Source organism: Canis aureus, chromosome 24 (assembly GCF_053574225.1).
Source record: "Canis aureus isolate CA01 chromosome 24, VMU_Caureus_v.1.0, whole genome shotgun sequence".
Taxonomy (NCBI): domain Eukaryota; kingdom Metazoa; phylum Chordata; class Mammalia; order Carnivora; family Canidae; genus Canis; species Canis aureus.
Window position 1 is genome coordinate 46,367,830 of NC_135634.1, and position 110,480 is coordinate 46,478,309.

Consider the following 110,480-nt stretch of genomic DNA (forward strand, 5'->3'; position numbering starts at 1 on the left):
AGAGAAAGCTACCAGAATCTGAAGAAAAAAAAATTTATTAAATGTCCTCTGTTTATGATTTTTTCCTAATCAATTAAAAGCTTTTAATCTATTAATTAATCTTGTCATTACCTTCCATAGTGCGCATTTCCTATTTCACTTGTGGTTTTTAAGATGTGCCGCAAATTGTAGAAATTAAATTTTAGTATGACTTAATACTAGAGGATTGGCCGGGCAAGAGGAGGAAGTTTGTGTTTACCTTATCAGCGTTTAAAATACCACGTTCCATAGTTAGGCATTGGTGGCTCAGCTTAGATGCCTAAGTTGCTACCATAAGCCCGGGCTGTAAGAGTCTTCGGCCTACATTTTTTTGTTCCTCCTCGGGGAGGAGGGCGGGGCTGAGGCAGCTCCCGGTATAAAAGCCTTCTTCCCTGGCAAGAAGGGAAGGCCGGCAGGATCTTTCCAGGGAAAGCAAATCCTGCCTCACAAACCTCAACCGGTATGTTATCGACTTTTGCTTTTCGCGTCTCTATAAACGTTGCCGTTGTTGTAACTTGTAGAATAGAGGGTGAATAGAGTGTGGTTGGCAAGGACATCATTTAGCTTTTCTAGGAAGATTTGAAACCGAGACAAAAGGTGAAATTTCTCAAGGAGCCGTGGGGTTAAGCAAAATACTAGTTCACAGATCTTTAGGGTACTGTTTCGGATTTATTTAGAAGTGGAGCCTGTGCTAGGTTTTTGAATGATTTTAAAATACGATTACAGCTTTTATTTTCTGATTGACGGAGTCAGAAATGTCCTCAAATGAGCCTTATTAAAAGATTCACTGGCATCTTAACTCTGCAACTATCTAAAAGCGATCCTATGTTCTCAGACCTATCGAGGACATCACAAAACAGGTTTTTGTTTTTTGTTTTTTTAAATCAAGACTACAATGGAACCTAAATTAGCATCAAGAAAGATGTATTCAGACAGTCAAAAGTCTTTGATAAAGAAGAAAAGCATATTTGACTTACTTTTACATTTAGCTTCTGACACACGCTCACTGCTTGTATTCTTTAGAAGCAAAAGGGAACTACTGGGGGTTGGATAATTAGAGGTTTTATTTCTATTTAATTTTGAGGCCGCGATAGCCAATGCTGACTTCTTCAGAGTTAAGATTCTTAAGCAGAATACAAATACACTTACGGTTGGGGTTTCAGCTCCTCGGCTGTTTCGAGAGTGTGAGGAGCTTTCTTTCAAGGTTGTGACTTTTGATTTGTAATTATTTAAAATTTGGAACAAAGTTGGTGTCGCCCATTATTCATCTTGTCTTGCCTAAGAATTGATGTTATTGGTACCTGTGAAGACAACAGGATCCAGGCACTTAGGGACTCCCTGCCTTTCCTCTTATCCTGGGGGGGTGGGGGTGGGGAGGGCTCACAGCAAACAGCACCTTCCAGCTCATTTGCTGCAGGGACTCACTTCCTGTCTCTCACCTGTCCTCTTGGGGCGAGAGACACTGGGATCAAATGACTTTGGGGGCTCCCCTGGGGCTTTCACCATTGGGGTTTTACCTATCAATGCAAACTTCAAAAATGTGGCTGACAAAAATATGGCAATTAGAAAAGCAGGATAATTCCTGTAATGAAACAAATTCTCCAGGGTGAATGAGGCAGGGGAGGCTAGGAGTACATGGACCCTCGAGGGTCCATTGTCGCTCCTGTGTGCACCCCGGCAGGCTCAGGCCAGAATGGGAATTGAGAAGATTTCTCTGGATGGTGTCATTTCTATTTGGAGCTTCTGCAAGTGTCATACTCACCATTATAATGAATAATTGATGGGAGCAAAGAGTGGAGATGGCCGTGGTTTGGTAGGGCCCCTTGGAACGTTCTTTCAGAGCGTGAACCACACAATTCCTCTCCTTCAGTGTTTGGTGAGGAAAACTTCTCCCGTCTCCTTTACCATATGGAGACTTAAATATACGTCCTGCTTGGAAAGGACATCTCAGGACTGGTTTGACTGTGGTGAGAGGCAGGTAAGCCGTACTCTCGAAAATGTGCCCCATGCCATTCTTATATTCGGACAGTAACAGAGCAGATTGGTTTTTGGTTTTGGTTTTGTTTTTGCAACAGGCTCACAGGGTGTAAGAGTATTCCGTTGGGAATGGGTGATATCTAGATTATTTAAAATTGCTGATGAGCATCAGCAATAAAAAATAATATTAGGCCAACCTCTCCCCTGGCCAACAAAACCAGGTTTTGATTCCTTGATTTAAATTTTAATAGTGTACTAATACAATATAAATGACAATCTATCTCTTCCCAAAGAGGTATTAAAGTAGCACACAAGAGCTTAATGTTTAAGGACTAGGCTCTCAGACCAGCCTGTGTGAGTTTGAGTCTTGTATCCTCTACTGATCTGCTGTGTGACTTTGGGGAAGTTGTCTAACCTTTCTGTGACTCGGTTTCTTCATCTATTTAAGTGGGGAAATAATAAGGAAGACTGAGGGTTCATACATGCGAAGAGCTGAGCATAGCGCCTGGGACATAAGGGACATTACATAAGACATGACCATTATTCATTCCTGGGATTAGGGTGCCATTCACGGCACGATGACATGTGTTTCATGGACTTGCAGGATGAGCTGCATTGGCCATAAATTCAAGCTGTGACCACAGAAGCACACTAAGGCCAAACTGATATGATAGGGTCTCTGAAGCATCCCAGTTACATGCTCTGTGTTTTAAAAAGATCCAATTACAAGTTCTGAAGAGCCTGGGATTGCAGCCAGAGACAAGAGGGTCATGGGTACTGTTGGTGGGGTCCTGGGGGAGCCCAGTGGTTCTCTAAATGGGCCCAGTGGTTCTCCCGACCAGAAGCACCACCTAAACCTGGGAACTTGTTAGAGATGCAGAGTCTGTGGGCCACCTCAGAGCCGATGAGCACTTTTTGGGGGCCCAGCAAATTCAGTCTGTGCAGAGAACACGTGTCTCTCTGGGTAGGAAATCCGAGACGCCGTACCTTCTGATGTGTGTAGGAGTCAGTATCTTTGAGATCTTATTATGAACTTGTGAAAATGTGAAGAGCAATTCAAGTCCATTTTGGTTTTGATTTTTACTGAGGCCATCTCCATAGCGGGTACTAGGGCTCCATTAATTTCATCAGATCCATCAGCAATCTTTAAGAGCAAGGACCATAAATAAAAATAATTGAGAAATTGATAAAAATATGAAAGCAAAGATCATACACAGTTAAACAAATAAGTCCTAAGTCTGGCCAGACTCTCGGGTATCTGTACCCTGGGGCCCATCCCTTGGCCTACCCTGGAATCCCTTCTCTGGAGCTTTATGTTCGGGATGCACCCTCCACTTGCCTTCAGGACTTTAGAGGGAACAGGCATAGGTTGTAGGTGTAGGTGTCACCAGGTTCCACCTAGGATGACCCCCCACCATGGGGCCCAGGGTTCTTTTTACACGGGAATTATTTTCCTTTTAAATTATTATTTGGACACGATGGTATGTTCAGAGGAAGTTGGACAACGAACACCAAGGGGTCCCACATACGCTTCGCCCATTTCCCCCAATGGTGACACCACACGGAGCTCTAGCCTAACACCCGAACCAGAAAACTGACTTTGGCGTGATCCACAGACCTTACCGGGATTCCTCACCGGTTTCACATGTACTCATTTGTGAGTGTATGGTTTTACACACACACTTTTAGCAGGGGTACATTGTGTAACCGCCACCACCATCAAGCTTTGGAACGCTTCCATCACTGGGAAGATGCTCCTTTAGAGCCGCGCGCATCTCGCCTCACCCCCTCCCCTGATGCAGGTGTCCTGGTGGCTGCTGGGGGCGGGGACGCCTGGGTTTGGTCCTGCTTGCACCTGACCCTGACCGGTTCATGCCTTTGCATGGGGCCCAGCCAGGGTCGGGTGCAGTTAGCTTCTACCAACTCCTCATGTCACCAGCGTTACCCTCTCCTTGGACCCTCTGCGCTCCTCTTGCTACTCAGCAATGTTGTAGTCAGTCTCTTCAAAACTTTGGGCGCCCACCAAGGAAAAAGTAGAAATTTAAACTGCTAAGAAGTAGTACCACGTGATCCCCACGTATACCCTCCCCGACCCTGCCCCCTTTTTCCACAGCCGCTTGGTGGGTGCGGGTGGCCCCCTTCCCCACCCCAGATCCCACGTGTTCCTCTCTGCCCCCCACGCAGCTGAAGATACAATTCCTAGATCCAGTCTTTTCCCTCGGAGAAATGCAAATATGCTCCATCCTCTAGCTTGCAGGAGTTTGATGCCAGCCTTACTCCCCTCCCTCTTGTACCTCATTTTTTTTTTCCTGCTGTGCTGTTTGTATAATGGTGTGTTTATTCTTACCTTGAATAATTTCACCAGAACATCTCTAAGCCTATTAATTTTGCCCTGCGGGAGACCCAGTGTGTGTGTTTTTTGTTTTGTTTTGTTTTTTTGAATGGAACATCTGATGTTTTTCGTTGGCCCAGCGAAGAAGATGTATTCTGTTGACTTTTTGACTCTCAGGCCTGCTCTGTGTGGACCATTGTCTTCTTTTGAAAGGCCTGCCACTTACATGACGCATCTCTGGGTGCTCCCCGTGGCCCCACAGGTGATGGCTGCAGCAGGGAGTGGCACCGCTGCCCCGAGGAGCTGCATTTGTCGGGAGCAAAGCCTCATGACCTACTGGGTGGGTGCTTGTGCCATGGGCTGGTGTCCACTGAACACCTGAGCATGTTCTCTGGTTTGACATTGGGTCACTTGATGGTGCCTGAGTAGGGTGCCAGTTTCCTGCAGAAATAGGACTGGAGTAAATTCTGGAAGGCACTTCACTGGTGGGCCATGAGACTTCTTTTCTGAGCATCGCCCTTCTTCTCTCTCGGTCACAACGCATTATAGGACTGGGGACACAACGCTCTCCCCTGAGTCATCCGTACCCAGCATGGGCTGTAATCAGAGCACAGTAATAGGACAACAGCAAGCTTTCCAGGGCTGCAACGAAACAAAACAACCAAACTTGAGTCTGTGTAAAAAGATCCCATGGTCAAAGTGAAAATTTTAGGTCATTATCTGGTAAGAGTCAAAAAAAATATTAGCATTTAAGAATAAGGGGGAAAACCAAAGAAATGTTGGACAGAAAGAATAACAATGAGGCTGCTCTCCGGGTTTTCCTTTATAAGATCAAAAGTCTAAGAAGAGTGGAACAGGTCCTACGTGGGGGGAAAGTGTTGTCAAGTTGTCCACGTGCAGAAAAAGACATTCACATGAATAAAAAGCTCCTCACACACATGTCTTATGAGTCACTCCACTGAAATCATCCCCAGGGTCTTCCTCCTAATGCAGGCAGATGAGTCCAGGGTAGACAAGGCAGGTGTGAATAGACTCCCACTGGGCAGGGACACCAGGGACGCATGAAGAGGGTCGAAATCATAGACATAAAATTAATATGAAAATGAAAATTATTCTCATACATGAAATACAATCTAAAAAAAATAGCTTGATAATAACAAGGTAGGTCAAAATCCCAGATTACAATGACTGTCATGGGTGTGTGTGTGTGTGTGGGGGGGGGGTTGGGTAACAGTAGCTCAGAGAGTGACCCAAAGGCAGCGGGCAGATGAGCAAACTTGCCCCAGCGCCGACTTTGTGCCGTTAGAGTCAGGTTTGCTGTGGGCTCCGTCATTGCTTCCTCCAGCTACTCAGATCGCCTCCTTAGCGTTGCTGCTGAATCAGATACCTTAGGGGTCCTGCTTTGATTCTTACATGTGTGGGACCCAGAGAAAATCGAAAAATCTTAAGGCCGCTCTCGGTGCAATGTTTTATTCAAAAGATACTCAGGTCAGAGCAAGAGCGCTGGAAATGAATATGAATGCAAGGGCCCAGTGGTAGGTGGACTTCTGAGAAGGCCCGAACCCCCCTGATCCCTCTCTTGTCCTCCTGGTGCTCCTGCCCCTGTGTGGTCCCCTCCCCTGGAATGACGGGTGGGACCTAGCGACTTGCTTCTACCAATAGAATAAGGCAAAGGTGACTTGGGACATCACTTGTATGATTAGGTTACACAGCCCATGACTGCCTCGTGGCAGATTCTCTCTGTTGCCCTATCCGCTGGCAGGCTTTGACAAACCAGGTGCCACACTGGAGGCCCACGGAGCCAGAAACCACGGGGGGCCTCCCGCCACCAGCCAGCGAGGTCCTCAGGACCCGTGGAACTCGACCCTGCTGACAACCAGGTGAGCTTGAGAAGCAGGGCCTTGTCTAGTCCAACTTTGAAGATGAGACCTCAGCTCCGGCCAGTACCCGGACGGCAGAGATCCCCCCTCCACTGTACCCAGGTTCCTGACCCGCGGAAACTCTGAGGTCCAAGGACGTGTTGTTTTTGTAGTCACCTTCTGAGATGGAGAGAGAGAACTCATAGGGATGGTTGAACTCAGGAAAACATCCAGAAGATGCCATCCACCTATCTTGCCATGGCCGTACCATGCCCTTTGCCCTGGGCAGCCTGCGCGCCCGGCTCTCCTCACACACCCCTACCATCTCTCCCCTCTTCCTCTTGTTTCTCTGGGTCCCTTTGAATGTAAATCTATTCAGCTTCTCTAGGCTACTCCCCATTTTCACTCCACATGGGCGCCAGGAGTGAGCAGATGAAACACGTTTCCCTGGCGGGTGAGGCAAGGGGAGAAGGTGGCGATGCTCACGAGTCACTAGTCTTTTCGGCCACTTTGCTTTCTCGGCGACACCTTATTCACTCTTCTTATGAAGTCCCCACACTACTATTGCTAGTAAGGACAGGAGCACGGACGTTCATGTCACCCTGGCACTGTGCTGAGCTGCTGTGGGTTCGTCCTATATGATGCTCACCATCTACCGGGCGACACTGTGGGGCAGCCTCAAGCTTGGTCTTTCCTGAATCCAAGCCCTTGCTGTTGTTTTGTTTTTTTCTACCTATTTTTTTCAGCCTTCTTTCCCTCGAAGCTAGATTATATAAATAGATATTTCTCTGTGTGCTGATCCAAGTTCCTCTTGACATTGAATTGTTCATCATTAAAATGAGTATTTTGACAAGTCTTTTGGTTTTGCCTGAACTTTGGACTCTCTGGCCAGTGGTGTGATGTTTCCTGAACCTTCCTGATGTGTTCACCAACCCCGTGATTTTTGAGAAGAACAGCACAGTGAATTGAGTGTGTGCACTACAAGAAATCATCCTCTTCAAATAGGATATTAAACATTGTGAGATGCCCTTGCTGTCATTTTACTGGTGGATTATTTTTTTAAAAAATGTTTTAAATTTAAATTCAATTTCGTTAACATATAGTATATTATTAGTTTCAGAGGTAGAAGTCAGTGGTTCATCAGTTGCATATAACACAGTGCTCATCACATCACATGACCTCTCTAATGCCTGTCACCCAATTACCCCATCCCCCACCTCCTCTCTAGCGACCTCAGTTTGTTTCCTAGAGTTAAGAGTCTCTTATGGTTTGCCTCCCTCTCTGTTTTTATTTTATTTTGTTTTACTTCCCTTCCCCTATGTTCATCTGTTTGTTTCTTAAATTCCACATATAAGTGAAATTATATCATTTGTCTTTCTCTGACTAGCTTATTTCACTTAGCATGATACTCTCTAGCTCCAACTACATCATCGCAAATGGCAAGATTTCATTCTTTTTGATGGCTGAGTAATATTCTTATATATATATGTGTGTGTGTGTGTGTGTGTATACTAGATCTTCTTTACCTATTCACTTGCTGATGGACATCTGGGCTCTTTCCATAGTTTGGCCATTGTGGACATTAGGGTGCATGGGCCCCTTTGAATCACTATGTTTGTATCCTTTGGTTAAATCTTAGTAGTGCAATTGCTGGGTCATAGAGTAGCTCTATTTTCAACTTTTTGAGGAGCCTCCGTTTTTCAGAGCGGCTGCACCAGTTTGCATTCCCGCCAGCTTACTGGTGGAGTCTATCAGGGGAGGTCCATCCATGCTACAGGCTCTCATTTTCTTGACTGGCTTTTCCAACTTCTAGTTGAGAGTTCCATTCATTTAGAGAAATACACTCAGAGTTAAAGAGAAAATAAGGGGATGGTCCTAGACTTGAAACACATACTTTTAAGCATCATTACTCCAGTGACCTCCAAATGGGTGGAATGCCGGTGCCTCTTTCATGTGAATGCCAAATACTGCAAATCTGATCCACAGAGAGAAGTAGTATCCCAGTAGTAACTCTGGAGAGGCTTCAAGACCATAGATGGTGGTTATCGAATGCTGTATCATGTTACATTGTGTTGTTGTTTTGGAGTCATGCAATCTTATTTCCCAAGTTGTGTGTGAAACTCCAACTCTGTTGGGGTTGTCATGAATAAATCCATCACCTTAGGAGCTTGGTAAGCCATCTATAAACCTATTTTTCTTCAATGACAATAGTGGCGCTCTTATCCAATCCAAGAGACTAAGGCTCCAGACGTCCCCCATCTGCCTGTGCAGGTAGGAGATGGGAGCAGGTGTGCAGAGCAGAGTAGGGTAGATGTTTCAGGCTGCTCTTTGGCAGCAGAAACTTCCTCAGAGGCCACCTTCTAGGATCTTGGATGCATGAATATGATGAAGGCAGGACTGCTCCCACTGATGTGGGAAGGGGTCCCTGAGCCCCTCTCAGCAGGGAGGCCCTAAGGACCCTCTTTAAAAATTTTTTTTATTATATTTTAGGGTTTCTTTTTTTATTTGAGAGGGAGAGAGAAATAAAGAGAGAGAGAGAACGAGACAGAGAAAGAGAGAGAGAGAGAGAATGTGGAGGGGAGGAGCAGAGGGAGAGGATAGTAAGACTTTAGCAATCTCCCCACGATCCTGAGATTGTGACCTGAGCTGAAACTAAGAATTGTACGCTTAACTGACTAAGCCACCCAGGTGTCCCTCGAAGACCCCCTTTTATTTTATTTTATTTTTAAAATTTTTAATTTTAAAAAAATATTTATTTATTTATTTTTAGAGAGAGAGAGAGAGAGAGAGAGAGAGAATTCCAAGCAGGCTCCGCACACAGCCTGGGGCCCAATACAGGGCTCCATGTCATGACCCTGAGATCAGGACCTGAGGCAAAACCAAGAATCAGGTGCTCAACCAACTGAGCCACCCAGGTGCCCTCAAAGGCCCCCTTTTAAAACCACACTCTAGACTTGGCTGTTGTGTGAAGCCCCAACCACCTGTGTGCTGTCCCCGTTTCTTCTCTGGAGTCAGTCAGGCAGGCCAGGTAGGACCAAGGTGCTGGGGTAGGAACATCAATCAACCAGTTCCTTGTCCAGGAAGGATTTTGGATCATATGATGTGAGAGGGAAAGACAATCCAAGTTTCTCATCAGTATTTGTTATGTTATTGTTGGCTCTCTTTTCCTTTGATCTTCAATTGGTTATCTGTCTTTGATCAGTGACTGTAGGGGGGATCACTTCTGCACTCCTCCCTGCCCCATGAAGCCCTTCTGCCCCACGCTTTGTTATTCTTATAAGGGACACATCTGCCCTGTGCTTTTTTTTCCTTTTTTTTTCTTTTTTTTTTTTTTTGCCCTGTGCTTTTATCGCTCTCTGTCCTCTAGTTTTCTTCTCACAAGATTGAAATAAGACCCAACAAATCAGCTGTCGGACCTTCCTCCCATGTGCCTCTGTGGAGGGAAGGTCCACATGAGTTGTCTACACTGGTTGTCTACACAACCCCCATTGCTGAAATACCGTTGCCATCGTCACTAGTTATCTTCCCCTTGCCCAGCCTCTAGATGCTCAACTTATTTATCAAGTATACTTTCCAGATTACACAAGCGATGCATTTAATTTTGTTAAATGTAACAAAGTAAAAAAAAAAAAAAAAGAATTGAAAAAAAAAAGAATTACTCACCATCCCCCCCCCCCCCACGTTAGCATATAGTGGTTAGCATTTTGGTGTATTTACTCCTGGTGTATTGTCCTGGGTGCCTTCTACACATTATCCATGAGGCAGTTATCTTCCCTACAGCTGGAGCTGCCCCTCCTGTGGGCGGCTGAGCCACCTTTATAAGGAGCCAAGGGGGGAAAGACACACTCAAGTTTTGTAGCTCTAGTGCTTCACCCAAACCCCTGTCTGTGAAGCCTGAGCTCCTAACCACCAGGATTCCTCGCCTCTTGCTTTTTCTTTTTCTAGTTGCAACGAATCATAATGATTTCTCCATGCTGTAATGATTTCTCCCCTTAATGGCACCACCCTTTCACTTCTTTTGGGTGGAATGGTCTATTAATGGAAATTTAGGTTGTTTCCAAGTGTTCCTATTAGAAAGAACTCAGCAATGAACAGCTTTTCGATACAACTTTTTTTGTGTTTCTATTTCTTTTATCTAGGGTTTCCAAAGCCAGTTCACTTGGTCGTCAATATTTAAGTGCCTTGCTACATCATTGCCCAGCTGCTTTGCAGGCTGTAAAATGGTTTCCACCCCCACTCAGTTGTCTGGAAGTGTCTGCTTCATCACCTTCTCCCCAACATCAAACAATATTGTCTGAAAACACCTCCTCTTGGTCTCTCATTGTTGTTGGGCTTTTATGACAAGGGACGCTTGTCTGTTTTCACGTTCATTAGCAATCTGTGTTCCCTCTGAGGTGGATTTGGATTTTAGCCCTTTGCCTATTTTTTTCTTCTGGATTTTGTATTGTTTGGCCTGGTAATATGACTTCATTACCTTTCCTTAGCACTGAATGCATTGACTGGTTTCTCCTTGCTGTGATGTTCTTTTTTTTTTTCTTTAAAGATTTATTCATTCATTTGAGAGAGAGAGAGAGAGAGAGAGAGGAGGGTGGGGGAAGGGGCAGAGGGAATTTTAAGCAGACTTCCTGCTGAGTGCGGAGCCTGATGCAGGGCTCAATCCCAGGACCCAGGGATCATGACTTGAGCTGAAACCGAGTCTGACACCCAACTGACTGAGCCACCCAGAAGCCCCTACCTGATGTGGCTTTCACTCCGTCCTCCCTTCCTGGCTATGGTCCTATACAATTCACCCATTGTTTCCCGAGGTTCCTGGGGGAGGTAGGCTGTGGATCTTCTCTTTTCACTCTCCAGGCCCTCCCCTGTGGCCTCTTCTGACCTTTGCCCATGGCCTTCGTTCCTATATCCCTTCTCCCAATGCCCCATCTCCTCTGTCATACGCGCTGTTAACTCCTGGTGGTGTTCAGATGGCGGATGCTCACCTGGAGCACCTGTTAGGTAAGACGTCCTACAGAAGGCCCAAACTCCTAATCAGTCAACCTGAATATCAACTGGCCTCAGAAAAGCAGTTGGAAACGAATACCTCATCTAGGCGCTTGACACGTCAGAACAGGGCAGCTGACTGCACATCTCACGTGACTTGCCCGTTTATATGATTAAAAAGCAAAAATACACCTGTTCCCATTGCAATGAAACAAAGCAGTTTCTCATTGTGAGGCAAATGAAATCACTTCCTGACCGTTGGGGCCCTACTTAGAAGCAATTTGCTGTATGGGGATCAGAGTAAGATACCTTGCAGGATTGATCTGTGGTTTTACAATAATGTATGTAAAGTACCAATTAATACTCTGAGCCTCTCTGTGAAATGTCTGGGGAGAGAAGTAAAGAAGCACTCATTGTTTTAAACAGCCTGTACCAGCTGTTCTGAGTGGGTTTCAAAGAAGCGTCCAGTCTCTGTGGGGGTGGGAGAGTTTTGAGGCTGCCCGAGGCCGGGCGGGCAGTGTAGACGGATAAATCAGGGCTCCTGGGCTGGGGGTCAGGAACGTGTCGGTGAGCAAGGTCTGGGCCTTTCCACATGCTATGCGGAAGCAATTTGAAAGCTGGAGGAGGATTTAGGGTTTGGGAGGGGGTGCTATTTATTTTTTAAAATTACTCACTCAGTAAGTATTTGTATAGATCTACTCTGTGCACCTCGCCAGGCCTGGGAAGATGGTGCTGAACAAGATAGAGCTGGTCCAGAAGCCAAACCGATCATTAAACAAACAGGGCTCTGGCGGCTGGGTGGAGAGTGGAGGTCCACAGGACCAGTCACCGAGACGTGCCCCCGCCTGGGGTGTCACAGAGCACCCCCTGCTCCATAGAGAAGTGGTGAAAACATGAGGTCCAGAGGGTGGGCATCTGGGGAAGAGAGTTCCAAACAGAGGGTGGGACCCTGGGGACAGCTGGGGGCCACTGGAGAGACGGGCTCTTGGATGTGGCGTACTGCAGCACTGTCACAGGTAGCTGGCGGAGCTTGGCACCAGAAGAGGAGACCCAGGGAGACCGGGAAAGATGATGTTTTTGTTCTAGAAACGTCGTGTTTACTGTGTCTGCCAGTCGATGCAGGGATGGGGACAGAGTAGCCACTGGTGGTTTTCGTCTGACGCCTGTGCTATGGGTCTGAGGGTGCCCCTGCAGGTTGGGATGGAGGGTCTGAGCGTGGGGAGAGCAGGACCAGCCCTGGAAGTCTCCCCGTGGGGGCCGAGGCTTCTGCATCGTCCACACCCAGGGTTAACAGCCTCCTGCTAGGCCTGAGAGGGAATTGCTGGGTGTCCCTGGGGCCCAAATGTTGGCTCTGAGTTTCATGGTGACCTGGACACCCAGGCTCTGGAGCCCTGTCACCATGGGGTGGACCAGAGCCAGGATTCTTCTCAGAGTATGTCCCTTCCTCTAGGTGACAAAAGCCATTATTAGGGTTTGTTCTTTACGTTCCCTTTACTCCAGATCCCTTAAACTGGAAGGAGCTATTGGGAACCTCTAGCATGGTGGTCTGAGAGGCAGGAACCCGCCTGGGAGGGGGACACCTGGAGGGCCCGGTGCCGGTGCTGTTGGCTCAGGGAGGTCCTGGAGGATGAGAGGGGATGAGGCCAGAAGAGCAGGGCAGGGGTGCAGTTACTGGTGGGGGTGGGGGCTCTGGGGTGGAGCAGGAGACAAGGCTTTTAAAAAATTTTTTTAAAAAAATTTGTTTTTATTGAAGTTCGATTTGCCAACATACAGTCTAACCCCCCAGTGCTCATCCTATCAAATGCCCTCCTCAGTGCCCATCACCCAGTCACCCCAGGCCCCCATCCACCTCCCCTTCCACAACCCTTTGAGTTTCCCAGAGTTAGTAATCTCTCATGGTTTGTCTCCCTCTCTAATTTTTCCCACTCAGTTCCCCTCCTTTCCCCTATAATCCCTTTCACTACTTCTTATATTCCCCGTATGAGTGAGACCATAGGACGAGACAAGCCCTCTAACTCTTTGCGACTCAAACTAACCACCAGCCCCCCCACCCCACCCCTCCGCGTTCTCCACAGGAGAGATGTCCTTCGAGGGGGCCAGGCTCAGCATGAGGAACAGAAGGAACGGCACGCTGGACAGCACCCGGACCCTGTACTCCAGCACGTCTCGGAGCACCGACGTGTCCTACAGCGAAAGCGTGAGTCTGGGGCGGCGCTGCCAGAGAGCATCGCTCTGGCCCTTATGTCACTTGGGGGAACCCACGCTGCTTCTTGAAAGAGATCGTACCTCACCGTGGTGGTGTGTCCTGCGGTTGTCCTGGGCAAGGGTGGAAGCTTCCTCTCCTCTGTGTTCTTCTTCCAGCCGCCTTATTTTAAACGGTTTTATTTAACACATGGTGACATGATGCACTGGTTGGCTGGCCCTCCCGAAATTCACGGTATCGCCCCGTCAACGCTCATTCTACGGCTCGGTGCCTGGTGTGTCGCTGTGGGTCCCGTGGACTCAGCACCCTGCTCCCTGACTCTGCGGCTGGGTCTCGGTTCGGGTCCTCACATGTCCCTGCAGCCACAGCTTCTAGCCCTTCTCCTGGGCGTCCCTGTCTCCGGTTCCAAGCCAGCACCCACGCTGCCCAGTGGATGTGGGGACATGCCCGTCGTGCTTCCTGGGTGCCAGCAGGGGCCTCTTCCTTCCTGGGTGCCGGCAGGGCCTTTTCCTTCCTGGGTGCTGGCAGGGGCCTCTTCCTTCCTGGGTGCCAGCAGAGCCTTTTCCTTCCTGGGTGCCGGCAGAGCCTTTTCCTTGCTGGGTGCTGGCAGGGGCCTCTTCCTTCCTGGGTGCTGGCAGGGGCCTCTTCCTTCCTGGGTGCCGGCAGAGCCTTTTCCTTGCTGGGTGCTGGCAGGGGCCTCTTCCTTCCTGGGTGCTGGCAGGGGCCTTTTCCTTCCTGGGTGCCGGCAGGGCCTCTGCCTTCCATGGCACCGCCTCCCCATCCCTGTCCCTGCCGGGCCGCTTGGGCAGGTCCCACTGGCTTCGTGCCCACCCTGCGGGCAGACCCAATATGCTCGCTTGTCAGGAAATGAAGCCAGATTCCAGCCTGCTACCGAGGGCCTCCGGGCTGCGGTGTCGGAAGTCAGGATGGTGGCCCGCCACAGGCACGAGGACGGAGAGGGGATTGGGAGGGGTGCTTCTGGGGTGCTGGGCACAGCCGTGTTTAGGTCGGGCTGGAGGTTACATGGGGCTGGCTTTGTCATCTACCAGTGAACTCTAAGAAAACAAACAAGGGGGCCAAACACGGCCTCCCACATTGCCTATTTAAGGCAGCGCTGCTCTCAGGTGCTGCTCCTGCCCTCATCCATCCACACAGAGCGCCTCTATATATATATATATAAAGATTTTATTTATTTATTCATGAGAGACACACAGAGAGAGGCAGAGACACAGGCAGAGGGAGAAGCAGGCTCTTCAAAGGGGAGCCCGACGAGGGACTTGATCCTGGGTCTCCAGGATCACGCCCTGGGCCGAAGGCAGATGCTCAACCACTGAGCCACCCAGGGATCCCACCTCCTTAGATTTGACACCTGGTCTCACCTTAGCCCTGGTCCTGCAAGAAACAAATGATGGGCAAAGACAGTGGGGGTCTCTCCTCCAGCCTCAGGCAGTGAGAGACCTCAGGGAAGGCAGGAAAGGCAATTTCCCACCTCGTTCTTGGACTTGGGCTTTGGTGCCTCTGGGAGACAGACAAAGCCCGACTCTTTCTTGTGCCACACTCCGCGGCTCCCAAAGGATTTCTGGATGGATTTCCCACTCATGCCCTCTGAAGTGCTGGCAGGCCTCTGGGTAGGGCTTCGGAGACCACCCAAGGATGCCCCAGTTTCTGGGGGCAGGGCCCTGTTTGCATCCCTCCTCCCTAGGACACACGCCCCTGCAAAGTGCATTTCCAGAGGGAATTTTTAGCAACAAAGCAGTGTTGACACCACCGCTCACCCACGATCACTGATTTCACAGGCTTATACACCTGTTGAGTTTTCTTCATTTGGTGAAATAGATTTAACGTCAGCTAAGAGGTTAGAAAATATTACGAGGGACAAGGAGCATCATAGGCTTTTAAAATTCCTGTGTTCAGGTAAGTGTAAGAATTACTGTTGCATCCCACACTTTTCTTGTCTGTGGAAGAGAATGTACAAGTGCAAATTTCCAGCCTCAGGAAGAGGAATAAAACGGACACTCTGGTACCCACCACCAGCTTAGGAACAGAATATTACCAGGACTCCAGACGGCCCGTCTTGCCCCAGGTGTCATCCCCTCCCTCCTGCCCCTCCCAAGGTGACCGCGAGCCTGCATTTTGTTTTACCCATTCCTTGCTTTTAGTTATAAGTTTATTATTTGAATATATTTGAATATTCAAATACGAATATGTGTGTGTATATATATATATATATATATATATATATCCCTAAACAATATATTCTTTACTTTTATCTGGTTTTGATATGTATGGAATTCTACAAGTATCCTTTTGGGAGTTTGTTTTTTTGTGGATTTTTTTTGGTGTTATTGTTCATCATTATGTTTTTGAGATTGGTCCACACTGATTGCTGTAGCAACTGCTGGTCTGCTTCACTGCTGTTTAGCGCTAGGTCAGGTGCACATCTGTCCAGCCTAAAGGGAACTTTTGGGTTTTTGGGCTTTGCTGTTAGGAGCAATGCCACGCGGACATTTTTGGATATGTGATCTGGGGGTTCTCTGGGAAACATTTTTAGGAGGAAGCCAGGTGGATGAAGGTAGACATGTCTCCCTCAGGGGGCCTGGGTTTAAGACACAGGATTTATGGGATAACTTTTGTCCAAAGAGCCAGGAAGAGGAGGCATCGCTGTTTCTCTGATGTCTCAGAATGAAGGGGTGCGGGTAGCAGGAGGCAGACTGCGGAGTGCACCATGGATTTTATTCTTCAAGACTGCTTGCCCTGTTTAGGGGCAGCTGGTGGCAGCTTCGCTGTCGGGGATAAGGAGTCAAGGCTAACTTTGATGCCAGTGGCCTAACTTGGGAGGCTAAACTTGCATGAAGTTGTTTGAGAACTCAATGACCTGAGGGAAGGGGGTTTGGAGTGCCAACCCCACCTCGCCGGGGCAACAATCCCTGTACGGCTGACAACCCATTGCCAGGCACTCTGAGCTTGTGCGCTGTTCATGGGACAAACCGACTTCTCTCTCCACAGGGGACAATTTTTAGGGGGATGACTTCACTGGCCACGGTAGACAGTTTTCCAGAGTGGTCATACCAGTTTACTTACCCACCCCGCGTGGGCGTGCGGCCCCACTACCTCACCCTTCATCCACATTTGGCATCAGCTGCCTTTTTGATTTTTCCAACCTGGTGGGTGTGTGATGGGAAGTCACACTGGTTTTCCTTCACACTTGCTTCATTACCGCTGAGGGTGAGCCTCTCTGCACACATTTATGGGTTATTTTTGTGTCTTTTTTTTTTTGTGTGTGTGTGTCTTCTTTTATTTGATGCATGCTCATGCCTTTTGTCATTTCCCCCTTAGATCATCTGGGCTATTGTTAATGATTTCCAGTCCTTTATATAGTCTATCTACCAGTCCTGGAGGAGTGTAGTTTTTTTTTTTTTTTCAACGTATTCTTCATCTCTTTCCAAATAGTTTGCTTTTCCATCTAAAGGGAAGCCTTTGGTGTATAGAAACTTGTGGTTGTTTATCAGAATGAGGTCCCGGATATGCCTTACCACCTTGTCCATGGGGGAGCAAACACAATCCTTGAAGGAGTCTTTGGAGTATGTTTTCTTTTGAAAAGCAAGTGTAAGGGGAAAGAATCTGCTTTGATCCATTATTTATGCTAAACTACCAACAAATGCTTACATTCCCTTGGTCGTCCTAGAGATGGAAAAACATAATTTGTATGTGTGTCATGACATTTATTACAAGATAACGCCAAGTTAACTTTCAGAAAAATTTGCATTTAGTTATAAACATTTAAATGTATGTCTCTTTTAAAAACTGTTGTGGTATTCTAAAAGCATGAACGGATGCTTGGTGCTATGACTATGCGGTAAATTCTGGAAACCTTTGAAGTAAGTGTAGATCGTATTTAGTGTTCGTTAATAACAGCAATGGGTGAAAATAAATTAGTCATATGCTGTCCAATGTTCTTTCTCCAAAGGACTTGGTGAATTTTATTCAAGCAAATTTTAAGAAACGAGAATGTGTCTTCTTCACCAAAGATTCCAAGGCCACGTAAGCAACTATTTTCCCTCTGTTTTTGCTTCCATGTTGGAAAATACATTATTAACAACCATTACAACAAACAAACAAATGTTCACTAGTTCATTATTAAAGTTGTTTTCTTCTTGCAATTCTCAGAAATGGTGTGTGAGGAAGAATTTGGCATGTAGCTTGGACTCGGTCCCTAGAGCTATTCCCTAGAGCGATACCATTTTGTCTTATATTTTTAGCTTTGGCAATAGTTGGTAGAGGCTCTAAGAGAAGCTGTCACCCCCTTTGGTGTTTGCTCCCATGAGCCTGGGAGCCCACCTGAGCAGCCATGGTGTTGAACGTTGTTGTGTTACAGTGGTCGGCAGAGGACCCCAAGCATGAGCGCATGTGGCAATCTGACTGGCTCCTCCATTAGGCTGTTGACTTGGGGCCTTCCCATTCAATCAGATGTTCATCTACTCTGAGTCATAAATGTTTTGGAGAATCAAGGCTGGGTTTCAAAAGCCATGGGGAGCAGCCACCAGCAGCTGTAAATGCAGGAGGTGTTCGATGAATGTTAGCTAATGAGCGAGTGAGTGACCAACTGCTGCTCTTTCTCATAGATGATGCTTCTGGACCCAACGAGATAATTTTAGTGCTACCCCCCTCTCATCCTGTCCCCTCTGTTGCCTGGGGCTGGGAGAAGAAAGAATCTAGCTATTAATTGGTTGGATAGTTGCTGCTGTAGTTTATAATTAAAGCACTGATCTTCTACTGAGCGGAGGCAGCCAACAGAGGAAGGATGTAAGAATAGGCAAGAGCAGGTGCTTTAGAATGAGCCCTGGATCCAACCTTGGCCCGGCTGCCTGCTTACTGCATGACCTTGAGCCATATTCTCTTTTCTGAACCAAATTCTCTGATGCTAAAGTGCTAGCAAAGTGTACCTCATGGGTTGTGGTAAGGATTCAATGCGGTAACACATAAAATACCTACCATCGTGCCTCAGAGCATAAAAGGCTCTTAATAAATGTGTTTTCATGCTTCGTGTGAATTAGAAAATGAACATCAGAAAAACTAAGAATCTCTATTTTGTCATTGGTGTAAACTTACTCATCATGAGTTATTTTGACAGTATAAACGTCATGAGTCAGCTCTTTATTACCTGAATGGTTTCAATGAAAGACTTTGCAGTTAGTCTATTTGTTTGACCAGTAGAAAATACAGTTTGGATTCATTCATTCACTCAATAAATATTTATTGGGCATCTACTATGTCATGGGGACTTATATACTTGAGTACTAATTCTATAATCCCCCTCTTCAAGGCAGTGCTCTTTCTTTTTCTTTTTTTCTTTTTTCTTTTTCTTTCTTTCTTTCTTTCTTTCTTTCTTTCTTTCTTTCTTTCTTTCTTTCTTCCTTCCTTCCTTCCTTCCTTCCTTCCTTCCTTCCTTTCTTCTTTCTTTCTTCTTTTTTTTTTTAAGATTTTATTTATTTGAGAGAAAGAGAGAGAGAAAGCATGAATGGGAGGAGGGGCAGAAGGAGAGGGAGAAGCAGACCCAGTCCTACGACCCCAAGATCATGACCTGAACTGAAGGCAGACGCTTAACTGACTGAGCCACCCAGGCACCCAAGGTAGCTGCTCTTATCATTTGACAGACAAAGCACATGGGTCCTAAGAGTTCAGTATTTACCCAAGGTCACATGGCCAGTGGGAGATGGATGAGGGACTGCACCCAGGTTTTCTGATTCTTAGCTTGGGTGTTCTGTTTATTCGATGCCCCACCCTTTCTAAGAATGACATTGCCTCAGGCACCTAAGCAATTTCTTAGGTGCAGAAGTCTAGTCTAGTTGGTTTAAGTGAAATGGGTAGTAATGGGAGCTTTTGGCTGAAAAGCACAACCAGAGCCAGGACTCAATGACACCAAGATTGTCTCTTTCCACCTGTTATTTTTGTTGTCCTCTGGGTGAGAAAGCTCTTCACAAATGGTGGCAAAGTGGTCTCCGTATTGGATATGTTATCAGCTTACCATTTTACCAGTGGGGGAAAGAGGGCCTCATTCAGCAAATCCACCAAAAATTCTGGACTGATATTCATAGTTCTTGGCCTGGCTTGGCCATATGTCCACCTCTAAACTTGTCCCTGAGGCTGGGCAATGGGATATGATATGTTGATTGACCAGGTTTGGGCATTGTATCCACATGAATCCCATGTGGAAAGAGAGGACTCCTCAAAGGAAAATCAAGGTGCTCCTTCTAACAGAACAGGAAATAGGATACAAGGTAGGGAAACCTATAGCTATCTACCTTAAAGTGCTTGATTACAGCTTGAGTCTGGCTCAAAACAAAGGGAGATGTGGGCAGCCCCCATCTTCACAGCACAAGCAAAGGACGGGAACACCTCAGGGTCTTCTGGTTCCTCTCTCAGAAGGGCACAAGATTGTAGACCAGGGTCGAGACTCTATACTCTTTGAAATTCCCCATATTTATTACTATCATTTCTCCATAAGTGGTAGGAATACTCTGTGTCTTCCAAATTACCCACTGGACAAGGAAATCAAATGAAGTGACTATTAATATTGATACCCCGAATTTGCTTGCTTGCCACACGAGCTGACATAGACAGTCAAAGTCTCCCTAGAGAATCCCTGGGATTGCTCGTGTGTGCTACACCCAGATTGCTCAAGTCTCTCTGCTCTACCCCTTGTGGATGTCTATTTCTTGAGCGGTCACTTGGGGCTGATGCCCAATCATTGCTCCTACTGGTGGGGGCCCTCTGAAACATTGCTGCCCAGCTTAGGGGCTGCATCCTGGCAATTCTGAGGCTATAAGCCCCTGATCTGGTTTTGCTCTCTTCAGTTTTTACTGCCTTGGCCATGCTGCATTGTAGGTAGAAATAGGGAGGATTCTACTTTCTCTATAGCTACTCTGTGCAGTGGGACTTTCTGCCAGGATGGAAATATTCTATATCTGCACTGTCTAATATGATAGTCACTAGCCACAGATAGGTATTGAGCATTTGAAATGTGGCAGGTACAATCAAGGAGTTGAAATTTTTTAAAAAAGATTTATTTATTTATTTATTTATTTATTTATTTATTTATTTATTTATGAGAGAGAGAGAGAGAGAGAGAGAGAGAGAGGCAGAGATACATGGAGCAGGCTCCATGTCGGGAGCCTGATGTGGGACTCGATCCTGGGACTCCAGGATCGCGCCCTGGGCCAAAGGTAGGTGCTAAACCACTGAGCCACCCAGGGATCCCCAAGCAGTTGAATTTATGTAATTTTAACTAATTTAAACATAAGATTATATTGCCACATGTGGCTAAAGGCTATCTTATTGACAGTGTAGCTCTATAGGGTTTGCACTTGATCTGGGAGGAAGAATTAGGGTCCTGATGTTCTTCTGTCTGTTCCATCTCTCTTTTCTGTCACCCTCATCCCTCCTGTAGGCATCTGCACTTCCTTCCTGGCCTCCTCTCCATTTGTAAATCAATTAATGCAAATTGGTGCTTAGAAGGCTACCAGCTTGCAAACCAAAATGGAGCCAAACAACTCTCTCAGCCAAGGTCCCCTAAAGAACATCCCTACCCTGAGAAGGGAACAGGACTTAAGAGTCTGTTTTCAGCTGTGGCAAGGACAGGTGGGGCACGGCTTTTCTCTCCCCCATCTTGCTATGAGCTTCGGTGGGTGTGGATAGACCCCAATGGGTAGCAAGATGCTAACAGCTAAAGAGAGGAGAGGAAGCCAATGAGGACCCTCGTGGGAAGGACTCTGAGACCACTGAGGAGCAGCCTTGGCTCAGGAAGTGCCCTGGGACTTAGTAAGAGAAAGGACTGAGGAGGTTGAAATCAATTCTAGTTGACTTGCTTTTCTTGGCCAGACTGTGTGATGCCCTGAGAACTGTTCAGAAAGGAGGCAAGATTGCTGCTGATGGTGAGATTTTGCATCCAGTTTTTACCTTGATGTTTATAGTCCTGGAAAATACTGAAAGTCTGACATGCATTTTGAACACAGATAATTTCCATACTCTATAGTAATTAAGACTTTGAGTTATAAGGACCTAAGCTAGCTTAACTTAAAAGGGTTGGTTTACTCTAAGGAAACAGTAATGCCACACAGAACCCAGGAAAAGGCTTGGTCTCAGTCCAGCCGCATAGAGGGGATTGGGGAGCAGGGACAGCCTCACTGGGGTCCACATCATGCATGTACTCTCCAGCAGAAACCCACACTGATGTATCATTCACAGCCTCATCCTTAGGAGGGTGTGCTGCATATGAGGATTCCTGCCATGATGTGTTTGTTCCTCATTACATATGGTCTTCATTGCATGGCTTTGGTGGTTACTCTGGGCTTCCAGCACTTCAAAAAGATCTCTGGGGGTGCCTGGGTGGCTCAGTTGTTTGGGTGTCTGCTTTTGGCTCAGGTTATGATCCTGGGGTCCTGGGATAGAGCCCTGCATCAGGTTCCCTGCTCAGTGGGGAGTCTGCTTCTCCCTCTGCCCCCTGTCCATGTGCACTCTCCAATCAATCAATCAATCAATCAATCAATCAATCTAAAAAAAAAATCTTTGTTAGCAGAGTAACTCATTTCATGTAACACAATTGAGGCCAGTTGCTTCCAGGTAGTAGGATCTTGGTCATAATTAGAATCTGTCTGCTTCTGGAGCAATCATAAAACCTCCTCCTCAAATAGTTTTGCTCCATTATATTTTTAGAAGCTGTCACAGAAAAGCATATACTGCTATTATCATTTTGTAAAATGAAAATGTGATCTACTACCACGGAGTATTTTTGGAATTAATCCTACATTTTGCCATTTGTCAAATAAGCTCATCAGTGACGAGGATCCTTGGGAATACAGCCTTTCCTGTGACAGCTATATAATAGCTATGTATGCTTAGGCTCACCTTCCAGAAGGTAAAAAAAAAAAAAAAAAAAAAAGTACTTACCTTGCAAAAATCACTGAGGAGTGATGAGGAGCCAAACTATTTACAGGAAGACTAATCAATGTGTTCATTCACTCATTTATGCCTTCATCATCTGGAGGATATTAGCTGAATGTCCTTATATGCCGGGAACAGAGAATATAAGATAAATAGAGTCCAGCTAGAAGCAAACCCTAACAGCATTTCTCAGCTTGTATACCTTTATTTGACCTAGCCTACCCAGGGAATCCTTGCTTCAGAGTCACCACATATAGTTGCCCAGGGTGTGCACTGCACAAGTGTGCTAGGGGCCACAGGCTTATGTCTGCCAGAGGGGGCATCTTTTCTAACACATTGGTGGTTAGGGTGACTACGTACTTTATTTTGAGGGAACACTGATGAACATGATAGAGGCTCTGACTCTACTAGAGCGTGGGCAGCAGATATAAACTGGGATTGTCCTGGGCAGATCAGGGCGTTTGGTTATTCCCTGGTGGTGGCTCTGTCTTGCTCCATTATCCCTTTGCTCTTGCAGAAGAGGGAGAGCTCTACCCTTCTGTCTTATTTCAGTGGTTAAACAGGTTTCTGCCTTTGCTGCTCTCTGGCCTCTTGGGACAGAACTCTGTTCTGCTTCTCCACTGCCCATGGCTCCCTGAATTCTCAGCACCTTCTGACTCTTGTCGGAAGCCTGATGGGAGAGAGAACCCAGGGGGCCAAGTGGGTGGGGCAGGCAGAAAGAAACCAGGAGAAGGGTGAACAGGGCCCCACTGGGGAGAGTTGCTTTGGCCACATTCACATTTTTGTTGTGGTTCTTGTTCATTTATTTGGAGACCGTGATGGTCAGGAGGCAACACAGCTCTGGATAGACGAGCCAGGGAGCCACAGCAGGTATTTTTAGATTTTTTTTTTTGAAACTGCATTTTTCTTCTTTTCTGTTGCCACCGCCTCTACTAGTCTTTGATTTGCACAGATGGCACAGCCTGAAAGTCACCCCATGGAGGCTGTGCCACAGTTTCCAACCTCTCAGGAGCCCCCAGGGGAGTGGGACTCTGCTGGGGTAAAGGAAGGGTTTGCTTGTTCTGCACTGCACCGCCCTGCCAGGCATCCTACTGACTGTTCCCAAGACGTCCCCCAAGCTGGAGACCAGGCCACCCACCCAGTTAATCCCTGGGTGCGGTGAGCTCAGGCCAGGCCTGCCTCAGAGCAGATTTTCTATCCTTTACCTCTTACTGCCTATCCTTCCATCCTCTTCTGACTTCACATATGCACACGTGTCATTTAACAAACACGTACATTTTAGTTCTGTTGCACTTTTCATGGGAAGAAATAGCGTTCACTTAACGCAGTTTGTTCTTGTCCAGCCCAAATGATTGAAAGTATCCCAAGCAGCTCACGTTTAGTATGGACAGGAGGGTCTCTCTAATCTCTGGATCACTTAGGGGCCCTGCCAGGGGACCCAGTGTCTCCAGTGAGTACCATCCCCAGGAATAAGGGCTCAACTCACCTCCAAAAAGCTTTACTGGCTGGGCACACAGACAGGGCTGGCATCCAGGGCTCCTGTGTGTTATGAACCATGCAGGAAGCTACATAAATGGTCTCCAGGTCTCTAAGCCTTCATCTCCTAATAACCTCAAGGCTACGTCCGCAGAGACAGACTCCATGAAGCTACTCCTATATCCCAGCTCTCAGTACAGAGCCAGCCTGTTGGTGGATGGACCATAGACAATAGGGAGAAAACTCCAAGATAGTTTCCAAATAATCAACTGAGATGATGAAGATAGTCTGAAAATAAGACTTTTTTTTTTTCTCACTTGAAAATTTTATTGGTCAGGGAGAAAGGAAGTCAGCCAGCCCCCCAGCTTCCCGCCCAGGGTTCCACAAGCTCTCACTGCTTCCTGTTGTCATTGATGGGGCAGTTCACGTGCTCGGGGGATGCCAGGAATGCCTTGAGCTTGGGTCTGGGCCTGAGGCGCGCCACATAGGCTGAGAGCAGGGGGAGGGAGTCCAGGCAGCTGGGGGCCAGGACCTGGTGAATCAGCAGCAAGTCCAGCAGGTTGTAGTCTGTGAAGGAGATCTGGTTGCCCACGGTGAAGGCCTGGCCCCCCTCATTCTGGGATAGCAGCGTTTCAAAAGGCTTCAGGTATGTGTGTGCCTTCACATACTCCTCCTTTCCTGCCTCGTAGTTAGTGTAGATGAGGAGGACGTATTTGCAGCGGAGATCCTCCACACCATCGTTCACTACATCCAGCAAGGCCACCTCCTGCTGGTCCTTCCTATAGAGCCCAAGGGAGTGGCCCAGGTGTCATAGGATGGCATTGAACTGGTACAGGGTGAGGTCTCCACCCCAGAACTTGGGGAGCTGCCCGTACAGACAGGAGGCCTTGAGTGAAACCTTCATCCAGGTCTCCATGGTCACCACCTCCTCCTTCCAGCTCTGGCCCTGGTCAGCCAGCAGCATGCTCATGGCCTCACAGCACCCTCAAACAGGGAAATAGATGATGGTGTAGGGTGGCATGGTTGCAGTGGGGGTGGCGGTGGCGGTGGCAGTAGCTGTGGCAGCGGTGGTGACAGCAGCAGTGCTCTGAAGATAAGGCTTGATCACTTTTTGTGTTTCTCGAAGCTAATAATGCATAGTTTATTCTAAAAATGTGATGAAACATTTAAGGAGGCTTAATGAAATCCGTTCCCTCCTGTCAATATCATCCGGCTCAGGGAAAATGTGTGCAAGTGTGGCTATGCCCAGAGCCAGCACATCGAAGGCACCCAGATCAACTCAAACGAGAAATGGAATTACAAGAAACACACCAAGGAATTTCCGACTGACGCCTTTGGGGATATTCAGTTTGAGACTCTGGGGAAGAAAGGGAAGGTAAGCAATGGTTTTCTACTTTAGCTGATTCATATACTAACACAACCTGGACTCATATGCTAATCCTGAGCTACCTTGAATTGTCTAATAGTACAGAGGCAAGAGAGATGGGTAGTCAATCCCAACACTATTGCAGAAAATGATAAAATAGTCAAAAAGCTGTGATTAGATTCTGTGCAGCTGAAAGACTTAGCTCATGCCCAGCTGCTACTCAGAGGCCTTTCCCTGAGCACGCTGTGGGCGTTTATGCTGCATCTGAGTTGACCCCCCCCCCCCCCCCCCCCCCGCTGCTACACAAGGCCCATGACCATTTTGGTGCATTGTCCCATTTAGTTTAGTGTATGGCACTCTTGGGAATGCATATGGCTCTGAATAAGGGGACACTCACATTTCAGGCTTGTCCACCGGGTGTTACAACAAGGTCTAAGGACTGGCAGGTGGTATCCTCAAATGTTCCTGGGTCTCTGTCTCCATGGCAGCCCATCCATAGGCAGCAGGAAGCCTGGGCCTTCACTTCTCACAACCCCAGGGCCTGTGTTTGCAGCCCTGGAACCTGGCTCACTGCTGTCCCTTCCCAGGGCCCCTGCCCCAGGATGCACCATCACCATCTCTTGCCTGCCCACAGCTTCCCCTACCTCGTTTTGTCCCCTGGTCCACAGTCAACGCTAGTGCTGGAGGACTCATCGACTCTGCTTCAAACACCTCACAGGTGCCCTACAGCCTTTAGGACACATTCCTGAGGCTAGGATAAATTCTCCAGCTGGCCCAGGAGGCCCATCGGTGGCACCCACATTGTAACCCCTCTGTCCCAGCCTACTGTTTTCCTCCCCTTCCCCGTGGGGACCCCCGTTGGCTGCTGGTCCGTGCGCCTCTCCCATTCCACAGGAGCAGGTGGCTGGGAGGACAGGTGCCGACCCCGACCCCAACACTTTCCCTCTTCCCCGCAGTATATCCGCCTGTCTTGTGACACGGATGCAGAGACCCTCTATGAGCTGCTGACCCAGCACTGGCACCTGAAAACGCCCAACCTGGTCATATCTGTCACCGGCGGCGCCAAGAACTTCGCCCTGAAGCCGAGGATGCGCAAGATCTTCAGCCGCCTCATCTACATCGCGCAGTCCAAAGGTGTGGGTGGTCCCTGTGGGGTGGGGATGCTGCGGGGCAGGGATGCTGCAGGGCAGGGATGCTGTGAGGGGGGGATGCTGCGCCATCCCTTAGTCCCTAGAGGCTGAGCCCCGTCGTCTTCGGACAGAGCCAAGTCCCCAGATGCAGTTCACGCGCAGAATCTAGACACTCCAGAAGTACACGATTAATCATGATTTATTTAAAAGCAAGGTCCTCAGATGAATGGACAGGCAAGAAGCTCTGGCAGGTGGTGGTGGTCATGGGGGTGTCATAAGGTAAAATCTGCATCATGATGCTTCCTTGTGGGCACCTTTGTGTCTTTGAATCTTGAATCATCCAAGGTTTTCATTGTGTTGTTTCTACATATAAAATTTTACCCAGAATAGTCTGGCCAATGGAAGAGGAAAATTTCATTTCTTTGCTGTTTAATTTTGAGATCTATGATGGGCTTTTGGAAATAGCAATGGTGTTTGGCAGGTTGTAAGCACCAGGTAAAAGTGTGTGATTGAGATCAAGACGAATAACTGTGGCTTTGTTACTTGAAATATTTGGCTTAGTACTGCCTTTCTTTGTAATTTTTTTGTTTTGAAAAATTCAAACCTGCAGCAGAATTGAATCATGTAATGCACATCTGTACGCTCTTCACCTCGAGCCCCAAATTATTAGCATTTTTCCACATGTGTCATATTGCTTTCCAGAAACAGGCCCCTGTTAGGATTTTTAAAGACTCATAAGAGAGTCTGTTGCAGGCATCATGACCCTTGGCCCCAAAGTATTTCAGCATGAATCTCTCAAGAACAGGGGTGTCCTCTCTTAGATAAGAGTTTTCTTTGAATGTCAAGAAGAAACCTGGATATTATTCTCATTCGTCCTCAATTTCCTGACCCACCAGAGGAAGCTACAGTAGATGGTTATTTTGTTATGAAACTGAGCAGCTCCGCTTCCTTACAGCTAAATCCTGAACACACATCATTCATGCAGGACACTTATTAAATGCCTACTGTGTGTCAGGAAGTGTTTTAAGTGCTGGGAATATAACAGAACAAAACAGACAAAAGAGCCTGGCCTGAGTACATCCAGTCAGAGGAAGGGAGGGGCTGGCTCTGATGTTAGCAGTCTTGGCGTCCTCTGCGTTGGCTGCTCGGAGTGCTGCTTCAGTTTCCCTTGCCTGGTTTGCAAGAGGGATGTTGACAACTAAAATCTGTCTAGAGGAAGGAGACTGGGTGCCGAGGGGTTGCAGTTCATATTCTGTGAGAAATGGTTGCAGGAATCAGGTGTGACAATCCTAAGGACCATGCTGCGTTTACCTTAAAATATTGGAAGGGTTTTATGGGGAGATAACTAAGCTTGTTCGTTACTGCTGAGGATAGTAATACAATTGCAGAATGGAGACAAATAATGAACAAAGGGACTTTCTAATAACTGGGGGAGAGGGCTACCCAGAACCTCTTGAGCTTTCTATCACCAGAACTAATCAAGAAACACCAGTGACCACCGTCAGGCTGGGTTCCTACATGGGTAGTGCATTAGATCAGGGTCACTTCCAATTTTACGTTCAATTATTATGCTAAGTTATATTTTATAAATATTTTCTTTACTTCATTTCTGGAAAAAAATGAGCAAAACCCTTGACATTGTGAAGATCATCAAATATAAACCTTAAAATGCCGGTGTGCAAAGTTGTGTAATTACAAGGTAAAGCTAAATTGTAAGCACCAGGGTCATGGCACAAGAGTAGGGGTCTGGGAGCAGAGTGCTCCGCTTTCCATGGCAGCACTGCCTTAACTTGCTCACAGGCTCGGGCCCAGCATTTATTATTTATCATGAGATTTACCTGAAAGGCTGGATAAAGATGCAGATTCTCTGGTCCGACCCTCTGGAGAGTCTGATGATTTAGATCAAGAGCGGGGCCCAGAATCTGTGTCTTTTTCAAACCAATATCTCTTAGAAATTCCTCCAAACATCCTCTTCTCCTTCCTCTTCATATGGTCCTTGGCAAGGCCCACTGCAAGGTGTGGCTGGCAGTGTTGTCCTGGTACTTGCATGGTGGGGGCTTCTTCAGGGGTCTGTGAGCACAGGATGGGAGACTTACTCAGAGCCAACTGAGCATTTGCTCTCCTCCTTCATTGACAGGTGCTTGGATTCTCACTGGAGGAACCCATTATGGCCTGATGAAGTACATCGGGGAGGTGGTGAGAGACAACACCATCAGCAGGAATTCAGAGGAGAACATTGTGGCCATTGGCATAGCGGCTTGGGGCATGGTCTCCAACAGGGACACTCTCCTCAGGAATTGCGATGCTGAGGTATGGGGCAAAAGGAGGGATGGGATAAGAGGAGAGATGGGGCAGGAGGAGGGATGGGATAGGAGGAGAGATGGGACAGGAGGAGGTCTGCGAGGTCACGTGGGAAGAAGACCATGGCTTGGGGATCTGGCCTGAATATTGTGGCTCTATGATAGAGCCAGCTCATGGGGAAGTTGGCCTTACAAGGAGTGCCTTTGGGACCAACAATTAAAAACAAGAATGACATGAGTGCCTTGGTGGCTCAGTCTGTTAAGTGTCTGACTCTTGATTTCAGCTCAGGTCATGATCTCATGGTCATGAGATGGAGCCCTGTGTCCAGCTCTGCGCTGGGCATGGAGCCTGCTCAGGATTCTCTCTCTCTCCCATGCCTTCTTCTCTTCCCCCCCATGAAAAAAAAAATAAACAAACACACAAAAACAACAAAAAAATTAGGACAAACAAACAAGGATGACACAATCAAAACAGTCCTGAGGAGTTACCAAAGGATATGTTTTATTTTTTAAACTTTCTTCCTGGTAATATCGTGTTAAAGTCAGGTTCTTTGTTCTTTATAACCGTGACCCAAGTCTGTCCCAGGAGGGCTCAAGCCCTGACCACACTCACAGGAATTGCTGTGAACCCTGGTTAATTTGATATTAAGAAAGTTATGAACAGCTCTCCCCTTAAAGTTTCCTGTGAGCATATTTAGAGAGTAATCAACACAAATTTCATGTTCTATGTGCAAGGTAGATGTATGAGATTTTGTATCAAGTGTAGAATTTTGGAAAAAACATTTCTAGTGAGTTGAAAACCTCCTTAAACAATAGGTGATGTCTACTAGAAGCTTTAGACCAGAGGTTCAGAAAACCCAATTTAGCCTATGCCACCTTCTACCTGGGAATCCTTGGAAGTTTAGGCAGTAAATGTTCAAGATGTTTAGAATTACTCTGGTTTTGATATTTTAATTTGAAAAGATTTTATTTATTTATAGAAAGTGAGCATGCGTGAGTGGGGCAATGGGGGGGTGGTGGGTGGTGACAGAGTGGAGAGAGAGAATCTCAGGCAGACTCCACCCTGAGCATGAAGGGATTGATCTCATGACCCTGAGGTCAACCTGAGCTGAAATCAAGAGTCAGATGTTTAACTTGACTGAGCCACACAGACGCCCCTGATTCTTTTTGCTTTTAAAAATGATATTATTTTTATCAACATTTCTCAGGTGTATAAGGGACAGAGGAGAGTGGGGAGCCATTTCTGAGCATCTCTCAGGAGTGATGGAGTGGGAGGAGAAGGGCTTTGCAGATAGAGTAACTAGGGGTGAGGAACTTTTTCTAGCTACGTGGTCTTGAGTGAGTTCTCTTCTTTGAGTTTTTATGATAATAACCTTGTATTATCATGGGATGGATTAACTGTATAGAGTGAATGGTAGCTTTTATTGTTATTTCTAGATGTTCAGCCAAGAATGGTAAAATCATCTTACATCAAATGCCAACTTCAGGGGGGAGAGTGGCCTGGGGTAGGATTCTGAGGACAGTGACAGGCTGAGTGGGAAAGAACTCAGTCTTTGTCTTTAGCCATGTTTGTCTGGGGTATTGGCTAATCATCATTGCTGTCTGGTGGATACATTCCATAGATAAATTCATAAAATCACAAGAACAACCCTGTAAGGTAGGTATGTTTCCCCCCTGGATTGGAACAGCAACTTAGTATTTCCCTGGTGGCATCCTCTATCAACAAGTAAAACATGAAATGAATATGTAAGGATTAAATAGTTCCAATCACTTGGAAGTTAAGAAAGAAACAAACGAATGACATCTGCTAAATAACTCAAGTTCAAAAATGAACTTTCAAAATTTAATTGCAGATCACTTAGAAAGCAATGGAAATGAAAGTATTATTTGTTAAGACTGACAATATATGTCCAAAGCTGCACTCATAGTGAAATGCATAGCCCTATACCTTTATTAGCAAAAATCAAGAAAATAATTCAATAATAATATCTAACACTCTTTAATATTCACAACAATAAGGCTAACAATGAATTAAGTGGTACTATTACCTTTCTCATTACAGATGAGAAAGTAAGAAGCTTTCTTTAGTCACATGGCTAGTAAGTAGTAGAGCTATGGTTCATGGTCTTTTAGCCACCACAGTTTCAAATTAATAGATTTGAAAAATAACATCACAATAACACTTAAGAAGAGGAGAAAAAATAATATTCCATTAGAAATAAATTAATTAGAAAAGAAAAAAGGAGGAAGAGTAGAAATATTCTTTATTTTCTGAAACCATTTTGACAATTTAATTAAAGAATAAATAGAACTGAGAAATCCACTGTGGTAATAAATATTGAGAAAAATTGTACAGACGTCACATGCAATTGTATGTCAATACATTTGAAAATCTCAGGAAGTTTTTGTTTTTTATATTTTATATTTTTCCATAAAACAATAATTTCCAAAAGCTGATTCAACAAGAAGAGCTAGAAAATATGACTGCATGAATTATCAGTGAATGAGCTTAAAGGGAAATAAAAATTTTGAAAATTGCTCTGGGCTTAGGTGATTTCACCCAGAAACATTTTAAAAAGTCTATTAAGAGTTAATTTAAAAAAATGTCTGTAGTCTCTAACACACAGAGAACCATGAGATCCTTATAAATTGCTGCAGAAAGAACAAATCTATGCCCTTTCTGGAAAACCATTTCAGAATTTGTACCAAGTGCATGAAGACTGTTCATACCATACTTATATCACTTGAGAATTTAATATTTAGACAAACATTATTAAAATATTTCTGATAATATCAAGAATTGACAGAAGCCTAAATATCTAGTAATATCAAGAGTAGGAGGATCTTCAACTAGATTACTATATAAACATTAAGAAAATTGTGCAAAATAATATTTCCAAAGATTTTCTGGTAATATGGGAAATATTTGAAGTTTTATTTTTATTTTTTTTTAATTTTTAATTTATTTATGATAGTCACACACACACAGAGAGAGAGAGGCAGAGACACAGGCAGAGGGAGAAGCAGGCTCCATGCACCGGGAGCCCGACGTGGGATTCAATCCCGGGTCTCCAGGATCGCGCCCTGGGCCAAAGGCAGGCGCCAAACTGCTGCGCCACCCAGGGATCCCAATATTTGAAGTTTTAAATAGAAAATTATGAAAACTACATAAATTAATCTATATGCCTAGGAAAGATACAAGAACACTAAAATCTTGACGACTACCACTGAGTTGTGGAATTAAGCATGATTTTAAATTTTCTTGTACTCTTCTGCATTTTCCATGTTGCTACAATGAGTATGTATTATTTTTAGATATTCAAATCATAGCTCTGGTTTTCATTCCTTTTATGTGTCTGTTAATGAAAATCTCCAGTGACTTAGAGTAGTTTCATAGCAAACCCATATGATCTTGTGGTCAACCTCTGTTCCTTTTCTGTCTTCCCTGAAAAATAGTGCTTGGTCTTTTGCATAAGTTGAACCCAGTAATTGTTCATAATAACTTTGTCAACCATATCTTCCCATATGTTTTCTATTCATGGCTTCATTACAAACCCCACTACTAGTAGATGGGCTCTACAAGGACCCAGATTTAGCTGGCCTGAAACAATACCAGGTTTCACAAACACTGAGATTTTATTCATCTGGATCAAGGCTACACTGTCAAAAGTGTTGTTGCATTACATATGCACACAAAAAAAGAGCTCATACATCTCCTTATTGGTTATTTCAGTGTTAAAATCCCCTTGTCAAAGTACAACTACAAAGACAAAACACAAGGCAAAACAACATAATAAAATTTCACACACACTGAGTGGGATCATGTTAAAACCTATAAATTGATGCAGGAAAATTGAAATTGTTGCATTATCAAGTCTTCTTCCAGTGATAGGATATGGAATTTACTCAAGTCTTTGTCTTTGAGGAAAATTTTACAGTTTTCCTCATTAGGACCTACATATTTCTTCTGAGTGTTATTTCTAGAGATGATGTATTTTTGTTATTATTGCACATAGGGTCTTTATTCAATGTAATTTTGGAAGTGATTTTTATGGAAAAGGATTTATTTGTTGTTTTGAATCAAACATTTTATGAATTCTCTTTCTGTTTTAACAGTTTTTCGGTTATTCTATGTTTGCAACCATATCTCTGATAAATAGTGTTGTTTTTAAACATAACTTTCCATTTAATTATACTTTGAATTTTTTTGCTTATCTTGATGCCTGGGCTAAAATGTCCAGAGTAATGTTAAATAACAGTGATGATAACAGGTATCCCAACAGGCATTCCAAATACTTGGTATCATAGTGGTGGGAATGAGACTATTATTTTCACCAGTAAATAGGATTTTCAAAAACGTCAAAAAACGTATATTTTAAGAAAGTACCATAAGGCATCATCCTTTTATTTCTAGTTTATAATTTTTAAAATTAAGAATGAATATTGAGTACAAAAATGTCTGTTGGGTTGCTATTTTTTCCCTTTAAAGTATAATCTAATGAATGGAGTTCTGGAAACAATGCTAATTATCCTTTAATAATCCTACTGGGTTTAATTAGTCAATGATTTATATCCACATTCATTAGAGACTATGGTCTTTGGCTTTTCCTTTTCTGATTCTTTCCTTGTAAGTTTTTGGAACTAGTGTTGTGTTCTGGAAGGGTGTGAATGGAATAGGAATGATTTCTTCCAGGAAAGTTTGGAGGTCTCCTGCATCAATTGCCTGAATGCCTGTCTTGCTAATATTATTCCATTTGGCATTTCCAGGACTCTTCTGATTGGCGCTCCTGGCTGGGCAAGGAGCACTTTGAGAAGAGAACTGTAACATTTGAAATTTTGTTTTCATTCCTCCTTTGTTCTGATTGAATATATATGCCATCAATAGAGTCAGTAACATTCCTCTCCTCATTAAAATTTCAACTTCGTTTGTTTTCTTGGAGTTCAGATTGAACATCTTTTAATGTGACCCTTTTAATGTGACCCATCTTTTAATGAGATTTAAGAACTAAACACTTTTGAATGGGATGGAGGGGTCAGGAACTCCTTTCTTCATGCTCCTCCAGCTTTTGTTTATTCTATGGTATTAAGTATTAGGAAAAAGTATCTGTTTAATTGCTTCTTTTTGTGGTCCTATAACTATGGGCTTCTAAAGAGTAAAGACCCCATCTTGTTCATTTTTAATTCATATTATAGATCCTGGCAAGGTCTTGGCATATGATAGATTCCAGATACATATATATATGTGTCTCTATCAATGTATCCAGACACACACACTCATAAATATAAGTGTATGTGTGTGTGTGTATGTGTACATAACTACATGCACACTCACGTATCTGTGTGTGTGTCTGGATACACACATACACACATAAACACCCACACTTCCTTGAGTGCTATCAATTTCAATGAATTGATATAAACGAGCATAGGGCAATGAAACAAGAACTGGCCTGGGAATCTGATCCTTATTCTGTCACCGGCCATTTATGTGACAATGGGGAAGTCACCTAACCATTTTGAAGCCTCATTTCTTCATATTTAAAATGAAGTCCTGTACTGTAAGATCTCAAAGATCCTTCTGAACTTAGGACCCTGGGAGGATGTATCAATATAGGTGAGCCTGAACAGTTAGCCTTAACATTAACATATAAAAATATTATCATGTGTCTTGACCGACAAATAAATCTCAAAGACAAGATTCTCTGTACTTTTCAGGGATATTTTTCAGCTCAGTACATAATGGATGACTTCAAGAGAGACCCTCTGTATATCTTGGACAACAACCACACCCATCTGCTGCTTGTGGACAACGGCTGCCATGGACATCCTACAGTTGAAGCAAAACTCCGGAATCAGCTGGAGAAGTACATCTCCGAGCGCACTATTCAAGGTCAGGGTTTAGGAAATGGGCCTTAGACATAGTATCAAGAGCAGTAGCTGCAGCACCAACAGTACCCGCCAATCATTGAGTGAAGCATGGTGAACCCACCCAATTAGATGTCCTATTGCCAAAGAGGAGCTGTTATTTCTCTTTCTTTGACATCCTAGAAGTGTTTCTGCCAAGGTTTCTGTGCATGTACCTTCCACGTGCTGGAGCATAAATGTTGCCTTATCACACTCTGTCACACTACTGATAGCAGTATAGAAAACCTGCTATCTCTTCTGCTAGACAACATTTAAGAACAAATAAAATCCATCTTACTAAGTCTGAGATTATGAAGCAATGTAGTTAGCTAGGGTAAAAACCATAAAAACCAACCTGTTAGCTTAACAGTTGGATGGGTTAGTGGTTTGGATCTTGGCTATTTTTATACAATAGAACCACTTAAAACCATTCTTAACCACTTAAACCATTCTTCAAGGGAAGAATGCAGCAGTTGAGTGAAAGCCTTTATTTGTCATGGGAAGTGACAAATTCTCTCTCTCTCACGCTACTGAGATATTGGTGCTGAGATGTGACCTATTATGGAACTAGAGTACCTCATGATGTAGTGACAGACTCCGTAACAGGGACATATTGGAGATGTTCTCAACCTTTTTCCCTTTTCACTGGGACATACATAAAGGAAGACATTTATATATGTAATACTCTTTCTTTAGAGAACACGTGGTTATGGGATTTTTTCACCCACTCAGGAAAACATAGGATTATGCAAATTAATGAGGGTGTAACTATTATAAGGATAAACTGGGACCTGGCCTAATATACATTAGCAAAAGTAAATAATTCACTGCCTTTAGTGTTTTAAATATCACTAACAGGGCAGCCCAGGTGGCTCAGAGGTTTAGTGCCGCCTTCAGCCCAGGGCATGATCCGGGAGACCCTGGATTGAGTCCCACATCGGGCTCCTTGCATGGAGCCTGCTTCCCCCTCTGCCTGTGTCTCTGCCTCTCCATCTCCGTGTCTTTCATGAATAAATAAATAAAATCTTTAAAAAAATAAATAAATATCACTAACAAATTGCAACATGACCCGTGTCATACTATTACTGGTTTGGGGTACAGAGAAACATCTGCCACGATCAATGGGGAGATAGTCAAGTCTGAGATCTGCAGTCATCACCCCACACCCTGGGCTCATGGAGCAGAAGCTCCTGGTCTGCCTCTTCTTGACATAGGTGAGTATTTCTAATGAGCCCAGTATAAGTTTTACATTTTATGCCTTACAGATTCCAACTATGGTGGCAAGATCCCCATTGTGTGTTTTGCCCAAGGAGGTGGCAGAGAAACTTTGAAAGTGAGTCTTGGTTTGGTTTTCTAGAAAACTGATCAACAAGCTAACTCAGCAAATTTGTGTTTTCAGGGCTTTGGAGCTCATGTAATCTAACCTGACTAATTTATTTTACTACAACAAGTAGGCAGTATTTTCTTCACCATACAATGTTCTCTAACAGTCCAGAGGAGGTTTTGGAAGAACATGAGTGGCTTGTATACCTAATGTTGGCTTTGGCCATCAGCCCCACCAAGGAGTGAGTCTTAACTCATAAGACTTAAAGATCATAATCAGCATATATATTGGAAAACCATGGCCACCCCATCTGCATGGAGATAAGCTGTGAACATACGCAAACAGGCTAGTGGGGTTCCTAAACCACTGAAGGCCCATCCACATGCTTCCTGGGCCTGCAAGGACTCTACCTATAAGAAGGAACCCTGAGCCCAAAGTGATTCCAGGGTCACAGAAAGTTTCCTGGATGATTCTATACCTGCAGCATTGAACAGTGGAGCAAGAATTCTGCTTCTCACCCCATCCGTGTTACTCTGATGTTTCTGAATTCCTCTTAACCTGCAGCCAGGCTTCTGCCTGGCTTTATTAGAAAGTATCAGTGTAATCGCATTTTTGTCGATATTTGAAGGCATGTGCATCATGTTGAAGATCTCACTGTTTTAGCAATAGAACTTCACAAGAAAGTGATTTTTAAGTCCTCCTTTTAATTAATTTTCATGTTGGTTTGCCTACCTCCTTGTGTCCTCTATCCTGTGTAGATACCATGGTTCTTGATCCTCTCCCCTTCCTCTCAGATTCTCCTCCTGGAATTACAAGTAATTCCTGGTGAAGTTATTTGGAATCATGATCTAGCACTTTGTTTATTCTTTTATACAACAATGGCCTATTCATTCATTCATTCATTCATTCATTCATTCATTCACACCTGCTGTGAGATCTGCTGAGACCATGATTAAATGAAAGTTTTTCAGGAAAAGATTTTCAAGAAAAAAATTAAAGAATTTTTTGGAAATTGTCAGTATGTGAATGGTTGAAGAACAGGAGAGAAGAGAGAAAGAGAGAAGGGGAGAAAGGAATTGAAAGATGGTTATGTTTACAAGCTCTCTCTCAAATTTTAGATTTGGAATTCTGATTTCCAGAGAACACTGCGGGCCCAGGCACTGTAGTTCTATGGCATTTTCCCCAAATGCCTGTGCAGCTGGTAACTATGCCCAGGACAGGGGACAGGACAGAGGAGGGAAGCTCCCTATCTGATCACCCCACTTTGGCCCCAGCATGTGGACATTTGTCCGTAGGGCAGGCAGTGGGGTGCAGAGCTGGGAACACCCCTCTATCTGCCCAGATGAGGCACTACACACTTTATGGACAGTGTATTCTCCAGAAAGGCATTCAGTTTCTGCTAAAGGCAGTTTCTTCTGTGCCTATAGATTACTTTGTCTTGCTGTCAAGTGATTTAAAATTCTTAAGACCTATTTTAGCCTCTGTAGTTTTTATAAAGCAAATAATAAAAGTGTGTTGCATATTTATCTGGGAAACAAATTTAATTTTATTCTCTTTTCATAAAAGGGGGCAAGGAAAATTATTTGGGAATTATAAGGGAAATATGTGTCCATGTAATACAAAACACATGGCTGCTGCTTTGAAGGTATTTTCATACCTTACAAGTATGAATATTGTTAACCTCTGTCAGATAAGCTATCACTGATAATATTGAATACTGTCTTGGCAGTTGTCATGCATATCTATGATGTCAGTATTTGAAATGATCAATTTTGTATATAGAGATGTTTCAAGCACTTATTTATGGAGAACTTAAGCCCATCACACAGGTCCTTTTTATGGGAATTGGTAGTAACACAGTATATAATACAGGTGGCTTAGGTTGCTCACTCATAAGTAGTTGCAGACATTTGGTTTGCTTCTGACTGACACAAAACCCCAAAGGAAAATGTGCAGAGATGCATCAAGGTGTCTGGTTGACCAGCTCAGTCCTGAGCACGTTCTGTTGGTCATCAGTGTGTCTTCCATCTAGCTGACTCCGTCTCCCCTCTCCCAGGCCATCAACACCTCCATCAAAAGCAAAATCCCCTGTGTGGTGGTGGAAGGCTCAGGGCAGATTGCAGACGTGATCGCGAGTCTGGTGGAGGTGGAGGACGTCCTGACGTCATCCGTGGTCAAGGAGAAGTTGGTGCGCTTCTTACCCCGCACAGTGTCCCGGCTGCCTGAGGAGGAGACCGAGAGTTGGATCAAATGGGTAAGCTGTAGGGGAGCTTCTGGGAGCTGAGAAGAAGGCAGCCAAGTTCATGGGGAGGGAGGAAGCCTGAAGTGTCCAACTCCACTAGAGCTGGCTATTTTATCCATTCTTGGTGGCACTGAAGCGATACTCTGGCCCAAACTAGGTTTCTTGCTGGTCATTGAAGCTCACATAAATTAAATAACTCATCAAGTCTCCAGACCTGGGGGATAGCATTCAGGGTTCAGACTCAACCCTGCTTGCAAAACTGGTAATCCTTTAACGCCATGACTTCAATAAATGTTTAGCTTCCCAGTTCTGTGTGTATCAGTGGAGCAGAGGAAAGAAATCCCTGGTAATGAGTTTTAGAATTCCAGATTCTAAACAGAGTCTACATCCATTGGAGAAGTTGTTGTAACAGAATAATCGCCTTTCTAAATTAACTGGCCTGTGATACAATTCAGAATCTCTCACCTTTCTTATCAGATCATGGAAGAAACATGTACTTATCAGGATATCTATTACATGTCTTATAGCTTAGCCTATGGAAGTATTTCAACATAGTGCCATGCCATTCTGTTTTATGATTGCTGTTGACTTTTTTTTTTTGTTTTTTCTTTTTTTAATAATAAACTTATTTTTTATTGGTGTTCAATTTGCCAACATACAGAATAACACCCAGTGCTCATCCCTTCAAGTGCCCCCCCTCAGTGCTCACCACCCAATCACCCCCACTCCCCGCCCTCCTCCCCTTCCATCACCCCTAGTTCGTTTCCCAGAGTTAGGAGTCTTCCATGTTCTGTCTTCCTTTCTGATATTTCCTACCCATTTCTTCTCCCTTCCCCTCTATTCCCTTTCACTATTATTTATATTCCCCAAATGAATGAGACCATATAATGTTTGTCCTTCTCCGATTGACTTATTTCACTCAGCATAATACCCCACAGTTCCATCCACGTCGAAGCAAATGGTGGGTATTTGTCATTTCTAATGGCTGGGTAATATTCCATTGTATACATAAACCACATCTTCTTTATCCATTCATCTTTCGATGGACACAGAGGCTCCTTCCACAGTTTGGCTATTGTGGACATTGCTGCTAGAAACATCGGGGTGCAGGTGTCCCAGCATTTCATTGCATCTGTATCTTTGGGGTAAATCCCCAGCAGTACAATTGCTGGGTCGTAGGGCAGGTCTATTTTTAACTATTTGAGGAACCTTCACACAGTTTTCCAGAGTGGCTGCACCAGTTCACATTCCCATCAACAGTGTAAGAGGGTTCCCTTTTCTCTGCATCCTCTCCAACATTTGTGGCTTCCTGCCTTGTTAATTTTCCCCATTCTCACTGGTGTGAGGTGGTGTCTCATTGTGGTTTTGATTTGTATTTCCCTGATGGCAAGTGATGCAGAGCATTTTCTCATGTGTGTGTTGGCCATGTCTATGTCTTCCTCTGTGAGATTTCTGTTCATGTCTTTTGCCCATTTCATAATTGGATTGTTTGTTTCTTTGCTGTTGAGTTTAATAAGTTCTTTATAGATCTTGGAAACTAGCCCTTTATCTGATACATCATTTGCAAATATCTTCTCCCATTCTGTAGGTTGTCTTTTAGTTTTGTTGACTGTATCCTTTGCTGTGCAAATCTTCTTATCTTGATGAAGTCCCAATAGTCCATTTTTGCTTTTGTTTCTTTTGCCTTCATGTATGTATCTTGCAAGAAGTTACTGTGGCTGAGTTCAAAAAGGGTGTTGCCTGTGTTCTCCTCTAGGATTTTGATGGAATCTTGTCTCACATTTAGATCTTTCTCAATGGGGAAGCACTGGGAGCCTTTCCCCTAAGATCAGGAAAAAGACAGGGATGTCCACTCTCACCACTGCTATTCAACATAGTACTAGAAGTCCTAGCCTCAGCAATCAGACAACAAAAAGACATTAAAGGCATTCAAATTGGGAAAGAAGAAGTCAAACTCTCCCTCTTGGCCGATGACATGATACTCTACATAGAAAACCCAAAAGCCTCCACCCCAAGATTGCTAGAACTCATACAGCAATTTGGCAGTGTGGCAGGATACAAAATCAATGCCCAGAAGTCAGTGGCATTTCTATATACTAATAATGAGACTGAAGAAAGATAAATTAAGGAGTCAATCCCATTTACAATTGCACCCAAAGCATAAGATACCTAGGAATAAACCTAACCAAAGAGGTAAAGGATCTATACCCTAAAAACTATAGAACACTTCTGAAAGAAATTGAGGAAGACACAAAGAGATGGAAAAATATTCCATGCTCATGGATTGGCAGAATTAATATTGTGAAAATGTCAATGTTACCCAGGGCAATTTACACGTTTAATGCAATCCCTATCAAAATACCATGGACTTTCTTCAGAGAGTTAGAACAAATTATTTTAAGATTTTGTGGAATCAGAAAAGACCCCAAATAGCCAGGGGAATTTTAAAAAAGAAAACCATAGCTGGGGGCATCACAATGCCAGATTTCAGGTTGTACTAGAAAGCTGTGGTCATCAAGACAGTGTGGTACTGGTACAAAAACAGACACATAGATAAATGGAACAGAATAGAGAATCCAGAAGTGGACCCTCTGCTTTATGGTCAACTAATATTCGACAAAGGAGGAAAGACTATCCACTGGAAGAAAGACAGTCTCTTCAATAAATGGTGCTGGGAAAATTGGACATCCACATGCAGAAGAATGAAACTAGACCACTCTCTTTCACCATACATAATGATTGCTGTTGAGTTGAACCAACTTCCATTTCCTTGACTTCTCAGTTCTTAGAAAGCCCACGTTAATATCAGTGGGTGCATTCAAGTCAGCTCATTCCAGAATGGACTTTGATGCTTGGATATTTTTTGGAATATATGCTGCCACTTGGGAATCATAAAGGAAATAACAGGCTATGGACAATGAGGGAGCTATTTTTTAAATATTTTATTTATTTATTCATGAGAGACACACACAGAGAGACAGAGACATAGTCAGAGGGATAAGCAGGTTCCATATGGGGAGCCCCGTGCGGGACTTGATCCCGGAACTCTGGAATCATGCCCTGAGCCAGAAGCAGATGTTCAACCACTGAACCACCGAGGCGTCCTGAGAGTTATTTTTAATCATAGAACCCATTTTGTCATTAGAGTTCAAGGTTGGATTTAGTATAAGAAATATTATTTAACTAGACTGGCATTTTAACACTATTTAGTTGTGAAAGCATTTCAAAATATCCAATGCAGCAAACTGAAACTCTGGTATCATGAAGATAGTCTTGTTCATGGGTAGTCTCTGCCATTGTTTAAGGCAAGTCTAAATAAACCAAATACTTGTTAATCATGAGAAAAATGAACTCAGCCTTCTAGGCTGCTGGGTTCTCTGGTAAATTAACACACAGTGGGACCCTACTGGTCTTATTTAATTTCAGATGCATGGATGATTAGCTTGTAATCCTGGTGAGATGCGATGGCTGAAGTGGTGAAGAAGCAAGTCCTTTCTGGATAATTAAGTCTTATTACCTAAAATTTCGAATTTAAAAACACAGATGTATCTTCTTCCAGTGTCAATATTGGTGCTGAATGATGTCCTGCCCCACGTAGGCTTGTATGATATTCCTATATGAATTATAGTGTTTTTCAGGTTTTACTAAAAATATAAAGCTGATGGTTTTATACAAAAGTTCATGCTGGGATTTCCTTGTATCTTGGCCAAGCCCAGTTGAGAAATAGGTGCAAGGTGAACAGAGATCAAATTTTATCAGCTTCGTTGATGATAAAAGCAAAATTGGCAGAGGTGGCTTAGGGGTGCAGTCGTAATGGGCTTCCTTGTGCTGAGCCCCAGAATGAGACAGATGAGCCCATCTAGATGGAGCTGCCTCCCCACCCCGGCCAAGTGTGTGGCCCATGGCAGAGCAGAACACTAGCACTCTGCAAGGAGTAGATCCCAACAGAAAAGCAGGAAAGGGCTGGCTGGGCAGAGTGAGAGTCATCAACCAGACATGCCACTCCCTGACCCTAAATGGGAGTAAGTGAAGGGGTGGAGAATGTCAAGGGCCTTGATTTGGATGGAGCTCACTTTGCATGGAAATATGTCGGTGAGGAAAAGGAGTCCTCCCTTCCCAAAGTGGTTATACAGTTTTCATTCTCCACATGTGGAGACCTAAATGGTCTGAGTCAATTCCAAACACAGCAACAGAGCAATCCCAGAGACACTGACTGTTGAGCACTAAACTCAAGGTGCTTTCTTGGGTGCATGGAAGAAATTCAGTAGTTGGTTCAAGGATACCCACAGAGGAAGGAATAGGCAACTCTTAGCTTACCCACCAAAGATGGCTCTGGATCCTTGTCAGTGGCTTTCCCTTTACTCCTCATGCAAGTTGGCTTGAAGAGTCTGAGCCAGGTCATGTCCAAAGAACGGAGGCCGTCTAATGAGTCCTCCACCCTCAGTGAGGGAATTTGATTTCTGCTTTCAGAAAACTGTTACAGGAAATCTGAAACAGGCTAAAAATCAGACACATCTCACTTATCCTTCCTGGAATTCATACCTCATTCATATTCATATCTAATATGCTAATGATCCTTCATAATTATAATCAGGTCAGAAGACATCCATCAATAATAAAAATTGGTCTGGCATTTTAGTTATGCACTTATATGAAGTTTTGCAATCAGTACAGATTTCCCAAAAGACCAAGCTCAAGAGTGGAATTGTTAATTAATGAATGTATACATCCAGTCAGATATTAATTGAACAACACTCCGGGCTAATTAGAGGTGACCTCACTGATCTTGTGGATGACCAACCCTCAAATCTGAACTCATGGTTTCCTGACCTTTCCAGGGAACCCAATATATCTCCACTGGGATCATGCTTTCTTTTTCTACCAGTTCAACCAGAATTGTTCTCCTCTGCCTGCTCCTCACCTTCTGGAGAACTTAACCCTTCATAGTATCCCAATCCATCAGTCCGCCTAGATACCATTCATTTATTTCAAACTCTTTCATCTACTCATTTATTCAGTTGATATTTATTGAGCATATACCATATGTCAGGTTCTGGAATAGGCATTTCAGAAAGAGCAGTGTACACAATGGGAAGAGTCCTTGTCCCCACAGAGAAAACAGAAATTGGAATAAAGTTTGTGTTGAGTGATTATGATACATAGCGTTGTATAATTTCAAACTGAAATGAGTGTGCTAAAGAAAGGTAACATGGATTTGGAACGGTATGAGCCAAGGGAGCCTGGCCTGGTAAGAAAGGTCTCTCAGGAGACTTCTCAGAGTAGGTGAGAGCTGTGATCTGAATGGCAGGTAGTCAGTGGGGGTGAAGACTGGGATTGTAATGATGAGGATAGCATGTGCAAATGCCCTGAGGCACAAAGCAAGCATGGCCCACCCGAGGACCTGGAATATGGCAGTGAGGGTTGGAGTTCCCAGGGAAAGCTGGAGAGCTTATGAAGGGCCAGGCCAGGCAGCTTCTCGATCACTGTTTTGAGGTCTGGATCATGTTCAAGTGGAAGAGGAAGTCACTGCAAGGTTGAATCAGGGTGAGCATGTGGTGAGTTGTGTTCAGGGAAGCTCACACTGGCTGCAGTGGGAGGGGGCAGGGCTAGAGGACGCAAGAAGGAGGTGTTGAGGAGGGAGACCATGTAGGATTCCCCAAAGGTGTCCCTGGGCCCCATCAGTGTGCCCTGTACCCATATTCACCTTCTCCTTTTTCCTTTTTGTTTGGAAGGGAAAGATGTCTCAGCCCCTCAGTGCTACCCACCCCCACGTGTGCCTGGAATCTTGGGACCTGGACCCCTTCCCCCTGTCATTTCTAGTTGTACTCCCTTCCTCTTGCCTGGGCTAGGACTGCCCACTTGGAGACAGGACCCCATCCTTCACGCTCACCCTCCCACTGCCTACAGTGTGTGTGTCCCTGTGGTTTTCCTATATTTCCTGGTCACCCCCAATCACTGCATGCTCTGAACTAAGGCCTCCAGTACTGCCTTCCCAGGAGACTGCAGCCCAAACCGTCACTCCTAACATCCAAATCCAAGGCCCTGCCTGCTGCACGGCTTTCACCCTTCCACCCTGGCCTGAGATCTCCCTCCCCCTGGCCAGGTGAGACTCTGCAGTTCCAGATCCTTGTTTCCAAATGTTGCTGGGCCCCTGTCTCCAACCTGGAGCCCAGTAAACCAAAACCAGGCTGGCTTCCTCTTCTACAGGCGCTCTACCTTGTTGAGCTTTGGCCAAGCTCAATGACCCTGGAAGCCTTGGGATTGGGTTTTATTCATTTATTTATTTTTGAAAGATTTTATTTAGTTATTTGAGATAGAAAGAGAGAGAGAGAGAGCAAGCATGAGTGTGGGGGAGGGGCAGCAGGAAAGGGAAAAGCAGACTCCTTGCTGAGTAGGGAGCCCAACGTGTGGCTTGATCCCAGGACCCCGAGATCACAATCTGAGCTGAAGGCAGTAACTTAACTGACTGAGCCACCCAGGTGCCTTGAGATCAGGTTTTAAAATTAAGTATTACAGAAAAATCATGAAGGATAATAGCAAATTCCTTTTCTCTTTATCCAATCAAGTCCTCTTGGCTATTGTTTATATTGCACTTTTCCTTCCCACGGGTTAAGCCCTGATGACCACACTGGGTGTTTTCTATGACTTTCTCTTCCTCTTTTCACTTTTGTTCGCTCATTCAACAATTGCCTACCATGTGCCAAGCCTGATGACATGGGTGCATGCACATGCATACTCACACAGTCATGCATACTCAGTCATGCATACTCACACAGTCATGCACATGCATACTCACACCTGCACACACTCACATACCCATGCACACTCACACACACCCACACAGCCCACTTACACACTCACATACATATACACACGCTCACAATGCTCACTCACACCTGCACACACTCACTCACACATGTCCACACTTATATATGCCCACACACTCATAAAGACCCATGCACACACTCACGCATGCTCACTCACACACACATGCACACACACACTCGCATTCACCCCCAGTCCCTGAGTCTCAGCTCTTCAATAAGAACTTTTTCACATGTGTCGCCCTCGTACAACCAGTACTTTGTTCTCATTGTGGCTAAGGACTCATTATTTCAACTCAGAGGTCAGGTGCTACGGGGACAGGTGCTGTAGGTGAGGGAAGGGGCTCTGGAACACCCCGTAGACGGTCTTCAAGAAAGAATGGAATAAAAGATTCTCTACCAAAAGAGAGACGTTTATGCTCATTATGACTGAAATCAGTTGCCTGACAACTGTGCCCTTTAAATCTTGCCAGCTCAAAGAAATTCTCGAAAGTTCTCACCTATTAACAGTTATTAAAATGGAAGAAGCTGGAGACGAAATTGTGAGCAATGCTATTTCTTATGCTTTGTACAAAGGTGAGTAAAAATAGCTCCTCTAGAAGTTTGGGCTTTGTGTTGCTTTCTGTGGCTTCTAATGGCCTGCATGTATTTCTTAAAACAGCTTTATGGAAATATAATCTTGTACTTAATTTTCGCTATCATAGATTGGAAGCTAGAATAACTACTATTGACTTGCTGAGTTAAATCTTCTTGGTTGGATGTATTTAATAGAACAAGAATTTTTATGTCATTAAGGTACTGACCAAATACGATCCCAGCACTCTCCAAAGAGCTGTCTGTAACAATCGTTTAAATTTTTCAGCTGAGTCCCAGGAGGTGGTGAAAGCTGTGGGCTCTGTCCTAGGGTTCTGCATATATATGTACACACATGCACATGTACTTTGTACATGTAAATAATTTTGCATTCAGTTTCAGGAATCTACAAATCTCCGGAAGCTTATGAATGAACCTATTTTAAAATTCTCACCTGTGGTCTTTGCTGTCTTAGAATTCCATCAAGGTGGATGTTACCTGGAGTAAATCGATCCTTGGCAAAGACCATGTAGAGTTGAGCCACCTGATTAATATATGTAAGGTATGCAGAGAGAGTAGGGTGAGGTACCTAGGAAGGGTGATTTAAGCATTAACTATTTATTAGAATTATTCGTATTATGTTTGCTAGAAATTTGGTTGTAAGTGTATTTATTAAAATGGGATTATATTTATAGAGATTTGTGAATGCAGAATATATTAGCTCTGGAAAAGACATTAGACATTGTTATAATATGGCTCATTATTTTGTAGATTTAGATATATAGTATAAGTCAGATATGGTCCTTGAGATATAATATTCATGGAATCTGAACCTATGGAAAATATCAATATAGCATAATTATCTGTTAGGATATGAAATGGAAAGATATTATTATGGTTTGAATTGATCCTAATTATATACTTCTAGGACATACAGAATATGGACAATATGAATAAATTCATTATTTAGGCATAAGAATAGGCGAAATGACTGCTCTGAGTGTCAGATTCTAAGAGAACGTGCTTAGAATCTACTTTATAAAAAGCTCTGATAATTGGCTGTGGAATGGTTCTGACTCTCTTTTTTCTAGTGAGTTGATTTTTCCACCCCCTGTCCTCCTACAGCCTTTAGCACCAATGAACAAGATAAGGATAACTGGAATGGGCAGCTGAAGCTTCTGCTGGAATGGAACCAGCTGGACCTAGCCAATGAGGAGATATTCACCAACGACCGCCGATGGGAGGTAAAAAGAAGCTCTCCTGGGCTAGTCCAGTGTCAGGTCTGGTCCACGTATTGCGAGATCTTCAATATCAGATCTTGTAGAGGACTGTCCCTTCTGGTGTCAGCTGTCACTTTCCTTATCCATAGTGTAGGATGATCACATGGACTTAGTAGGTTTGTTGTTAAGAGATAATAAAAACAGAAGCACTCATGCAAGAACGTATCAATCCACTAATGCCAGCCAAAGTTTCCAGCCCGCAGTCACAACCTGAGAGGTGCTTCTCCATCTGGGTGCAGAGGTGCAGACCCCCTCCTGGGAGCAGATGGGGCGATGTATGGAGATAATATGTGCAAGATGGCTAAAAGGGGTTTATCAGAAGTAGCTTGACTAAAAATCAAGACAGCACTGCTCATTTTTTGCACCCTGCCCCCTCTGCCCAGCTAAGGTCTGATAAGAGGGTTGTCAGCCGTGAGATGCATAAGGGAAAAATAGAACTTGATTGAAGACACACAATGAATGTCTTAGAGTTAGAGACTCTGGATTCTTGGCCAAACAAACATCTTGAATACGGAAGTTGTATGTCCAATAAAAACTAATTTTTTTCCAGTAGGCTGATTCTTCTCAGAAGAGCTGTAGGACTGCCTACTTTAGCAGTGTCCACTTGTGTACAGCTCATGTTAAATAGTTCTAGGAGCTTTGTTCAGAGGAACAATTATAGCCCATCATTCTTGGATCTGCGAGGCTGTGTGCTGCTTTGTTTTCTGCTCTCTTGGATCAATCTAAGTCATAAGTGGGTAGTGAGAATCTATTTAGTTTTATGAGAGTTCGTGTAGATCAGAAGGCTCGTGTATCTCATGACATTCATCCTGTGTTGTCAGGTTCAGAAAACACTTCTAGGCTCATTGTTGTAAAATCAGATGAAGACTTGATTTATATTAATACATTATCAATTTTAATAATGTAATGCAAATAAAGTAACGGCTTATGGGTTTTTAAATTATTTATTCCCTTAGCAAACATTATCTTGTGTTTGGTCTTTGCAGTAGGGTGAACCCTATTGCACGCTGCAAGGCTTTAGGAAGTTGAAAGTAGGTAGAATTATAAGGAGATCTAGTTAATTGATTCATAAATTAATCCCTGTGTGCGAAATGTTCTATTTAAGTAAGGTCAGATTGTGGAAATAAACATAAACTTAGGCATATATTGAATGGTACATTTAATTTTATTAACTCTGCTAAAGATAGTTCAGGGTGAAAGGCATAATGGTTAAGAGAATGGACCCTAGAGCCAGCCCATCTGCATGACTTAGCCTCCACGAGTCACTTAACCGCTCTGTGCCTCAGTTTCTCCATAGGTGGTGTGTTGGAGTCAGCTCATGCTGGCTTGCAAGGGTTGACTGCTAAGATTTCAGACATTTTGCAAGTCTGTTGTTAATACAGTTGTTATTAGGAATTAAATTATATACCTTCAGAATTAAATTTTTAAAAATATTTTATTTATTTATAAGAGAGAGAGAGAGAGAGAGAGAGAGAATGGCAGAAACAGAAGCAGGCTTCATGCAAGGAGCCTGATGTAGGACTCGATCCCTGGACTCCAGGATCATGTCCTAGGCCAAAGGCAGGCGCTAAACCGCTGAGCCACCCACTTAATTCTGGGATCCCCCAGAATTAAATTTTTTATTAAAAATAAAGGCAATAAATAATCAAAACTCATCACTTTCTAATTGTTTTACCACATTTGCTACTATCAGTGCTCTGGAAGTTGTTTTGGCCTGTTGCATCCTCATGCTGGAAATACTAGGCAGTGGGAGTGCTTCTCCACATTTGCTCCCAATTCAGCCTTCAGTGAGGTCACACTGGTGGCTGAAAATTGGGCACAGTGGGAGCCTTTGCACCACAGGCACTGGCAAGTACCATGAATCAGAGCTTATTATTTTCTTTCAGAGATGTGGTTGTTAAACATCTACCTGCACACCAGGCTCACCTGACAATGTAGGTGATGATCATAGAATCAGAGCGGTACCTACCTCATTGGATTGTGATGATGGCTAAATCAGATGGTGTTTCTGAAGCACTTAGAACATTGGCACGTATCGAACCCTGTATAAGTGTGCATTTCAAAATAAGTAAAAGCTTTTGGAATGATGACAATATCTGTGTCACCTTTTATACTGCACAAAGCAGTTCCACGGTGTTAGTTTATTTGGCATCCATACCAACCCACAGCAGGGATGGTCTCGTTTTTCCAGTTAATAATCCAGGGTTCCAAGGTACCACAGGATCGGGAGTTACTGATATTGTTTTGAGGGCCTTCTCTGACCTCAAATCTCTGAAAAGAAGTTGGCCTGCGTTAGCTCATTTCACCCGGCAAGCCCCTATTTTACAGAAGAGCAAACTGAGGCTGGGAGACACAGCCTTGTTCTAGGTCACATATGTAGGTAATGGTAGAACGAGGATTTGGAAACAAAGATGTGTCGGACTGCAAAGTTTTCTCTTTCTCTGTATGCCAGCGGTTCTCAAAGTGTGGTCCTCAGACCGGTGGCAGCATGGGCGTAACCTGAGAGCTTGTTAGCAGCACAAATTGTCAGACCTTACCTCAACCTGCTAAAGCAGAAATTCTAAGATGGTCTCTGGCAACCTGTATTTTAATAAGCCCCCTGATGACCCTGATCGAAGTGTGGGGACCATCGCCCTATCAAGTGTGTGAACAAGGAAAGGCAGATGATTTAGGAGGGTAGAGCCACAGCTTGGAGACCTACGGGACACTTGCCAGGTCCCTCTCTAGGCAATGTGTGATCCCCAGGAGTCCGGCATGAGGCAGAAGCAGAAACAGTTAATGCTGCCCTTGGCAGAGGATATTCACCGGAAGCGGGGGTCAGGCACACATTGTGAGTGAAGTGGGCCGTGTGGACAGAATGAGGAGTTGGGGCAGGGCGGGGGCTTTGGGGACTAGAGATTCCCGGTCCCTTGACTCCAGCTGGTGATTCTCTGTGTTGTCAGTTTCTGGTTTCCCCTTCTAAATCTGGATTTTAATGCTGGAAATGTGTAGATGTTTATGAACCCTGTAAGTGGTAATGTTGGCAACTGTACGGAGCTGTGAACAATGTTCTGGAGGACAAGCGGAACACAGCTGAAAGCTGATGTGGCCTGATGCCCACTGGTTTGTGTCTGAGGTAAACATTAATCATCTTTAATAAGATTCTCAGTAAGCTCCTATGGGACAGGTTTATCAGGAAGCCCAGAAAGTGGAGGTAAAGATAAATAAGACCTGGGTGTCATTGTCAAGTGTCCCAGTGACTTCCTGCAATGTAACACGACGGGCCCTTTGCCTGGTGGTGTGTGGCTCGAAGGGCAGCTCCCAGGGTGTGGAGTGAAGACAGGCCGGTGGTCGGTTCACAGCGTCTACTGTAGACTTCAGAGAGATGGTGCGAGCCACACTGCCCCTGGGTGCTTCTGGCATGCTGGGCGCCGGGATAAATTCCTGACCGATGTCGTCCCCATGTAATTATCTCTCTTCTGCGATAGCAAGAGGCCAGGTCACCTCCAAGCCCACACCTGGCTGCCTTCAAAGTTTCCACCTTGCCACCTCCCTGTCTGTTTGAACTATGATCTAAAGTGGCATTAGAGCTGAAAAGACTAAATTTATTCCCAAAACAGGATTAAAAGAGATGTTGAGGTCACTCTTACTTTGTGGCTGGGAATATGACATAAAGGAGAAAGAAAACATGTTGTGTTTCTTTTGTTGGCTGTGGGGTCTGAGTCCCCTCTCTGCTTTCTCCATAGTCTGCTGATCTGCAAGAGGTCATGTTTACAGCTCTCATAAAGGACAGACCCAAGTTTGTCCGCCTCTTCCTGGAGAATGGGTTGAACCTGCGCAAGTTTCTCACCAATGACGTCCTCACTGAACTCTTCTCCAACCACTTCAGCACCCTTGTCTACCGGAACCTGCAGATTGCCAAGAATTCCTATAACGATGCCCTCCTCACATTCGTCTGGAAACTGGTGGCCAACTTCCGGAGAGGCTTCCGAAAGGAAGACAGAAATAGCAGGGATGACATAGATGTAGAACTTCACGTATGTACTGGGGCGGTGCGGTGGTCTGCTTTTGAGTCTTCCTGCAAAAAAAATATCTTGACTTCCATCGTTCCCACTTCTTCTCTAAATGCGATAAAGTAGCTAGCATGTTGGCATCGTTCATTTTTGCGACTGCCTTTACTGTGGCGTAATGAGATACAGTAAGATAATGAGTCTGCTGGGTGAGTTGTCTGACATCTTGCTCTAAGCTCTGTGCTATACTTCAAATTATTGTCACAATTTTTCTTAATTGCAAAGCTCCATGGGGGCACAAACACTTTCTGAAGGCATCTAACAAGGAAGAGGGACAAATGAATGGCTCCCTGTTCATGTCTCAGCCTTTCAGGTGTGATCAATAGCCTGGGTAAAGGACTGCCAAGTTTCCCTTTGCAGATAAAAGGGGCAGTGACTATTTCCAAATGGATAATCCAGGTTCCCATGCAGGAGGCTGCTGTAGAGGTACCACCTGAATTCTCTCAGGCCTTCGTGTTTCAACCACACGCAGGCCCAGTTTGCGAGCCCACAGCTGCAGCTCTTTGCTGAAGGTTTGCTCTGGTTATAGCCCTGTGACTGCCAGCAGTTGGTGTATAAATACCCCAGCTCCCTCCCCACTTGGAGGAGCTAATGCTGAGGCATGTATTCTACACTGGTTCCCAGAATTCCCTAGTGGTAGTAAATCTCCAGTTACCTACAGCAACAACTTGTTAATAACACACCATTTTCATTGGTTCTTTCTTTTCCGATCTTATTTCCTCACTCTCCCTGTGGGTTTCACTGGGGTCACCCCTCAAATTGACTACTTGTCTCAAATTCTTGGTTGCTCCTGTGAAAACTCAAACGAGGTCATTATCTCCTGTAATTCTAGGATTTTAATAGGTGTATGTGTGTGCATTGCAAAAAAATCTAAAGGTGTATGGGTGTGCATTGCAAAAATCTAAATGAGCTAGGTATTTGAAGGAATTGGAAGTGTTTAACGAGCTTCTATTTGATGCTATTTATGTTAAAGCTCTTTGCAGTATCCATAATTCTGCCCGAAGCATTTTGGATCCTGGTAAAACCCATATGGAAGTTTAAAAGGAATAGAGGTGTTTCATTGTTTCCTATCTGAAAAACTTCCATTGGAAGACAGGGAATTCTGAATAGGAGTTGGCAAGTGAATTAGGAATTGAAAGTTTGAATAATGGTCCCAAGAAAGAAGCAAGGTTTCAGGTTGTAATAATTGAACTTAAACTATAGGAAAGTTAGAATTGAGCTTGAGTGACTTTTCTAGAAGAGAAACAGATTTATGTGATGAGAGGAATTCTTTAACCTGCTAGAAATTGTTTAGTTCTTAAACTGCTGTTGGCACATGTTGCTATCCTTTGCTCCTTCCTATCTAGTCATATATCATCTTTTATGACAGGTGAGTGATTTTGTGTCAAATAATCCTACCTGGTGAGTTGCAGTGATGAAAATCACATCACTGTGCTGCTGGAATGGATTCATATACTAACAGAGGTACTAACAGAGGTTTTGGAAAAGAAGGAACCAATGAAAATGGTGTGTTATCAGCAAGTTGTTGCTGTAGGTAACAGAGCCCTCTACACATGGGATGCTTCCCTGGGGCATCCTGATACCATTTTACTCTTATGCCAGTGCATCTACTAAAGGAATGTTCCATTCACATGCTGACCACACGCTCTAACTCCTCCCAGGATGTGTCTCCTATCACTCGGCACCCGCTGCAAGCACTCTTCATCTGGGCCATTCTTCAGAACAAGAAGGAACTGTCCAAGGTCATTTGGGAGCAGGTCGGTGTCTAGGCCTGTGCCAGATTTACCCAAAATACATGCTTTCTTGTGTTTTTTTGTGACCTCAAAACTCACATGCCTGATCTAAGACATCATCAATGAAATGGAATGTCTCATGTCAGGTGAATATGGTTGTGCCTCTGTTTCCATGTCAGCAGAGGTGTGATTGGGAGGGGAGGCCCCTAGAAGGCCCCTAGAAGCTACCTAGCTACCTAGAAGCTATCAAAGCTGCACTTGGTGGGCAACCCTGAAGGCACTTGCTTCTCAGGTGTGTGTAGGTGTGGGATTGTTTTCCGAGTGGATGCAGTTTTTAAGTTTAATTAAAAAAAAATAATGTCTAAAAAAAAATAATGTCTAGCTTTATTGCATTAGAGGTAGGAAGCAGGATTTATATATAAATTCTGCTTTGGGGAACTTACTGAGATTTTTCCTCGTGATTTAGCACGTAACAGTTTATGTTCAGTTGTGGAGAAGCTACCTTCTCCATTTTTAGAACGTAAAGTTGGATATTGAGTATAGAGTCCATCCACACAGTCTTATTGCCTACATTTTCAGCTCTCCCGTGTCCTATCCACGCTTCTCCTCTTTGAGCTGCTGCAGTATGGTGCTGGGCAGCCAGGCCTCACGCAGTCAGTTTCTTGTGGCATTTGTCTTGATATTTTCTTTTTATATGCTAATTTCACATTAAAGACTGTGAGCATCTTCAGAGTTAAGACTGTTCAGTGTACATTGCAAAGTTTCACTCTGTATCGTTAAGAACGATTCAGATTTTATCACTTCCTGCCTTTGCCATGAATTTGTCCTTGTCTGACATTAATGTTCACTTGACCACTCCAAAGGATTATGAATTAACGGACATTATCCACCCCTCTAAAAGACCAGGGGCTGCACTTTGGCAGCCCTGGGAGCCAGCAAGCTTCTGAAGACTCTGGCCAAGGTGAAGAATGACATCAATGCTGCAGGGGAGTCCGAGGAGCTGGCAAATGAGTATGAGACCCGTGCAGTTGGTGAGTCTCCAGGAATGGGACAGCAGGGTGGGTGCACACGAGCCTGTGGCAATCACAGGCCAGGTGGCAGAGATCGGTGGCATGTCCAGGCTCCCCTTTCTGGCCTGAATTAGGGGCTGCAGACTGCATGTTCAGACGTGTGTATGCTGTAGCAGAAGCCACAGGCCCGTTGGCCCTGGCCCTTACTGATGTTTTCCAGAATGGATGCAGGAAAATGTGGGCTGTCTCATCCTGCAACTGCCAGGGCCATCCCCAGGCTAGTCTAAGAAACTCTGTACCACGGTCTGGGGGCAGGGGAAGAGGGTTTTTGGATGCTATTGAGAAACTGCGACGGATCTGAGATTTTTACCTGACTTGCAAGTTATCAAGTTAGCCTGTCCTTTTCATATAGAGAAGGCCCCGAGTCCCTGGGTCAGGGACATGGATGGCTTATTACTGATGACCGAAGCAGCAGCCAGAGCAGCATCTTGGGTTGGTTCCCCGTGCCTTCATTCCTTTGGAGTGACATAACTAAGAGCAGCTGTTCCTGCCCCTGCAGCTCCCCCAAAGTTTAGGAGATTAGGGGCATCTATAGGGGCTGCAGATGACCTGCCCATGCCCCCTTCGGAGTGCGGTTGCTCGTTACCTGGAATGCAATGGGGGAGAGGCATTGCTAAGCATTACCCTTCTGGAATGTCTGTCTTCTGTTTGCTGTTCAGTCATCCTTGAACAAAGCTTGTCGGTGCTTTTTGCTCAAAAGGTCTGGACCGTGCAGGAGCATGAGAAACCCAGAGCAATTGCCTCCCAACAACAGAGAGTTTGGGCCTGCTCCAGTTTTTCCTTTTTATTTTGCTTGGGAGAGTTTTCGGTTTGCAACGGGGCACGTTGCAAAATGCACGCACGCTGGTCCATTATCGTCTTACGTAATAAAAACAATGCTCATGCGGTTGGCTTCTCTGCATTGGCAAAACGGGCATCCAATGATTTCTTTTACCATATTAAAGTTTCAAAGATATTTTATTAATTTCTGATTGACTTCAAAAATTGATCCCAGTATTTTGACTTTTAAAAAATTTCCTGTGAGGCTTTATACTCCAATTTCTATCATTAGGTCTCAGGATGTAAGCACATCTTTAATGCCATAGGTCGGTGTCTCTTACTTTTTTTTTTTTTTTTTTTTTTTTTGCGTGGTGCCTTATTGGCAAAGAGTCCCCCTCCAGGAACACAGAGAATATAAATGAATAGAGGTGGAGCTGCTCTGAGAGAGGAAGCAGAGGGTCTGCATGCCTCCCCAGGGTTGAGCCCCACCAAAGAGGGGGGCTCCCAGGGTCCCATGCAGCTCAATTCAGTGGGCCTTTATGGACACCTGCTACCATCAGGAGCTGTGTTGGGCGTGGTGTGCCTCCAGAGCCCCTTTGTTCAGCGAAGGGTTACAGGGTGCTGGCGGTCTCTATGCCTCTTAGAAACCAGGCTTTTCCCGAAGTCAGGGCTTGGTTGAGGGGGGCGGGGCAGGCCAGTTTTGTGTATTTGCCCCCCCTGCCTCCCCTGGCTTCCCTCCCTCTGATGATAATGTCACCGCAGAGCTGTTCACGGAGTGCTACAGCAGCGACGAGGACCTGGCCGAGCAGCTGCTGGTGTACTCCTGCGAAGCCTGGGGCGGGAGCAACTGCTTGGAGCTGGCGGTGGAGGCCACGGACCAGCACTTCATCGCCCAGCCCGGGGTCCAGGTGCGCAGCGTGGACTCACCCAACGTCACGTGCAGAAATGGGCCTTGCCCATCAGATGCTGTTCGCGGCACGGAACGAGAGAGCATTCAAAGCAAGCCTTCTCCTCTGATAGAAAAGCCCTAGCAGGGAAAATTGAGGGACAGTCCAGGAGATGGCAGCACATGGGCGTTGTTAGAGACCCCTGTGTCAAGAGCAGGTGCAGGAGAAAGAAGATTCTTGGAGTTTCCACAAAGCACCCAGTACTGCACCGTAATTATGGGCTGGGTCTCTGGATCCCAGCTGTGGGTCTCAGTGCACTGTAGCCCTAACTGTGTGTGGTGATGGGCCAAGGCACGCAAGACAGCCTTAGTTCCCTCGTCTGTAAAGGAGGGGTTCGTGGGATGGCATGTGAGAGACGCCAGCCCTGGACTCCAGAGCGTGTCGTTGTCATTACTGTGGGCACTGACAGCAGTAGAGGAAATGGGTATGAAATGGGTAAAGCCAGCCCAGAGGTTCTCTGCACTGAGTTAAACTAATGGCAGTTTGCATTCGGTGTCTTAGCTTGCAGAGGGGAGATTTTTCTACTCGTAATCCCAGTTGGAGGGGTCTGGGTGCAGAGTTGGGGGGTAGGGAGAGGTCGGGGGACTGACACTTATCTGTCACACCCACGATGTGGGCGATCACGTTTCATCCTCACAGCGCATGTGGAGGAGGAGGTCATCCCGTTTTACTGATAAGGACTTAGCTGCTCAGATAGGTTCTGGAACAATCTTCAGGTTGCACTGCTAGGAATTGAGAGCCAAGATTTGATTCCACGTCGATTGGCCATCTTGTGGGCTTTCCCTTACACCAGGCAGCCAATATTTTAGCAAAATTAGCAAAGCGTTTGTGGAAAAAAAAATATCCATTCGCTACCACAGCTATATTAGGCTACACGGCAACAGTCATTAGTGAGAAGGGACACACAAAGAAAGAGTCTTGCTTTTGCTGTTTTAGCCTCTGCACCATAATGCACTGGAGTGAGGCTGGCATTGGGGTCAGGGGTGCCTGAGAGGCTGAGCTGGAGGCCAAAACAGACCCCACTCTGCTCATACCTCCTCTGGCCCTGAGCCTCATCTTGCTGGTGCCACAGAGCTTAGGGCCTGGGGGAGGCTGACTCTTGTTCTTGCCCAAATGTACGGGTCCCAAGGGTTTTCAGGCTGATGCCAATTCATTAATATGCATGAGAACTCTCCCTGCCAGACACGCAGGACCAGGGAGTTGGCTTCCTGTGTGCCGGCTGCTGCCTGGGGTCAGCTCTTGCTGGTGGCCGTGGAACCTGAGCTAGGGGAGAACTTTCTATGATTGGGGGCCTAGTGATGCCACTCAAAGTGCTCGTCACCTCGGCGGGATTGTAAGCGTGAGGAGGGCTGGATGTTACCTTCTTTGTTGGCTCCCTGAGAAGCAGGCCTCAAAGCAAGGATTTTATTTATTTATTTATTTATTTATTTATTTATTATTTTTACATTTTTAAAAAAGATTTTATTTATTCGTCCATGAGAGACAGAGACAGAGACAGAGAGACTGAGAGAGAGAGAGAGAGAGAGAGAGAGAGATGGGCAGAGGGAGAAGCAAGCTCCCTGTGGGAAGCCTGATATGGGACTCGATCTCAGGACCCCGGGATCACGACCTGAGCCAAAGGCAGATGCTCAACCACTGAGCCACCCAGGCATCCCCATTTTTACATTTTTTAAAATTTAAATTCAATTTGCTAACATAACATATAGTATAACACCCAGTGCTCACCCCATCCAGTGCCCTTCTCAGTGCCCGTCACCCAGTTACCCCATGTCCCCACCCACCTCCCCTTCTGCAACCCTTTGCGTGTTTCCCAGAGTTAGGAGTCTCTCATGGTTTGTCTCCCTCTGTAAAATAAGTTAATTGGAGGACAACCATCATATGGTCTCACTCATAGGTGGACTATAAGAAATAGTGAAAGGGATTATAAGGGAAAGGAGGCGAACTGAGTGGGAAAAATTAGAAAGCAAGGATTTAAATGCAGGTGGTGTGTTCCGGAGGTGAGCCTGGGAAGGGCATGCAGGTGCTGGGGCCAGGGGCCAGGGAAGGAAGTAGACACGGTTGTGCTAAGAAGCAAGTTACCACTGTGCTCAATGGGGCTCCACCCCGTGGGGACTTCTGGGGACCGCATGGAACCCACCCTGGTGTGGCAAGCAAGCTGCATTTACCCACCACGTGCAGTTTGTCCTTTGTGGGGGCTGCCTCTCGTGGGCCAAGCATACACCTTCGCAGAGCCTGGCAGGCTTCCCGGGAGAAGTGGCTTCTGCGAGGTGGAAGGTCTGGTGGGCACGCCAGTCCTCGCTCTCCAGCCAGCCAGTCCCCTTCCGACTAACAGGGCCGTTACTGGGAGCTGTGTCCTCCTTTGATGTGGACCAGTCTATGCTCACCCGTTCGTGTTGACATGAAGTGCGGCTCTCAGAGGCAACCTGGGTTTTCTAATTCCCACCTTCGTGGGAGGCTTCAGTCCCCCTCTCAGGGCTTGGAAGAGCTTTTTCACGCATTTCAGCTCCAATTGATGTTGGACGCCAGCCGTCACCCCGTTCCTGTCACCTGTCTGCCTCCAGCAATGAATCCTGGGGGTCCTGCGGGTCGCGCTGGACGGGTGCGTGAATTTGCAATCGAACAGGAGGAAGGAGCTAGAGAGACACTTGTTCAAACTTACATAAGAAGAATTAGAGGTGGTTAAAATTCATAGCTTTAGGGAATTTGGACTCACACCACCTCTATTTTAAAGTTCACAGAACCCAAGTTAGGAAAGGATTGAAAATCAAACAGACTTATGAATGGCTTTGTCAGAGCCCCTCAGAGTCCAGGTAACTAATATCAAAGGATAGGACCTTAATTTGGGGGGTTATTTATTTTGAGGGGGTGGGAGGGCTGGGAAAAGAGGTTGCATCCCTTCCTGCATTTCATTGCATTAATAAGGACCCGTGTCCTTTGTCTCTCTCTCCCTGTAGAATTTTCTTTCCAAGCAATGGTATGGAGAGATTTCCCGAGACACCAAGAACTGGAAGATTATCCTGTGTTTGTTTATTATACCCTTGGTGGGCTGTGGCTTTGTATCCTTTAGGTATGAACACGAATCACGTGATCATGTGAGTGACTCTGTGTGTGTGTGTGTATGTGTGCGCGCATGCACGTGTGCTCTGTGTAGAGGGTTATAAAGCCTGGGATTTATGATGATCAAGGTAGTGCCTACACAGCTGGGGATCTTCTTGGGTTTGATTTCAAATAGATAATAGTGTATCTTCAATACCCAAGGCAGAGGTCGGATGTATTGATCCTGCAAGGCCAGGGGCTGAGTTTTTATTGGGTCGGTCCTAGAAGGCGGTTCTGGTTCCCCTGTCCCCGCTCCCCACCGCCGCCTTGGGCCTGGCTTCATCTGTGGTCAGGAGGAAGGCCGCAGCCTCCACAAGCAGTGATGCTCCAGAAGGGAGTGACGGTGCTCTCACCTCTCGGTCCAGGAAGAAGCCCATCGACAAGCACAAGAAGATCCTGTGGTACTACGTGGCGTTCTTCACCTCCCCCTTTGTGGTCTTCGCCTGGAACGTGGTCTTCTACATCGCCTTCCTCCTGCTCTTTGCCTACGTGCTGCTCATGGATTTTCACTCAGTGCCACACTCCCCCGAGCTGGTCCTCTACGCACTGGTCTTTGTCCTGTTCTGTGATGAAGTGAGACAGGTAGGATGGTCCCCACGTGAGGCACTTCCTCTTTCCTTGGCAGGTGGCATCTGCCTAGAGCCAACGAGGAGCTGAAGTTGCTTCTGAAGCTCCCAAATCATATTTTTTTTCTGAAGGATGCGTTTTCGACATCATAGCACTGCAGTGAGGTTTCTTAGCACCAAGCTTGCTCCTTGCTGATTAATGTTAATTGATGGAAATGAATTACTCAGAATTGGGAATGTGTTCAAAGGGAAGATTGACCTTGGACTGTAAACCCATTCCTGCCATTACTGTCACCAGGGGAGGCAGAGAAGTTGGGGGGGGGGTACTTTTAAGCTAAGAGCATCTTAATGCCCAGTGTGTCAGAGTCACAGTGTTGGAAAGTCTCTGTGGATTTCATGGAGTGCATAATGTGAATTATTCATGGTGCTTTTCTGCAATTGCTATGGGATCTGCATTTTTTGGCAGCCTCTCCCCACCACTGAACCCAAAACTTTGGGCCAGGCCTGGCACGTAACAGGTGCTCAGTTAGTAATTGTTCAATGGATAAATGTTGGTGGTGAAGGGGGATGCTGTCCCTAAACCATTATGAAAAGTCATCCCAGAAAATCTATTCAGACTTAGTGATTATTTGGACACCGCTGTTCCTATCACTTCTCTTGTCCCTTTTGAGCCCAAACCCAACATTTTACCCATTTCAATAAGAATGGTTTACATATTGATGTTTTCACAACACTATGACAGGTGCTATGAGAGATTTGGAGGGACACAGCATGCTGGTCCTGACCTCGCAGAGTTGCTGACTAGTGTAGGAATCCTAAATCGGTTTCAACTATCATGCCAAGTCTGATAGACTTTTTTTTGTGGCTTCCAGGGGCCCTGGGTTGAGGATGATTCTGAGAATTTTTCTGTTCTCAGCAGAAGGGTGTCTTGATCGATAATCAACATGTACTGTGAGTGGGAGGGTAGGGAGGAGTCCTGGCACCAGTGCTTGCCCCTGCCTTCCCCTGCTGAGTAGGTGCATGTGGGGGATAGAGATGGGGTAGAGATGAAGGAAGAACAGGACAAATGACCCAAGTCAGTGCTGAGCAAGGACAGATACAGGCTTTCCATCTACCAGCCACTATCCTCCAGGACGGCCCTGTGCATGTGCGGAGGATGCTGTGACCTCACGTCAGCCTCAGATGGACCCCACGTACTGACTTGAGAGGTTGCAGTTCCATCTAGGCACATGGGGGCTGGGACTTCAATGTATGAATTTGGGGGATTCAGTCCACCCCATAACCCTCCCATATGGGCTCTTTCTCCTGGCTGTCATCTTTTGCTAGTTCTCCTTTGACTTACTGTGTGTCAGTAGCTAGGGGGTGAAAATATCCTGCTGGAGAGAAGCAGAGATGGAAAGAGATTCAACATTTAAAGCAGAAATGGACACATGTCAATGTAAGGAAATGAGGGGACAGCACCCTTTTCACTGGGAATCTCTTGAACACCATTGTTGGAGCTGGCTCTGCACGAGGGCACACATGTTCCCTTGTCCTAATCTGGTGTGACTGGGTTCTGGGGTCCTGCCTTCCTCCTTGTTCTCCACTGCCAGGTGTAGTTGACTGCCTTTCAAAGGCACATCAAGGAGCAAAAGGTGGCATCCCCAGTGTAGCTATTGCAGAAGAGGGCAAAAGGTGAGGCTGGAAGGCTTTGTCGCACTGGACTCCATGGACTGGGAAGGTGGGGGCTCCTTCAGTGTCCACCCTGTAGTGAGGCCTATGGAAGCAGGTGGAGCTGGAGGGCCCACCCAGGAGGTTATGCAGGACTCCAAGGGGCCCCTGGTGGCTTGAGTCCCACGTGTGAACTGGAGCTCTGTGGGCTTTGGCATGTATTTGGGGGAGCAGTGTAGGGTGCCAGGAAAGGCACGGGTTGTGTGAAGACTTGGGCAACATACTTCATGGTTCTGGTTTCTTCACATCAGGTGACCATCCCAACACCTTAAATACAGTCACTGAGTAGATGGCATGATAGTGAATTCACAGCCCAGTGAGGAAAGAGGTCATGAGCCCAAAGTAAGCAGGGAGAGAGAGAGAGAGAGAAAGAGAGAGAGAGGGAGAGAGAGAGAGAGAGAATAGGGGTGAGCACAAAAAGTCAACAGAAATTGGAAATAGACAGTATGGTAATAAATTACTTAATTTCTTTGATCATTTGATTCTTCATCCCTAAATGGGCATCTTCCCTACTGTACAAGATTATTGGGGGCAGGAAGCCCCGGTGCCCTCCGTGGTAGCCTGTGGGTCTCAACCAGCACCAGCTCTGCTGCGAGGTCCTTTGCGTTTCCCCAGCTCCTCCTGCATATGCTGCTGTTGCCCAGAAGCGAGTGGCGTGGAAATGGCCCAATGCAGATGTTTGTTTCTTATTCGTATTTGACCTCTAGCGGTTAGCACAGGGATGGCGTCGGCCCATTTCTGGCAGGTGTGTATGTGTTTTAAGAAATGAGCTGATGAGCCAGGGTCTTCCTCATTCAGGCCCAGAGCTGTGCTGTGACCGGGAGCAGGCAGGGAGCCACGATGGTGGCTTGTGAGGCCAGAGCGAGGGAGATGCTGGAAGCCGGCCTGAAGGGGCTTGGAGGTGTCTTTGGGAGCGGAGGGTGCTGTTGGTAGCTGCTTTTTGGAATGGTTGCTAAAAAGTAAAAAGTTCTTTTCTTGCTTTTCCCACTCCTCATTCATGCTCCCAGTTACTTTTCCACGAGTCTCGGGCCTGACCCTGCCTCCTTCACAGCATTTAGGCACAGAAGCTGCTGTGAAAGTCCAGACATTGCTTGGTTCCTCCAGGCATCTAAAGAAGGCATGGGGCCTTCTTTAGGAAGACAAGAGACGGGGCTTATTCTGAGTAGCTGTAGAGGACAGGGTTTGGCATGAAGGGATGGGGTGGGAAGATATGTCTTGGCATAAGCCAAACACTTCATTCACACATTCTTCCTTTTGATAAGTATTTACTGAGCACCTACTAGGTGCCAGGCACTGTTCTAGACATTGAGGATACAGCAATGAACAAAACACACAGATATCTTTGTCCTTATGGAGCTTGTCCTTATGGAGCCAGTTACAGAGGCTCAGCAGGGTCATTTCTAGGAGCTTCCAAGGAAAGAACAGCGCTGCATGATGAATCTTATATTTACTGGGGGGTTGGCCTAGAGGACTCGAAATATTGAAATTTGAAGTCCTTGGGTCACAAACATCTCCATACAATGTTGTATGTGCATTTAACTATTAAGTCATTTATTTGAAGGAGTCTCAGGACACGTGCATTTTGTTTGGAGAAGGACCCTGGGCAGGTGCCATGTGAAGTATTGCCCAGCAGTGTGAGGTGTTGCCCAGGAGTGTGAGGTGTTGCATATATCAGGGACACTGAGTAGAAGGAATGATGGGCAGGTGGGCAGGAACCTTGGGGAGGGAAGTGGGCTGCAGAGGTGCCTGGGTAAGGTAATGCACTTCCCAGTCATTCCCCGGGCCTGCCGGGAGGAGGTGATGCCCACAGGTTCTGGCTGAGACCCCTGTTCTGTCTACATTTCTAATGGATGATGTTTGATGGAGGTGGGGGATGATGCAGGCATATAGCTTTGGACAAATGTTTCTTCTCTTTGCTTTTATTTATTGTTTTATTATTTTAAAAAAAAGATTGTATGTATTTATTCATGAGAGACACAGACACAGAGGCAGAGACAGGGCAGAGGGAAAAGCAGGCTCCCTGCGGGGAGCCCCATGTGGGACTCGATCCTGGGACCCTGAGATCATGCCCTGAGCCAAAGGCAGATGCTCAACCACTGAGCCACCCTGGCATCCCTCTTCTCCTTCCTTTTAAGCATCACTTTTTGTTGTTGTTGTTGTTACTTGAAGAGTTTAATGAAGGGGCTTAGATAGATAGGTCTGCCAACTGGGTTTTGTTTTTTGAGTTTCCGTAGTTTCTTTCTGGTCTCAGCTAGTAGAGCGATGCCATGTTAAAGGCTAAGTTTCTCAAGCGTCACTTTTGAACGGACCAGTTTGGCCCAGCAATCCTGTGTGTTAAGGCAATGGTAGGGGGGCGCCTCGGGCTGAGGGCTGGGAGCAGGGATTCAGGTCGGATGCTGCTGCTCCTGCAGTCTGCGCGCCGGGCTGCAGGACAGGGCCTCCAACAGCCTCCTCGTCAAGGAATCCGACGCACGAGGTCGCTGTTTCTCTTCCGGCTGCACACTCCTGCCGGAATCCTCAGTTCGCTTTCCTCCCAGAACCTGCTCGGCTCACCTGGCTCCGTCTTAATTAACCTAATTCACACTTGTTAGAAAAAAAAAAAAAAAGAGAGAGAGAGAGGGAGAGAGAGAGAGAGAGAACCAAACAGGATGTTACCTGTTTTAGGTTGTGTCTGTGCATCACCAAGTGCACTCTCCTGCGGTCTCCTTCCCCGGGGACAGATGTAATATGCTAAATTGAAATTTTCAACCAGGGCAGTCTGTAAGTACAAATGTCCCGGAGTCAAATTGTGGATGTTTATGTAACACGAGATGAGTTCCACACCCCGCTTCGTGGCAAGCACTGTTCAGCCTTAAGGCTCATTGAATCCCCAAATCCTGAAACATATGGTGAAGTGTGGTTCTGATACTTTATGAATTTAGCCCATCTCTGTCATTCCTTCCATTCAGAAAAGAGGACTCTGTTCATACAAAAAAAAAAAAAAAAAAGGCTTTCTCAATGATGTGGTGCCTCCAAGCCCCAGAATCAATCTATTTAGGGTTTTTCCCATCACTCAGGCCACGATTCTGGGGCTGGGGCTGCTGCTTGCCCTGCATCTATCTGGCTCCCAGACCAGGGTTTCACAGGGGTAGCAGGTGGCAGGTAGGGCCCGTCCCATCCGCTCTCATTTTGCAGACGCTTCTTGGCAGGTAATCAGTGAGAGGATAGTGAGGGATGCTGACTTGGTTTCTGGACCCACCAGCTCAGCCATCCCACAGAGGTGTGTGGTCACCCCGGGGGCTGGGGATTTTATTTCCTTGGTGCTTGATTTCGTAAGGCCCTTCACCACCTTCGTCCACTAAAGCTGCCGTTCACATTTATAAATGAATACAAGGAAATACTTCTTGAGAAACTGATGATGTTTCTTGAATCCCTTCCAAGTCTGCAGTTGCACGATCTCTGGGGGATGTAGTGAAGCAGCGTGATGGTGCTGAGGATGAAAATCTCTGAACCTCAGAACCCCCACTTGCTGGCCACCTGCCTCGGGCAAGTCCCTTCACTTCGTTTCCTTAGGCTTTATTTTCGGGTGCAAAATAGGGAACGCGATACCTGAGTGTCAGAGGGACCCATATCGGGGAGTTCATTTAGTGAAATCGAAAGGTTCAAGTTGATGACGCCTCCTTGCCCCTGCTTTCCTGCCTCCCACGAGGAGGTGCGCTGGTGTCCTTACCTGCGCTCACTTGGGCTTTGCCTCACCTTCCCTCCAGGCCTGACCATGTGTCATTTTAAGGATGTCTAATGACTGCCTTGGCCCCGGGGCCAGCAGATTCCTTGAGAATTAGTGTCGCACCTAATCTGACCTTCTCCTGTGCCAGGAGAGTCCTGTGAGCTCTCAGAACACGTGTTTGAAATGGAGGGACAGACGAAAGGGTGGGCGACCACCCTGGAAGCCCCCAGACCCCACAGACAGGTGACCAAGAGGCCGTCCAGATGCAGTCTTCTACTGGATCATCCCTCTTTATCTCCCGACATGCTTTCTTTGGAGAAATCATGCCAATATGCACAAATGAGGAAAGGATCGCCTGAGACACACTTTTCCCATCAGTCATTTTGGCGACCACATCTGCCCTCCTAGGTGCCACATAGAATACATGTGGGCGAATTAAAAAAAAAAATCCCTTTATCAAGATGTTTTATTGCCTTGTGCAAAAAAGTATTTACAATGAATACACAAATCTGTGATGACGACAGTATGGATAATACCCTCTAGAATTGTGCAGTGCACAGCGTACACTGCGGTATTGGGGGCCTGGCTTCCACATTTGCCTACACAGGTTGTGCCCATTGTCTGTGGGTTCATCTTTAAAGAACCATAAGGAGCATGAGTTCTTTTTCTGACTTCGTCAGCAACACATGCATCATGGAACAGCAAGCGTGCAACCTACTTTCCAATCCCTCTGGAATATCACAGGGCATGTGGTAGGACACACTGTTGGCTCTGAAGGGATCTGGGGAAAAAAATGTGTGAACATTTAAAAAAAAAAACACTTGGATGCAGTTGATGTTCTCTCTCTGTCCTTTTGTGTGCTGCAGTGGTACATGAATGGGGTGAATTATTTTACCGACCTGTGGAATGTCATGGACACACTTGGGCTTTTTTACTTCATAGCAGGCATTGTGTTTCGGTAAGTAGGGCCTCACCACTCTTCCTGGTTTCAGGTGCCTTTGGGATTTTCTTGGGTGGAGAGGTGAAGGAAGGATCTTTGATATTTCAAGCCCAAGATGAACCTGTCCCCCCCCCAACCCCACCCCCGAATTCGAGATGATTGCAAACGCCACGGTCTCCGCCTCTTAGGGACACGGCTCGGTGGGCATAAAGTTGCATCTCCACTCTTCTTCCTCGTGGTGATCTATCCTTGAAATGTTGTCCACAATGTTTCCCTCTGAGCGTGCAGAATTTGAGGCAGATGATTAGTAATTGAGGAGTGCAGACTGTGATGAAGATGGTCGGTGTCATGTGGCATATTCATTTTGCACCAGATAATCTTTGAAAATACGCTTGGCTTCTGCTTGAACGCTGGCCATGGAGCCCGTCCTCCCCAAGCCAGAGTATATGATGAGAAAAACCAATCTGCAATCACTGTTGAAAAGCAATGTGTACTCCATGTGATAGAGAAATTGAGGCACGCCCAGACCATGGCTCATATTGCCCACGCCTGCATCCCTCCGGGTCGGCCTGCCCAGGTAGCTTCAAAGTAAAGCTCATGGTCATATGTGAGCTCTCCACATGGTGTTCCCTCTGCAGAGAAGCCTGACTCTTCCTATTTACACCTACCCATGCCCACTCTGCAATTTGAAGTGAGTAAAAACTCAATATCTTCCTCCAGTAATTTTCCTTCCCTGCGTGGGTTCAGCCTTTGAACCACATGATCTCTAGAGAATTCCAGGGAGAAAGCATATATGGCTTTCCATGAACACATTAGCAGGTGGTCAGCGAATCAAATGATCTGGTGCGAATGAACTAAGTCTCATTAGGGGGAACCTGGTGAAGCCAAGTCCCAAGTGGTTGGGCAGGGATGGGGATTGGGATCGTTATAGGGACCAAGGGAGCCTGGAAGTTAGCAACAATGTGAATGGGTCCTTGGAGTAGTTGTGGTTTGGGATGAAGGATTCAAGGGACAAGAACTCTGAAAGCTCTGTCTTATGCAACGTCGTTGCTTTCCTGGAGGCCAGTGAACAGAAGACCAGTGATGGACCGGTGGTGTCCTTGGCCTGTTCCTACTCATGCTTGGTGGCCCTGACTCTGTTTCTTCGTGTTTGATTATTTTTAAAAACAAAATTTTGAACTGTTTTGTCAATAACTCACATGTTCTGCTCCCCTTCCTTCCATAGGCTCCACCCTTCTAATAAAACCTCTTTGTATTCCGGACGAGTCATCTTTTGCCTGGATTACATTATATTCACCCTAAGGTTGATCCACATTTTCACCGTAAGCAGAAATTTGGGACCGAAGATTATAATGTTGCAGAGGATGGTAAGAACGGAGAATATTTGTGGTTGCCATTCTGCTCGCTAGACCCAGACTTCCTCCCATTGTCGGTAGAAGGGTTTTGTCCATAGATGTGTCACAGTCGGTGAGGTTTGCTTTCCTTGGTGTGTTTTCATCAGGGACCTCTCCTGGTGGAGATTGAAATTTAACAGGAGATGACTAGTAGGAGCAAGCAGCTAGTTAAGCGCATTGGACTCTTTACCAGGTGCTTTCATTTGAGTCACGTGAGTCAAACTGAGTCACAGCTCAGTAAGAGCATAGGTAGGATAGGGATGTTTATACCCACTTTATAGATGTGGGTCATGGAGGTTAATATGTTTGTCTGGAGGTGTGCAGTGGGTCAGAGCTGCAATTCTATAGCCACGTTGTATAGGTGTGGGATGAGCACCCCCGGCCCTGTTTCATAAGGATGTCCAAGAGAAAGCTAATTGCACACTGATGATGTTGGCTTCCTAAGCTTGTTTTCCAGATGACCCAAACCTCCCGCACTTCAGTCTTTAAATCAGATGGGCATTTGGATTAGCTCATCTGGAGGTTGCTTTCCAACACTGAGGTTCTTTGAGTTTGTGGTTTTAACTCAAAGCATATCTGAGGCATCAAGTCACCATGAAGTCATGCTGTGTGTGCAAAAAAGTAAAAAAAATGAAACTGCACATTCTTGTCTAATAAAGATAGCTTTTATTTTCCTAAAGAAAAGAAAACAAAAAAACCCCGAGGACACCATGTAGGGATTTCAAGAATGTGAGTGTGATGAGAAGGAGAGCAGGACAGGTATTCCAGAGTTAGATCTCTCATCCAGAAAGTTTCTGTTGCTGAGCTGGTTTGGAGACCTACAAGCAAAAATGCATCAGTTTTTTAATTCTAGAAGACAGAGGTCCCAAGATCCTAAGGTGGCAATGGCCATTTTTAAAAAATTATGGAGAACCCTGGGTATCTAGAACCTTCACCCCTCCCTGTGGTCAACTGAGTAGACGAGCCGCCCCAGGGCACAGACCTGACTCCCTTTTCTTGTCGTCCCTTGACAGCTGATCGACGTGTTTTTCTTCCTGTTTCTGTTTGCCGTGTGGATGGTGGCCTTCGGCGTGGCCAGGCAAGGGATCCTCAGGCAAAATGAGCATCGCTGGAGGTGGATATTCCGCTCGGTTATCTACGAGCCCTACCTGGCCATGTTCGGCCAAGTGCCCAGCGACGTGGATGGTGAGCCTGACTTGGCCTGGGAGGGGACCTCCTGGGGACAGGTGGTTGCTTCCAGGACCTACCTCCAGGGCTCCCTGCTCTGACCCACAGCTGGAGTTGGGCCAATACCAGGGAGTGACATTGACCCTCCCAGCCTCGTCTTGGTGTCTGAGTGGGATTTTATGTCCGCCCTGCAGATGGGTACAACATGTCAGTCTGCAATTTTTAAACTTCTTAAAAATAGCGTTGCTTGTGTTTTCAATAGCGATGTGGCAATTGACAGCAACAAACCTCACTGGTGTAGAAATGAGTGAGTTGTACTCTCTTATATATAACTGGGTGCCCCGTTTATTTCAAAAAGAGCAATATTGAAAATTTTGCACTGGAACCTGAAACGTAAACTTCCGGCCTTAGCCACTGCCAACTCTCTCTTAGGGGCAGGATAGCGGTGGCACAGATGGCATTAACGCGCACACACCCAGTCTACTTAAGGAAAGTATGGGGCATGTGCAGACCAGCACATGCTTTGAATGAGCTGTCGAAAGCATCTTTATGATGCTGACAGTAGCCTGGACTTGTCATGCTCTGTCCTGCCACGACACGACGATCCCAATGTATCCCCTGCCCTACTGGTCGCATTTCTCAGCTCCCTGATGTTTCCTCGATTGTCCTTGTGGCCTTGAGACTCCTGGCTTCTTCTGCTGCAGCCTCTTCTGAGACCTTAGCCCTTTTCCTATGCCCTGGTGGAAAGGCACCCTGTTGGCATTATTTCCCTTCCGCACACTGTGCTCACCATTTTCCCTAAGGGAGCATATCTCGTCCCCAGGACAACCATACACCCCAATGGCTTTTATCTTATGTGAGGACTTGGACTTTCACCAAGGCCCCTATTCTAGGGTCTGTTGCTACATCTTTGACATCTCCTGTGATTTCATCCCTCACCTCTAATCCATTAGTTCATTGTGTTGATTTTAATCTCCTCAATGTCTATGGAACCTGAATGCCTCTTACCATCCCCACCAGCCTAAGCCATCCTCATTATGCGATCATCATCTTGTGCTCCCCCCTCCCCACCCTGAGGTGCCATAGTACTGCTCCCTCCAGAGGGCCCTCACTTTACCTTTCACTTTCTACATCCTCAGGTACCACATATGACTTTGCCCACTGCACTTTCACTGGGAATGAGTCCAAGCCGCTGTGTGTGGAGCTGGATGAGCACAACCTCCCCCGGTTCCCCGAGTGGATCACCATCCCTCTGGTGTGCATCTACATGCTCTCCACCAACATCCTGCTGGTCAATCTGCTCGTTGCCATGTTTGGGTACGTGCTCAGTCACGAGTTGCCCCGGGTGGTCATGGTGTGGCAGGCCATGTGCCAGGTGGGGCTGGAGGCACCAGGAGCAAGCGTGTGAAGGTCCGCCCTTGTGTTAGAGCTTAGGACACTGGTGGTCCAGATGGGGTGAGGTCTTAAAGGGACTATATTAAAAATACAATATGTCCCTATTAGCTATGCTGTAAGTTTATGTGACACCACAGCCAGGTACCTGTGACACCGTCCAGCACGTCCACGCTCTGTATGTCTAGCATGCTTTCAGCCATCTCCATGTCGAGTGCCACGATGTGGGTGTGATGCTGGGGCAGTGCAGCTCCTCTCCAACCTCCATGTTTTCTGTGGGCTCTGTGGCGTGGATTCTAGAGTTGAAAGGACTCAGCCTCTAGTTATTTGCTGCTTTAACATTTTTTAGTTTAAATACGATCATGAGAGCAGAGTCAGAAGAATGACTTTCTTTTGGGTGGGCTCATGTCTCATGAGGTTGAGGGAGAGTATGATGGTGACTATAAGAAATCTTTGTTGCCTTTGGCAGTTCTCCTTACTACTTTGAGAAAATCATGATTTTTGCTTCCCTTCATCTTTCTTTGGAGGATTTCCAGGGGTTCCAGTGGCTCTTTTAGGGGGAGCACCGTAATATGCGATTACTTTAAAGTAGGTAGTCATTTTGAGTCCGTGACCCCGGCACAGATGGACAAGGTAGCAACAAAATCTCCTTGTTAAACTTTGGGGTGGAAGAGAAGCACTGTCAGAAACCGAGAAACTCTGAAAGACAAGATAAACACTTTTGATCTTGTAAAGCAGGTGTTGAAGGTAAAGGTTTAATCTCAAATGAAGTCCTGTGATACGGGATAGAATGGGGAAATGTGTGTGGCCAAAGACTTTTGATTCCTAATGTAGAAAGAGCTTCTGCAGATTGATAGCAGAACGAGGACCCAGTAGAAAATTGGTGGAGGAAGTGTGGGCCAGAGAAGGAAAATTCAAAGGGCAGAAAACCACATGCCAGGGGGCTCCATCCTGTGGATGGGAAGAGCCAGATGAAGCCAATGAGATGCTGGCTTTGGACTCATCAGATGAACAGAAACTTCAAAAAAGCCACTTGTGTTGGGGATGAGGCTGGGAAATGGGCACTGTTGCTGGCAACGTGAAATGCCTCTAAGTCCATGGACAGTGATGTGAAAAAAGTTATTAAGAGGAAACACACACACAAATCTTTGGCTCAAATCTTTTGTATCTGGGACTCTATCCTAAGACATAGATACAAGGATGCTTGTTGGATCATGGTTTGATGCCTGTTGATAGGAGGATGGTCAAGTAGAGCTTGTTACAGATGGCCAAGTTTTGTGCAGGTCTTACAAAAGGTAGATCTCTATTTACTGACTTGAAAGGATAATTTTGTTAAATATAAAAAGCAAATCGCAGGCTAATTTTTATGCTATAGCCTCATTTCCTTTCAGTAACAAATAAGGAATGAAAAAGAATCAAGCATGTATTTCACTTGTTATACTGATCACGTATTGCTTTCAGAATTTAGAAGAAAATAAGAAAAAGACAGTTGTCACATAGAGCCCTGGGCTCCTGGGAGACCAAAGATTTCGGATGAGGGTCAGTGGACTCTCTTTGCACAGGGCTGGGTGGGAGCACGTGCCTTTGGGGATATCACTCACCTATCAGGCTGAGCAGTGAGTGGCCATCTGGTCTTCTGTGTACAAAGAAGTTCTCCCCTGGTCCAGCTTCTATACTGCGGCCACAGTCATGTTTCTAAAATGTCACTGCTCTACTTAAAATTCTGGAAGGATTTGAGTGTTTCCCCATAGCTTTTAGGATAAATTTCAGGCTCCTCAGCTTTTTCCCAAGGCTGTCCATGACCTGGCTTTTGAACACACCCAGGCACCTACCTCACTGTCCCTGGGGGACCCCCTGGAGTCCATCCCAAAACAGGGTGATCTGTCACATTCCGCAAATGCTGGTCCCTCTGCTGGGATTACTTGCTCCATCTTGACGGTCTCTTGCCCCAATCCTGCTGGCCTTTTCAGGAGCTATGCATCATCCTTTGTCCAAGTGGTCCCCGATGCCCTCCCCACTTTGTGTAGAGACTCCTTGCACCCCTTGGGCAATGACAACCTTTTCTCCTTCTGGATGGTAAGTTCTAGAGTATGGAGATTGGGCCTGGCTTAGCACCTGGTACCTTGTGGGTTGGATGAATGAAAAGAATGGAGCTTCTCCTGTGTTTAGTTCATTATTCAGTTATCATTTAGGAGCCTGGCTTCTGGGGGTCATACTCCCTGAGAAGCATCAGTGGTGAATAACAGACCAGCAAGGGCTTCATCACATAGGTGTATAATGCCCATTCTGTGGCAGGTGCTTGGGCCCCAGAGACCATGCGGCTGTTGTTTCCATGTGGGCTTAAAGAGGGAATGGGCTGCCATCTCCGCCACCACCACCAACTGGTGGTCAGGAGTCAGGAAGCTAGGCAGTGTCTGGGTCAAAGCTGCAGAGAGAGGTGAGAGATACTGGGTGATTAGGTGGCCACATGAGAGCAGGAAGCGAGGACAACTCCCAAACGTGAAGCTAGGGCAGAGAAGAAATGGGATGGTTTGGGGTCGTAATTTACAGTGAGGACATAACTTTGTGACTTTTACACAGAACACTGGCTAGGCCCTGTGGAATCTGACCACCAATCTAATTTCTGCAGAAATTAGAGAAAAAGGGCCGACAGCTCCCAATGCCATGACAATTGAGCTCCACTAATTTGGTAAATCTCAGAGAGGCACTGAGTAGAGTATTACTTAGAGCTGTCTTGAGTCTGTGTGCTGTGAGATAGTCACAGGAGCCCTTCTCGAGGACCATGCCACATTGGTAATCCATTATCTGCATTACAACCATGAACTGGTACAGCTTGGAGCCTGCAAGGACTGGGACCCAGCCTGTAAATTTTCAGGTTGAGGAAGTGAATGCCCGGCAGCTCCATGACCACGGCTCTGGCCACACCTCTGTCAGCTTACCAGTGTCCATTCAAGACTTAATGCAGTTCTCCTCCTCAAGAGACCTCAGCCATGGCACAGAACCTTCCCATTGCCCATTCAGTGGTGAGGTGTGTCAGTTTGGGAGCATCCCTTCTCTTGGTGGGCTTTCTAGAATAGACCTGGGTTCAACAAGAGGCCTTCTCTTCATTAAGACCTGTCTGGGAACTTGTGAGCAGCAAGAGCCTTCCCCTTACCATCCTTGGGCTAAATAATCAGAACACTGTTTTCTGGATGGTTGTGGTTGTTCTTCTGAGCTTTGTGAGCCAACAGCCCTGGGCTGTGACCCCTGTCTGGCACCATATCCAAATATTCATGTAAATGCTTAGCCATACACAATGGCAACCTTATGAACTGTAACCTAAATGTGCACTTGGGAATTTTAAAGCAGTATTGAAGTGCTCTCCAGATGCTACTCAATGGGGAGATGTAATGGATGTGATTATTCTGCATTAAAATTATCGATCACAGGCCTTATGTGGCTTATCCGAGCATGAAGTGAACGTAAAGTCAGCAGATGACTCTGGGTCATCTCAACACGCAGCTGTGATGCTTGCGGGTGGGCACCATGTCCTGGAGATAAATCCACCCTATGCGTTCCTTCCCAAGAGGGCTATCTCGATCCAGGATAATTTCTATAGCCCAAATACGTTTTAACCTTAGGAGTAATATATGCTCGTTATGAATATGCAGAAAATAGAAAAAAGGAAACAATCACCTGATACCAACTAAAGGTTTGGTGCCACTTCACCTGGCTAAGGAGGGCTCTTGAAATGGATAAAAGAAGGAAGGAAGGAAGGAAGGAAGGAAGGAAGGAAGGAAGGAAGGAAGGAAGGAAGGAAGGAAAGAAGAAAGAAAGAAAGAAAGAAAGAAAGAAAGAAAGAAAGAAAAGAAAAGAAAAGAAAAGAAAAGAAAAGAAAAGAAAAGAAAAGAAAAGAAAAGAAAAAAGATAATGTGGTCGTGAGAAGAGCTCATGTTTACTGATACTCTTCTGAGCCCCGCCATCCAAGTGCCCGTCATGGGCTACCTTACTTAATTATTGATCATTTTTGTGTAGGTGCGGCTTTCTTATCATTTCGCAAATGAGGAGTTGGAAGCAGAGAGAAGTCTACATACAATATGCATACAGTATAATAAGTCCACATACAAGATACATACAATATAATACAATAAATAATATAATGTAGTATAACAATATAATAGAAGACAATATCATATAAACAGCTCTGAAAACTCTGTTTCAGGGACTGAGGAGCACGGCGCGGGGGGCAGGGTAAGAAGTGTGATGGAACACTGGGGGTGGATCAGCAGGGCTGAGCAGTGGGGACATTTGCACAGAGGACCCCTAGCTGGGAGCCCAGAGCTCAGAGCCTGGCCTGGGAGGGCGAAGCGGGGGAGATAAAGCTAGCTGGGAGAATTAGCCACTGAGGAAGGTGTAATGGTCGGCAGAGGCCAGTTGTGGGGTATCTTTTACGCCATGTTAAAGAAGTTGGACGTTTTCTTGCAGGCGGAAGGAGATCTTGTGGGTCTTTAGTCAGGGACGTGGCAGTCTTGACTGGGTTACTCTGATAGCAGAATACTAAACCAAGTTAGTACTTCAAAATTCAGTGCGGTGAAATTGTTTGGCTGTCTCTTACTGTTGACTTTGTGCCTTTTTTTCCTTTTTTTTTTTTTTTTTTTTTAATGCTATGGAACAAGAGGGGAACCAGAATGCACAGGATGGGACACTGGGAGGCCACAGAAGTCAGGGTCCCCAGAGTCACAGGGCAGTTCTGGCCGGATATTGCTGGCGTGTTGGGGAAGGAGTAACAGATGGAAAATGTATGAAATCTGTGAAAAGCTTACAGGAGGTGTTTCCTGATTGAAATCTAGCTGGCAAGTTTCTTGTCTTTCAATTTATTCTAAAATTCTGCCATTGTTTTAGCAACTACTTTTCCTTTGTGATTTTTTTTGCAGACTTGACATTCTGTTCTGTTGATTAGTCTGTTTTGGTTTTTACTACCAAATGGCTTTAATTACTGACTTTAAAAAAAATTATTTTCGCATCTGTTGTACAAGTTCCTCTCATTATTCTGATGCAACCCCCCCCCCTTTTTTTTTTGGCTTTTCTTGTATATTTAATAATATGGAGGCGCCTAAGGCATGAGGCGCCTGAAATCCTTTCTTCTTTCCCCTTCAAAAAAAAAAAGTCTTCTGAATTTTATTGTGATGTTGTGAACTTTGCAGACTCATTCAGGGGAAGCTGGCATCTTTAAAAGATGATATCTTACCATACAGAAAAAAAATGGTGTAATTCTCCATTTATTCAAATATACAGTTTGGTGGTGATGTTTAATGGTTTTTTTCCTATAGATCTGGAATATTTTTGGTCACTTTTTTCCCTAGCCATTTGTGATTGTGTGAGAGATATTTTTCTATTATTTTTTAACAAGTAATTTTTGATATGTAGTATTAAAGTTTTGCTTATTTATTTTGGAACAAGTCTCTTTACTTAATTATTTTTTTCCTTTTTTTTTTTTTTTCAAAATCCTGTCATGGAAAGTTTCTCATATTTCTTATTTATTAAGCTCTTTTCTTTTTCTCCTACTTCTTTTTTTTTTTTTCTAATGAGAAATGGATGTTGAATTTGCCAAAAGACCTCTAGCAACTAACGAAATGACATTTTTCCTTTTGATCTATGATGTATTATGAAAATGATGAATTATATAAATGATCTTAATAGTTAGTCATTCTCTGTTCTTTGGTCATGGCATATTATTCTTTGAACGTACTGCTGGATTTCATTTATGTTCAAGGCTATCTGAGTCCCGAACATTTGTTATCTCTTGGTAACATTTTCAGTGTCGGCAGATTTCTGAAACTTTGTCTCCCTGTGGGGGGCTCCTGCTTCCTCCTGTCCTGCTCAGCAGAGGGTGCTCAGGTGGTCTTTAGGGGAATGAGCTCAGTTATCACAGTACATGTCCTGCCAGCTGGGTAACAGAGGGCACAGGATATCATTGGAGTAGTAGGGTTAGAAGCAACGTTGTGGAATTCCCCTCGGGGAAGACTCTGGATGGTCAGGGGCTGGCAGGGAGATAGATTCTCAGAGCCTGGTTGGGAGAGATGATATCTGAGCTGCTCTGGACATTTGGGTTTGCCGAGGAGGGGTGAGGGGTGCACTAGTATTGGCACCAGAATGTGGCCTATCCTCTACAGAAATGAAAGACAGTGTCTAAAGAATATAAAAATTTTATATTTTAACAAAGCAGTTAAGGCAGTGCTCCATTGTCAGCCTTCTCTGGGGAATCTTCATGTCTTTTTGGCTGAATCCAGAACTAATTTTGTGGGGGATAAAGCAGTTTGGAAGCTGCTTTCATATGGGGAAGGTGGGCCTCGGTATAAATAAACCTCAGCATGGCCAGCCCTAGAAATGTGTTATTTATGCAAAGCGGCTTTGGGGTATTAATGCCCAGTAATCAGCTAGCTCACCCCCTGGGATGTGGATAACAGTTTTTACTGTTTGTTTAGGAAAGGAAGGCAGCTCGTTGGATCCACCTGTGCCCCGAGAAGCAGAGCCAGTGGAGTTTCAACAGAAGGCCACTGGGCTGTCCTGAGGAACACATGAAGCAATGATAGGAGGCAGAGCTTTTCCTATTAGAGAATGATACAAATGAAGGCCTTAGTTTATGGGCATTGACCCAAATCCATTCTAGACTGGGGATTGGTGACTTTTTCTAGGAAGGCCTGCTAGAGTCTTTGCTGTGGCTAGATGCCAAGCATCCACACCCACCTCTTTGCTTTGTAAAGGCCATTCTAAGTTGGCGATCCCTGCAAAACCGTGGAGGTGGGCTGGAGTTGGGCCAGTTTGCCAGTCCCTTTGCTAGATGACCTGGAAGACAGGTTTCCACTGCCTCTGAGTGACCAGTTAAGCCAAGATGCAAATCTCTTCCCACTGGAACTCTTCTCAGCCATGGTGCCATGCAGATATCCTGAGGAAAGGAGGGAGGCCCACCTGAGGGAGAGGCCAGCTTCCCCTACTCTTGACATGCTAAAAATCCCCCCTTCAGTAGGAGCTGTTAATTCCTTCCAGGTAGAACCTCAGAGAAGCAATATTGATGGACTAAAGTGGATGCTGTTGCTTTTTTGTGTTGGCCTATTAAGTCTTGGTTGTGGAAGGGGCAGTCAGTAGATTTCATTTCTGACTAGGTACCATGGTAGTTTAAGATACTCCTGGGGACAATAATTTGAATGGTGACACTTGTTCTGTCATGAAGTAATAGGCTGATTTCTGGCAAGTTCTTAGCCAGGACTTCATTCATCTGAGGTGTGTCCACTGTCCTCCCCATTGCAGTGAGGGGCCTTGCAGACGGAGCCAGCAGGGACTAGTGAGAACAAAGATGTTTGAATTAGCCTCAAAGCCACCTGACCTACATTTGGAAGACACTGCAGGCTAACTGCAGGATTCACTCTGCTTCACTCTCGTATATCACAGCCCTGTTTTTCACCTAAAAAAAAAAAAAATCTACCACATAGAACTGACATGAGAATCAGTCAAGTAACCATTTTGCATGCCTCATGTAGAAGCTTCTGTGCAACAGATGTTCAATAAACATTCATTTTTTCCCTGCAAAGAATGCATGCACCCTGGGCTTGAGTTTTAGGTGTTGAAGGGGCATGGGCTGCTAACACCTGTCCTGCACAGAATTTAAGACCTGAGGTATCTCACTCATCAGTAAACTCCAACAAGAACAAACCCAAGCTTGTAAGCAAAGCCAAAATTGTGATGTGTGTAGGTGAGTGTTTTGCTCGTGTGTAAGATCTTTTCTTAGCTAAAGGTACTGAAATCTTTTTTTTTCATTTGTTTTTATTGAAGTTCAATTTGCCAACATATAGTATAACCCTCAGTACTCATCTTAACATGTGCCCTCCTCAGTGCCCATCACCCAGTTAACCCAACCCCCCATCCACCTCCCCTTCTGCAACCCTTTGTGTTTCCCAGAGTTGGAAGTCTCTCATGGTTTGTCTTCCTCTCTAATTTTTCCCACTCAGTTCCCCTCTTTTCTTTTATAATCCATTTCATTATTTCTTATATTCTTCTACGTATGAGTGAAACCATATGGTGATTGTCCTCCGATTGACTTACCTCACTCAGCGTAATGCCCTCCAGTTCCACCCACATCAAAACAAATGGTGGGTGTTCGTCCTTTCTGAAAGCTGAGTAATACTGAAGTCTTAGACCATAATGTGCCACGGAGCAAGAATGAGGTCTCATAACAAACAGATCTGGGCTCTCTGCTTTTTCACCTCATTCAGGTTTGGCTTGTGAAGGTTTTTACCCAGAATTGGGAGAATTGAATGCATCCCCAGTCAGGCTTTGCTTATAAGAGATTTCAAATGCTGATTGCTCCTTCTTTGACTCTGGAGGGGTGATTTGATATCAGCAATACAAGTATTGTAGATGATTGAACTTCACAAATGGTGAAATGCTTCATTTTCTTTAATTGAGTAGTCCAACCACATCCCTTGGAAATAAAGCATAGCTCAACACATTTCATAGCCCACTCCGTAAGGTGGCATTGTGCGGCAGTGAGGCCAACAGACGCTGGGCTGGATTGCAGGGTCCAGGTCCTGGCTTCATCACTTCTGAGTTGGGAGACTCAGACAATACTCTGCTACTTGCTGTGCCTCAGTGTCCTCATCTGTTCATTGTAGATGATAATGGGACTGACATTCTATAGAGAGTTGTTGGCAGATTACATCATTAATGTAAGTAGGTTGCTTAGGACAGTGTTAGCCATGTTGTAGTTGGTTTGATTTGTAACTGATAAATCAGTGGCACAATCAGACATTTCGCTGATCAATGGACATTTTTCCTATTATGTAAGTAATTCATGCCCATTGCGCAATGCTTGGAAAGCAAACAACGGAGGATAAAGAGCATTCATGACGTGTGCCAGGGATGACCACTGCTAATGATGGATATATTTCTCCCTGTGAGTTACGAGTTATGTATTGAGATTAAGTATTAAGTATGAGTTTGAGCCTAATCATTTCACTTGACATGTATTAAAAGCATTTCCCCAAAGTATAAAAATTATTCATAATCATTATTTCTAACGACTTTGTAATGCAATCCTAATGATTAACCATTTTCTTAGTGTTGAACATTTCCGTTGTCCCATTCTATTGAAGCAGGAGGTTGGGTTATTTTCAGGACTGTATGTATATCCATCTCTCTATATATTTTTTCTCAGTGGCTCCTTGATCTTAGGTTAGATTTCCAGAAGTAAAGTCATGGGAGCAAAGAGATGAACATTTGTAAGGCCCTTGATAAATGTTAACAAACTTCCCAGATTGTTTACAGTTAAGCCTCCATTAGCAATCATGAGGGGCAAGTTGTTCCTAAGAGGGTCAACACCTTTGGCCTCTCTGTGGCTAACCTAGTAACAGACTAAGGACAAAAGGGAATCCTTGAAAGGTCTTAAAATACAATGTTTTTAACAGTTCACTGGGTGATAAAAGCAAAAGCCCCAAACCCCAAAAGTCAGACACAATTCTGGCCCAGCATGAGTGTGGGAGTGTCCGGGGCTGGGTTGTCCTGGCTCTGGTCTCACTGTGGCTTTGGCAATCCTGTTCTGGACGGAAGCTGTCACAGTAACACCTTGCCATCGATATTACTGTGCTTGCCAATGAAATGAGGAGGCCTGTGGAAAGCTGAGGCTTGCCCTTCTCTTCTTCCTTCCAGCTACACAGTGGGAACGGTCCAGGAGAACAACGATCAGGTCTGGAAGTTCCAGAGGTACTTCTTGGTGCAGGAGTACTGCAACCGCCTAAACATCCCCTTCCCCTTTGTGGTCTTCGCCTACTTCTACATGGTGGTCAAGAAGTGCTTCGGATGCTGCTGCAGGGAGAAACATGCCGAGCCTTCCGCCTGCTGTGAGTGGCTTAGCCGTCTGTGGTCGGGATCAAAAGCAGTGATTAATCGAGGGGACGCGATGTCCGTGTGCCGGTTCCACGGGGCAACGGGGAGGAATTATTCACAGTGACGTCGCCGCTCACATCTGTATGCGTGTAAAGATCCAGCGCCAGGCCAGCCCCTGGATGACTTGAGGGAAAGAGTAGATTAAGGGAGTGTGGCCGGTCTGCCAGGATGCTCTCCTGCTGGGAGAAGGCCTTGCAGGCGAGCATCATAATAACTACACAGTACATCGACCAAGCATGATTCATGGGAAGGTGTCAAAACATGACTTTGTGTTTGCTTCTGGGAGATGTATTCTCTGCGAGGTGTTAGCCCCACTCCAGCAGAGCTCATGGCTTTCTGGTCGCTGCTGGAGAAATAGAAAGTCTTACAATTAGTTCACTACGTAGACAATCGACCTATTAACCAGCCCCTTAACTGCCATTCAGAGTTGGGGTGGGGAGGACTTCCCTTTTTGCTGTACCCCCTCTCAGCTGGCAGGGTTGTCAGGAAGTGTGGGCTGTTAGCTCTTTCCTCTCCTCCTCCATTCTGTCCCACCCACCAGCGGCCAACACTGACCCTCCGTGGGTTGGAGCATGGGGAAGAAGGGGTGGAAAGAAGCAGAAAGTCTTTTCTAGAAACAGGGCTACTGTTCCAGGCCGGCTCCATGCTCTTTGACCTGGCATGTGTGTAAAATCCATCCCTTATTGTGTGAACACTTGGTGGGCCCTCCAGCTGTTCCTTGGCTGGCCCCTCAACAACCAGGACTTGGCAAGACTTTCTCTGGTGGCTGCTTCCCCTGAGCCTCTGAGTGCCAGGGCTCCTCTCCCCGATGGAGACCCACTTCCTTCCGGAAGTCAGGAATGCCCATAGCTCGGTTGGTTGTCCCTCTCCTGTGGCCATCCACTTCCTTAGCTCTGGCAAGGAAGAAGGGGCAGGAGGGCCCCACCCAGCTCCCTCTCCAGACCCCCGCTGTAGGATCCAGAATCTGTCCCTGTGGGATTCTCAGTCACACTCGGGTACACCCTCCTTGGGGACAGCTGTGTTCCCTGCTCCAGGCTAGGTTTTCCTAACACTCAATCCTGGAGCCACTGAGCCAGACACATCTTCGTAGCTCACAGACGTGTTTCAACCACATTAAGCAGGAATGGAGGGAGAGTCCTTTTTTTTGTTCATTTGGATGTTTGGACACAGAGAAAAAGACAAACAATGGATAAAAGTTGCAGGGAGAAAGATTTTGACTTGGTATGTTTAAAGCAGTGTCCGACAACATGTGCTGTCAGAAAACGCAATGAATGGCTCTGTGAGGTCATGAGTCTCTACCACTGGTTGGATTCTGTCTGGGGCAGAGTGGATGGAAAGGCTATAGGGATGAAGATCCACTCTCCAAAGGTACACTGTGCTCAGTGTAGGATCAGTGGAACCAGACCAGTCAGCGTGTCATTAAGGACAAATGAGTCTTCTGAATTTGGGATGGGGTTGCGAAGGCAGGACAAAATGCATTACCTTCCCCTCCCAAACTTATTTAGTGAATAAGCAGAATTAGAATATAAAAATGAGAATCAGTTCCCAGCTTGGCCATCAAGCGGACAGAAGCTTTAGCTTCGAGAGGCAAATAGGTCAGAAATGAACTATGTGAATCTGTTTCCCTGATGGGCCCCCAGGAGAATGAGGATCTTACACCCATTTGAGAAGAAGATAGTGTAAGTTGTTGACATTCTCTCTCTTTGAAAAGTTCTTAGTCTCAGGAAGGAGTAAAGAACTAGAGGGAATGGGCGAGCACAGGAGGGCAGATCCTTCTCGCTCCAGCGTGCAGTGATGACAGGAGAGGGGGAGCCCAGAGCCCCATTTCCTCACTGGGGACACTTCTGGAGGTGCCTCCTCATCATGCATTCATTTGTTTCTTCCTGGAGATCACTAATTCCAGAAACCGCAGCGCTCTGTGGTTGCCAGAGCCTCTCGTGGTCATTGATTTCCCAAATTCACTTTGTTTTTTTTTTTTTTTTTTTTTTTTAAAGATTTTATTTATTTATTCATGAGAGACATAGAGAAGGAGACAGAGAGAGGCAGAGACACAGGCAGAGGGAGAAGCAGACTCCATGCACGGAGCCTGACGTGGGACTCGATCCCGGGACTCCAGGAGGCCCTGGGCTGAAGGCGGCGCTAAACCGCTGAGCCACCAGGGATGCCCCCAAATTCACTTTGTATTTGCCTGCACGTGAGGGGGCCGTCATGGGATTTAAGCTCAAAATTGTCCCTCTTTGGAGAAAAGAGCAAGATTTTTCAAATAACTTTTTGGAAAAAGGAGAATCCAGACTTCCATATTGGGTATGTTCTGGTGACCTCCTCAAGTAATCATGAAAAGGTATGCTTGCTACCCAGTAATCACACTTTTATAAAATATATTGCTTTCCGTGATTAAAAAGTAACCCATGTTCATTACAGAACACTTGAAAAGTACAGAAAAACACAAATAAGAAAGAGCAAGGACACATGTAACCCGCCACCCAGAGATAAATATTGCCGACACAGTGGTAGATACCATTATTTTTGGTAGATTCTATTATTTTTGTGTGGGCGTGTAATAATGCGGTTGTTCTGCGAAGACACATTTATAATCTAATCTGTTCATTTGGCTAATGATATATCATGAACATTTTCCATATCCCTAAATATAAATCTATATGACAGTTTTGAACGGTAGAGTATCCCGGCCTATGGATGCGCCAGATTTGATGTAACCAATCCCTTGCTGTTAAATATGTCAATTGTTTTGATTCTTTCAACATCATACAACACTATGATAAACAGTTACATGCCTTCATTTTTTAGCACATCAATGATTTTTTTGCCTTGGTGTTATTTATAGGAGAGAAACTTCTAGATAAAGATATATACAGGTTTAAGTCTTTTGATATCGTCTGCCACACTCCTCCTCCACCTTCTCATCCATCATGCTCGAGGGCTGTAACAATTTGCACATTTTTCCCAGTATATGAGAAGCCTGTTTATCCACATCTTTGCCCACACAGGCTATAGTTATTACTGTAGACTCTGCTAATTTCCACTTTGGTTGGTGAAAATGCCATGTCATCATCTCAACAGCATTGTTTTGACTGCTAGAAAAATTGGCCATTTTTTCTTGGTCATTAGTCATTGTTGCTCTTTGGCCATCTGTGTTCAGGAGCATGTTGATTCTTTCCATGTTGATTTTTAAGTACTCCTGCTGGGCTTCTGCATACATTTAAGTTTGAGGAAAAGACACTGGAAATCACTTTGCTGGGAAAAATACAATGAAAATAAATTCAATTAGAAATCATTTTCTATAAATCTCTATTTACTATATAGGATTTGCTTAAATCCTGTCACTTGCATGATTGGCTCTGTCTTTGATCCCCAACTAATTCTTTTTTAATCCAGGAAGATCTTATAATTTAAAGGCAATTGAAAAACAGAACTAGATAGATCTTTTTCCAACTGGACACCTGCATGACCATATGTTCTTTTCTTTCTCCATGAATTCACATGGAGGATTGCTGTCCATTGCACCAGTAGCTAAAACACAGGTGCCATGTTGATCTGTTACTTTGCTTGCCTTCTGAAAGGCCCAAGTACTGTAAGAAACTGAACTAAGAAACTTGTTGGAACATGCCCCCAGGGCCGATTCTATAGCAAGCTTTGTCTTAGATGAAAGGAAAAGACTAGACCTAAGAATTTTCCTTGAGGTCCACACCCAGACTGCATATTTCACAAGGGAAGGAATGATGTCCAGGGCTTATTTTCCTCTCCTCCAGAGTTTCTATGCCAGTTTTAGGTTTAGAGTAGCAATCCATCCATAATTATCCAGCAGAGGGGTTGATTTAGCATTTGTATGTCATCAAAATGAAAGAGGAGCACATATAAAATGCGAGGACAAAATTCATTAGTGAAATGATTTTGCTAAGTCACAAAACACACAGACAGGCTTTAGATTGATCTCTATTTAGAATAAAGATTGCATTCCTATTTCATTCAGGCAGCTCCAATTCCTCATTGTTACCAAGAAATTCATTAGCATTCCATTGCTCTGCTGCTGTCACTAGTAAGTAACATTACTCAGATCAGCCTGTGTGGGACGAATCTAATTCTTCTGACTCCAGGGTATCACAAAATGACTAGCAGGTGTTGATTTAAGAGGTAAGGGGCAAATGAAACAATTTGAATGTGGTTTTTTTTTTTTTGTCTCATTATTCAAGGTTTCAGAAATGAAGACAACGAGACTCTGGCATGGGAGGGTGTCATGAAAGAAAATTACCTTGTCAAGATCAACACGAAGGCCAATGACACCTCACAGGAGTATGTCAGTAGTTCACTTCTGCTTTGTGAGGCTCCCCTTGTATACATAAGTTGCTCATTTGTGTAAAGTCAAAGAGAACTTATAGCAGAAAGAAATAGCACCCAAAAGGTATGGCCTAGGCAATTGAAGATGACAAACGCCTAAGTGTGTGCCGGCCTTTCGAGAAGGGCAGAACCACCCACCTGCCGTCCTGATTGTTTTCTAAGGCCCTGGGGAAGAAAGAGGTAGTTGGGGACTGCAGAGCAGGGCCTTGGGATCAGGTAACAAGAGCATGGATCTCTCTGCCATGGCCGCAGAGGTGAATTCAGGGAAGACCCACAGATCATGGGCAGTTGGCATGATCTTGCAGGTGCCACATGCATGTCTCTGTGACGAAGAAATAGATTTAAAAACGATTTGGTAGATGTGTTACAGACTGTCCTCGAGAAGTCCTGGACATCATTTATGTATCACGTGGAGTTATTATCAACATCCCATAGAACTAGATAAGCCACAGCTAAATCCATAGATGGTCCCCATGTAATGCGTCATGCTGAGCCTCTCGAGTGTGCCCTTCTTATTAAGCAGGTTAACGTGGCGAACAATCTGATGTTGCTCTTACTGAGAGCTCCAAACATACCTCAAAAATTTGCTCTAACAAAGAAAGAGTAAATATAAACACAACCAATTCCTTTGCTAAGTTCAACACAGCCACTGGGACACACGGCATAGATGGCGCGCTCTTTCTCTTTGAGTAAGAGGGGGACCCCCTAAGCACTTCTCCATTCCTGGACTCCAAGATCTTGATTTTGGAAAGGTAGGATGGACCTTATCCCCCTCTCAGCAGAGGTAGCATGTATTTGCTTCTAACTGGGGTGAGGGTGGGGTTCTGGCGGGAGCTGAGGAGAAAACCGCAGCTGACATGAATTTAGTGGAAAATAAAACTGATCTGTGTTTTGTTCTTTAAAAGACTATAAAATGGACTCTAATACCTTTTTCTCCCCACGCCCCAACCCTCTTCTCTTGTTCTCTCTCTCTTCTTTAACTTCTTTGAAGAATGAGGCATCGGTTTAGACAGCTGGATACAAAGGTATAGTTCTGATAATAGTTTGGGAAACACTTTTTTTAAAGTCTGTGTTATCCGGGGCACCAGGGTGGCTCAGTCAGGTAAGTGTCCAGCTCTTAGTTTGGCTCAGGTCATGATCTCAGGGTCCTGAGATCGAGCCCTGCATCTGGCTCTGCGTTCAAGGTGGACTGGACTCTGCTTGAGAGTCTCTCTCCCTCTCCCTCTGCTCCTCCCCCCACCCATGCTCTTGGGCACTCTATCTCTCTCTAAAAAAAATAAATAATCTGTATTATCTTGGAGCTTTCAGCTCAAGGCCAGTGGTTGTGGTCTGAAAACAAAAGAAATTAATTATGAAAACAACAACAACAACAAAAGATAGTAGTGACCCTATTCCATATTCATCTTTCTTCATTCACTGTGTGAGGTCTGGATGCTGGAATGGAGCTGTTTCTCGGATGTTCCTGGCCCCTGTGGACAACAGAGCTGGAGTCCCACGTCCATGGTCTCTGAACCCTTTGATGTCTCTGTCTGGCCCAGGGCCTCTTCTCTTTTTCTCAGCTGTGAAAGCAGGTGTAAGATGCTTGTAGTTACAGAAGCACCAGCAAGGCTCAGAAGAGCGATTTGGGAGTCTAGGAGCCTCTGTGCTTGTCTTCGATGCTGCTCTAATTTGCTAACTATTTAATTTGAAGGGCACTGCAGATGCACGAATACACATGTGAACGTGAGGCGTAGGCATAGTGTGCCCACATCCATCCTGAGCTGGGTGGCCGGCAATTATGCTTATCTGTAGCAGAAATTACAATCGATTCATAAATACTGGATCCTTGTTAGGCTCTGTGGAGGAGATGATAACCTGGTATTTTATCATGGTATTTTGAGAATAGCCTCCTGGATGATGACATTCACTTTCCCTCCCAGCGCTGTGCTGTTTGGTGGCTGGGCAGTCCCCCATCTGGTACAGCAGAAGCTCCAGCACCCCGCGCCTTGTCTGGACCAGTAGGGTCTCAATGAACATTTGCTGAGTGAATAAATGACCAAAAAGTGCCCCTCGTGGAGCTCTTACATGAGAATTTACCCACTTCAAAGATTCTTGGTTATTTATGGGTTATTTGCCACTAGCATTCTTAGAAACCAAGGCTGTGTTTTCGCAGTGCTCACCTCCTGAAGTCTGGTCCTGACAGGACACTATGTCTTACCTAGTTTCTTCCAAGTCCCCCCAGAGTAGCTCTTCTCTTCCTTCTGCGCCTTCTTCTCCTTTCCTTTCTCTGGAAATTACACATTGGAGTGAACCAATACATTGGTGTATTTTGTGTTGACAATCAAATGCTTTGCTATATAAAAAACAACCCCTACACCTCAGTGGCTTCAAACAATCGTTTTATTTTGCTCTTGCTTTTTTCTGTGGGTCAGGAGTTTGGGAAGAACTCAGCTGGGCCGTTCTGCATCTTGTGGACTCAACTGGGTTTATTGGGCTGGATTTAGCTGGTGGCAAGGCCGGGATCTGGCATCCCAGTGCTCCTTGTGTGGCTTGTCTCTCACCCGTGACATCTGATTCTTGTGGCTCTTGGACTTGTCACCACATGGCCATCTTGAGGCAGGCCCCCTTCTCACATAGCAGCTGGCTTCCAAGAGTGAGGAAGCAGAGACTGCCATTCTCTTGAAGGCTAGGCCTGGACCTCCTGTGATGTCACTTCCACCAGAGTCTATTGATCAGAGCGGCCACAGACCAGCCCAGATTCAGTAATCCACCTCTTGAGGTGAGAGTGGCGCGTGGGGACAGGCAAAAAAAGAACTAGAGGCAGCTTTGACCACACGCTATCACACAATAGGTGTATCTTGTTGCAGCTACTCTCATTCTGATGTTGTGTTTTGATCATTAATGAAGGGACTGGGAAGGTGCCCATTTTATTGGCGTTGAGTGCTGTATGTAAATGATCATGCTAGGATGCGTATCATGATTATAATCAATGGAGAGGGAAAAGAAAAGTGCTAGGTATTTTTTAAAGATTATAGAAAATTTAGAGAATATGAAGAGAATGTATGAAAGGAGCAATAGGGGTTAGAATTTTAAGGTTGAGTACGTTAGATATATATAACTTATAACAAATAATATATATCCTTGTATGATATATTCACTTTTCTACCTCTTATATTTATATTTAAATATATTGTCCACTGTTTCTGTGGCTAGACCACGTAGTGCATAATATTTCCTGAGCACCTGCGATGTGCCAGGCATGGGGCTAAGTGCCATCAAAGCAGAGGTGGCCTTCAAATGTCATGAATGGACCCTTTGTGAAGTCTTGTGGTTATAGGAGCTGAATTGTGTAGGATTCGAGGGCAACAATGATTTTCAATGCAGTATCTGGCACACATTCCACAGATTGCCTGTGTCTGCGTCAGCAGGGAGCAGGGTCAGCAGCTGTGAAGGGCCTGAGTCCAGAAAAGCATGGAGTGTTCCGGGCAGCAAACGAGGGGCAGCGTGAACCAGTGGAGCTCCGGGTGGGAGGAAGTGGGGGCGGCTGGGCCATCCTGTGTGGAAACTTGCCTCTGTCAAGTTGATTTTATCCCCATGCAGGGGAAGGCTCTGCAGAGTTTTAGGCCAAGAGGGACACATCTGGTGGACTCTTCTTTCAAAGACAACCCCGAGCCATCAGGATGGCCACACAAGAGCAGGTTAAACAGTGTGGTTTGGGAATAGAAGGATCTGGACTCATCTGGGTGTTGTGTTTGTGGAGAAAACAGGCCATTTTTGGTTGTTGTGTTGTTTTTACTCATGGTCTCACTTGGGGCAGCTTTGCGGGGAGAGAGAGAGAGCAGGAGCCTCGGTCCTCCTGGACACTACCAGGCTTGGGTCAGAGGTCACTGGGTGAACTAGGGCACTGGACAAGCTGACTTGATTCCCAGGGACCAGGTTGATGTGGGCTGAGACCTCCTGACCACTGAGGGTCTGGTGGTGACAGTGGGCCTGAGCTGTGGGGGCTGTGGGAGGTGGGGGCTGAGCAATTCATTTGTCACTTAGAGCACAATTGGAGGCTGTCCACACACATGTGTGGGCCAGGAATCCCCTGGGCCCTCAGAAAAGAGCTTGCAGTTTCCCTCCCCTTTGCATGTGCTTGGCTGTGGAGCTCAGCCCCTTTGCTGGTTCCTACCAGCAAATGCACTGACGCTGTGCTTTTGTAGGTTTGGGTGGGTCTCAGGGAAGCCTCAAACTGTGCAGGATTTCACTACCTCTTTCCCTGCTTCTCATCCTGCCCCCCTGCCCCCTCTCCTTTTTATTCCCTCCTCCATCCTGTTACCCCTTCTCTTCTGAGCAACAAAAAAGTCACCCCTTTCCATCTACAGAGAACTTCAGGAATCATCACCTGTTTCTTGAGCAAGCTCTCAGAATCTTACATCTGCTTTAAACAGTTTATTAAAGTCATTCTACCATCAACAAATACAGGGCTCTCCCCAAGCCCCTCTAGCGAATAAAAATTTCTCCATCTCATTATACCCCAAAACAAAGTCATTTGCAATTGACCTTAGGTCTGTAAGTAGGGATCTTACTAGACCTTCTTTATTTTAGGCAGCTATTAGCCCTTATGGATTCTTTTTGTTCCTGGAAAAAAAAGAAGAAGTTAAATGAAAAGATTATTACTGGACATAAGTCCAAGATAAACACAGATTTTTTTTTCCTTGAGCAAGAGATATAGCAAGTGAGAAGCTGACTGTACAGAAGTTACACTATGTCCATGAGCTTTTACCAAGTATACTGATAAGGCATGTAATTTAAAACGAGCTTCATTCATCTTGTGTCATGAGCTTGTGAAAGACCCACGTATTGAAAATAATTTTATTATGCTTTTTACTTAAATTGTTTGACTATTTATCCTTTTTTTGTGGGAGTAGACACTTTGCAAACATTTGATTTATTTATAGTGTATCATATTATTAAAGATTTTATTTATTTATTTGAGAGAGAGAGAGAGAGCACAAGCAGGAGGAAGGGCGGAGGGGAGGGAGAAGCAGACTCCCCCACTGAGCAGGGAGCCCAATGCAGGGCTAGATCCTAGGACCCCAGGATCATGACCTGAGCTGAAGGCAGATTCTTAATTGACTAAGCTACCCAGATACCCCTGTATCATATTATTTTTATTAGTATTATGCTTTTATCAAGGTGAAACTTTTTTGGTATCTTATAATTTTATTAATGTTAATTACATATGATATCATTATTTCTATGTATTATTTCTCTGTGTGGTTAAAACCTGTCATTGCTATTTAAGAACCATTATTGATTTGCCTTTGAGGAAAGCTCACACTCCTTGGTGTTGATATTTGCTAGCGACATGATTTCAGAAAGTAAGCATTGGACAGGACCCATGTCACCTGCCACTCATTCTGCCCTGTTCCCGGATGTGCCATACTTGCTGTTTTGAATCTACATCTGTTTCATGGAAAAACCATAGAGTAATCATTCAAATCACTGAAAGTTGAAAAATTCATCTTAACACCAGTTCTATTTTCCCCCCCTTTCCAAGATTAATGATCTCAAGGGCCTTCTGAAAGAGATTGCTAATAAAATCAAATAGAACTTCATGGACTGTACTGGAGAAAAACCTAATTACAGCAAGGTAAGTCATTTTAATGGGTTATATTTTTGTTATGAAAATTTACATATTTCAAGACTAATTTAAAAGCATGGTATTTTTGTCTCGGTTATTTTATTTTCCTGTATTATCAGGTTTGAAAATAATGCATTGTTTAAAAAATTCGAACAATATAGGGATATAGGAAGGAACAAGTAGAAGCCTCTCGTCATCTTTCTTTCCCACCAATTTCGCTCCCTAGTAGAGGTCAGCACTGCCAGCAATAGGGAACAAGTATCCTTTTGAATATTTTAAAGGCACTCACAAACTATATAGTTATTTTACCATTAACTGAATTGAGGTAAAATGTGTACATCATTCTCATGATACACTATACACTACGCATATTTACTGCTATGGGATATCTAAATGTATATTGATCATCTTTTTCCTACCAAAAATGTTTTAGTGAGACATTCAAGGCCTTTCAGCAATAGTTCATTTGCACAGTAGAAATGTAATTCAATTAACGGCAGTTGAGCCCGAGACTTTGCTCCATGGTCTTACCATTTGCCTTAATGATGTTTTTTCATTACCTGTCCAAATTCTGAACCTAAACGTTAAAATATTAACAGGTAGATTTAGGGGAACACAGCATTGGGGATTCCATTTGACTAGAATTTTTTTAAGAAAGTGAATTGCAAGGAATGGAAACACAATTAAGACTTTTACCATCTTCCCTCCCTCCCTTCCTTCCTTCCTTCCTTCCTTCCTTCCTTCCTTCCTTCCTTCCTTCCTTCCTTCCTTCCCTTAATATTTGCTGAGTGCTCACTAACTTCTCAGACAAGTCTTGTGTCAGGACCTGTGCTGGGGCTCAGACCCTGATCACAGGCCATGCACTAAACACACTGCAGAATTTCTCTTCTCAGATTGATTGTGTCACGGGAGGAATTGTGTTGCATTAGGTTCCTTTTGATATTTCTGGTCACTCCATACTTTTCCTTGGGTTCTGACAATTATGGATCATATATGGGGGACTTTGTTAGAGTAAGACTGATGCATGTTTTATATAATCTGAAAGGCAGGTAACAACAGGTCTTACATATTAGGAGGAATGTATTTCAACTCTTTCATAATGCAGTTTAGTGAAAATAATATTAGACCTTAAAATAAATTATAATTTGAGCTTGAAGCATTTGTCATTTTGTTTAATTTATGAGCTAAAATGTGTTTTAAAAAAACCAGGAAGAGATAAGAACAAATTAAACATGATTTTAAAAGAACCATGAAAGATAGAAAAGATCAGAAAAGATCCAAAATGAGATATGCATCCACCTCTTACAGCCCCAGTGTCCTCAATTCTTCTCTTCAGATGTGTTGACTGTAAGTAAAATGAGCAAACACGCTGGCTTCTTATCGACTTGCCTTTTGCTAAAACTTTATTTTTTATTAATATATGGAGAATTAATGAATTGGTGAATGAAAGTGAATTGGGAAAAGAACATTCCTCCATTTCTTTGTGGGCCACCCATGAAAAAAGAGGATGAGAAGAGGAATGTCTGAGAAAAGGGATACTCCATAAATTCATAACCACTGATATCTTTAGAAACAATGAATTTGACATGCCCAGTTTTTTTGTATATTTATTTCTTCTCAATATAAGACCATTTTCTTTTTCTTTTCTTTTTTTTTTTTTTCAGTTGTCTGCCTGGCATATCCTTGAGAAATTCATGCACAATGTAATTTTATAGGTAACCGTCTACATGCAGCTAAAACATTATTCTTGTAGTGTCTCTCTGATACTTCTGTCTCTAGAGGGTGAAAGTAATCTTTTTGGGGATGGGGCAAGGAAAGAGAATGCCAGCTGTAGGTGGGAGTGAACTGGTGTTGGTAGGGGCAGGTCTTCACCAATTTGCTCATTGGGGCTCTCCATCCCTAAATCAGCCTTTAATCTAGTAGTTTGGGATAAAATAAACAGATTGCTGTATATATATTTTCCCTTCTCCCACACTAAGGTTGAAAGGAATTAAGAACTGAGTATAGAACAAAGCCATTTGTTTTCTCATACCTTTATACTTAGAGTGGACCCAAGGACCTAGGAAACATAGGGGATAGACAGTCACTGGAAATGGTTTGATCTCTACATAATAATCCATTGCACCTTGCCTTTGCTACACTGAAATTCTGGCTTAGTGAAAGAATTTGAAGTTCTTTTGGGTGTCATAATAAAACTGATTTCAAGAAATCATTGCAATTCTTAACTTTATTTTCAACTCACCCTTTTATTAATGGAACACTACTCAGCAAATCAAGCACTTGGAAACTTTCTGGGTCTTCACCTGGGCTGAGCCGAGCCTCTGTCTCTCACCTGTTATCATTGTGTTCTCATGGCTAACTGGTCAGAACTCACATCTTTAAGAGAAAAAAATTGTCTCATAGCCACTTCAATAGCAAAAGAAAATCAATTTTTGGAAGTGTATTTGGACTCATGCCCAGTATATTACCAATATATTTAGAAGCAAATCATCTCCTGAGAGCGGATGTGGGGAGTTCGTTCTTAAAACCGTGTTCTTTCTCTGTTTCACAGGTGACACCAGAAATCGAAGTGGGAACCAGTCAAGAAAAGCTGATGAACAGTTTTGTTACTGACTGCTCAGTAAGAACTGTTCAGGCCGTGGGTATCTAGCAGATGGCTTTCATCACCCCAGTGTGCTCAAATCTGGGAAACAGACGTGTGATTGGTTTCACACGAGAAGATAGACACACAGGAAGAGCTTCCCCTGAAGGCCACCCTGTTACTTCCTGAGTCTCCACCACTCATACCCACTGCGGGTCATCTTAGAGTGTGTTCCTGCACTCTTCTTCTTTCTTCACTTTTCCTACTTCTAACTCTGTGCATATTACATCTCTCCTGCGAGGGGGTCATGCCTTCCCTCCCAAACCTTTGTTGTTCCATCAATTCTTGGCTGCCTCCCTTTTTGGAGTGTGTGACTCATTAGTGGGCATGTTGTTAAATGTCTCCCCAGTCAGGGCAGATTCTAAAACATGGTGGAGCAAGAGGACCCTGCTCTTCTCAGGAAAGACTATTCTCACTTTTTTCTCATTAGGCTTTTTAACTATCGCAGGAGGTGACAACTTACCCTCTCACACTTCACCAGGAGGTCCCCGTTCTTAAAGATGTGAAGAATCACCCCAAAATGGGACCTTGAGAGGCACCCTTGATTTTGTTTTCAATGGGTGCTCCCCACTTCTCTTATTCATTCTTTTTCCTAGTAAAAATAATTCATGGATATTATAGAAAATTCAGACTACATAGAAAAGTAGAAAGAATATAAATAGTCCCACTAGTGGTTAAAGATAATCACTGCTAACATTTTAGGGTGTGTTACCAAATCTATTTTTTTCTGTGCATATTTTATTTCTCTTATAAAGTTTTACATGATGTCATCATACCACATATACAGTTTTTTATAAGCTTTTTCACTTAGCATTTTATCAAGGACTTCTTTCGTTATATTCATGGTCTTCTTAAATGTTATATTAAGGATTCAACCTCCAGTGATTTCCAGCTGGTCATTGAAGGCTGTTTCCAGTTGGTCGGTGGGATGAGCATCTTGGTGCATGAATTTTTTTCTGCATTTGGGAAATTTTCCCATAGTTAGACTCCTAGGAGTGTATATTGGTCATCAAATCATTTACAGGGCTTTTTCATAAGTAGCAAATAGAAATGATTAATTTTAGTCCAAGATATGAGATACATGAACTTAGAACTCTTCACATAAGGTATTATATTTAATCCTTAGTTTAGGCAGAAATACACTTAAACATTGCAAATGGTGAAGGTATTTGTGTAGAATTGGGGAGATCATCTTGTTGAACACTTCTAGTGCCAGCTTCCTCTGGAGGTGGTGGTATCTTTGCCCAAAAGACGTGCTAGAAGAACATAAGGCATTTTAAGTGTCCATAATTAGTTTTCCCAGCTTTGAATAGACTATAAACTCAGGAGCTGAAGAAGGAAATCTTAGAAGGAAGCTATTAAAAGATCATCTAATTAGAAAACTACAAAAGTACGGACCAAAAAAAAGTGTTTTATCATTTTGTCTGGGCTTTAGTTAAAATGATTACTCACAATATTCAAAATGTTGGCAGGGAATGAATACATGGGAATGAATGGTTTTTTACTTAAACCTTATTAATGGCTTAAAAGGGAAATCCTCTTCAGTAGAGTTGATGAGTTCATGGTTTCAGATGCTAAAAGTAGATGGAATAAAATTTATATGGCAAAAATCGCCAATGAGTGGAATTTTGAAAACTTCTCTGTTAGTGGTTTCACTATGGCAACTAGAATATCTGCCTTTTCTGAAGCCACCAAGAAAAGTCTTAGGTCATCTCTGCGCTGCCTGGGAAAAAGAAAGTAGGTGGCACTGTGTCTGTGAGATTGTTCAGGGAGAAACAGCAGTCTCAACCTCTTACCCTTGCTCAAGCAGTGAATCTGAATAAAATCAGAAAATCAAACTGGAAACCTCTCATAAGACAAAATTTAGCATAACTGTGGGCTGACCCCCCCTTCAATGTGTTTGTCCATATACTCCTATTTCTGCTGCCCGAGTTTTTGTTAGTGTAAGAAAGAGACCTACACGCACATTAGTATCAGCAACACAGGAAATTTCTCCTATTGGTGCTGATGATGGAGAGCCTGGGCAATATTCAGAATTCACTGGTCCTAGAGATTTCAAGAAAGCTCGGTGTTTTCAACTCAGCTTGTCTGGTAGATGTCTTCACATGGCTATGCTACCTGATGTTTGCAGATGCAAAGTCATTCCTTTAAGAGAAGCTCACGGAAATAGCACAGGTACCGATCATACTTCTAACCGAAGCCGCTATGCCTTCCTGTGCGTACCCACTGTGTCCTGAGCACCAGCCCTGGTGGTCCTGCAACTTGGTTTGATTGAGTGTGTTAATGAATTAAATGACATAGAGGAACTGTCAGGTGTTGCTTTTGTCATTTTATTGATAGTGGAAATAAAATAAGATTACCTTTTTTTTTTTTGAGAAAGCAGTAAGGATTTTTATTGTCAACACAAAGAAGAGATGTAAGCATAACAGAAGGCAGAAATAGATTAATGAACATTTTAGATTCCAGGGCCTTTCTATGGAAAGGTCAGCTCAGCTCCTTATGTAGACATGATACTATCAAAACAAAACCAAAACCAACCAAAAAAACAAAAAGAAAACAGAATTTGAGACAGTGTTTAAGACAATGACCAACATGTACATGGCGAGAGGAGAAATAAAAAGGTGGCTTCCCTAGTTCTATTTCTCAGTAAGTTATATATTTATAAATATTTGGGACTCTTTGTGGAAGGCAATGATTTCAGATAGAAAAATTTAAAATTTCTCCGCCTCCCAGAAAAAATAAAGTTTCAAGCATGGCCCAAACAAGAAAATCAAAATAGGGTGATGCTAGTTTCACACAAAACTCAAGACTATAATTTAAATGTAGGTACCACTTTCTTTACTTAAAAAAAAAAAAAAAAAGTAACATCCATTTATCTGCACCAAAACAGTAGACTGAATTTTCTCCCTTAGGAAGTTTTCAACCAAACCGAAGTTAAATTAATCTCACTTTAAAAAGCACAAAAAAGGAGGTGCCTGATGGCTCAGTCGGATAAGCATCTACCTTCAGCTCAAGTTATGGTCCCAGGGTCCTGGGATCAAGCCCCACATCAGGCTCCCTGCTCAGTGCAGAGTCTGCTTCTCCTGCCCACGTGTGCTCTCTGGTTCTCTCTTTGTGTCAAATAAATAAAATCGTTTTTTAAAAGTGCAAAAAAAGATATGCAAGACCATGTTCATTCTGTGGCGCATAAAAGAGAAGCGTTCCTACAACAGCCCTGGTGAGAAATAGCTAAGGAATGGGGTGGTCTGTTAGGCCAACCAAAACGTGAGGACGCTCCAGTTTCAGCACAGGAAGAGGGGGTCCCTGCCAAGTCTGGCTGTTAACTGTACCCAGGTCTCAAACAGATGTCAGGTCTCCCAACTGACAAGGCCTGAGGACACAGAAGAGCACAATTAAGAGGGCCAGGGTTGAAACTAGCCTGTGAACACTCTATTCCATGATTTGCCCACGCTCCCACTGGTAGTGGTCAGGAAACCAAGAGGCCCCAGTTCTGGAACAACACAAACACTATTTACCCAGTAAGCAATGGACAAAGGTCTTGTCTACGGTAAACAACACAAAGATGGGTGATGAGGTCCCCATACTTCACTGCAGGGATTACTTAGTTTCACTGTAAACTAACCAGTAGAGATGGCTTCTTCCGCACAAGGACAAGCTTTGTGTTAACATTTCTCAAAAACCAATTATGTGTCCAGCTTTGGCCTTGGTTTCCGAGGTCTACAAAAAACAAACAACAACACTTCCCGTGTCAGAACCGAGGTAAAAGGGGAGCCAGGCACCAGATGCCCTCTATCCAGAGCCCCTGGGGTACACTGATCACTGGAAGTCAGTGGGTGTAAGCGTGTTCACGTCACAGGGTTTGAGATTATGGTGGTTGTGTCTTCCCATCTTGGGTGGCTTGACGATTGCTGGGTCTTTGGCCATTCTGGCGGCCCAGACAATGATGAGTTCCCCTGGAGAAGGCTTCAAATTCCTTAGTTGAGTCAGATTCGTTTCCATAGGGATTTTGTTCCCAAGGTTACATGGGCTGACCTCTCTAAACCGGAGTCCCCCATATGTCACCACCCCTCAGACATATTTAACTCTTTCTGAGGTTAAAGAGATTCCCCTTGTGCTCTCACAAGAGGTTCTCAGGATCTGTCTTGGGGCCAACACGGATGTCTGTTGTTCACAACCCCGTGTGATAATGGAGCCTCCGGCCCAGCCTGGGGCATGATTTCCTTGCTGAAGGTGGGACCCTCTTGCTCCAAAGCTGTCACATCGGTGCCAGGGAGAATTGAAGGAGTGTGTGTCCCCCTACCCCTCTCAGCTTCTTCGGAGTCTAGTGGGGACAGAGCTGCTGGTCGCCATGGAGATGGCCTCTGCCCACAGCCTCTGTCTCAAAAATAAAAGTCTCAGAAGTTGGGCCCTCAGCCCAGCTGGTGCTGATAGCAGAGATGAGCAGCCTACCAGCTCCCCCGCCCTGGGCCTTTGTTCTCCTGAAGATGGAAATCTTTAGGGGAAAAGCAACCTTTGGTGGCCTGCTCCGTTTATCAATCAGACCAGAGCGCCCCCCCACCCCCCCAAAGTCCCAGCTTGATCTGAAACATCTGTGGTTCGGAAATGTGCCCTCTGCTCTGATCCACACATTTATAGCATCAGTTTTTTTTTTTTTTAATCAGTTTCTTCCCCCTGCAGAAGTCTTGTTTGACAAGGGGAAATCTCCCCCCCACCCCCTGCTCCCTTATATGTACAAGGTGCTGTCATTCACTGTCCCCTGGGAGCATTTCCTGGGTCCTAAAACTGGTTTAGAATGAATGGAAGCAACTGGACGCCCCTGCCCTCCCCTGTCTTGCTGTCTCCCGGGGGAGAGGGGATGGATTTAAGAAAGCAGAAGCAACACCGCAAGGCAGATCTCCTGGGGCAGGCACAGACGCAAGGGCCGTGGGAGGCAGCCTAGGGAGGGATCGTGCAAAGGATTCGAGAAGCACCTGCTGGGGCTCAGGTTGGAGGAAATTGGCTTCCCCCAAATTCTTCTCTCAGAGATCACTCCTGTATTTGCACAAACACCCGGAGAAGCTCCCTGGGGTGGTGTGCCCCCCACGTGGCTTACGATGGCCACAAACTGCCGTGCACAGACAGGAGGGAGGCATTGAAGTCGCCGGGGGAAACCGAGGAGGACGCACCAAGTAGGGGAGACAGGACCAAGGGCTGTGATCTGGGGGGGTGGTGCATGGTGCAGTGTTTGGGCCCCCCCTCCCTGCCGCAGTGTAGATCTTCAAAAAAAGAACATGGAAGGCATGAAGCCATCCCAACAGGGGCCGCGTCATGCCTGTGACCCCCACACCTCTGCCGCCCCGATTCCGGCAATAACCTTCCAATGCCTGTTGCCACCGGAGTCTCACCGCTCTTGACTCCCGAAGCCGCTCTGAGTTGTCTTCCTGACATCACGATGCCGCGTTGGATCCCCTGTGCCCCAGTCTTCCGGGGCTCACTCTTACGTCCTGCTCAGCTCCCTGGGTGCAGCCTGTGACCTCAGCAGCCTGGCCCTTTCCCACCTCCACGGGCGCTTGACTTGACCTCCCCGCTTCGTTCCCAAGCTGCAGCAACAGCTGCCTCGCACCAGATCCTCGGCCACCAGATTCCTGGCCCGGCCTGGAAGCCCTGCCCTCCTCCCAGCGATGCTCCTTTCCGACTGCGCAGCGCTCCTCGGCCCGGGAAACCATGTGGCTTGGGGTGGCCTCCCTGCCCCGCGGCTTTCCCCCACTCTTTGGTTTCATGCCCCAGCAGATTCTCGAACAGGCGGCGGGGTGGAGCCGAAGCTCAGAGCCAGGGGACCTGTGCGGGGGCTGTGAATCCCAACTTCACCGCCGGCTGGCTGTGTGACTTTGCAAAGATCACACAAACCCTCTGTGCCCTGGTTCGCTCCTCTGGAAAATGACCTCAGAGAGTTGAGAGGATTCAATGACATAGCTTGGGAGGGTCTCAGGTCCGGCCGGCCCTGGGTAACTGCTCAGTGAATTTAGCATCTCTATGGTCACCACTCTCCGCTGTTCCTTTGTCCGAAGTCTCTTCCACCTGCCTTTCCAGCGAGCTCTTACTCTACCGTCAGCGCCCAACGCGCACCTAGCCACCCAGGCTGGAGGATCAGCACGGGGCGCACTGGTCACCCCTTTCCTGGTCCAGAGTCCTGGTCGGGAAGTTGCAGTGACCGGTTCTCATCGCAGTCTGTTTGCGTGTCTCCCTCCTCCCTCTCCGTGAAGTCCTGGGGTGAAGGGACTTTGTCCTACTGGTTTGTTTTACTCCCTGTACGTAGACGCATCTGGTCTATTGCAGGAGTCCAGGTAGGGACGGATGTGATTGAATCGGTCTATTCTTCACTGTTCTCCAACATGCCCTGCGGTTTCTTCATTCATGTTGTTTCCTCTCCCTTCTTGGCTGGTTAAAATATTACTCATCCCTAATTAAACACTGTCCAGTTCTTTCCTTGTTTCCCCAGGCAGAGGTCACCAGGCCGTCCCCATGTGGGTTTGGAACCTAAACTTGGCCGCAGCCTGGCTGCACGGTGCGGCGATCTGTTCCCCACGGGATTCGCAGCTCTCGTGGGACAAAGACCTGGTCGTTTCCATCATTTCGTTAACCCATGCATTCATGCGACACGTACACTGTGTGCCTTGCAGGCCGGCCACAATCCCAACCCTGTCCTCAGAGGCCGGAGCATCTGCAGGAAGGGGCAGGTCCAATCACATTTCGGTCCGGAGTCTTGGACTGTGACAAGAATCGTCAGTACAGGGCTCCCGGGAGCAGGTGGAGAGGGCTCCAGACCCAGCTCCCGGGAGCAGGAAGGCATCTCCTGGAACCAGCAAAGGGCTAAAGAGGATGAATCCAGGGAGGAGTGTTTGAGGTGGAGGAAAAACACGTAGGCGAGTGGGGTAGGGCATAAACTTGAACCGGCTTGCCTGGGTTCAAATCCTGACTCTGAAAGTTGCTGAGCCCAGTGCCTGGCAGGCAAGCGGTGCGTCCTCACACAGTGTTAGCAATGACATCTGTCGGTCATTTATTAACTCGGCCTAACTTCTGGGTTCTGGGCAAATGTTTCACCTTTCGGTTATCCTGTGAAAATTCAGCTCATAAAAGATTTTGCCAGGGAAAATGAAAACAAACCAAACACCTCCAGGGAACCGTATCTGTATAAATAAAGAGGACAGGGCTGCCTGCAGGGTTGCGGGGGACCCATGGGGGCGGTGGCATTGAGACACACCCTCAGCCGCTCCTTCTCACCTCAACCCCAACGTGCATTCTTCACACAGCGGAGGGCTTCCTTTTTTAAAAAAAAAATAAGCCAAAAAAAAAAAAGAAAAGAAAAAGACAAAGCTCCCAAATTAAGAGTTTTAGTAGCCTTTTTTTTTTTTTCTTTTTTGAGTTATGCGGTGAGGGGAATAGTGTTTGCGATAGTTTCACGTGGACAAAAATGACCTTGCGTGTGCTCATCCTGCCTTTTACTGCTTTTAAGTAGGTCCAGAAGCCCCAGGGTGTGTCCGGGCCCTGACTCTCCAGGACTGAAGCTTCCTCTCTCCTCTCTCATTTCAGTGCTGGCAGATGGTTAAATTTATCTGAGATGAGGGTCGGATTAAAGGGAAACCGCTCTTCCAGGTTGGTGGAAAGGGCTTCTAGGTAACCTCCCCTGCACCTCATTGCAAAATAAAGTCCCCACCTCCACCCCCAGCCTACCCCCGCCCGCGGGTCTCTGCTTTTTCTTGAATCTGCTCAGCAGAAGCAGCAGCACTCTTGGATTATTCCAGAAATGGTTTCCTTTCAAGGCCAGCTGTCAGTTTTCTTTAGGCGGATTAGATGGCTTATGGATGCTTTGCTCTGAGCCGTGTGCCTTCAGTGACCCAGAACTGAAGACATCCCGGAGTTCCTGCCCTGGGGCTTCAGCACTGCACCCCCCCACCCCTGCAGGTTTCCCTGCCCACCCCCTCCCCAGGGACAGCCCGGGGCTGACCCCATCAGCATCCTCTGAGGCCTGCAGAACCCCCACCTCTCTACCCACCTGCCCCACCAGCCCTTGGAAGCCCCAGGCCCTCCTGTCCTTGGCATGTCAGGAAGTAGGAAACTCATTCCAAGGGAGGGTTGTTTCCAGGTCAGGAGAACAATTTCCTCCCCCTGCTGACAGCACTCTGCGTTCCAGCTCCAGGGTCTTGGATTTAAGTCCCTTCTTTGCGAGCTTTCCTCTTCAGATCCCTCTGCTAGTGAGTGACACAGTTTCTCCCCCTGTTTAAAAAGAGAGGAGACTTTCATTTTCAGACGCCAAGTGCATCTGACTTGGATGGAGCATTTTTAAATTTATTTTTTATTTTATTTTTTTGCGGTCGGATAAGGGAAGATAAATTCACTCTCATGGAGCACATGCCGCCTGCCTCTGGATCCAAGGCACCTGGATTGATTCTCTCGTATCGCACTTTTCTTGAAGAATATGGACAGCCCATGGCTGAGATGGGAGAGATGGAGGGACTGAGCCAAACCATGGGCAGTTTGCCATGGGCAAACCTGGGCTCCCCACTCTCTGAAACACTCAGGACCTGCCACTCTCACGATAATCAAGAATAGAAACTGCTTTGGTCAGAACACTGATGGGCCTTCTCTCTTCTTGGTCATTTGGGTTGCTTTGAATTAATTTCTTTTTCTTTTTTACAAAATTTTATTTATTTATTTATTCATGAGAGACAAACAGAGAGAGGCAGAGACACAGGCAGAGGGAGAAGCAGGCTCCATGCAGGGAGCCTTATGCGGGACTCGATCCCAGGTCCCCAGGATCACGCTCTGAGCCAAAGGCAGGAGCTCAACCGCTGAGCCACCCAGGCGTCCCTGAATTCACGTCTGTAGACATGGCAGGGATGAAGGACAGATGTGAAGTGATGGGTGTCAGCCAGTTTTCGTCCCCCTTGCCGGCTCCCCCAGCCCTCGGAGGAGCAGACATTCTTGCTCGGTTCATCCGGCCACTGTGTCGTGGAGACGATCCTGGTGAGGGAAGTTCCCGGAACAGACACCAGGCTGGCAAGTGGACAGGAGGGAGGCCTGGCTGGATTTGAGAGACAATCAACGGCATGTGGAGACCAGGTCGTGTCCTGCGGGTGTGTGCACACGTGTGTCCATAGGTGCGTGCACACACATTCTGTCTGACCCTCCTTGTTTCCCTCTGCCCCCCTCTCTCTGCAGCGGCCACACCGGACCTCCACCAGCCTCCCAAGCTCTGGCTCCCCCTCACAGCCTTGCATCCTGCTTCCCTACTCCCATGGGCGCTCACTCAACCTTTCTCCTCTGGATTTAGAGACCTCCCTACACCCGGACCCAGGGTTTTCTCCTCCTCCTCAGGCCCTGTCCTTCATCTTCTCCAGCCAGTGCTTCCTCCTGCGCGTCGGACACCACCTGCTCCACTCTGCACCTCAGGACCCGAGGGTGGACCGCTGCTCCTCACTTTTATTTAACCACTTCCCTTCTCATGTGACTAGTTCCCTTTGGAAGAATTTCCTTTCCTAGCCTCAAAATGCCAAGCCTCCACTCCCCATCTTCCCATTGGCCTTTCTGTCCCTTTCTTTCATGGCCTGGGTTGTCACAGTTGTCCCCGTGCTCATGGCCTCCATTTCTTTCCCTCCCCCTCATGCGTCAACCCTCCTTCCACACCTACATCCCCTCCTTGTAATCGCCAGTGAGTCCAGGACCTTCACACTCAATGGCATTTCTCAGTCCTCTCACCTCACTTCTCAGCAGATTCGACCCTGGTGATGGCTTCCATCTTCCTTCTTCTCCTCTTCTCTTGGCTTTCTGGAAGCCATGGCCTGTGGGTTGTCTTCATGCCTTTGATGACCTTCCCAAATGCCTCTAGAACCCCTTCTATGCTACTTGCCTCTTAATGATGGCTTTCTTAGGGCTCCGTCCTGGGCGCTCTCCTCATGCTACCCTGGGGCCTCCAGTTACTGTCTGCACAGTGTCCACTTCTGGATTTATCATGTCCACCCCGAGTGTCCCAGCTGAGCTCCATGCCTGCTTCTCCAGGGGCTCAGCTGCCTCTCTGCTCACACTGTCCAGTGTTTTCACCAACTGTGCCAGGTGGGCATCCTGGGGTCCTTTTCGGTGCCCTCTCTCCTCTCACTTGGAACCCTGGCAGTTGTACCCCTAAGTGTCTCTGGAATCTAACTGCTCTTTCCTTCCCCACCGCTCCTCCCCTCTTCCCAACAACAGCCCTCGACTCTGACCCCCGGTCCCCACTGTTTGCTATTCACCTCCTCTAGACTCCACATTTGGGCCAAAGTGCCCTCTTCAATGTGAAAACCTGATCATGTGACACTCTTGTCTAAAACCCTTAATTAGGGGTGCCTGGGGGGCTCAGCGGTTGAGCGTTTGGCTCAGGTCATGATCCTGGAGTCCCAGGATTGAGTCCCACCTGGGGCTCCCCGCAGGGAGTCTGCTTCCCCCTCTGCCTATGTCTCTGCCTCTCTCTGTGTGTCTCTCATGAATAAATAAATAAAATCTTTAAAAAAAAATAAAACCTTTATGTAACCTCTTGATGCTCTGGGGATAATGATCTTGGTTATTAACACAGATTGCAAAGGTCACATGGTCCGGGCCTATTTACCCTTCTAGCTGTGTCTTTTTGGACTCCCTACCTCCAACTCTCCGGTGACATAGTTCCATAGCAGCCCACGGTATGGCTCTATGGTGCCCCTGAGCCTCCTCTGATGTTCCCTGTCACTGCTGTCATGTTGCAAGTACTTATGGGATCTTGGATGAATACTTAGCTCCCCTCCAACCCCCTAAAGTATAAGCTCCCCGAAGTCAGGAACTATGTCAGGTTTGCTTCCCAATGTGTATCCAGTGAGCAGCACGTTGCCTGCCATATGACAGGTGGCGAGTGTCCAGTAGGTGAGCCAATGCTTGCTGGGAGGCGATCATCCCTGGCTTCTCATGGTTTTTGGTTCTTTATTCAAGGGTTTTCATATGATGAACAGCCCTGGAAGATCGAGAGAGGGTCTCTTTTCAAAACCATGGGCAGTGTGCTAGCTTTCTGATAGGAAGGTAACTTTTCCCTCCGGAGGAACGGGTCGGCACCCTACTGCCCTCTAGGAAAGATCTGGGTTCTCTAGGAGCAGGGATCTTATGAGGCAGAGTTGACTGTATTTGTGGGTAGAATCTGGCTCTTCTCGTGTCATCTGGGGGACCTGGGGCTCAAGTAACCGACACGAACCACGAGGCTCCTCTGACTGCCACTCTCAGGGATTAGCTGCCCTTCACCTGTGACCCGGGAGTGTTGGGCCTTCTCCCAGCTTCCATGACCATCCACGGCTGGGTGAAGTCTCAGACCTTCCTGAAATCTTGACATGAATTACAGTAATTCTATTTTATTCATTCTGCATGGTTCCTGGACTTGAGTGTCGAGGTGTGGAGAACAAAATAGTCTCGGGCCGGGTTAGTGCTTCTTTGAGACAGACCGCATCCCGGGGTCGCTGCTACGGGATGCTCTGATGGAAGCGGTGGTTTTGGCGACCGTCTCTCTTCTTTCCTCTCGTGTTTGTATATTCACTTTTTTCTTCTTCTTCTGATTTGTAGCCCCCCATCCCCCCACCCAGCATATTTAATCTCTGCTCTGTTCCTTTTCAAGTGGTTAAACTAGTTTCCTCCACGGTGTTCGCTGAATTGTAGAGGGGACTTTGAAGAGGGCAAACGTCCCAGGTTCGGTAAAAGATGCTGGGAAAGCCCTGGCTCAGAAGTTAGGAGACATAACTTTTATTTATTCTAAATATTTTATTTATTTATTCATGAAAAACACAGAGAGAGGCGGAGGCACAGGCAGAGGGAAAAGCAGGCTCCATGCAGGGAGCCCGACGTGGGACTCGATCTCAGAATCCCAGGATCACGATCTGAGCCGAAGGCAGACACTCAACCACTGAGCCGCCCAGACGCCTCAAGACATAACTTTTAGATCTGTCCCTGCATAACCAGTTATGTGAAATGGGGCAGGTCATGAAATTCTGGCTTCCTCATCTGAACTCCCGTGTGCATTCATTCATTCAAGCATCCCTTTTTAAATTATTTGAAATAAATGACGCCGTTGTTTCCTTCAAAGGACTGACACTCTAATGAGGAGACAGATGAGAGAACTCAAGATCCTAACACGATGTGAAAGGCATGATATCAGAGGAGGTCCTGGGCACCCATGCAGGGCCCATGCGGGTGTGCAGAGCAGCAAGAGGGAGTCACCGGGAACCTCGAAGGCAGCTGGGGCCTGAGCTGAGTCGGTGGGGTAAGTACTTGGCCAGGAAGGAGGTTTGAGTCAAAGCAAGGAGAAAGCCCCAACAATTCCCATTTAGCCTTTACTTACCAGGCTGTACCTCTTCCAACAGATGGCACCAAGCCTCCACTGGTGTCCCTAGGGGAGAGTCTTTATCACCTCCTAGGGCCATGAAAAGTGTACCTGGTGGAGGGCAGCAAGACAACACAGTTGGCTCTACCACCAGCCCTACAATCTGGGCCCTTTCTGGCTGAAGGGGTCACATCAGTGTCCCTCAGGGGGCGGTTGTGGATTGTGAGCGCTCCGCAGGGCCCTGGCACATGGCAAACGTCCAGGCAACTGCATCAAAACCAGGGGAACACTTTGGGAATGATTCATGACTTTGTTTTTGTCTCTTTGAGAACATGACCTTCCCCCTAGTTGGCCCAGGATCCCCATCTGCCTGGACTGGGGGGAGGGAGCAGCAATGAGAATCCTGCAGGGAAGTAGAGGTAATTCTCGGTTTCCAAGGGGCGTAATAGGATTAGGCAGCAAGAGGTTAGGCTTGAGAAGCAGGGTACTGCCTTGAGGTAGACTTACAGATTCTTTATTTCCTTATCTTATGAGTCGTCTTCTCCTCATCACCTTCATCACAATTGTCTGAGGGAATCAGAGCAGTGCAGGGTGTCTGGTGAGAAGATGCCAGACTCTTGTCGTTATTTACATCTACGTGAGTCAATGAAAAGAGCTGAGTCCCTCAGTCCCCAGGGGCTGGCTGCCCTTCCAGAAGCCTGCAGGAGGACAGAGCTATGCTGGCCCCCAAATAGCTCCCACTCCCTGTGTTCTTCAAACAAGCATATGCTTGGAAAATGACCGGTCTGAAAATATCCATATCTCACCAGGTAGAAAAAAAAATTCACGATCTCTTATTAATTTCAGAAAGGCACAAAGCAATCCCAAGAATTTGGAAGCATCAAAGAAGCTTTTCGATAAATCCTTGGAGTGCATTCAGTGGTTGAGCCTTGCAAACATATCCACGGACTGATTTACATTTTTAAAAGGAAAGTGTGTTGTTTTAGAATTCTCTGGATTCCTGTCTCTTAGAAACGCTGTTGTGCTTCCAAGGGGTTAGCACAGGATTAGACATGGTTACTGGAAGTATAAAAGTCTGCAAATTATCCTTCCTTTGGGGGTTATTGACTTCTGTAGTTTGCCTTGCTCCTAAATGGTGCTTATTTGCTGCCTGTGGAAATGGAAACAGACACAGGATTTGTCCCAGGTCTGAGCACCCGGAGTCGAGGGGCCAAAGACACCCATAAGGCATCTCATTGTGCTCCTTGCTTTTTTTTTTTTTTTTCCATGGGAGGATGACATGTGGTGTTGTGCATTCAACAGATAAAGGGATGATTGCTATCAAATACTTGAAGCATTTCCTCCCACTCTTGAAATTTAATTTCTTTTCCTTTCCAAAATAATAGTTGACATATTTTAAAAAGCCAAAAATCACCGCGAGGCTTATAGTGAAAAATAACAGCCTGTGCCTAACGAATAACTAAGACACACACTTAAAAGTCTTTTGCCTGTTTTTCCGCTTTTTGTAAGTTCATATTTCTAAATAATAGGCTTATACAGCTATTTGGTGATTTTTTGATTCCTGCGACCTCCTATTGTGGAAGATGAGGACTCATTTTTTTTTAATGCCCCGTCCCTACCCCCATCTTACACTTCCCAGAACTGCCATCCTCCCAAGCATCACTGTTCAGGGCTCACGTGGTGATCACGACTTTATCTGTATTGTCCACAGCAATGCTTCCCGTCCTTTTGGGTTTGCCACTGTTGCTCTGTGTCAGGTGTCTGGGAGTCTACTTTCAGGGCATATACTCAGCAGGACTTTTTTCTGAATTTAGGCAGGGTCGTGTGACTGATCTGGCCAACAAGCTCCAGAGCGTTTAATTGCTGATGTGAAATTCTCCGAGGCTCTCTTTGCATGTGGCATTGCTAATTACCCACGTTCCAGAAGATGATTGCTCCATCAGTCCGGGTCCTTTTTGTGACTATGATGAAGAGAGTCCTTTTTTTTTTTTTTTCTTTTTTTCCAACAGGCAGTGAGCATGTAGCAGAAGCAAAAGATAAGATTTGATTGTTTTGAGCTACTGTGGTTTGGGGGGATGAAGTTGGTCACCACCCTGTAACCAAAGTTTTCCTAACTGAATTCTTTCCTGAGCAAATGTTTATTTTTCCTGGAAATAGCAGTGTGTCATTTAAAGAAGGTTGGCTTAATTTTCTCTGTTAATCAGAAATTCAACTCCAAAGTTTACACTAAGGGTCTGGATCTCTTCTTAGTATTCTTTATCAGAGACTCTACTAATATTATCCTTTCTCTCTTCACAGGTTGCCTTCTAGCCTCCTGCCCAACTGTCTTCCTGGAGAGCCTCTTCACCTCTCTGCTGCAGAACATGAATCCCCTGGTAACTTACTTTTGGCCAATGAGATGTAAGCAGCAAAGTTGTGTGTGACCTTTGGAGGAGTCTCATCTTTCTCTCTTTTTCTTCAAACTGCATGGAATAGAATGTGATGGCTGGAGCTCTGGCTTCCATTTTGGACCATAATGATAGGATATCCTGAAAGAGTTCAGGTCCTGATAACTGTGGCACCTCCAAACAAGCACTGGGCTGCCTATCATCACACTATTTTTTTTTAATGTGAAAAATAAACTTATATATCATTTATTCTGGTTTCAAATTTCTGATCACATGAAGTTGAAGCTGCTTCAAACTGAACCTTCCTTATGCTTAGCTAATTCCTTTGTTTTGGTGAAACACATCCTCTTATCTCTTGTGGTTTGGTTAAGAAATAGATGTGACTATATATCCTAGGTATAAGGGGTCCTATACAAAAAAAGAAACTATTAAATCCTTACTTCACAGCTTTCATCAAAATTCATTCCAAATGGATTAAATAATTGAAATGTAAAGCAGGAAATTATAAATATAGGTAAGCAATTACGACTTTAACCTGAAGGCTTTCTAAAGATGATACTAGTAGAAATCAAAACCTAGTTGAATAGGGTTTAAAAGAAAAAAATAAAAAAAAAAAAAGAAAAACTCTTTCATAGGTCATATCGTACTGAAAACCAAAATAAATGAAAATTTTAGGGAGCCATAATTAAACTCAGGGCTGCTAATCAAGGTTCTCTCCTTTGACCAGAGTTTCTCAATGCTGGCTTTATTGACATTTTGGACTGGATAATTCTTTGTTGTAAGGATCTGTCCTGCACATCATAGGATGTTGGCCTGGGGACCACACTTTGAGAACTTCTGATCTGTAATCTTATGCCTGCGAATAAACATGTCATCTCCTAAAATATGAAAGTAAAAATAATATTGACATTTCCAGAACATGGAAAAGTTGTGATCATAGGTAATCAAGGTGCATCTCTCTTTTTTTTTTTTTGAAGATTTTATTTATTTATTCATGAGAAACACACACACACAGAGAGAGAGAGGCAGAGACACAGACAGAGGGAGAAGCAGGCTCCACGCAGGGAGCCTGACGTGGGACTCGATCCCGAGTCTCCAGGATCACGCCCTGGACTGAAGGTGGCGCTAAATCACTGAGCCACCCGGGCTGCCCTCAAGGTACATCTTGATGGTGGAGTTCAGGAGTTGAGAAACCATGTTCTTATAAGATATTGCAAGACAGAGGGCAAAATTTGTGATTTATGGATCAAGATGAGGATTTGATTTACATTTGCTCTAAACTTAGTGATCTTTTTCTTAAGTAATATTACTATAGACATGACCAAAATGAAAGAAACAATCTCAAGAGAAATAATAAAGATGATAACAATGACTCTTATCAGTCTGTGATATGGATGACCATCTATCTTTAGTCAAGCTTCTTCCAATTTCTTGTTAAACTTCCTATGGTAAATTTTATGTAAATGTCCAGAGACTATGTAAAAATGCTATGCAACCTTCTTCGCTTACTGCCACATAATTTTTAATACTTTACCTAAATAATTTTTGTAGGAATAGCAAAAAACTGCTGGAATTAATGCTGTATACTTTTCTGCAGATAGGCCAAAAAAAAAAAAAAAGAAATAAATCATTATGGAGTGAATTTCAACAGATGGCTTATATATAATCTTCTAGGTTTACCAGACATGATGCATTTTTAGATCATCACTTTTGAGCACCAACCAGCACCTCCTCTGCATGCCCTGTGCCATTGTTTATTACAGCCAAGTGAATCCAGCACTGAAATGATCTGTCTTGCGCCAGCAAGCTACAAACAAAACCAATAGCCCTGTGCTGGCAACATTATTTTACTGTTGTCTCCTTAATCTCCTCTGTTCTTTTGCAATTACTTTTATTAGTATTGCTCATTTAATGAGACCTTGGAGTTCGGAGCCAGATGGTGTTGTTAGTTAAATCTGGAAGACTCTAATGGAATTGAGTTCAAACCAGGTTAAGGGTAAGAGAATCACAAATCTCCTAGCCTATTGTTCTGTGTACCTTTGGCACCCCAGAAATTAGTGTAGGCTCCCAATGGGAAGACTTGGATTAAGGTTCAGAGAGACTACGTGTGCTCCTATTTGGGTGCTGCTATAGCAGAAATAAGACAGGCATGTTCCCTGCCTCATGGAGCCTGTAGTCTCCTAGAGGTGAAGGACAATAAGAAGCAAGCAAGGAAGACCACCAGGCATTGGGATAAGTGATGAGAAGGGCAGGAGGCGGAGATGACGTGGAGGGGTGCTCAGGAAAGCTGTCTGAGGAGGTGCTAGTGAAGTTGACACCAGAATGATGGGAAGGGGCTGACTTGGAGAAAGCAAGAGGCATGTCATCACTGTTTGTTAGAAGGAGTCATGGAATGGCTGTGGAATGGAAGTTGTTTTGTGTCCCCAGGGGGCTGCAAGAACACCGCCATGACTAGAACCTGCAGAGGGAAGGAGGGTGGCCTCAGATGAGTCCAGAAGCCACTGGACCCAGAGATGTTGCATGAGGCAAATGGACATTCAGACTCTGAGATTATCCAGGGATAATCCATCGTTGGGGCAACATGCTGATGAATAAGACCTGTAGAAAGACTATCTCTGAGATCAGAGCAATAAATAAATATTCATGATCTAGCCAGTATGTGAAGTCATCAGAAGCATGATTTTGACCCTTTGTGCAGAGGGCAGGCAAAACAGAGGCAATATTTTGATTAATCGAGTTGCCTCATGTGGTAGCATTAATTTAATACTTGCATACTGCACTTCCGGTAGAGCACAGCGGTGGTGGTAAATCTACCCAGTGTCTCCTCCTCATCCTTCTTGTGGGTAACAACGGCTGGCCTGCCTCTGACCAACATCCTGCCCTACACTATGTCCCTGATACATGAAGTAGTCCCCTTCCCAGAGGTCTCCTTTCTACTCTTTCTTCCTGACCCCAGTCCCCTTTTCCCCTGTGGGGCCTTCTGCTTCCATCCAGGCCCAGTTCAGACACACACCCACCTGGGAGTGAGGTCAGGAGGGATGAGTGAACCTCCAAGAACTCTTGCAGCAACATAAGCTCCCCCTTGTTGGCACTCATACTTGCCTTAAGTAGGGTGAGCTAGATCATTCGTTCATTTAAGATATTTACTGGACCTGTTGCCTTCTACAAACAGATGTGAGAACGTATGTATTGATTTGCATTCTTACTAGCAGTTGCCATTTATTGAGCAATTAATTGGTCAAGGGCTCTTCCAAGTGTTAGTGATTTAATCCTTATGTGATGGTTAATTTTATGAGTCAGCTTGGACTTGGTGCCCAGATACTAGGTCGGACATTTTTTCTGGTTGTTTCTCTGAAGGTATTTTCAAATGAGATGAACATTTAAGTCAACAGACTTTGAGTAAAGCAGATTAGTCTCTAGAATGTGGGTGGGCCTTGTACAATAAGTTGAAGGCATCAATAGACAGAAACTGACCTTCCCTGAGCAGGAAGGAATTGTGCCAGCACACTGCCTCTGCACTGAGCTGCAGCCTTCCTTGGGTCTCCTGTCTGTTGGCCCACTTTGAGGATTCTGGACTTGCCATCCTCCACCATGGTGTGAGCCAATTCCTTAAGACAAATCTCTCTCTCCCTCTCTCTTTCACTCTGTCATTGTCTCTCTCTGTCTGTATATCTCTCTAAACACCCTGTCAGCTCTGTTTCTCTGGAGAACTCCGATTAATAACACACTTTATAGCTTAACCAATTATGCCCATTTTATAGATGAGAAAGTTGAGGCGCTAAGCACCATGCCCAAGGGTAGACACTTGATGAGCATGGAGCCAACATTCCAGGCTAAAGTCCTTTTGAGCCACAGCACAATATAGCTTCTCCTTCATGAATCTGAAGGATGAGAACACAGTGACCTGCTCATAACACACACTATTTACTACAAAGTGTCTCTCCTTTTTAATATTTACCAGCTACATTGGGTT

The 110,480-nt window shown here is 45.4% G+C and overlaps 1 protein-coding gene and 1 pseudogene across 1 annotated transcript; one reads left to right on the forward strand and one right to left on the reverse strand.

The window, feature by feature from the left end:
• The first annotated feature begins 365 nt into the window (after positions 1 to 365).
• Positions 366 to 94,908, forward strand: TRPM8 (transient receptor potential cation channel subfamily M member 8). Its single transcript, XM_077869315.1, has 27 exons — positions 366 to 478; positions 13,242 to 13,363; positions 17,337 to 17,410; positions 25,004 to 25,160; positions 26,108 to 26,285; positions 28,419 to 28,591; positions 34,297 to 34,471; positions 35,751 to 35,818; positions 37,866 to 38,063; positions 45,349 to 45,451; positions 46,574 to 46,692; positions 50,454 to 50,744; positions 52,439 to 52,534; positions 53,412 to 53,541; positions 55,102 to 55,247; positions 58,241 to 58,353; positions 58,748 to 58,964; positions 65,231 to 65,322; positions 66,530 to 66,671; positions 67,712 to 67,883; positions 69,005 to 69,182; positions 78,939 to 79,129; positions 83,387 to 83,486; positions 84,523 to 84,556; positions 89,056 to 89,148; positions 90,804 to 90,854; positions 91,691 to 94,908. The coding sequence occupies exons 2-25, from the start codon at positions 13,247 to 13,249 to the stop codon at positions 89,104 to 89,106; spliced, it is 3,315 nt and encodes a 1,104-aa protein (XP_077725441.1). The 5' UTR covers positions 366 to 478; positions 13,242 to 13,246; the 3' UTR covers positions 89,107 to 89,148; positions 90,804 to 90,854; positions 91,691 to 94,908.
• Positions 24,137 to 24,806, reverse strand: LOC144296548 (glutathione S-transferase P pseudogene; annotated as a pseudogene).
• Positions 94,909 to 110,480: the final 15,572 nt, after the last annotated feature.

Excerpts from the sequence above, each read along its gene's own strand:
- TRPM8 (XM_077869315.1), top strand. The coding sequence starts at position 13,247 with ATGTCCTTCGAGGGGGCCAGGCTCAGCATGAGGAACAGAAGGAACGGC. Across the intron at positions 50,745-52,438 it reads ACATAGATGTAGAACTTCAC|GATGTGTCTCCTATCACTCG; the intron begins GTATGTACTGGG and ends AACTCCTCCCAG. Across the intron at positions 69,183-78,938 it reads CTGCTCGTTGCCATGTTTGG|CTACACAGTGGGAACGGTCC; the intron begins GTACGTGCTCAG and ends TCTTCCTTCCAG.